The 105,655-nt window shown below is 47.1% G+C and overlaps 3 protein-coding genes across 4 annotated transcripts; 1 reads left to right on the top strand and 2 right to left on the bottom strand.

Moving 5' to 3' along the window:
• Nucleotides 1-3,381: 3,381 nt before the first annotated feature.
• Nucleotides 3,382-23,432, bottom strand: ENO1 (enolase 1). 2 transcript variants are annotated; one of them, XM_030537644.1, is made up of 12 exons: nucleotides 23,325-23,432; nucleotides 17,225-17,318; nucleotides 14,563-14,658; nucleotides 11,582-11,640; nucleotides 10,201-10,270; nucleotides 9,601-9,734; nucleotides 8,720-8,942; nucleotides 6,585-6,782; nucleotides 6,016-6,217; nucleotides 5,569-5,677; nucleotides 4,950-5,008; nucleotides 3,382-3,850 (listed from the first exon to the last, which is right to left on the bottom strand). In XM_030537644.1, exons 2-12 carry the CDS (start codon nucleotides 17,307-17,309, stop codon nucleotides 3,781-3,783), a joined length of 1,305 nt encoding a protein of 434 aa, XP_030393504.1. In that variant the 5' UTR covers nucleotides 17,310-17,318; nucleotides 23,325-23,432; the 3' UTR covers nucleotides 3,382-3,780. The 2 variants fall into 2 exon arrangements, with proteins under 2 accessions (XP_030393504.1, XP_030393502.1); XM_030537642.1 differs by lacking the exon at nucleotides 11,582-11,640 and adding an exon at nucleotides 11,219-11,277.
• A 5,963-nt stretch (nucleotides 23,433-29,395) lies between these two features.
• Nucleotides 29,396-70,078, top strand: CA6 (carbonic anhydrase 6). The gene is made up of 10 exons (XM_030537617.1): nucleotides 29,396-29,751; nucleotides 42,349-42,441; nucleotides 44,499-44,681; nucleotides 52,146-52,294; nucleotides 54,241-54,336; nucleotides 60,402-60,468; nucleotides 62,756-62,913; nucleotides 65,362-65,485; nucleotides 67,134-67,232; nucleotides 69,383-70,078. The coding sequence occupies exons 2-10, from the start codon at nucleotides 42,363-42,365 to the stop codon at nucleotides 69,994-69,996; spliced, it is 1,569 nt and encodes a 522-aa protein (XP_030393477.1). The 5' UTR covers nucleotides 29,396-29,751; nucleotides 42,349-42,362; the 3' UTR covers nucleotides 69,997-70,078.
• A 2,506-nt stretch (nucleotides 70,079-72,584) lies between these two features.
• On the bottom strand, nucleotides 72,585-94,824 carry LOC115637011 (solute carrier family 2, facilitated glucose transporter member 5-like). The gene is made up of 12 exons (XM_030537811.1): nucleotides 94,768-94,824; nucleotides 93,241-93,339; nucleotides 91,117-91,277; nucleotides 90,198-90,322; nucleotides 86,794-86,946; nucleotides 86,577-86,702; nucleotides 85,097-85,284; nucleotides 84,576-84,686; nucleotides 83,003-83,104; nucleotides 82,434-82,509; nucleotides 79,720-79,847; nucleotides 72,585-78,545 (listed from the first exon to the last, which is right to left on the bottom strand). The coding sequence occupies exons 1-12, from the start codon at nucleotides 94,822-94,824 to the stop codon at nucleotides 78,309-78,311; spliced, it is 1,563 nt and encodes a 520-aa protein (XP_030393671.1). The 3' UTR covers nucleotides 72,585-78,308.
• Between the last annotated feature and the right edge of the window lie 10,831 nt (nucleotides 94,825-105,655).

Below are 105,655 nucleotides of genomic sequence, written 5' to 3'. Positions count from 1 at the left end.
CACATTTGAAAACTCAGCTGACTGGGTACAATCCCTTAGGATGTCTGCTTCTAGTTCCCTGCCCTCAATGGCTTGTTACACCGAAGTTGCCAGAAATGTACTTGCTGCCCATGTAAGGGTAAATTCGGGCACTAGGAGCTCTGTGGCCTACCCACACATTATACAAGATCCAGTTTTTCCAAAACTCCGCTGTATGGTTAACGTAAGTGAGAACATTTTATTTAATGAATACCTATAATGAAACAAAAAAGGAACATAAAATTTCCCCTAGAGACTAGATCCCTTCAGATCTGTGTCAGTACTACATAGATCTAACATCTCCCAAAAGCTTACAAGCATCTGTTTGCTTCTGCTCTGTTTAGGACAAAGCTAACTTGGGCTTCCTCTGGTGGACGAACAAGACTTTCTTCTCCCCGTAACAGTCTCGTCCCACTTCTCTCAGCCACTCCACCTCTACTGCAATTTTTCTTTTCCTAAACAATCTCTGCTTTCTCAAGACAACTCCAGCTCCTGCTTCGCTGAGTCTTTTTCACATACTTGCTTTCCTTCCAGACTTAGGGTGACTTAGGTGTGGCAACATGTCTTCCTTGAACGCATGACCCAGGGAGCTCAAAGGAAAAGAACCCTCTTACAAGTGGTTTAACATTAAAAACCACACTTCTGCCACTAAAAACAGAGCAACTGCTCTTGGGGTCTTGCGTGGACAGATCCTTTCATTCCTTCTCTTTGCCCCTGTATGGTCTTACGTCAGGGGCCGAAGCTGCCGCAAAGCAAGGCTCCCGACAACCTACTGCACACATCTGGCCCTGATAGAAGCTGTTAGACTGACTCTGCCACTGGATTGGTTGCAGGAGTCAGCAAGCCGATACTCAACCTCAGGAGCAGTTCAGTAGCCACTTGCTGTATTCCTAGCCTGCAGCTTTGTGCCTGGTCCTGGTCTCTGCCCCCAGCTTCTTGACTGCTGGCTCAGACCCTTAACTCTACCTTCTGCCTGACTCCAGTTAACACTCTGTCTAAGCCCTCGTCCAGACTAACCCGCGGCATCGGCGGGTTAAAATCGATAGCTCGGGGATCGATATATTGCGTCTAGTCTGGACGCGATGTATCGATCCCTGAGCGCGCTTACATCGATTCCGGAACTCCATCAATCCGAACGGAGTTCCGGAATCGACACGGAGAGCCGCGGACATCGATGCCGCGCCGTCCAGACTGGTGAGTGCCTCGATTTTAGAAATTCGACTTCAGCTACGTTATTCCCATAGCTGAAGTTGCGTATCTAAAATCGATTTTAATACCTAGTCTGGACGTGGCCTATGGCTTCTGACACTCCGCTATGACCCTTAGCTTTGCTCCTGAGCCTGAATCATCAGGTTTCAGAGCTAATTGGTAGGCTGAAGTCTTGCTCCAACCACTAGGGAAGGCTTCCCAGGACTCAGTTGCTGACACACTAACACAATTTGAGCTTTCAATACATTGCTTTTGTCAGGAGCCCAGAACCTGCATTTGCTTCCAAGGAAACCATCTCCAAATGGCTCCAGGACTTTTCTGCCTGTGCAGTGGAGTTAATTCAGCCTTCTTTGTGTTTTCTGCTCTGACAGACATTCTGGAACTAGCAATTGTGAGATTGGAAGCCAGCAATGGAGAACTGAACTGAGACACACAGGAGACAAAAAAGTTTATATGAAAAATATTCAGCTAGAGAGTAATGGAGGGTTTTCAGCTATAATGAATCAAGTCTTATCCCATACTTGGGTGAAGATAATTAGAACAGATGGGGAAACTGAGGCATAGAGCATTTAAATAGCTTCAACAGATTCATTGCAGCAGATTAGTGTGGATGACACTAGATGCATGCATGCCTGCAGCCAGGCATATCTGTCACTTACAGCTTATATGGGGTAATGCTAATATTCTGGCTCTTAAAAATACTTGCTTTCATAAGGCTACTGCTGAAACAGACTTTTTCCTACAATGAAGAGATTCTTGAACATCCAACTTTTTAGGTAAGTGTTTATTTTAAAATGAAGCTGCATGTGTTTAAATGGTGTCATTCCTATCATACATGGCTGATTTAAAGATCTTAAACACACCTGCATCTTAAGATGCAGATCAGGTAATTGTTTAAAAACCCATTTGCAGCAGCAATACACCACAATGTTCACAAGGGGGCATTGTCACTCTCTTCAAGGGTAAAGAGATTTCAGTAATAGGTATTTTAATGTGCTGAAATTGGAAGACTAGTAAAACACTCATTAAAGACAATTGGTAAGAAGGAGATTTACCTCCCCCCTGCAAGCCAGCCATTAAGAAAAATAAAAATTGCTCAGGGCAATCCTCCCTCTCCTTCCTGTACCACCTGGTGTGTTTTTGCAGTCTGCTGAGAGGTTGAATATTTGTAAAATCCTGCTCTGAGGCAATGTGCAGAATTCAGCTACAGAGGAATAAAGCATCTAGTTTTCACTTGCTACGCCTGGGAAGAAGAAAACCAAACCCTTTTTTCTTCCAGCAATAAACGTCCTGCCAGGAAGATAAAGCAGACGCACAGTTTGCTAATACTGCCATCATGTCTTCTCAGTATCAAGAAGGCCAAGTCACCCTGTGCAGAAAACTACAGGGGCTTGGGAGTTTAAACAAATATTTCCCAAACACTCTGCCTTGCAAGAGGATGAGAAACTACATGGATTGGTGGGAAGGGAGCCCTCTGAGCTAGAGAAGTAATGCCTTGTATCAGTGCTAGAAGACATTGGAGAAAAGGACAAGCAACTGCTATTACATGGCTAGTCCTTAAAGGTGACCCTTATAGTTTCAAAAATTTATCAAACAAGCTGAAGGAAGGTGGCACACGAAGATGTATGGCCACATTACCAGGGGCCATTCTGGACTACACAAGTTAGATGCACCAGACCAAAGCTGCATCTGTGTTTCTGCTTAAAGCTCACTCTGCTTTCTCCAACCCCCTACATCTAAAGCACCCAAAGGTGAAACAAAATACAGAGGCACTGAAGAGGCTTAGCCATATGAAGCCTTATTGACCTTTGGGTATGTAAGCAGTTTGTACTGAATGCTGAAAGTAAACAAGTGATTGTAGGGATGGGAGAGCAATACATGCACAGTGAAAAAGGAGGTGGCGGAAAGAGTTCAGAGAATACCCCAAAGCTCTCTCACGAGTGAGCTCTATTTTCAAGAGGGGCTAACGTGGCTAAGTGAACTCTCAGCAACAACAGATCTGTGAAGGGCAAAGGCAGCTAAGCTGCAGCTTTCTGTGGGGAGAACACACACCAGGCATGCCACTAGCCAGGACCCACAATAGGAGACTGGGGACAGGGAAGAGTGCATGCCAGTGAGATGTCCCATGGAATAACTCCAGGCAACACTCACTGCTGGATTGTTTGATGCTTTTATTTGCCTCACATAACAACACTACTATTTCTGTTTGCAGGAACCTCGGGCTGCACTGCAAGTTACAGAGCTCCACACACTTAAACGGGGAACGTATGTTCATGCCCACCAGTCAACAAGGTCAAAGTGGGGACTTAAAACATGGTTCCAATTTTTTTTTTTAATACACAAACCCCCCAGAGGGACTGTTCTACAAAAGCAGCAAAGCGCTTAAGAGCAACAGGTAGAGCTGGGGAACACTAGGTGAAATAGTCTAGGGTGAGAGGCCCTGCAAACTGGTCTTGTTCCTTCAGCTGCCCTCCTTTCCAGTACAGGTAAATAATGATCTCATCGGGTGACTAGTGCTTTAAACCAGAACAGGGGCTGTCTGACCCGCAGAGCTTAGTTGATACGGGGGTTCCTGAAGTTCCTGCCAGCAAAGCGGGCCTTGCTTCCGAGCTCCTCCTCAATTCTGTTTGGGAAAGGGGGGGAGGAAAGACACAAAAACAAGAAAGGGGTGTAAGCACAGAACACGGTACATCTATTTGTGTGACTGCTTGACTGGACTAGCAGCAGCAACAACACAGTGATGGAGCAAGACCCACCCAACAGTAGCAATGTAGAGGACAGTGATCTCACCACACGTTTGAAACCCTCCCTGTGACATTTCTGCCATAAAACCCAAGTTCAGCAGCCAACACAAGCCAGCGTGCATTAGACTGTGCCACTGAGCCTATGCTGCTTCCAGATATGCAGCTGAATTTGGGCTTATTATCTTTTGTGGGGCACAAGCACCTTGGCGAGACAGTATTTTCCTTCATGTCATACGTATGGAAGAGTCAAGAGTCTGCTTAGTAGCTGACCACATGCATTGCATGCTGCACCCCACCCAGCCAAGAACAAGGCTTATTCTGCTGACCTTCACATGACCCACTAACATCTACACCTCATGCCAAGCAACTGTCTGGTATTGCAGAATACTCCCTAACTGAAAAACACTATGATCTCCCCATGGTGTAAAGTGAAGTGCTGCCCATACCAAGGGCAGCCAACATAGCAAGCATCAGGTACTGACTAAAGTTGCTGTCAAGGCATAGCATAAACATTGGCTGAGTATTTATGTTTTCTGGGCTAGAAGGTGGTAGCATTTCACAGAACTAGGGTTGCCCCAGATCACGACACAGGGGCTTCTTCATTTGGATAGAGGGACCAAGCTGTGGCTACACCACCTGTGTTTATAAGCCCACAGGGACAACATGGAAAGTTCTACAAGGACCAGCTAGGGACCCCCCAATCTTTGAGCCACTTAGCCCTTGGTATTTGGTCAGTCCAGAATGCATGGCAACACCTACTGGAGTCTCCCTACAGTCAGCTAGGGAGATCTTAGCCAGTGTTAGCATGTGTCCTGGCATGGCAATGGAGACTGCTCTGGTTCCACTGGACTCTTGGAGAGTCAGAACAGCAGAGACCAAGTCATCCGATGGACAATGCGTTACACCCTGTTCTTAGAGCAAGCCTGCAGGCTAGATTTACTCCCCCTCCTCCCCACTCCAATCCAGAGCAATCCTCACCTCAGGAGCTGATTGTACTTAGCTAGACGCTCAGATCTGCAAGGGGCACCAGTCTTGATCTGAAAGAAAGGTCAGGAAGTTAGTTACTTTGGGGTTAAAAAAACAGATCTGCTCTCAAGAGCTGAAACTGTGAAGACAAAGGCCCCTCCTATGATAGGAGGCAAAAACAATCATGTCCTTAATAATAACCCATGGAGTTGAGCATGGTGGAAGGACAGAAGCGAGCAGAAGTCTGATCAGCTAACCTGAACCTGGAAGCAAGCTGGGTGGAACTTGGATTCCAACAGTGAATAGTGCACTCATTCATTTTATTGCTGGAAGTTACAATACCAGGAAATCCTGACACACCCACATGGATTGAGTTAAGAGGTTCCTCCCTTGTTTTATTAAGGACATGACAAGGAAACAGCATCTCCACTTACTGAGGAGAAAGAGCATCAGTATGTTTCACCCTAACTACTAGTACAGACTAGCTGGCCTCCTGTATAGCAATAGAAGGAAATCCTTGTGCCTCAGAGGTCATTAGGATCATCTGTTTCTTGCTACAGAATGGCTTCTGTGCTATGAAAGAAGGAAGCCAGGTGACTAGAGGGGAACCATTCCAGGTACAGATACTGACCTGTCCAGTGCAGAGACCAACCACCAGGTCAGCAATGAAGGTATCTTCAGTCTCTCCAGAACGGTGACTCACCATCACACCCCAGCCATTGGACTGGGCAAGCTTGCAGCTAAAGCAAGAGAAACAGGAGTAAGATTTTGCATCACTTGTACAAAGGATACCAAGTGCCAAGTACGGATAATGACTGCACAATCCAGCTTCAGGTTTATTCAGTTTATGTTGATATTGGTGTTAAGGATGCAATGAGGCATTGCTAAGTGAAACACCATCATCCAGCTCATCACTTCATGGGGACTTGTGGCTGGGAATGTTTTAAGATGTTTCAGGCGCGGCACTGAATACTCTTCCGGCAGGAGCGCGCGAGAGAGCGCGCATGTGTGTGTAAGTACTTAGTCACACAGTGATGTCATGAAGTTGGTCTGGGTCTATAACTGTAAGGTGACTTACGCCTGCAGGGACTCTGTGACAGAGCCAATCTGGTTCACTTTGAGCAACAGGCAGTTGCAGGATTTCTCCTCCACAGCTTTAGCAATACGTTTAGGATTGGTCACGGTCAGGTCATCACCCACCACCTGAACATCCACACTGGCAGTGAACTTCTTCCAAGCTGACCAGTCATCCTGGTCGAAAGGATCTTCAACAGACACCACTGAGAAGATAAGCAGAAGGGGTATTTTAATTAACAGCCTCAGCACCCAGGAAGAGTTCAAGCTAATTACAGCCAGGTGATGTTTACGGTTATGACATCTACTAATGCACCCGACACCTCCCTGCTCAGGACTCTGCATTAGCAGCTCTGAAACTGCATCTACTATGGACCAAATCTAAAGCACAAGGCTTTTTTATTAAGTATTTAATCTCCACCCAACCCCACTCAGTTTCTTTAGTTCTACTCCCCTCTGTCCTCTTGCAGTGCACCAAGAGGTGGTAGTGTTGGGGGGGTGGGAGGAAGGCTTGCCGGGGAGTATACCATCTGTTACTGGCTGCCTGCTAACTGAGCAGCATGCACCACTCACATGGGTAGCTCTTGATAAAGCTCTTGTACAAATCAGCCAGTTGGTCAGGAGTGATATATCTGCTGGGGTCATCAGGAGACTTGAAGTCCAGGTCGTACTTTCCATCGCGATAGAATTCTGAGGCAGCCACATCCATCCCAATGACCACCTTGTCAGTGTAGCCAGCCTTGCTGATCGCAGTCTTCAGCAGCTCCAGAGCTGGAAGGTTAGATAGTGGGTTAGAATGAGTTCCTGGGTAACACTTCACACCACTTTTCTACAAAATGCACGCTGTAGGCTTCAAAATGATCCACATTCGATCACTGACTTGTCTGCAGGGCCTTGGGCAAGTCACTGATGTCTCCCCATCTCTAAAATGAGATTATTCCTTACCAGCCTTTTAGGGGTGTTACAAGGTCTTATTGACCAATGTCTGTACAGCACCTGATACTCCTGGAGAAATTTACCACTTCATTTAGCTTTATGATACCCCATATTAGCCTCACAGAAATACTTAAGAATCTTCACCCACCACTGACATGAAGCCACCTCTGAGGGGGAGCACAGCAGCCCATATCAATATCGGCCAACAATTAAAGGACAGGAAATGAATACCATTTCCAGTTTCAACTGTAGTGGGAATTTAGCTAGGCACAAAGTAATGACTTGGCCTGCCTGGATCCTGCCTAGTTTCAACTCCTGCAGAAGCACAGCCGGAGCTGGTAAGGGGAAAGGCATTAACAATCAAAGTAAATTTAGGCTGATGTTGAGAGGGACAGAGAGGACTGTGTTTCCCCTAGTGACCTGTCAGGGCTCCAGTTACACACATTCCCTGCTTTTCCTTGGAAAAGGGAGGCTATTTCTGACAGGCGGCATGGCTGCTGAATCCTCTAAAACATGATACTACTTGGCTGTCTGAAGAGCAAGCACTGGATGATCATCATGTAACAGAAATATGACCCCTCCCAGATTTACAGCCAAGTAGCAGCTGGACCCGCCAGACTGCGTACAGCATCAACTCTGATCAGTACTTTTAAGAAAAAAAAAGTTGATATTAGAGTAGGCCAAGCTGCAAAAGCAGCAGCCGGTACTAACACAGGTCTGTGGAACTCCCAGACCTCAAAGAGTTCAGTTGATTGTTTGCTATTTATATTTAAACAGCAGCTTCGTATTAAAAATGCCAGTGTATAAAGCCAATAGACTGTCCACTCAGTATCATGAAGAGGAAGAAGCTGCCTGTAGATTCAGAGACTCTAGTGTTTGCTCAAGTATCTCCAGTGCTGCTGAAGGGACTGCTGCGTAGAGGTTGGACAGTTATGTATCATAGTGGTTACAGTGAAAACTGTCAATTACATTCAAAACTGAAACATCTTTCTGCTGACGCAGCTGTGTTCAGTTCCCCTGTGGCTGAGGCTGCTCCCCTGCCACCCACTTGGAAGACACACAGCACTGTAGGCTCCTAGGCGACTGTATTTTCCATGTTGTTGGAAAGCGGGTCCCCTTTCCTGGAGGTTTGTGCTGTCTCAGGGACTGAGGAATTGGAACAGAGGCCACCTTTGTTCCACTTCCCCAGCTGCTTTTATTGCTCACTGACTACTACAGTGCTGGAGCATTAGGAGACAGACCAGCCCCAGTGAAGTCTCTTCACTTATTTACTTTTGAGCAACAGCAACCTGAGGCACAAGAACTAGAGTTTAACCACATCGCTAACTGGCATGGGGATGTCCTCCGCCCAGCGTACACAGCAAATGAAATTTATGGAAAAGTTAAGTCACTTTGTTAATCCACATGAATTCATGGAATGGAGCCACTAGTTCCTACCCGCACATGGCCAAGTTTGTCTGTCTCCCATTGGCAATTTAGCCTTCTGGAGTCGCTGATAAGGAGCATTCAGTACAGAAGGCTTTCCAGTACCAAGCTGCTATGGGACTGGACCAGCCTCTCTGGGGTGAATGGAAGGGGGATGGAGGAGTATTTCAGTGACTATTAATAGTTAATAGAAAGGAAGAGATCCCCCCAGATATCAGCAAAACTGTTAGGCCAGTAGCCTGACGTATTTGGAGTCCATGATGGGCTGAAGCAGCTGAGCCAGTTACACAGCCTTGCACACACCTGGTGGCAACATTCTAGTTTCTCCACCCATCTCTGCTTTGTACCTTCTTTGTTCTCCAAAATATTGGGTGCAAAACCGCCCTCGTCACCCACATTAGTTGCATCCTTTCCATACTTCTCCTTGATGACATTCTTCAAGTTGTGGTAGACCTCAGCACCAATACGCATGGCTTCCTTGAAGCTCTCAGCACCAACCGGGAGGATCATGAACTCCTGCATGGCCAGCTTGTTACCAGCATGGGACCCACCATTGATCACATTGAAAGCCTTGACACAAGAAAGCAGAGGCAGAGTTAGCTGCTCCACTTCCCCCTCAATCTTTAGCCATGATCAATACAGTACAACTGAGCAGTGAAATGAGATATACCCGTTTTCCTTTCCACCAAACAAGCTGTCCAGAACACCCGCTCTTATCCTGGACCTGTGGAAGTCAATGGAAACACACCCACAGGGTCACAGGTGTAGGATCAAACACTTGATTGTTCAGACCCCATGAACTCACCCTGGACATAGAATGCATTCTCATTCTGCATGAAACCTGTGTGTGCTCTCCCTGAATAAGGAGTCAAGGGAGAGTTGCACCTTAATTCTTGTGTCACTTGAGTTTACCATGAAGACCACCATGTATAGGTAGGTCTATTTCATCTGTGCTTTAACCCAAGGGTTACAATCCAGAAGGGTTCCATTAGAAGACCCTCAGATTCCTGAGACCAGGAGATACACAATTTTCCCAAATCAGAGTACTGTGCTAATACTTCTTGCATAGCAATCAGTCTTCCAAGGATAGGGAGTGGGATTTTTCAAGCATACATAAGTTAGAAGCAAGAGGCCCTGTGAAAGTCAATGCAACTTGTGCTCCTAAATCACGTAGGAAAATGCCACCCAAGCAGATAAAGTCTCCAAATGTTCGACTCAGGAAACCTACAGGAACTGGTAGGATGACTTCTGGGTTTCCTGCAAGATCAGCAATGTGACGATACAAGGGGACCCCCTTCTCAGCAGCACCAGCTTTGCACACAGCCAGAGACACACCCAGAATGGCATTAGCCCCGAACTTGGCTGAAACACAAAAGGAAAACATGGTTATATAGACCATGCAAATCCTCCTCAAAAAGCAACACCTCAGAAGTGCTCGTGATACCTGTTCTTAAATTCATGAGCCACAAAGTAAGCTCATTGCAACTCCCCTTTCCTCCACTCCCACTCTGCATGGAGTTCAGAGTAGCTTACAGTAGTTTGGACATGAAATTGTCATGAAAACCTCCATGGGCACATGCACTGCCAGCATACATCCTAGTGGGTACACAGTACCTACAATCACAGCAACAGAAATGATGTGTGAAGTGGGTGCCTCATTTCTTAACAGCTATCCCTTTACTCAATTAGAGATGGCCATCAAACTACTTCAGCACCATGATGGAGTGCACTTCTCTTGGCCCCCTCCCCCAGCCAACTTTAGTTACTTTGGACAACAAACCTGGTGTGAAACGGTACATCTGTGTGTTGTGCAAAAAAAGACACTTACACTTGTTTTCTGATCCATCCATCTCCAGCATCAGTTTGTCAATCTTCTCTTGCTCCACAACATTAATGTTCTGCAAAGGGAAGAAACTCCTAGAGATAAAGCCAGGCTGTACAGTTCAAAGCAGACCCCCTTCTCCCATGCATCACCTACCTGTGGGTTCCCCCCAAATTTCGGCTTCCAAAACTGTCACTATTTGAGATCAGAATATACCTAGTGTGTATGTCTGGCAGACATGAGGGTAACTAAGAAACCGCCGAGCTAAGAGGCTAGACATGCACTGTGATTGTATGTGAATTTCAGTTTCTAGCGAATTATAGTAGGTCTTGAAGTTGAGTGGATACACCAAAGAGAGCCAACAGGAAACTCAAACCCTAGTGAATTCCAACTAACTTACTCCTGAACTCTGAATACGCCTTATTTGAAGGAAGCTGCCCTTGCCCTCATCCTGGCCTGGCCAAGGGGCACTAATAAAGGTTTATGCTCCTCCTCCAGCCTGTACAGAGGGCTCCAGTGATCCTAGCTCAGCAAGACCTCTACACTCAGAGTATGACTTCACAATAGCTTTAATACAGTTGGACTCCTTCAGTCAGACTGAACTGACATATGAAACCAAACCCTGTGCTTTTTAAAAAACAATCTGTAAGAATGAAGGGCCATTACATTTTCACTTTGAATGCTGGACACTAGGAATAAATATGCATTGAGTTCACCATTTAGACTGTTGTATGCAGCAACACATGCAACATTACCCCAGACCAACTCGCAGATGACCAGAACAAGTGATGCTCTTCTGGCTAAGTCAGGGTTACATTTGCACTCATTAAAGGGAGCAGTTACTGCATTCAGAAGAGAGTTACTTTAAGTCAGTTTGTTCTCATGCACTCACACAGGCCAGCTACACATCAGGTGATATTCTCCAGCTCCGTGATTTATTTATTTTTTTTAAACAGACAAAAAAAATAGAGCTAGAAAATGTACTTGCATTAAATGAGGTTAGTTAAATAACCAATGCTCCTACCTTGCTAATCAGTGCAGGTGCAATTGTTTTATTGACGTGCCCAACAGCTTTTGAGACACCTGGAAGGAACAAGCAAATCAATCACTGATCTAATCAAACACAGACTAAGCAGGCATTAGTAGATGATCACTTGAAAAAAAAATCCAACCCCAATCACTTGTCATTCAGCTTCTCCCCCTAACCAAACCTTAGCTTTCACTGCCAAGGCTAAGTTCTTTCAGAAGGTGATCTCAGGTGAGTGGCAAGTTATATCACGGAAATAGCCATCCTCTAGGAATGCCTGCTGAAAGGTTAGTTTGCAAGACCATGCACTGAAGGAGTCTGTCCAAGTGACAGGTTGCAACAAACACACGTGACCATTACCTGAGTACAACACGCTGGAGCCAGGAACTCATTAACATATTTAACAGCTCTGGATACACCTAACAGAAGTGAAATGGACAAGAGAATGAAGGAAGAGATGAAGGCCCACAGAAGAACACAAAAGCAGACTGTGCAAATGAAGGAAGGACGAGGTCACAAGAGTGCAGAGAAAGTGTTGCAGTAGTTTCAAAGATAAGCAAAATGCTGCATATTATGCAACAGGACAGAAGCCAGCGAGTTCACAAGGTAGTGCAAGTTGACACATCTCCAGCCAATCACGGTGGATTATTTTCCCCAGCAGTATCTCAATTCTAGAGTCCAGCCTTGAATTTGCAACCCTTCAGGTTCCTATTGGCTGAACACACCAACTTCTGGATAAGGAGGCCATTAGGACACTTAAGGAAAAAGGCTGCTCCTGTAAGTGCATGTGGGGTGCCAGAGGAGGGGAGGATTCTCTCTTTGAGGGTTTAAATGAACAGATAACTGGACGTTTAATACCTGCAACCCTGTCTTGTTTGACTATTGGAGCATCATCTTAACCCAGGTCTAACTGAGGCAGAACCATTTTGCTTTTACATTAGAGTCCTCAGTTGGAAGAGAGGTTAACATTACACCGAACATCAGAGGTTACGTGCAGATATTAGAGCTTTGTCTTTTGCTGAAGCAGTTGGTGGCTGTACAAAATGCTGCACGTCAGCCAACATTTTCTGGGATTAAAACTAAAAAAAAAAAAAAAAAAAAAAAAAAAAAAAAAGGATGACAGAGAAATGGGGGTTCTGAATACAACGCCACACCAAGTCTGTACATAACGCTGTGCATCCCAGCTGTTCAACCTACAGTCAAACACTCCCTGAGTCTATTGTGCCTGCCAAGTACACAATGACAGAAGACCAATCTACACCCAAATCCAGGTATGTTCTGCTTCTTTCCTCCATCAGCCAAGACCACAGTAGTTAACCAGTCAAGCAACACCAGCCTAATGACACTGATAGCCTCCCCTGTGATGAGTGTTCTCAAAGATGATCTGAGCAGACAAGTGCTTCAAAGATTCCTTTGTTTAGAACACATGGAGCAGGTGAGGTAAAAGGCTGCTACGCCAAGAAAAGCCTGATTAAATCTGCATTATTAAACAGCCTCCGATGATTTACAGAAGGCTTTTCCAAAGCAATCTGTTTGGAAATATTTCTACTCTATTTCCTATATTCCACTCCTCTTTGTTTTTTATTAGTATCTTGGAGAGTCTGTTGGCTCCTGCTGCTTATTTCCTACCTGACACAAATAACGTATTTTTTCAAGCAGAGGGCTAGGACTTCAGATGCAGAATAAGCAGCAGGAGCAGATAAGCCCTTAAAATTCTATTTCAACAAGTATCACAGGGGTAGCCATGTTAGTCTGGATCTGTAAAAAGCAACACAGAGTTCTGTCGCCCCTTATAGACGCACAAGTCTGACGAAGTGGGTACTCACCCACGAAAGCTCATGCTCCAATACATCTGTTAGTCTGTAAGGTGCCACAGGACTCTTTGCTGCTATTTGAACAGAAAAACTCCTAGCCAAACAAAGTGTTTATGGGACCGTTTCCCAACACTATATAGCTGTTCTGTTAAGTTGTAGACAGCGCAAGCTCTTCAGTTCTTCCTAAGAGGCTTTTCTTTACCAGCTTGCCCAGATCAAGCTCTGCTCTGGTAATCTGGGCATATTTGAAGCCCATTTCATCTGAGCGGTGAGATAGTAAAGACAAACAGTTCCATCTCGCCAGACCAGAATCGAAGAAATCTTTACTGCAATGGAATTTATGAAGCACCATAAAGGCTGCCGACCTCTCCATTTAAAAATACCAGCCCTTCAAGAGTCATGGGAATTTGATCACACTCCCATATAAACAATCCATTTCCCTAGTGATTTCCAATGAGAGGAAAAAGGGAGCTAAACCCTAGCCACTCTGATGAACCCTGGAAAGCAACACAGTGAGAAGCAAGATGTTTTAGGATTACAAACATGTGAAATTGCTCAAGAACTGTATTACCTAAATGCATAGGCTTTAATCTACACTATTTGATAGATTCCCTTGGCACATTGGCTTTCACAGTGGGAGTGTATCGATGTACTTTTGCAGACCTTTCCCAACGGTCAGTTTAAAAAGGCAACTATGCTTTCTCTGAGAACTGAGTTTGATCTTCTGCCCCAAACAGGTCACTGCAGCCATGAACAGTTGCATTTAACACTGGACAACCTAATGCTCACATGCAAGCTCTTCTGAGCTCGGCTCAGGACTGCTCTACTAGATGCTCTTAATTTTAGATTCCATGCATCATCCTCATTCTAATACATTTCCTCCTAAGCCTGGCAGTACATTACACCAATTGTTACCAAATAGTTCAGGGGAGAGCATGTTCCAAGCACTCACCCTACAAGCAGTCTTCCATCTCTAGGAAGGATCTTTGTGATTAACTGGCAAATAAGGCTAATGGGCTATTGGGGGTGGGTTATTTAGCTACCCATTAGCCTGAATACATTACTATCTAGCACAGAATGAGGGCCTTGAGGTATGTCAACATGCAGTGGAGCAGCAAAGTGGGGTAATGAAATAGCCTACTGCATATTGTACCAGAATGCCGTGACCAGCTAACAAAAGTGACTGAACTCTATATACTTGGGCAAATACAAGCATCGCTGTCTCTCATTATGGCTAATTTTCTGAGAAAATAGGCATCCACTGCTCTCTTTGTTTTCACATGGAGCTGTGGGGGTATACTACACTTTTGAACAGTACTGGAGCACTTCTGTGCAATGGGTCAACTGACTTGCTGTTAAGGGATTGCAAGTTAGCCCGTAACAATGAAACATGTGGTAAGTGAAGGGGGATGGGATGGAAATATAAAGATGCCAGCAAACTACCTACTACAACAGTACTGGTGAATGAGTGTTTGCAGCAACATCTCCCGCAGAACCTGGACCCTGGAAAGGAAAGTATAGATTTACCTTTTCCCAGGAAGCGAGTCTTGTCATTGTCACGAAGCTCCAGCGCCTCATAGATTCCAGTGGAGGCACCACTAGGTACAGCAGCTCTGAACAGACCTGAGTATAGCAGGAGAGAAGAGAGAACAATCTAAACACGGCAGGATCCAGGGAGGTTCTGCTTGTTCTTCACCCCAACCTGAAACTATTAGTATTGCAAGCATAGGGACTGCTGCTCCCGCCACACGTTGGGGTTTCTCTCCTGGATCAGGGAGAGTTACTCTTCCGAGTCATGCTTGGGCAACGCAATAAGCCAATGCAGACTGCTTAGTGTGCAGATGGGCTGAATATCAAGACTGACAGCTTGCTTCTTTCAGAAGGCATGAGTCAGGAAAAGCCCATCCGTCATCTGACTAAGCCGCCCGTTTCCAGATGAGCTAGGAGCTGGAGGTATCTAGCTTAACAATGGTATTATTTCCTAAGTCCCCCTCTTCAAAAAAGAAACCCAAAACTAAAATAACCCATTAAAAAGCACCATTGCCAGGGCTGGCCCACTAGTTCTATGCAGAGACTAAGTTGGATCACTTGCTCTTGGGCCGGTAAGTGTTTGGAGTGGGGCTGGGGGGGGAAGAGAGCATCAGGAAGATAGTTTGAGGGGAAGACCACTCAGATTGGGCACAAAACCGCAGACATGCCACTCTTCTAGCTGAGGACATTGCCCTGCAGGACAGAACATTGAGAGCACTAGAGCTGATGCAGTCTTTGGTGTGAGGTGCCAGCTTTGATCTCTCTAGCCTTCCTCTCTCAAGCAGAAGACTGGTATGGAATGTCATTAAGAGAAGGAATTATCTTTCCAGGCACAGAGCTAAGCTGTTTGGTTAGTGCATTACAGCTATTGTGACTGCTCATTCCACGCCATGCTCGTATGGGTTTGGACAACTGAAGTGTCTGATCTCATAAGATACAGAGCAATAAATAACAAAGACCCAATGAGTAAGGGTGGAGGGAAAAGGCCTTGCAGCAACCAAAAACAGATGAAGGATGTTAGATATACAACCACAATTACAGCTAAGCAGCTGTCTAGTCATGTCTTTGACCACATTAAACAGCTACACAAAGTTACAGCAAAGGGAAGGGTGCTGGTAGATGTCATTAGGCAGGCAGTGCAACAAGGGACCTAGAGCAGAGCTAACATCAGTGGATGAGAAATAGCCACAACTTCCTGTAATTAAGCAGAGAGCTTCTAGAGGGAAAGCAAGAACATACAGGCATAGAGCTGAGTTTGCCAGAACCCAGTGTGGGAGCTGAGAGCAGAGAGGAGCAAGGGACACTGGTGGTAGTTAAAGTGGGGGAAAATAAGACCCCTGCTTATGCTGGGATTTTGCTCCAGGTACACCATCAGTGAAGCTTATCCTAGTTTCAAGCAGAAAACCCCATTGATACAAACGCTAGATGTTTGAATTACTGAAGTACCAACTGCTGGATTACTGATACATCTTGTCCTGGGGCTCCTACTCATCGGTGGTTGGGAAGCCTTACACATAGAGGGAAGGTCCCAGTTGTTCACAAGACACGACCATGTCTTGTGACATTTGAAAGAAACTCTTCACTGTCCACGCTCAGGTGAATTATGCCACTGAACCCATACAGATAAAATAGTATAAAGATGTTTCCTGTAGCTTCAGCCATCACTACAGCGTAATGTATGCAGTACAGAGTTAGGTGAAGGGAAATACAGAGAATTTCACTCAGTTTGAGTTTGCACTTTCCTATCAGTGCTAGCTTAGGAGACATTCAGATTCTGAGACCCATTCACCTGCCATGTGTTTCTTGGGTTGAAAGGTTACTAGTTATGTTTAAAGTAGAGCTTCTCTCCACCACTGCTCTCTTCCAGCAGCTATACCTCCATGCTGCACTTCACACTACCTCCTATGGCTACAGATACTCACATCAAATACCTGACGACAGGATCATGCAGAAGAGGCTGGGAGAGGGAACCCCTGAAGTGCACACTGAATGCATGAGAAGAAAACAAGTGTAGTGACAGGTCATGTAAGATTTGTATGCTTCTCCCATGCCTCAGTGTGGCTTAAACACAAAAGTTTCTGGCCCTAATCTGGGGGCTAAAGTTCCTCCCTGGAGCTGCACTAGAGATGAATTTATCCCCTGTTATTCATGAAGCCTGACTCAAGCTGACCACTATTGGTAAAGTACTCTGCTGTTTAAATCATGCTGCTGGTGTAGATCAGGTTTCTAACAAAGCCACCAAGACTAATAGCTAAAGATATGAGACTTCCCCTGGCAGAGAAATACTGGACTGAGATGTGTTCCTTTCTATCACAAGATGGCAAGCCTGGAGATTTCAGCTTTTCTCATTTAATTCTCTCACCCATCCTTCGAGACAGAGCAGACTGAAATATATAGGGCGTTAAAGCACCACTTTTCACAGAAGTTTTGGCTGCTATCCGTCTCCTCTAAATATCCTCCCATACAAGTCAGCCTCAGACCCCACAGCAAGCAGAAGCCCCACGAAGAATGAAAGAAAAGTTCACCATAGCATGTGCACAGCACTGAACTGGTTGGCTGGGAGGTTCTGTACCAATTATCTTCCTACTTCAGACCTACGTAGGCAGCCCATACTGATATGTGGGAGGAGTAGAGGGACGTAGGAAGAAACAAGACTCACCTTTGTTGGTAAAGAGGTCTACTTCCACAGTGGGGTTCCCACGTGAATCAAAGATTTCACGAGCACTGATCTTGAGTATGGACATTTTGAATATCTGCCAAGAAAAAGAAAAGATATTTAATATTCTGAAAGACGGAACAGGAACCCTTAGTACCACTAAAGGTCACGTATGCAGTTGCATCAATATTGCGAGTCACTTCTTTTAAGTTCCTGTTGGCACAGGGGAAAGCCACCATCAAATTTCTTCCCTCTGCTAAGTTATCAGTTATGAGTTTCAGGCAGTATAACCTGTTCATTCAGGCTGGGATTTTCCAAGGATCCTAAGGAAGTGAGATGCCTAAGATTAGATGCCTAATTCCTTTAGGCTCAATTCCCTTAGACTCCTTAAAAGATACCAGCCTTAGATAATAATGAAGCAACCTTGACACACAGGGACTAGTTGAAACGACTTTTGTTGAGAGAGACTTCAGTGCAGGAGCTCCCATTTAGCACATGTAAAAGCAGATTCTGGGAGCTGAATGTAACCAAATCCTGAAATGGAAAGAGGCAGCTGTGTGTGTTAATTAGTTATGTCAAGGGCAAGTTACTGTATGGCTAGCTTCCTCTGCATTTGAGAAAGCATGTTAATGTTCTCCTCCATCTGGAGAAAATTTTTGTTTCACCTCTAGTTTTCTGCATACAATTTTTTCCATCCAAAAAAACCCAAAACAAAACCACACACACACACCCAAAACATACCCAGCAGGAAGTGATCCTTCAGTCAAGGACCTATTAAACTCTTACTGAGTGACACTGTGCCTTTACAGTGAATCTTGGAGTAATAGCTCACTACGCCGATCAAGGGTTCAGGATCAGTTTTTATAAATACCACTCTCACTTCAATTACCAGAGCAACCATAATACACACTGAAATCAGTCTCCATTTCAAGCTTTTTTGGTACCCAGCCACTCAGCTAAAGCCAGCAGCACAGATTAACTAGGGCAGACTACAGAGAAAACACCCTTCATATCTACCTCTGCTGCATTCCAAGGTGAACAACCAAGAAGGATATGCTGGCATATCATTTCCTTGCATGTTGCTGCCTAGCTTAGGCCTAAGCTATCTGCTTTGTAACACTAACACTGCTCTAGCTATGATGCTAAATAGCTTGCAAAGGAGATCATTTTTTGGAAAATAAATGCTTTTCCATTTTCGAAGGTTAAAAAACATTTCAAATGTCCATTGTTTATTGTGCTCCCTATTACTCCACTGACTGGAGATACTGTCAAACTGGCTGTGTTCCTATTAGCTACTCCCCCCAGCCCATTTGTTCGAGAACAGGCATTATTTACTGCAGTTATATAAGCTTGGCTAGGTTTTAAAGCAACTCATGCAAGTGTCTGTGTGCCACGATTTAGCAATGAGGTTAGTTTCTTTAAAGGGAGCAGGGCTTAATCTCAAATAAAAAAAGTTGCATTACAGGGAAATAATTGCAAGCTTGTTTCTTTAGCAAATCAGTCATAGGTAGGGACAGGATACAGGAGTGGCCATGATTCTGCCTCTGAGATGACCTAAAAGGCTTATGGTACAGGTGTTAAAATGCTGTGATTACAGGCATGAGATTGATTTTGCCTTCCTCTCTTTCAGGAACTACTCCTCTTCCCAAAATGATGTCCTTAATCTCTCCCTACAACAAGACAAGACAGCAGCTTTGTTTAGTCCCTTAACTTTGAGCCCTCTCTGGTTCATTTGGCAGCGAGGTAGTAGAAAACCTGAAGACTTTAAATCTAATTTTCTGCTTTATTGTAAGAGCCTTAAACCGAGCCATCAATTTTCATAAAGAGGTTTGTATGAAGAGTCCTGGAGTATTAGAACCCTGACCTCTAGCCCACCCTAGCAAGTATCCACATAATTAACATTCCCCCTCTTTTCCTTGCTGTTTTCCAGTGCACAGACCTCCTCGATGTTGTTTAGTGGCTAACATGAAATATTGCCCTTCCTTGATGCAGGAATCCCTCTTTATCCTAGAAAGGCTGCTTCTAATGCAAAGCTGATCAGCCTCTTGCATATGCTGCCTCGTACTTTCATTTTCAAGGTTGCATCTTGATCAGAACGCATCAGATCAGATGCCCCACCCTTGGCAGGATATGCCAGTTTACAGGGAAATCAAGTTGCATAACATATAAACTTCCTTTTTTTAAAAAAAAGGAGACATTACCCCAGGAAATACTCATTATAAGCTTCCAGGGTGCCGGTCTCCCACAGTTGCAATGATAACCAGGCATTAATATTACTCTGTTACTCAAATGTCCTTGAGAAGTGACCTCCCCAGAAGTCCCTCCCCTTCCTTAGCTATGCTCAGTTTACAGCACTGCAGTATTTCAGACCTGCACCAAACCACTTATTTTAACCCTTGATGAGCCTCTTCACTCCTGTCTTCAAAGAGTCATTTTGCCCAGGGATCGTTGGTAGGAAACAGCATCTGTCTACAAGATACAGTCTAACTCATCACCAGTTCAGTGTAAACCATTTGCTTCCATGAACTGTCTGCTTGGACAACTGTGATTCAGTCAACCACAGCTACAGAGGGAAAAAGGAGAACAAGCATGAGCATGTCACAGCTGTGCTTAGGTCTGCTTCTGTTCATTTCATTGGTTACATAAGTGAGGAGACAGGGTTGTAAAAACAGGAAGCCTCCCGAGAGAGCATTCCAGAAAGCAGTAAGCTCACATTTACCATTCCAAGCCTCCAATGCTTCATGACAGAAGTAACCAGAAATGAGTCAGACCTGTGGAGTGGCTGTCTTATAAGTGATTTTCAAGTTACATATATTCCTTCACTTATTTCTGTGATCGACTCAGTCAGTGGTCCCCTTTAAGATGAGGGGACACCTGTACCCCTTTAGAGAAGTGTGGTCTAGCATCTGGAAATTAAGGAGTCCCAAATTTTCATCTCACTGCCATACCAAATCCTTCTATCCCTCATCCCACGCTGTATATAGGGACAACAAACCTACGAGACAGATAAGTATTATATGAATTCCTGGTGTACTTTAACTCTATGATTACACTGATTTAGAGAGATTATTGGGCCAGCTCTTCAAAACTGGTGTTTTTATAGCAAGATGACCATAACTACTCACTGGAGTTCACCATCTTGCTGTAAAAACCTCTTTTTTTGGCAGTGAAAACATAGCCTAAAGGTAACAGACTGCCTTTGCAGATGCACATCAAAAGCTATGGGACAATGAGATAATCCAAATCATGGGGGTAAACCCACTGCAGAACCTCACATGCCTTGCCACTGAAGATGCAACTGTACAGAACAAGAGTTGCAAGCTATTTGCTGCAAGCGCCATTTGGTGCTGAAAAGCACATCTAGGCAACTTCTGCAGACTCGCAAGGCTCCTCCACAACCTTACCTTCCTCTCTGGATAAGACTGTCATCATCACATCCAGTATGCAGAGTTACAGTAAGATTAGGCTCTGACCTATTACTTCCACTCTTTAGCATTCCAGAGAAGAAAGGTATGGGTCACCAAGGAAGATCTCAACAAGCATACAGTCAGATTCCACCCATGTCTCCCTCCATGTATTCCTCATTCATCCCTATGCTCTAACTATCATGCAACTATAAGAATGCTGCTTGGCATCTATCATAGCAGGGAATGCAGGAAGTCAGGAAATAACAGACTACTCAGAATCAATTTTTTAGTAAAACGGAGATCAAGGACTGAATTGCCTCAATTTGTGGCTTTGGAAGTGAAATATCAGTACTTCCCCTACAGCTCAAAACCCATATCCCTGCCCTGTGACTCAGCATGTTAAGCAAGGGAAAGAAATCTCTGAAGTATGGATGACTAAACTTCCCCTGATCATCTGCACAAAGCCCATGAGAGTCAAAAGGAGAGATTTCCCACTACTAGTTTTCACACTCAAATGAAGACTGTGGTAACCCCTGGCAAGTATTAGGCAGCCACCTTTCTTGCAGAACTGTTCCAAAGATAAAAGCAACATTTAATTATTTTCACTATTAAGATTTCATAAAAACATAAGAATGGCCATACTGGGTTAGACCAACGGTCCATCTGGGAACGTATGTTGATCTAGAAATAAATTAAATATTTGAGAAAACAGAGCTGAAGGACAGCTACTGTTATAAAAGAGGGAAAGGTTCAAAGCTGTAACATACTACACACAGTCACTGTTAATAATTAAAGCCTGCTGCAAAATACTCACTAGTTTGTACCCATCATGTTAACAAACGGTTACTGAACTAAGGAACCACTCCTTTGCATTGTGACTCACTTTTTGCAGCAATACTCCTACTAAAAATATTATAAGCATCACAAAAAAAGGGAGTAAAAGGTAAGCACATAGATTAGAATACTCTTGTGAGTCATTGAGAAGCATGTTGAAAAAGACACCATTCCCACAGTGAGACCACATGCCCATTGGCCTGCAAGAATCCTGCAACCATCAGCATGGCCCAGGGGCCTACAAGTCTTGTAAATCAATACACCGTTCTGCAATGTAAACCTGCACTGAAGGGGACTTGGTATTTGAGACACGAAAACTGCTGCTATGCCAGCTGCTTAACCCTAATATTTCAGCAGTACTGACTTTCCCCGGGCTCCACATGGCTTTGAACATTTGTCTGTAGACACTGTCTGTTAATAAAACCCACACAACCAAGTGAAGTTTGGTGGGTTTTTTTTGGGGGGGGGGGGGGGGGGGCGCGGACAAAAGAAAGGTGCAGGAAGGGATGAAAGGTGCAAAGAGGAAGTGGGAAATCTCTTACCTAGGGAATATTAATTTGTAAACAGGTCAGTTTCATTGCCCCCCAGCAAAGAGATCCCTCAGATTTGCCCAGGGCACAAAGTACACACAAACTCTGAATTAACTGAGGATTGAACCAAGTGTCTTGGGGAGGGGAGAAAGTTTAACATGCACAAATGTCTCTTGACCAGACCAAGCAAAGCAATATATTTAAAGTCATTGGGGAAACCAGGGCAGGGCAGTGGCACGTGTGTAGCCTCTGGGGGCCTGTAAAGCATAGCAGCAAAGATCACGTTTGAGAGAGAACGGATCATTTCTGCCCATCCCGCCTCTTACACGAGTCCCTGGGGTCGAGTTATTTTTCCCGATTAGGGTCCCCGCGGGGCTGGCAGCAGACTCAGGAGGGGACCGCAAGGAGGCCTGGTGCCCCAGCAGCAGGGGCAGCTGACAGCAGAGCCGCCCGTCCTTTTGCAGGCGCAGACGGCTCCAGCCCGCAGGCCTGGGCTGCAGGAGGCCGCGAGCAGCGGGGGCAGTCGAGCCGAGGAGCCGGAGGAAGCGGTTGCAGCAGCGCCGCAGCGAGCAAAGCCTCCGCAGTGGGCAGGGAAGCAAACAGGGCACCAACGCGACGCCCAGAGCTGGCCGCATTTAACAGGCGGCGCCGGCGGTGCAGCCCCCGATGCACCCTGGCTGTGCAAGGGCCGGCTCTGCTGCACTTATTTTTGGGGTGTGGGTGTGTGTGTGAGTGTGAAAGGATAAATTTCCTTTCATCCCCCCACTGGGCAACACAGCTTCTGTTGGTGCCACGCACCCCGTCTCCTGGCCAGCGTAGCCTCCTGAGATGGAGGAAGACCAGGGGGCAGCAGCACCCCCCCCGGCCTACGGACATCCGCCCCCACGCACACTGCTCCCTTGCTCGATGAGTCCCCCCCCGGGATGGGAGGATGCAGCCAGGCCGCCCCCCTCGCTCGATGAGCCCCCCCGGGGATGGGGGTGCAGCCAGGCCGCCCCCCCTTGCTCGATGCTCCCCGGCCCGGAGATGGGGGTGCAGCCAGGCCGCCCCCCCTCGCTCGATGCGCCCTGGCCCGGGGATGGGGGTGCAGCCAGGCCGCCCCCCCTCGCTCGATGCGCCCTGGCCCGGGGATGGGGGTGCAGCCAGGCCGCCCCCCCTCGCTCGATGCGCCCCGGCCCGGGGATGGGGGTGCAGCCAGGCCGCCCCCCCTCGCTCGATGCGCCCCCGGCCGGGGATGGGGGTGGGAGGATGCAGCCAGGCCGCCCCCCTCGCTCGATGCGCCCCCGGCCGGGGATGGGGATTGGGGGGGTGCAGCCAGGCCGCCCCGCTTACCCGAGGCGCAGCGGCGCTAGCAGCAGGACACAGGAAACAGAGTCACGCTCAGCTCGCGCTCCAAGGAGACTGGGGAAAAGGCGCCCGGCTCGCGCTGGGCTATAGTCCATCCTATGCAGATTAGGAGCAGCCAGCCCGGCTCCGCATTGGCTGGCCCTGCCCACTGGCCCGTCTCTGATTGGTCGCGCGGGGGCTCGCGCCAGCCCCAGCCCTTAGGCGCGTGCACTACGTGCCGACCTGGCCTTGGCTGGGTTTTTAGTCACGGAAACTCCCATTGCTCCCCGCGTGGTGCAGCCCCTGGGCTCTCCGCAGCAGGGTGAGCAGTTACATAGACCCCCCCAAGCTGCTCGAGGGGCCCCTGCTTTACTGCTCCACCCAAATACCGTTCATCTCATTGAGCTTGGACTTTTGAACAAGGGCATTCGTGTTGGTCCATTTTTTTGGTTTGAGGAAGTAATGCAATTAGTCCTGCATAAAGGGGGGAGCCCTCAAAAGATTCCTGTTTAGGAGTCCGCATGGATGGATGGATGGACTAGCACCGCTTTTGACCAAATACACTAGGCAGCAGCTTGCAGGCACCGTGCAACCGAGTCACAGGCTAAGCACAAGGAATACACAGCTTGGGAGGAGAATAATCAAGGAACATGGAATGAGTAGGCCAGTTTGCACCTCAGTTTTTGTAGCACATTATTATCCACTCAGAAAACTACGGTCTCAGCTTTAGCAAAGCCAAAATAGGTACCAGACAGTGGAAAAGTTGAGCTCAGGAAGGGAACGATTAGGGGCAATTGCAATGACTTGGACAGTACTAGGTTAGATTTTGAAAAATACTATTTTCCATTCATAAAGCTAAAGTCAGCTCTAGCAATATGATTTATCCTGGCTGAACCAAAGGAACAGGACCTGGGGAAGAGCAGCTAAGGGTAAGATAATTTATGGAGTATGCAATATGTATGCCAGTTCCTAGCAAGATTTTTCATTCATCTCCCCACCCCTAACATTTTTATCCATTCCAAGCTCTAGGAAAGGCAGGTGGAAGTATCCATGAAACCAGCAGACACATTGATGGAGAACAGCAAGACAACTGCCAAAAATGTCATGTCTTCCTGTTAGTGCTTGTTCCAGTAGGACTGAGTACTGGAGAAGTATAGCTAGTGGTAATGCTAACCATGGAAAGCAGTCAATTAGGGTAGCAGTTCACAGCAAGGCATTTTGTATTTTACTAACTATTCAGAAACTCAGGTCCTAAAATCTAGGAAGGCCAAAGAATCAGAGATTGGAAAATGTAGCTAAGACATTTCATTTGCCACTTTGCAACAAGATTTCTGTGGCTGGAAAGCAATGGTGATACTGAAAGGGAATGGGGAAAGAGGATTTCCTTGCCTCTCTGGAGGGTTTTACCCCTCATCCCTACCTCTGGATTCAGCTAAACCACCCCTCTGGGGATGACTTGCAGCCCTGTCTCATAAAGAGATTTGAAAAGCAATTTTCCATTTTTACATAGAGAACAAACCAGAACATAGCCCCTCTTGGTGTGGCATCCAGGCTCTATTATAACAAATATTTAAAAAATACAAATAATACAAAGCTACTCTCTGTAGGTAGCACAGAAACTGTCACTCATGCTTTAATTACCCCCCCCCCAAAATCTCTGGAAGAAGATGTCCCTGTACAGTTCTATCCCCTTTCTACAGACGGAACAACATAGGTCCCAATCCTGCAAACACTAATGGGCGTGAGCTCATCAGGACTGCTTGTGTGCATAAGGGTCTGCAGGATCAGAGCCACCGTTGTTAACGACAGGCATTTTGATGTCTAAAGAATGCCGGATCTACATGAAGGGGAGTTTTTCGTTCTGTGGCAAAGCTCAGGACTAGATCCACAAAAGGGACTCAGACTCAGCGTTGCAATGCCTAATGCTGAGGCGCCCTGCTGCCAGGTGGAATCCACAGCCATGAATTAGGTGCCCAGGCTCCCTATACAATGCATGTGGAGAGTTAGGTGCTTTTAAGAATAGGATTCACAAAAGCCAGCATATCAAGGGGCGAGCTGCTTAAGCTGGCCAATAGCAAGTGCTGAGGAGGAGGGGGATGACTTAAGCCCCACCTCTTAAAGGGCTTTATTTCATGATAATGACTGTGCAGCAGTGTAAGTCAAAGGATTTAGGTGCCTACATCTGGGCTGGAGGGAAGCACCTCCCTCCACTTAGAATTCACAATCATGTCCTTGCTCCTGGCGTTTGGTGCCTAAGCCCTTTCTCACAAAAAAATGAGGTGAAGCCCCACCCCTTTAAACTTTCAGCCCCATGGTTAGACCACCCACACTGCATTGTTTTGTGCGGAGTCCAGTCCGGTAGGCAGCTTCAGAGAATGCCTAGAGGATCAGGCCGCACAGGCAAAATAGGTGGGATGATGCCTAGATTGAGGCTTCTGCTGGGGCTTAGGTATGAGTTAGGAACTCAAGCACCTAGACCAGGGATTGGCAACCTTTCAGAAGTGCTCTGCCGAGCCTTCATTCATTCACTCTAATTTAAGGTTTCGCGTGCCAGTCATACATTTTAACGTTTTTAGAAGGTCTTTTTCTATAAGTCTATAATATATAACTAAACTATTGTTGTATGTAAAATAAATAAGGTTTTTAAAATGTTTAAGAAGCTTCATTTAAAATTAAATTAAAATGCAGAACCCCCCAGACTGGTGGCCAGGACCCAGGTAGTGTGAGTGCCACTGAAAATCAACTCGCGTGCTGCCTTCGGCACGCGTGCCATAGGTTGCCTACCCCTGGCCTAGACTGAGGCAGCTGTGCATATGCTCACTGGCAGATTTTTAGGGGGATTTTCTAGTGGAAATTTAGGTGCCTAGGGACTGTAGGCACCTACACAGTTAGGCAGCACCCAAGCAGAGGTTTGAGAATCTACGGTTTGGATTTAGATGCCTAAAGAGGCACTGCTCCAAAGGCCATTGACATCCATGGGACTATTTCCGTTGTTTTTAATTGGCTTTGGATCAGGACCTGAGTGGCTTTATATGTGAGAAAAAGGCCATAGATCTGTCGGTTTCAATATCTATAGATATTGGAGGGATTTAAAATGTTTACTGATGTTAAAATCCAAGCTAGGGTCCTGATCCTGCAGAGGTTTATGCATGTATGTAATTTTACTCAGGTGAGTAATCTCACTGAAATCATGTGACGCCTCACCTGAGTAAACTTACATACATGCATAAGTGTTTGCAAGTTAGGGGCTGGTAGCAATACATAAAATAGGGATCATGGCTACAATGCATACACAAAGGGAAAATACATTAATACAAGTATCAGGGGTAGCCGTGTTAGTCTGTAGCCACAAAAACAACAAGGAGTCCGGTGGCACCTTAAAGACTGACAGATTTATTTGGGCATAAGCTTTCATTGGTAAAAAAATCTCATTTCTTGAGATGCATGGAATGAAAGTTGCAGATGCAGGCATTATATACGTTAATACACACACCTTGGAAAGGCACCAAGAAATTGTATGGGAAACAATTTTAAAGTATTGAAATTGAGATTTGGAAACGGAACAGTTCAGACAATTATATTCATTGCATTTGGTCACATAGTGCCTCTTATGCACAGATCTCTGCAAGCTGTACTGTCATTAAAATGAAATAAAGCACAAGAAGGAGGGTATGTCTACACTCGGGAGCGATGTGGGCATAATTCCATAGTGCAGATACAGCCTATACCAGCAGAAGGGGCTTTTCCATCGGTGTTGGAATATCACCTCCCAAAAAAGCACAGTCGGCAGGGGGTTAGGTCACCATAGCTACATCGATCAGGAGTGTGGATTTTTCAACCCTTGACCGCTGTAACTATGTTGACCTACATTTTAAGTGTAGGCCAGGTCTTAGTTAAGATGCCAGGCCAATACAGACTTTGACTGAAAGTCAGCCAAAGTCAGAAAAACAAATATGAGTGGGAAGATAACTGAACCCATTGGTGAGAGAATGAGTCTGAACTTTATTATTCGAGGTAGGTGAATATTGACAAAAACATACTGTGAAATTTCACTTAGATTTTTAAACAAATCCATTTGAACTGTCCTCACACCCTTTTGTGTTCACCATTCGTGAAAGCCAAGAATCCATTTTCACCGACAAATGTTTGTGGAAGGCAAATTTCGAAGTCATGTGTACACCTATTTGTGGGAAATGTGCACGCAGGTCAGGGCATTCACAAAAATCAAGCAACTTATCTAACCTATCGCAACTAAGCAGCACAGCTAGAATAGCAGGTTTCAAGTAGCAAGTAATAGTTCATTACCAAGCCAAATAGTAAAAAAATGTTTGCCACTTACGTGATGAATACCTTTCAGGAATTGCAATATGTTCACAGATATTCCATGAAGAAACAAATTCATCAGATAAAAGTATTAAATGAGAATTATTTGCTCTGATATATAGTAGTAGCCTAGTCTGTAAATGAACATAATGTTCACAACAAATAGAATATGCAGAACAGAATACCAAGTTTGGAAATTAGTATGTTGCTTCTGGGGAGCCAGTGGTGATCCCTCCTTTGGGTGTTTAATAAGAATGTGATGATTTACACAAGTCATCCCCCACTGAAAGGGCCGTTGAGAGAAGCTGTTCCTCTTTGGATTCACTGAATCATCTTTCACTATCAGCTGTTCTCAGCCTACAGCTGGTGAAGCCCTGCTGGGTCCATTGCTCCTGTCCATCATGCTAAAGGTTTGGCCAAAACCAGTGCGGACTGCTGAAGGAGTGACATCCTCCAATCCATCTGTCCCACAGCCAAAGCTGAGTCTGCAAGAGTATTTCTCCAGGCTTCCTTGTTGGACTTGGTGCTCTGACTGAGTAAGCAGGGTCTGGACATTTGCAGTTAAAATATGTGGGGGGGTCTCTGAGTTTATTAGGGGGAGCAACTATACTCAGCCTCCTCATAGCCCTATGGTATTTTTTCCAGATTTGGGCATTAAATGATGAGAAAACAGTATTTCTGCAGGGATAAAACAAAAGAGGTGGCTAATAGACTGCTGGGATCACAGCAGATGCAGACTGGAGAAGAATTGGCAATCCTTTGTTCTAGCCTACTCTGCCCCATCATCACTATTACCATCATATTACCATACCTGTTGGGATCAGGGCTTTCTATATGGCTATGTGAAAAATGCAGCTCTGCATAGAGACGGATGCTTCCTTTTGCTTTATATCATGCAGGGTACTGGCACGTTAAGTTCGATAAATCCTGACCCATGAGTTCTTCCAGTTCTAGGGGTTTGTTCTGCCCCATTTTTCTCACAGGCCTGTGTGGTGTGTGTCTTGGCTATCTGAGTGAGTGGTGCTCTCTCTCCACATTCTGTGACAAGGATGGTGCAGGAGTTAGAGCCTTAAACTAGGATTTGGGTGGCCTGCATTCAATACCCTGCTCTGCCACAGACTTCCTGTGTGACCTTGGGCAAGTCACTTACCTTCTTAGTGCCTCAAGTCCCCATTTGTAGCATGGGGATAATAGCACGACCCTGCCTCACAAGGGTGCTGTGAGAATAAATACATTAAAGACTGTGAAGTGCTTTTGACATCCACTAATAGACCAACGTTGGAACACATTTGTAACAATACAGGTATGCATTATAGATGTCTCACCACCTAGGAATATAATTCAATTTCCTTATGGTCTAAAATCATTTTCCTTCAATGGGATTTTTATAGACAGCCAGCCTAGTTATTCCCCTTATTGTTATGGACTGTGATAAATTTACAGACGATGTGCATCTAATCATTTATCCTGTGCTCATTACTCTAGTATCTGAGGGGGCAATCCTGCTTCCACTCCTGTTTGAATTTTTCAGCACGAGGGTTAAGAAATGCAACTCTGCCATGAAACGCCTGGCTGAGATTATCTGCTGAGGATTCCAAAGCATGTAAGCACAAGACCACAACCTGCACAGATCAGGACTTGCTAGTCAATTCTTTAATATAGCCAATAGCCTGTTACATAAACACAATGTACATTCCAGGGTGTGGGCTTACAGCACCTTGTATGCACATCCAGAGTGCTGCAGGAGTGGGGAAGTCTACTTAGAACCTCACAACACACCTGAGGAGCGTGAATTTGACCATATTACTGCTTACATATCATCCACATCTACCATATCCAGCAGATCTCTTCATGTTTGCCTGCCAGCTCGCATTTTTTTGATGTGTTCCCACCAAAAGCAGAACTTCCAGCTGAGGATTCCTTTCTGGGACCAAGTATCCTTGAAATCAAGGCTTCCTGATCTTCTGGCCTAACTCATCACTGCATGGCTAGGGTGTTGGTGGTCCAGAGAAATGCTGTAATGGAAGCAGCAGTCAGCACTCTGATGCTCTGATTTCCTCTCTCTATCAACTCTACAGACCGAGCTATTTAAGAAGCAGACTTTAGAAAGGTAATGGTGCACGTTAGACTAATCCTGGTTTGTGGGCGTCTTTTAAAAATCTTAAATCGGATCCCCAACGTGGTGCCTGCAGGCACCATGGCGCCTGCAGGGGCATCTAAGTGCACCTGGGTACTGGTTGGCGGATGAGCAACGTCAATAGGCATCGCCGCCGACAACCTGCGTCATCCAGAGGCATCACCGCTGAAATACCGCTGAAAATCAGCGGCATTTCGCCGTCAACGCCTCTAGAGGACGCTGTTTTTCGGCGGCGATGCCTATTGACGTTGCCACTTGTTGGTGGAATTTCAGCAGATACTCGTCCGCCGCCACAGTCCTCCGTGGCTCGTCTGGCGCCCGCCAGACGAAAAAGGTTTGGGACCACTGCCTTAAATGAATATTTAAATGTTTATTCACAGTTGCCTGCCTGACTCCTGGTGCTGAATCTCAAAGCTTTTCTCTCTGCTGTCATGCTTTTTGCAGCCATTGAGCCACTGATTAGGTTTTAATGCACCGGGATAATGAAATGACTTAGCATGATGGTTATTTTGAAATTATTTTGACCTTTGTTTTCCACTTCTTCCCTAACTCACCCCATCCCTTACACAGATTTCTTAAGGACAGACAAATGGAAGTATTGTGAATGCTTCCAAAAGGCACCTCCGCCTTTCGCCAGCACCTAAATGCCAGATTGAAACTCATTGCCTGGGAGTAATTGCCAACCCATAACACCCCAGTTATCAACCCACCTGTGGCATAATTAGCAGGGTTTGGCTGAAGCTCCTATACAAAGTTTGAGCCTTTTAGATCTAATGCAGGTACTCAGGTGCCAAGATCTTGAGCTGATATCAATACCTAGATAGTGTGTAGGTGTATGTGTCTGCGTACTATTGTCCCATGAGCATAGGCAAGCCAGAATCTGCTCTCAAGAAACCGAGTTACAAATCCTATATGACTGCAACGACCTCAGTCTGCCATCTGATCTGATTGAGATTCATGCATATTGACTTGGGGTCTTAGCCTGACTTCAATGGGCTTTGGATTAGGTGGTTGGTGTGACAGTCACTCTTCAATAGTTCATTATGAAACCAGCTGGGATGCGCCGAGGATCTTATGGATCTTGAGAACCAGGCCAGAGGTTGTGTGGATTAGGTTCCCCCATCTAAGAGGGTCTCAAGGGGTTTATTCAATCAGATACATGGTTTCACGGGTACTTTAAAATGTGATAGGTAAAATGCTGACTTTTAGTGGGTGACAGTGTGGACTTTGGTTTGAGCACGTCCATGCATATGTTATATGCAATGCCTCAGTCTACGTGTCCATATATGTAAATGCACTGTTGTGTACACATGCACCAATGAGAATAATGACAGGTTTCAGAGGAGCAGCTGTGTTAGTCTGTATCTATAAAAAGAACAGGAGTACTTGTGGCACCTTAGAGACTAACAAATTTATTTGAGCATAAATTTTTGTGGGCTTCAGCCCACTTCATCGGATGTATAGAATGGAACATACAGCAAGAAGATATTTATACATACAGAGAACATGATATCCTCACATCTTCTATGGTTCATCTCGATTATCACTTCAAAAGTTGTTTTTCCTCCTGCTGCTGATAGCTCATCTCAGTTGATTGGCCTCTTAGAGTTGGTATGGCTACTTCCACCTTTTCATAGTCTCTGTATGCTTATGCTCAAATAAATTTGTTAGTCTCTAATCAGACTAATGGGAAGGTACCTTATTTAAAATCAGGGCTTTGGAATGGAGCCTGGAGCTGGAGTGCGGAGCAGCTCCAGAGCAGTGGAGCTGCAGGTTTTTGCCTGGAGCTGGAATGGAGCTGGAGTACAGCTCCAAAGCCCTGTTTAAAATATAATGTCAATGCAAGTCAGTCATTAGTCCTTCTATCCTAATGCCTAGAATGAGAAAGGGAGTAATTTTTATATATAAAATGATCACATGTCCATTTTCAAATTTCAGGACAGAGGTATTTATAAATATATCGAAGCCGCAAGGAAGGCTAAAAAAGTTAAAACAAGCTGTCAAGATTCTCTCCCCACTCTGAACTCTGGGGTACAGATGTGGGGACCCGCATGAAAGACCCCCTAAGCTTATTTCTACCAGCTTAGGTTAAAAACTTCCCCAAGGCACAAATCCTTTTCTTGTCCTTGGACGGTATTTCTGCCACCACCAAGTGATTTAGACAAAGATTCACCACTTGGAGTTCCTATTTCCCCAAAATATCCCCCTACGTCCCTTCACCCCCTTTCCTGGGGAGGCTTGAGAATAATATACCAACCAACTACCCTTAATAAAAGGACAGACCAGACCCTTTATTTTTAGGATGCTAAAATCAATCAGGTTCTTAAAAGAAGAACTTTATTATAAAGAAAAAAGTAAAAGCAGCACCTCTGTAAAATCAGGCTGGAAGGTAATTTTATAGAGTGATAAAAAGAAAAACACAGAGGATTCCCCTCTAGGCTCAACTTCAAAGTTACAAAAACAGGAATAAACCTCCCTCTTAGCATAAGGAAAATTCACAAACTAAAACAAAAGATAATCTAACACATTTCCTTGCTTTACTTACAATTTTTGTAATCTTAGATGCTTATTTTAGGTATGTTTTTAGGAGATGTTTTTTCCTGCCCTGGTCTCTCTCTCTCTCCTTCAAAGAGAGAACAAACAAAGAGAGCACAAACAAAACCTCCCTCCCTGCCCCCAACTTGAAAGTATCTTCTTTTCTTATTGGTCCTTTTGGCCAGGTACCAAACAGGTTATTTGAGCTTCTTAACCCCTTACAGGTAAAGGAGGGATTTTATGCTACCCTTAGCTGTATGCTTACGGCACAAGCGAAGAGGGAATTTCAAATGCAGTCATCTGACATTGAAGGTTTGAGGTGAAAACAAAGGCTTTTAATCCAGCCAATCATGAATTGCCAAGAACGGTACAACCTGAAGGATATTGCTGCTAAAGCAAACCAGAGCCGCGGGGGGGGGGGGGGGCGCAGAGGCCGCAAGTGGGACAATTTGCCCCGGGCCCCACTGGGGGCCTCCACAAGAATATAGTATTCTATAGTATTGCAACTTTTTTTTATGGAAGGGGCCCCCGAAATTGCTTTGCCCCAGGCCCCCTCAATCCTCTGGGTGGCCCTTAAGCAAACTATGACAAGAGAAAACGTTTATGAAAAATCATTAAGTAATCACCTGGGTAGATGCTGACGTGCTGAATACTGTACTGCACCTTGCTGTAGATTCTGGGTTCTTTACAGCTCTGATCTTTTCCTAGCATTTGAAGTCTTGTACAGTTATGAACAAGATGTCAAATCCAGGAACTGATTAGTCATTAATTTGACTTGTCCTTATGGAATTATATTTGCAATTTAATTAAAAAAACAACAATGAATATTACAATAAATTTGCAGTAAATTAATAAATAATTCACCTACTTGTTTCGGTGAGTATTTAATGCTTGTGAAAAGCACCAGATTGATAGGACTGGACAGAAACATCCTCTATGCACAGAACAAGTGCAGGATGAGCAGCAGCAATATGAGTTTCCTTTGCATTGCCCCCCCACCAATCTCAACCTTAGCCTGAAAGAATCATGTTTAGCTCCCATACCCTCACACATGCTCTCTGAGCCAACTCAGACTTTGGTCTCTCTGCTTAGACTTCCGGCAAGGGAAACCACTAGTGCCCAGTGTTTTGCTTTGTTGTGAAATACACACCGGCTGACCAGGAACTGGGCCGAAATCACTCGCTCAGAGGCCCTGACCAGGAAATAAGGGAAGTCAGCACTGCTTTCAGGAGGTGTGATTGCAATACCTGTAGACAGCTAGCTAGATCAAAGCTGCTTTGAGTAACAATAGTATTGAAATTGCATCAGCTGCTCAGGTATGTACTGAAGGTCCTGGCCCCTTCAACAGCCTGTGCTGCAGCAGCTTCTCTGCTATTGTTACTGGAGCGAGCTAGATGAAGGCTACCTTTGGTGTGCCGTCTCCACACTACATACCCATTGTAACCGTTTTTTACCACTACCAGCCTAGGCTGGATTCAACTCAGCGAGCTGGGGGTGCATGGGTCTGCCACCCACTTTAACCATCCTTTGTACTATCCAATCCATTCCAGTGTTGTTTTTCTGTCGGTTTCTCTTTTCTGATGTTCTATTTGCAGGGGCTTTCTCAATACAACTGCAGAATGTAGCAAGCACATGCTAATCCATTAATTAAGTTCCCTGAATTCTGATTTGAAGCAAGATAAACAATAGGCATGAATACTGAAGCTGTATACATCTGACCCACAGAATAAATACTGCACCTAAGCCTCTGTTGGAGGCTTTACATCCTCCTTTTCCCCCCTCCATTGCAAAGTGCCTAAAGGCTTTGCTCTTGGTCCCTTCTGGGATGGATCTCTGCTAGCTTCAGCCTTGGACATCCCTACTTTTGGAAAGTGGCCGACTTTCCATTCCCTGATTCACGCTCCTATCACTCTATTTCCCATATATCTGCCTGTCTTGAAAGCCACTGTCTGGTTACACTGTCGCATCTTACTATTAAATACATCAGGAGGCCTCTTTGTCCTGTATCTTTCATTCCACCACCATGCTCTTGAATCCAGCCTCAGTTTGCTCGAACTCTGAACTTGCAGTTTCTCTCACAACTTCCATGGCTGCTAGTTAGTCTCATCTGCACCTTCAGAACATCACTGGGAAAGGCATTTATTTAGACCTGGCTGTTGCTGAACTCCTTATCCTTGAACCAATCACTCCCCATCTCCACTGCTGCAATCTCCTCTTCTATCCACACTTCTCTCTTGACCCAGGGCCTAAGAACACATCCCTTCTATCACTTGCTGCCTCCATCTGAGGTGCTGAATTAGTCTCAGTTGATACCTTTTGCCTTACGGCCTTCCTTTACTCCTTATCTGATAGCAGATCCCGTCTGCAAGGCCACGTCCAGACTAGGTATTAAAATCGATTTTAGATACGCAACTTCAGCTACGGGAATAACGTAGCTGAAGTCGAATTTCTAAAATCGAGGTACTCACCCGTCTGGACGGCGCGGCATCGATGTCCGCGGCTCTCCGTGTCGATTCCGGAACTCCGTTCGGATTGATGGAGTTCCGGAATCAATGTAAGCGCGCTCGGGGATCGATATATCGCGTCCAGACTAGACGCGATATATCGATCCCCGAGCAATCGATTTTAACCCGCCGATGCCGCGGGTTAGTCTGGACGTGCGCTCAGGAGGGAGATGATCCACTGAGCACACCAGACTAGGAGAGAGAAACTCCTGAGTTTGGCTCTGTGGCCTATTCCAGAACTGAATAAGGCAACTACTGCACTTTATCATTAATTATCACCATTACTATTAGTTTAGAGCCTAGAGTGTAATGTTTCCCCATCTCATCTGTACAATTAGGTTGATCACACCCATCTACCCTGCAGGGCTGTGGCAGGGGTTAATTAGTTACTGTTTGTAGAGCGCTTTGAAGCTGAAAAATGCTATGTAAGGGCTATGTTATTGTTTCTATGAATGAAGGACTCAATACAAAACTAAACTGTATTGTATTTGGCCACTGGATGTCACAGCTGCTCAACATACAATACAGTATGGAGAGGGGACGGGGGACAGAAGTGCTTACCCAGTGACAGAGTAACAATGGCATTTCCAGAAATTGTTTTGTTCTGCATGGAGTATGTGTTTGTTAAGGGGTTTGGGAGTTTTTGTTTCTTTTTACATTGTTTTTACTGATTTTCAGAAATACAGAATAGCAGAAGTGCTTTCTCTACATGTTATACAACGGGGAGTCAGGAGCACTAGCTACAAGCGACACACAAATGCAGCTGTGTTGTCCCCCTGCAGCTTAACCATGTTCAGTTAGTTTAGAGAGATTCGTTACAGGAGAAAAGTGAAATCTAATTTCAGGCACGTTTACAAAAATCTGCAGAAAGAAGTGTGCTCTTAAGTCTGGTTAGCTAACCCGTGTTAACTAACCTGGGTTAAAACAGCACTGATGCAGAAACTCAGCTTTAAACTTGGGTTAGCAGCTCAAATTCAGCTCCAGATTTCCCCACTGGCTTTAATTCAAGCTGCTAACCTGAGTTAAAAGCCAAATTGCTGTGTCTTCACTGCTATTTTGACCCAAGCTAGCTAACTGGAGTAAAGAACACACTTAAAAAAAAATGTAGACATACTCATCATCTCCTTTTGCCCTGAGCAGGAAGGAAAAAGAGTGGGATGGTCACCAGCATGACCTACCCCTGGAGATGACAGGACTCAGTGGGTGACAAAGGGAACGTCTACACTGCAGTCAAGGAGTGTGAATGCAGTTTGTGTAGATGTACCCGAGCTGGCTTTAATCTAGCTAGCTCAGGTGCCACCAGCAAAGAAGCCCGGAGCAGCACATGCTTCTGCATGGGCTGCACATGCCCACCAGGGACTCTGGGTAATAACTTGCGCAGCTAGCCCACACTGAAACGCGTGCTGCTGTGGCTTCCCTGCAGTCAGGACGGCTCTATGTATTTTGCTGCCTCAAGCACGGCAATCAGGCAGCTTTTGGCGGCATGCCTGCGGGAGGTCTGCTGGTAACGCAGATTCGGCGGCATGCCTGTGGGAGGTCTGCTGGTAACGCAGATTCGGCGGCATGCCTGTGGGAGGTCCGCCGGTCCCACACCTTCGACGTACCCACCGCCAAATTGCTGCTGAATCCGCAGGACCAGCGGACCTCCCGCAGGCATGCCTCCAAAGGCGGCCTGACTGCCGCCCTCATGGCGACCGGCAGGGTGCCCCCCGCGGCTTGCCACCCCAGGCACGCGCTTGCTGCGCTGGTGCCTGGAGCCACCCCTATCTGCAATAGTACCTGAGCTAGCCAGATGAGATCTTTGAGACTATGGAATAGGCTCCTAAGTGAAGTAGTGCTAGGCCCATCACTCTTTAAATCATACAAAGCAAGACAAATTCTGCTCTCTAACATTGGAGCATCCCTAGACAATCTAATCTTTGGTTTTCTATAGCACCGATCACCACCATATCCAAGAGCTCCAGTAGAATCAATGGGTTCCTCTGAATTTACATCAGTGAGAGCAGAATTTGGCCAAGCACCTGAGAATATAATACAGGCTGAACCAATTCTGCAGTGACCATGTGGGCTGGAGGCTGGGTGGAATGAGTTGCCAGCCCTGAGGGGCTGTATGACCACCAACTTCCATGATTCTTGCAGATTAGTTTAAATACAGGAAAAACTGAAATGTAGGGCCAAATTTCCAAAGAGGCCTCACTGCTCAATATAAATAGGAGACCATGAAGGACCTGATTTGTGTGCAAGAACATGCATGTGGAGAAATGGAGGCCAGGTTGAACCTCTAACATAACAATAGTTTTGTTTCCCCAGAAAATTAAGGTAAAAATAAATCAAATGATTTTTTTTCAGCACAGCAATCTGTCTGGTTGCATGGCAGAGGCCTCTCCATGCCACTGTGTCTGTGGATGTTGTTGATATTTTTGCTGACTGGCCACGTTTTAGTAGAGCTGTTGCTTGCTATGCAGTAGGCAAACCTAAATGTAAACTAGCTGGCATCAGCTAAACTGAGATATAGCCTGGAACAGCTTAATCAGTAATGTCCTCATCTAAGCCACAGTTCCAGACTGCTGACGCATGGGTCGGTCCCAGGAAATATGGCCACGTTCACGGGGAGTCACCTGGCCCACATGAAAAGCGGGAGACTCCTAAATTTAAAACTATTTGTCCTGTTGCACCAGTTCTGATCGTCCGTCCGAGTGTGTAAGTGAAACACAGGCATTTGTATCATGTCCCTGCTTGGAAGCACAGACCTGACCCCATCCTCTTACTTCCCAGACCACCACTACGCAGCGCTCCGCTTGCAGCTGCAGACCCTCCTCATAAGTGGAGTGACCTGCCTCCCTCACACACCCCACCCTTCGCACCCCCTTCATACCTCAGGGATGCTTCCCAAAAGTCCATGCAGCCTTGTGAGGACCCTTCCTCCAAACTCCATTCAGAACAACAGGAATACATATTTCGTGCCCACTGCTTAATCTAGAGCCATGGTTCTCAACCAGGACTTCGTGTACCCCTGGGGGCATGCAGAGGTCTTCCAGGGGGTACAGCAACTCATCTAGGTATTAGCCTAGTTTTACAACAGGCTACATAAAAAGCACCAGCGAAGTCAGTACAAACTACAATTTCACACAGACAATGACTGTTTATACTGCTCTATATACTATACACTGAGATGTAAGGACAATATTTATATTCCAATGGACTTATTTTATAATTACATGGTACAATAAGAAAGTCTGCAATTTTGCACTACTAGTGTGGCTGTAACACTTTTGCACTACTAGTGTGGCTGTAACACTTTTGCACTACTAGTGTGGCTGTAACACTTTTGTACTACTAGTGTGGCTGTAACACTTTTGTATTTTTCTGTCTGATTTTGTATGCAAGTAGTTTGTAAGAGAGGTGAAACTTGGGGGTACGCAAGACAAATCAGACACCTGAAAGGGGTACAGTAGCCTGGAAAGGTTGAGAGCCACTGATGTAGAGGGAGAGCAGGGAAACACCATTCGCTTTCGAGAAAGGTCCACAAAACGCCCTGCCTTCCTCCAGTCTTCCTCATTCAGAACAGCAGTTTCTGGACAGAAGTGTTTCCTACAATGCTAGCCCATGCAGCCTTTGCAGGCATTACTCCAGGGCTGGGATCTATCCAATCTGCAGCTCCCTTGGCTGGCTTTCTGTTTTTCACAAACAGCTGTCAAGAAGTATGAATATTTTACTCAGCCTGGCTCCAGCAGGAAAAACTCTGTTTGAAGAGGCATTAGCCTCTATTAACAAACACTAAACATCCAGGATGAGGGCAATCTGGTTGTCTGGAGTCAAACAACTAGCTCCTGGCCAAATGTTCCTCAGACCTGGGACTGATCCAGCAAACTCCCATTGACTTCAGTGATTGAATATGTGGTGTCCTGGACCAAAGGGGCACTACTGAAGGATATATCTATACTGCACACTAGGCCCAAGTCTGTGGGGCTTGGGGACCCGAGTTTTCCAAGCCTAAAGTTGAGCATGCACACTGCACTATAAACCTCTTGGCCATGCTAACAAGCTCACACTGTATGACGCAGACCTTCTGACTCAGGTCTGTGGCTCCACCTGCATCCACATTACAAAATGACAGGGCTTTGGACTTGAATTTCAGTGGGGTCCTAGAACCCAGGTTCTGAGTGCTTGCTGACATGAGTCAGATTGTATGCATACAGAACGGGGGCTTGGGTTCAAACCTGAGTCAAAGCCTGGGCTTGATGTGCAGTGTAGACATAAATGTAGATGCTGAGTCAGCTGCTCCAGTGCAGGATCAAGGCTGCTGTGTGATTATATACATTCCTGACTGGTAAGAGGGATAGGATAGTTGCATTGTCAAGGATGGGTCTGAAATTGGAACCTGACCTGAGTTCTTGAGCTGCCTGAAATAGAAGCAGCATCCTGGCTGAAGCTAAATTTAATGGATGGTACAGAGTGAACATAGGGAACAGATGGAAATAAGGAAGGACATTGAAGCACGGGTGTCTGGATGCCAGGTCTGTGGGGTGAAAGGCTGATTTCCCTCTCTACTTTGTGGGGCTGGAGTCTGTATAAATGCATCCAGGGGCAAGCAGCCTGCCTATGTACCAAAAACATGCTAAGAACATTTATGCCTGAGCTATCTAGACATAGAATTTGCTGTTGACTAAATTCAAGTGTCGAGATGGGCCCAAAGCACAGTCCTGCCAGCTCCAAACACCCGCAGTCCTTTGATAGATGTTTGAATCGGAATTTTGCTACTGCTTCCTGTTCAGTATTTTTTTTTTAAATAACTGACCAAACTAAACCCCCCAGCTTTGAATACCTCATAACTTTGGCTCCAAGCCATGCAGCAAAGGCCCTCTCTCATCAAATGTATCATCAGTTTAATATCTGTTACCTCCTCTAATGGGGGAACTAAGTCCTCTCCTTGTAGGGGATGGCTCCTAGGAGCTAATCATTCTTCTTCATCTCTAGTTACTCCATTGCTGTAACAAGTCAGACCATTGGTCCATTAAGTCTAACATTCTGCCGGTAGAGACCACTACCTGATGCTCCAGAGACGGGCAGAACCTGCACATAATGGACTTGCCCGTCTGTGCAATGCTTTATATAGGTAGAAGTTCCTTCCCTACCCTTGTGTCAACCAGCTTGTACCTGGAGCTTGCGATCTGAATATGCTTAGCATGTACAATTACAAAGGTTTTGTTTAAGATGCATCTTCAAAGCAAATGTTGCATTGATTGAGCTGTAGGGGGCTAAAGTGATATTTAGGGCAAAATTTCTTTCCACCTATCACTGTCCACCTGTCCTTTAGACACTAGAATTTACACCTGGAATCAGCAAAAACCCAACGCCAACATTTTCAAAAATGGCTACTAATTTTGGTTGCCCAGCCTGAGACCCCAGAATTAAGGTTTGATTTCTGGAGTTGCCAAGCACATGCAGTGCCTGCTGATTTCAGCTAGAGTTTTAGGTGTAAGTGGGCATGGGATGTCTTAGGTTGGGCTCCAAACAATGGAAGTTCCCACAATTAGTGGCCACTCTTGGCGTAAACTGCTTGTTTGTCCTCCCGAAAACTCCAAGTAAATCCTGCAGCTTGGGCACTGAGCAGAATGGCTCCATGTAACATGAATTCACCCCACTTCCAGCAATCCTAGCACCAGCACAAGCTTGCAATTGGCTTCATTTCAAAACTTCTGTGTAACCCCTAGAGAGCTGATCAATAAAGGGTAGGTTAGGGAAACAGATTGTTCCCAAATAACATCCATGTTCAATGCAAGTCCAGCTGGGTGACAGAAGAGAACTAGATAAATTCATGGAAGTTAAGTCCATTAATGGCTATTAGCCAGGATGGGTAAAGAAGGGTGTCCCTAGCCTCTGTTTGTCAGAGGATGGAGATGGATGGCAGGAGAGAGATCACTTGATCATTGCCTGTTAGGTTGACTCCCTCTGGGACACCTGGCATTGGTCACTGTCAGTAGACAGGATACTGGGCTGGATGGACCTTTGGTCTGACCCAGTATGGCCATTCTTATGTTCTTAAGGGATACTTTGGTGCAGAAGTGACCTCTTGGCTAGTTCGTCCTCAGATGTGGTCCTGTGCGGAATTCTGGAGCGTAAACAGGTATAAACCGCTAAAATTTTTCCCTCAGCTAATTCCAAGGACTATTTACCCAACTGGATACACAAGGATTATGAAATGCATTGCAGGACATGTTTGATTAGTTCAGTCCTTACACAGTTCAGTGCAGCTGTCAGTATAAATGACTTCTTGGGGGGACGGGAGAGGGGAAATACACATCTGATTAAATAACTCAATAGTTCAGCAGTTCCCAAACTTTAAACACGTGCTGTGTGGGATAAAGAAGCAGGAAGGCCTTTTAAAATTAACTATTCATGGACACACAATTAGATTAAAAACAAAACAGCATTTCCCATTTTTCAGCTTGATGCAAGCCCCAGAAAGCCAAGTTTAAGTGAAAAATGCAACTCCCGTACCTGTTTTAGCTGTGGCTTTCTTAAGTCATCACTGCTAGGCAGCGCAACATTACTGAAACTGGCAGAGACAGAGAGGGCAGAAGTACTGGAGATTTTATTGACATGATCTATCTAAGCACCTTCAATGTAAAATCCATTGCAATAGCAAAGTCCTTAGTGGATTTCATGGAGTCTCTGGCATTTCTCCCTTTTTGGGAAGAAACACTTCTTGCAGGAGGCTCTGATTTTATTATTCATTTTGGTTTGGGGAGATTATTGGTAGGGGTTTATTAGGCAGGGAGCAGGTGCAGGTTGCCAAGGTTGTTGTTACAACATTAGCATAGTCTAATGAACAGGACTGCAGCATGGCAGACAGGAGACCTGTGGTCTGTTCCCAGGTGTGCCACTGACTTGCTATGTGACCTTGGGCAAATCACTTGGGGCCAGATTTTAAAGGTATTGAGGCACCTAAAGATGCAGCTAGCCACCTTAGTGGGATTTTCAAAAGCTCTTTTGGTACCCACAACCCGTAGATTTTAATGGAGAAAATCTGGCCCCAGTGTTGGGGGCTGAGCACCTGTAGGTCCCATTGATTTCAAATATAGCTGTGGATACTCAGCACCTCTGAAAATTAGTCCCTTAACCTCTTTCTGCCTTAGACTCTGTGCAACGGCTCTACTTTGAGCTCGGAGGCAGAAGAACATTAAGTGTTAATATTTGCAAGGCACTGTTGTGTGGAAGCTCACATCCCTGCTTAGTGGGAACAGACAGACAGGAAAAGTGGACAGAAAAGTATACATCAAGTGCATGTCAGAAGGTTGAGTAACCTTCTGTTTCATTAGAACTACCAGCCTCTGCGAGTAGATCAATAAAATGCTTTAGCATTTGTAGCTGGCAGCTCACGTAAAATATCCTGGTGGGGGGGATTGTTTCAGCAGGAAGGGGAGAAGGATAGGACAGATAGTGGAAGGACTGGAATTTGAGTAAATTGTTATTTACACTTTCTGGGATTGTCAAAGAAATGCATTGCCCAGCTTGGTTCTGATTTCAGACACTGCAAGAGCCATGAGGATTCCAGCCACCTTGCTGCACCTGCTCCTTGTGCATCTCAGCGCCTCTCATACAAAACACTGGACGTACAAAGGTAATGACTACAAGCAAGCAACATCTGCTTTTTAAATGCTGCTGGCTCCACCAGGCTGCTTAAGACAGTCACCTGTGGTTGGAGCTAAAACTTGGCTTTTCAGCTTGTCTATTAAAAACAACATGACAGCTAATTTATTTCACTTCATTGATGATCGTGTATCTTAAACGTGGTTCTTTTCTCTGCCAACCTTCTCGATTCCTTTGTGTGATTGGGACACATGGTCACACAGAACAATAGGTTGCAAACAACGAGAAAAATCTTTACAGGGCTTTAGAATAAAAGCTGACCTTTTGCTGAGCCTAGAAAGAAAAGAAGAGCTTTCCATTTAGATAACTGCTTGCTCACTATTTTACTTTCACAGCCTGCGGAATATGGATACAGAGGCAGCAGGTTGCTTGTCTGCATATTTGCCCTCATGTGAAATTTTGCTTAATTCTTTTCAGAATCTGATTCAGAATCTGTTGTAGTTAGTCAATGGGAGCCTTTCCACAGATTTCAATGGGCTTGGAAGCAGGCTGCCACAGTGGGGGGAACTAAAGTTCTTGATTTAATTTTTTTTTAAATTGCAGTTAGCACACAGGGCTGCTTACAACAATTATCTTCAAAATCTTTTCACCAACATCTCCTGATCATCTGTGCTATTACTTCACTGACGTACGTCTGGGAATTAAGTTACAGTACCTGCAAAAACTGACTTTCCCAAAGTAAAATGAAAGAAAAGATCTCAGATGTTGAAATAGGTTTCTAACGATTCAGTAACAATAAATACATAAAAAAACATTGGGCAGATGCTGAAATATATTTTAATTGTTCAAAGCTATATTTTAAAATGGTTAAAAAGCCAGGCCATCACCCTGTACTGTTGAATTCTCAGTGGGAGATTTCAGCAACAGCTTAAGGCTTTACCTTGGCTGTGGTAGTCTGAAATTCTGACTCTGAAATAGATCAATGTGCTGTAATTAGCAAAGGGAACTGCTGGAAAAGAAAGAATGGATTTCCACATTGATTCTAAGCCAGAGCAATGACAGAGGATGTAAAAGTGCCATAATGTCCTGAATACAACAGTACAATGAGAGCAAAGAGCCTCAAAAGATTAAAGCAGTGCTTAATTATTTGGATGGCACTGGGGTTGGGGAAGGTGTTAAATACTTGGATTGAATTGAAGTGGAAATTTTATTTCTTTCTATATTAACAAAGAAGGAATTTTAGTTAGTGATTTAGAGTAGATGAATGGCATACCAGGGCTCCTGGGTTCTATTTCTACATCTGCAACTGACTCATGAATGTGACAAGTCACAAACTCCCCCCATCTGTTTACCAATGTATAAAAAGGAATTAATATTATTTACCTACCCTAAAGAGGTAGTGTATGGTGTAATCAGTGAGAATAAGTAGGTCTGTGATCCTCAAATGAGAGGTAGGACTGAAAGTGCCAATTCTTATTAGCAAAGCATTGACCAGTTGCTTTCTTAGCAGAGAGCATTAAAGGGACCAAAGAAGCCCTAGACAGCAAGCTAGATGAAAGTTAGGAAAAAAATACGCAAAAGGTTTAATTTATTTTAAACTTGCTCTCCTTTTCCATGCTTTATTTGCTTGATAGTGCCTATATAATTAAAAAAAAATAAGTAGAGAATTTGCTGACAATCCTCTGTGGGCCCCCACCTTGGAGAAACTGATTGGCTTAGCACTATTCAAAGCTTTCATTGTAAAAGAACCCAGACTTCATGCCTCTGGCCCCTGGAATAGATATAACATCACTGTCTGTATAAACACCACTTCTATTTCAATACAGATTCAGCCTCCAGCCATTAGTAGAGATGGGATATTAGGGGGAGGCAGGTTTTCTGGCAGGTGGTGCCGTTGTCATGCAGCCAGAATGATGCATAGTGTCACGCTAGGGAAGGTAGATCAGTCTTTCAGGCATGCAGTTTCTGGCATTATAATAATCAGAGAGGTATGCTCTACAGCCCTGCTGCTGAGCAAGGAATGCCAATGAGCCAGCAGCACTCATGCCACTTTGTAAGAGCCTGCTCTGCTTCTCCTTGGCCTTGCAGCAGGAGAGCTGGATGAAATGCACTGGGGAAAGCACTTTGCAGCCTGCGCTGGCAAGCACCAGTCCCCCATTGACATTCAGAAGAGGAAAGTGAGGTACAACCCGCAGCTGATGCAGCTCGAGCTGAGTGGTTATGATGGACCCTTGCAGGGAAACTTCACCATGACCAACAACGGGCACTCAGGTAAGCAGCAGGGGCTTGTCCAGCTACCTTTCCTGCCCCAGAGAGGAGGGCAACAGGGCTGTGACATCATTGCTAATCTCAGGAGGGTGGCAGGTTACTGCCTCAATACCGCGAACAGGGACTGGAGCATCTCTCCTTCCATAGCTATGGACAATTGACACTACATATAAGCCTAACCGGAGGCTGTAGAATTACCTGGAAACTGAAAACAGGCCTTGGGATTTTCACCTTAACTACCCCATGGAATGACCTAGATAGTGACTATGGCCTAGTCCTGCTCCCCCTGGAGTCAACAGCAGAACTTCAGACCTCTTGGCTTGATCCCAAGAGATGCTGAACCCTACCCCCATGGGACGCAGTGGGAATTGTGAGGGTCTGGCCATTAATTCCCATTAGGTAGGAAACAGTAGGCTCTATGCCAGGTGCCAAGCAGCTGTTGGGTGAAATTCACCCCTTGCTGAGGCTTATCTGTTGTAGGCTTCATGGGGGCTCAACTGGTGCCAAAACCTTGGCCTCCTCCAGTGCAAAGGGGTCAATTTCACCCCCCTGTCTGTTTCAGTGCAAGAAGCGATGCAACAGGCGGGCAGAGCTGTAGGAAATACATCTTCAACAAGCGTGCAGAGAGGCCAGTGTTACCGTAGAGAGGCCTGTGTTTGGCCAGTAGCAGCCTGGCCAGTTGCCTTGCATTCCTGAAGGCCAGATGTCACACCCAGCAAAGTCGCTCCTGAAAACTGACCCTCACTATCATATCCGCAGGACTGGGCCCCAATGTTTGTCATTTGTTCATAGGAAGAGATATTCATTAGCGGGGATCACCCTAATCACACACTGTTTCACCTTTAAATAGGGCCTGGAATACGTGCCCTGACATTTCAAATGGTGCTGAGTAGGATGGATTCATTGTTACAGTATCGTCAGTGTGTCCATCAGACCCCACTCGGACATTGGTAGAACAGAACTTTATCACATATTCCCTGGCATATACATGGGCATCTTGCCATTGCTAGTCATCCTATTATTGGCCCATCACACCCTGCATCACTTTTCTGGTAGGCTAGGTAGCAGGCATGTACCAGGAATTAGCTGATTGGCAGCAGCATGGACTCCCGCCCGTGAGGGGAGAGATTCTCTCTCCTTGCTGAGCAGATACTTTTAGAGAGTTATTCAGGGCACATGTCTGCAGGAAACCAGTTAACATATGGGGAATATTCTTAGCTCGCAGAAATCCTCCTCTCAGACAAGGTTGTTTTTCCAAGCTCTGCTATCCTGAACTTGCTTATTTCAGTTTCCCGCTTTGTCATCTCATTTAATTCTAGTCTCCTAATTTTCCCAAACTGCTGGAAAAGCCGGTCAGCAACACACATACAATCAAGAGAAAGAAGAGTCTATTTGCATTTCTCTATGAGACATTGAGGTGGGAGGGGAGAGAAGGAGAAGAGGGACAGAGGGCAGATTCAGCGTTCTACATTGGCATTTGGTTCCTGTATACAAGTAGTAGGACTACAATACCTTGCATTTTGGGCCTGCTTCTTCCTGACTTTGCAGTCTCATCATTTGCTCCTGTGCCAGGTGAGTGTAAAATAGAATTCTGCACTCACATCCATGGAAGGTTAACTGGGGGATGATTTGTAACCTCTGTGCACACAGACATAAATGACAAGGTACCAGACCACCTGTTTTCAAAACCACTTATAAAAACCCTTAAAGTAATTCACATAACCCCGCTGTGAGGCTGGCAAGTAATATCAGCCTTGCTTTACTGGGTAGAAACAGAAACACTGAGGGGCTTGATGTCAGAGTTAGGTGCAGGCCTGCCTACCTTTGAGGTGTCTGGAGCTAAGTGAGTTGCTTGAGACCCCTTGGCGAGTCAGAACTGGCTTAGAATTTGGGAGTTCCTGGCTCCTAGCCCTCTGCAACATCCTACCTAAATGATGCATCCCTCAGTAAAGAATTTCCTGGCATTGAGGGGTGAGGAGAGATATTTCAGTCTTCCATCAAAGGCGGATGGAAGATAAGAGATTCCCCATCTTCTGTGGAAGATCTTATTCTGAACTGATATTCCTTCACTATCTGCACAGGGAGAAGGAACAGATGCAAGGGAGGGACAGAAGTGGTGAAACATACTGTCTCGTGAGTGAGGCCACTCTAATTGTACCTCTAAGAATCATAATGGTTAAGAATGCCTATTTATCACACTTACACCCAACCGTTCACTTGAGGCTTCTGGTGTCAGTGTTATCTGCTTCACTACCTGCAAATTAATTCTTGCAGCTTTATCATCCAGGCCTCTCACCATGTGTTTGTATTTTCCTACACTCTTGTTAACAAACTACTGACTTACCAGCCAGGACCATTTTAATAAGCAATGTGAGCTAAATCCCGGAGTCCTTATGCACAGCTGTATTGTAGTCAAGCAGAATTTTGCTGCAGACTTCATGGGGAGCAGGAAAAGGCTCATTATCGTGCTCTCAAGCAAGAGCCTCAAGCCAGATCTACAGTCAAAGTAGAATCAACACAGCTATGTCACAAGTGTGAAAAATGCATGCCCCTAAGCAACCTAGTTAACCCAACCTAAACCCACCCCCTCCCTTGCATAGACAGCACTAGGTCAATGAAAGATTCTTCCATCCACCTACCAACTGCCTCCAAGGCCTTGTCTACACGTCAAACACAGCTGCAGCTGTGCTGCTCTAGCATTTCAAGTGTAGACAAGCCCCAAGTGGGCCACAGCAGGAGAGGTTCTTCACATCTTAAGCTGATGGGAGTGACGATGTTTAGCAGGTTCTTTGCAGGTTCTTTGCACTAGAGCAGGGTAAAGTTTGTCAGACAAAGGTGTGGGGTTTATTTTGGAACTTGGGTTGAATTCAGGGACTAGTTTAGAGAAAAAATTAGGAAGAGATGAAATGTTTTGTTTGGATGGGTGACCCCTCAGTAAAGATTGCAGCATTTGGCTCTTCGGTTTTTAAAGGACTGGTTCTTCATGAGGCTGAAAATATGAGTTGAGGGTGCTCAGAACCAGAAAGATTGAAGTTCACATTGGTGAAATTCCAAGCATCTCTCTGGAACTTCCTCTCAGAGCACATGGTACATTTTAGTTGCCACACAATTCCAAGTACAGTACTTTTCTTAAATCCTATTAGCCTATTCCATTGAGGTTTAAAGAGCAATTTATTTAATGTAGGCTAAAAGCCAATCTCCATTCGCTAGTGATAGTAGCAGTGTTAGGGTTTGGCTACACTGGCAGCTGTACAGCACTGGGAGTTAAAGCTGTCTTCGTACAGCTGTGTAGGGGAAGCGCTGCAGTGGCCACATTTGCAGTGGTGTTGGGAGTGGTGCAGCATTATGGGCAGCTATCCCAGCATTCAAGTGGCTGTAACGGGCTTTTCAAAAGAGGTGGGTGGGGTGGAGTGTGACAGGGAGCATGGGGGGGGGATTTTTGGAGCCGACACTGTCAGCTCCCTGCCTTGCAAATTCCCACCACTTCCCCCACCCCTCTCTCATTCACTCTTAAATGCAAATAGCCTTCAGACCAGATAAGCAGCTGCTCCCACGGACTCCCCCCCGCATGCTGTTTCTCTCCTCAAGCAAACACTAGCTGTGGACATTCCCTGCCTGCCTCTGCTCCAGCGAACAGTAGCTGTGTTTGTGTTTTAGATAAGCAGCTCCGGGAGCCCCGAGTTCACAACAAAACAAAGAGAGGCATCATAACAAAAGAAAGAGTTCCTTAGTTAAAAGCATTATGGGAAAATTCCAGAGGTCAGTTACAGCGTAGTAAGATTAATCGCTGTTTACACTGGCACCCCAGCGCTGCAGCACCAGCGCTGTTCTCTTTATTCCTCTCGTCCATGTGGAATACTACCAGCGCTGTAGCCGGGGAGATACAGCGCTGTATGTGCCTTGCCAGTGTGGACGGGGAGTAAGCTGCAGCGCTACAACTCTCTAGTGTAGCCAAAGCCTCAGATGTTTGCCCTTGTTAGACCAGTTCCTAGGGCATAACATTGTCATAATTGCACACTTCTCTGACCTTTCAGCCAGTAGAAGGCTTCGTTAGAAGTTACACAGTGCATACCATCAGCTCTGATCTTACAGTGATAATCAGGCCTTCTGTTTTCATGCTGTCTGTAGTACGTTCTCAGATTACCCTGAACAGGAATGATCCTTGGCATGTGGTTCACAGCCAGTGTTTTGCACAGCATACACACTGCACTGAGCTGCTTGGTAAGGCAAACAATCCTAATTATGAAACAGTCATGTACTTACACAATAAGTAGGGCCCTACCAAATTCACAGTCCATTTTGGTCAATTTCAGTGTAATAGGATTTTAAAAGCACACAAATTATTTCAGCTATTTAAATCTGAAATTTCACAGTGTTGTAATTGTAGGGGTCCTGACCCAAACAAACAGGCATTGGGTGGTAGTGTTACTGTCGGGGAAGTTGTGGTATTGCTACTCTCACTTCTGTGCTGCTGGAGAGTGGTGGCTGCTGGCCAGGAGCCTAGCTCTGAAAGCAGAGCCACTGCCAGCAGCAGCGCAGAAGGAAGTGTAGCAATACCAGACCATGCCATCTTCTGCACTGCCTTCAGGAGGTGGGTGCCGGGCCAACAACTGCTGCTGTCCAGCCGCTCAGGTCTGCAGAAGCGAGGGTGGCAATACTGCAGCCTCCCTAAAATAACCTTGTGATCCCCTGAAACTCCCTTTTGAGTCAGGAGAATTTGAGAAATGCTGGCCTCCCCCGTGAAATCAGTATAGCATAGGGTAAAAAACACACAAGACCAGATTTCATGCGGAGACCAGATTTGGTGGTTGTGATGCATTTTTCATGACTATGAAATTGGTGTGGCCCTTACAATAAGCAATGTAGTGGTTTATGGTACGCTGTAGACTTTTTTGGCCTGTTGAAAAGAAACATGTTTTCAACTTGTCTGCCTGCAAATTGACTCCTACTTCATCGGACGCATGCAGTGGAAAATATAGTAGGACGGTATATACACACAGAACATGAAATCTTCCTGCTGTATTTTCTACTGCATGCATCCGATGAAGTGGGTTTTAGCCCACGAAAGCTTATGTCCAAATAAATTTGTTAGTCTCTAAGGTGCCACAAGTACTCCTCGTTCTTTTTGCTGATACACACTGACACAGCTACCACTCTGAAACCTTCCTCACCTGTGTGATTCAAGCCAGAATAATTACCTCATCCCTGCTAGTCCTGCATGTCCTTATGGGATGATGTCCGCTGAGCCTGGAGATTACTGTAATAGGTTGGACAAGGCCTTTTCTTGTTGCAACATCTTGGGCAAGTCAGTGCATTTCTCCATGCCTCAGTTTCCGCATCTGTAAAATGGAGATAAAGATGTTAATCTGAAGAGCACTGAGAGATGAAAAGCCCTGTGTAAGTGCCAGGTATTAATTTATTATTAGTGCCAGGTGAAGAATCTGCCCAATGGGATTTCTAGATACTGCAGCCCTACCATTGAGAAGTTGGTGGGGCAGAAGGATTTATCATCTAGGGGATACATTTTTTCCAAGCCAAAGAGTTACCCTAATTATCATAAGACCTTTCCGAGAAGCCAAATAGAAACATAAGGCATACTTCAAACAGCCACAGCCCTGCATGGTCTGGCACCAAGCTGCTACGGAGAGCCCCAGGTGTCAGGTAGGTATAGCTTGCTGCTCCATATTCTCGAGTTCCCTCTCAGGTGCTAGTTAGGTCATTTATTTCCAGAAGATCAAGTGCATGCCACTAATTAGGCTTGTCAGCAATGTAGCATAGGGCAGAGTCGTTTCCCTGCGTACCCTGCAGCCGGTCTGCTTTTGAATTGTGCCTAGGGATCAACTGTACATGCTTGTGCTCCACACATTGCATTTCCGCACCCTTGTGTCCAGCCCTGACACCAAATGGCAGGTGTATCTTCCATCTGTAGAGGGTGAGGAGCCCTGGTGGGCCAGCATCTATTCCACTTCGGCCCCATGGCCTGCCGAGACATTGGCTGGAAGCACATTCACAGAGCCGTGAGCACAGGCATGTATCTGGCGCGATTCACCTCCATTCCCAAGGCCTGCCCCTCCTGCGGCTTGAATGCACCATGTTGCAGCCCCTATTCTGGCTCCTCCAGAACCTCCTGCTGAGGTTCTGGGTGTACTTTAACCCCCACACCTGTTCATTTTTTGCACACCCTATCCGTGGCCCCACAAAGTCGCGAGACCTCCTAGTCAACCTCCTCCTGGCCCTGGCCAAGGTTATTATCTACAATACAAGGAGGAGGAGGATGGACGAGGGGTGCTCTGTGACTGTGGGGGGCCTATTTCCCGTCTTCCCTAGTCTCATGCCTCCAGGCAGAGTTCCACAGGGCAGCATCCACTGGCTCCTTAGATGCCTTTGAGGAGCAGTACGTGCTGTCCGGGGTCGTCTGCTCGGTGTCCCCATCTGGATCCCTCATTTTGAACCTCTCACCACCACTCCCGACCCCGTTTTTTTTAGTTGTCCCACTGGGAACCCAGGTCCAGTGGTCCCTCCTGCTAGGCTGCGGGAGGGGCCTTGAGAAGCTGGTGGGTTTGTGCCTGCCCACCTCCCAGGTTTTTCCAATAAGGCCCTGTTTGGGATGGTGTATCACTCCCTTTCCTTACCAGTCATGGATGGAGTCTGTTCACCGCATCATACTATTTCTACTATTAGCCTTTAGAGAGGTTTTAGCCAGCAATAAGCAGTTAGAGCAATCTGTTATAATTCTTTCTGCACTCATTGGATCTAACAGATTAAAGTCAATTGTGATTTTGACCATTACCTGGGTGGAACTGAAGATGCTCATACGATCACCCTTTGAAAATTGCACTTGTGACACATGTACACACTTAATCGACTCTCCTCCCATTCTGGAGCACTGCAGAAAAAGTCAGACACATACAGATTTATGTCAGGTGTGTTCAACTCAGTGTCCAGCTGTAGTCTGCAGGTGCACCAGTGTGTGCAGATCCATCTCTCTCACACTCATTCAGTGTGCAACATTGATTTTAGACAGTTTTGCTTTAGAAAAGAAATTCAGAGTTCAAGCCCCAGCATCCCAGCCACAAGATGGGTTTAACTGATCTAACCCAATCTACAGAGATCATACAAACCAGCATGTCTAAAGTCACGCTTTCTCCTAGTGCTAAGGCTGCTCTGGACATGCCAGCATTCAGTGTGGCTGATCTTGGTAACACCCACTATGGAGCACAGGCCCCAGATCAAGAAATAACTTAAACACCTGCCTAACCCTAACTGACATCACTAGGAGTACTCACATGCGTAAGTGCTTTCCTAAACAGAGGCTAGGGAGTTTACCCCACCAGCAGGAGCAGCCCCACTGAATTAAGTGGAACTGTTCTCCCCACCAACCTGTATGCACCGTATTAAATATTTGCAGCATCAGGACCAGCTGCATCCACTTCTGTTCATTTCATGTCACCTTCTCCTGTCTTGCAGTCCAGATTGATTTGCCACCCACCATGCGCATCACCAAAGGGCTCCCAAGCCTCTTCACCGCTGTCCAGATGCACCTGCACTGGGGCGGGCTGGACCTGGAGACCAGCGGCTCTGAACACACAGTGGATGGAATGAGATACTTTGCGGAGGTACCTGTTTAAGGGGAGACATGCGTCCTCCTCATAAAGGGAGAGGAAAGAAGGCAACCACTCATGAAAAAAATAAAAATAAATAAATGCAGGAAAATCCCATGTTAAAAGAAAACCTCTGTTGGCAAACACAGTTCCCTGTGAATTGCTTTGAGTGTAGAGGGTTACAAGTGTCTGCGTTACATTGCTGTAAATCTGGAGCAACTCCACTGAAGTCCATGGGCCTGATTTGTCACCGCCTTGTGTGGTCATCTCCCCTTGTTAGAGGAGACTGCAAAGTGGATGTAAAATGCTACCACTGATGTGAGCAAGAGGAGGATTCTGATATGGGTGTGTTTTACACCCATCCTGTCCAGATGGCTACAGAGGAAGTAGAAACTTAAGGCACAACAAGCAGCAAAATTTGGGCCATGCCTTATTTCTGGCCAGGTTCCATCCCTGCATGCTATGGGCAATAGAGAGATTGAGGCAGAAGCCCCTATAGTTTGAGCTTCAAATCTGATCAGGCTGTTAGGTTGCAGCCATTGCCAAAGAAACAGACTAATTGACTGAGGTGGGGGTTATTAGAAGAAATACTAACAAGAATGGAGAGAGAGCGAGAAGTGAAAAGCTCTGTTATTCCACTGGTTAAGGCTCTTTCATGTTGTTTAGAAATAAGATGCCAGCCCTTGACTGTCAAAGGCTCCCCAGCTGCTTTACCCATGGTCTTCCACGTGGTTGCTCTTTGCTTACAGTGGCAGGCCAAAGTTCGCCATATGCATTGTGATGTGTGTGTGTGAAAAATACAGAGCTAGTATTAATCTCCATCTTAGCGGTTTGCCCCAGGGCCCATTCTGTTACAGTACAGTTCACAAAAGGGAGCTGCCGAGCCTTGGCAGACAAGATCATGTGCAGCAAAGGGCTGGCCCTCAGAGGGCAACAAGGATGGCAAATGCTTTCCCCCATCCGATGCTTGCAGCTGCAGAGTTAGCAAAGACAGTTTAATAGGCACGCAGGGATATGTTAGTACATTTAAATTTTTTCCTCATATTAGGCCTGCTCCTGAATGCAATTAAGTGAAAAGGAAAAAGCAATGCTCATGGCAGCCAAGAGGGTTTGGATCAGGCCCGTAACATTTGTTTTCTCCAACTGCTCTTTAATTGCAATTGTTGAAAAAAAAAAAAAAAGGGTGGTCAGATGTTTTTCCTTCCTACTTTTAAATACCAGGAGGGAATCCCAATTACTAGTAATATGGAGTTATTGGCTCTTTGGTCAGCCCTCCGGCCAAACCACCTTTGCAAAATGCAAGTTTGCTACTGCACAGGACTCTTTCTTCAGCATTTATTCAAGAGCCTCAGCTCCAGAGGCAGCAAGCAAAGAAAGGTCTTCTTGGGACCCTAGTTGCAGCTAGTAACTTGTAGGAAGAGGAGGAAAGTGGGCATTTCACTAGCACCTAAAGGCCCCAAATGTAAGGAGGGACCTATTGTGCTAGGTGATGTACAAACACAGTAAGAGTCAGTCCCTGCCCTGAAGACTTTGCATTCTAAAGAAAGAGATGAAGTGACTTGGCCATGGTCACATAGCAGGTCGGTGGCAGAGCCAGGATTAGAACCCAACACACTAGCCACTGTGGGCCCTGCTACTGCTCTAGTCGCACCTGCACAATCCCAATCCAACAGGCCCTCAGCAACACAGGTTTGCGATAAACATTTAGGGCCAAATTCTTCCAGCACCATGCACTGAAGTCAGCACAGCTACACAAGTGTCACGGAGGATAGAAATTTGGTCCTAAAATACTTTCCCATACCCATGTTGCTGAAGCCATGGGGGTCTGCATTCCGGTCAGCAGGACCAAGAGAAGGTTGGGCACTGGCCATCCCTTCAGTCTGAGGCTATTCTTTCAAGAGCTGGAGGCAGCAAAACCACCAGTCCCCAGCCTTGGGCTGACCCTGTCTTGTTCCCCACAGCTGCACATTGTCCATTACAACTCCGGCAACTACTCCAGTTTTGAAGAGGCAAAAGACAAGTGGAACGGGCTGGCCGTGCTTGCTTTCCTCTATGTGGTAGGTTGTAACTCTACAGGGAGAGGGAACAGGTTAGTGCGTGGGTATGGGACATCATCATCGTTGGTAGTACTGCAGTAGCATGCAGCTGGCTTAACTGAAGTGTATTGGTTGGAATTGTAGGCGGTCACTTTAAGAACAAGGTTAAGAACTAGCTTGCAGGCTAGGGGGCTCTAAGCTGGTTCTTTCCAGACTGACTCCGATCAAAGCTAGGTGGGGTGAGTTGTGCCCCTCTGCCTTAGGGAGCAAGCCTGTTCTCTCCCCATTTTTGGGTGCCTGTGTTCTTCTGAATGCTAAGAAATAGAGCAGTGTGACACTGCAGCCTTCCAACAGGAGTATTTCTGTTTTTAGGTGATGTCTGCATTCATGCTGTGAACACAACACCACCAACCAGACCCGAGCCCCATCGGGCAAAGCACAGTACAAACACACAGTAAGACAGCCCCTGCTCTTGTAGATTGAGCAGACAAGGGGATACAGGGGCACAAGGAGATGAAAGGACACGCTCAAGGGTACCTAGCAGTTAGAAGACAGAGCTGCGGGAGGAGGAGAAATCCAGATCTCTTGCCCTAGTCCAGTGCACTATTTTCTGGACCACAGTGGTGGTTGAAGGTGCTTGCTATAGACATTCCTTATGCTTGCTGTAGGTTATTGGCTTTTCAAGGGTCACCCACTGCAGAACACTGCTGAGATGAGGCATCACCTCTCAGCTCATGCAGTGGTAGCAGGCCGACAGAGACCACCACCAGAAGCTAAGTTTGGCCAGAAGGGCTTTTGTGAAGGATGGGAATGGACATTAAGAGTTACCTTCCACAGGACACGCCAGGGTTGTTGTTCTGAAATATTTGTGAGCCAGGGTTAGACTGTCACTGAGCACAGGAGTGGGCTAGAGAGAGTCTCCAGAGACAGGGTAAACCCCAACAGGCGCAGAGAAATCCACTCACCCTATTCTCTAGAGCAGCATGAGCTGCACAGTAAAAAGCACATTGGCATATCAGCAGGGGCAGCTCTGCAGCACCCAACGCAAAGGAACACAAATTGGAACGGTCACCACAATGGACTTCACCTGCCTGGCAACAGAAACAACATGATTTGAGTCCTTGCAGAGACCCTGCTTCATGCTTGGAAATATTTCTAGAGTAAGATTTTTGTGGGACTTAAATGCATTTGAAAGGTTTTGGAATGAAATCTATTTAGGCACGGAAGACACATGGCTGGTTCTGCTCCCTCCTCCCCCAAAGTGCCTCTTTCCCCTGCTCTGGGCAGAGCCCTGTTTGGAATGAAGTAAGAATTCACTCCCCATGGCCCATTCAATCACTGGCCTCTCTGCTAACTCTACCTCATGGCAGGGGGTGGCCCTTCAGGCACCCCACCTTCCTTGAAGACCCAGGTGGGAAATGAACTTTCCACAGTCCAGACTACCTAAAGCCAGACTTGCCTTCAGGGTAGGGTTGCCAACACTCTAATCACACTAGCTACGTCCCTTCACCGAGACACTGTCCCGCCTCTTCCCCAAGGCCCCACCCCCCTGCTCATTACCTTTCCCCTCCATCCGTGACTCACTCTCCCCTACCCTCCCTCACTTTCACTGGGCGGGGGGGTTGGGGTGCCAGAGGAGGTGAGGGCTCCCATGGGGATGCAGGCTCTGGAGTAGGGCTGGTGATGAGTTTTTTGGGGTGCAGCAGGGGGCTCCAGGTTGGGGCCAGGAGATTCAGAGTGTGTGGAAGGGGACTGTGGTTGAGATGGGTTGGGGTGCAAGAGGGGGTGAGGGCTCTGGGCTGGGGCCAGGGATGAGGGGGCTCAGGGCTGGGGAGGGGGTGTTGGAGCTCAGGGTTGGGCAAGGGGGGTTACCTCAGGTGGCTTCTGGTCAGCAGCACAGCAGGGTTAAGGCAGGCTCCATGCACGTCCTAGCTCCACACTGCACCCCAAAAGCATCCAGCAGCAGGTCCAGCTCCTATGGGGGGGAGGAGGAAGGCAGAGCAGAAGGCACCACACACTGCTCTCACCTACAAGCATCACCCCCCCACTCCAATTGGCCACAGTTCCCAGCCAATGGGAGTGCAGAACTGGTGCTCAGGGTGGGGGCAGCACACAGAGCCCCATATGCCCCCCCAGCCTACCAAGGGACCTGCTGATGACTTCCAGAACACAGCACAGTGCCAGGACAGGTAGGGACTAGCCTGCCTTAGTCCTGCAGCATCAAAAACCAGACACCTGGCAACCCTACTTCAGGAGTCAAAAGTAGGAAGTCTTTCTACACAATTTCTAGTGATGTTCCGGGCCCAAACTCTTCCTTCTTAGCTAGGAGATTATAAGGAGCCCTCCTTCCCAGGCTCACACAATGCTTCTCCACAGCCCTTTTAAGTTTTCCACCACCAGTTTCACCTAGGTGGTCAATATGGTCTTTCAGAAAAAGACAACTCAAAACAAAGCCTTCCCAACACAAGCCCTCTTTACAAGGCCCCTTGCATGCAGCTTTTTACTCTGCCTTGGAAACCAGCTAACAAGGAGTCTTCTGCTGCTTCAGGTCTTATAACAACTTTCAAACACCTCTAACTCAGCTCTTTGCCTCACCCAAAGTCTCTCTTCCCAGGCTTCTCACTTATCTACCCTCTACCTGATTGGTGGGTCATGTGATCCACCAGTCACATGACTTTCATTTTCCGCCACCTGGGGAGGAGAGCTGGCTGTGTTACAGGTGAGACTGACATCCAGCTCTTCTCTGTGGGCCAGCCAGCCACTGATACTGCCAGGCGAGGTGGCCAGTTATGGGCAGTAGTTTTTGTGATGTAGACACCTGCCCACTGGAACTAGGCAGAGACCCACTAACTTCATGTCACGCAGGCTACCAAAGAACCCCTAAATGGCCACTGTGGATGAATCCGAACCAGCCACATTAAAAGTGAAGTCTTCATAGTCTATCACCAATCTCCGGAGCCATCCAGACCCTTTATTAATTTAAATTTGCTTTTTCTCCCGTTGTAAGAAAAGCTCAGCTCCATTTTTCCCCCATTTTTTGCTCCCAGCTAGAAAGTGACACCTGGACTCTCATGGAATGACAGCCAGTCACTCCCTCCCTGGTCACACCAGCAGTTCTATACAAAAAAAAAGCTTATGCCTCTCTTTCCTTTGTTCAGCGTGTTTACTTTGCATGGGGAAAGCATTAGCGCATCAAACCCCCAATCCTCTCCCTAGCACAGTGCCCGAACAGCCAGGGGCTGATCTTTCCCTGCTCAGAGTGTAGCAACTCCTCCATGGCCCAGGCTTCCAGTCTGAAGTAGCCTATCCCACCTGTCTGGGGCACATGGCTGGTGGATGTGCCTAATGGGGTGCACCAGTAGCCTTTGTATTGCACACAGTGAGCCCCGTGGAATCTGGTTCTGGGGAATGCATAGGATTAGCACTCCCTCTGCCGCCCTCCTGCACTGCCCTCTCCTCATGTCGCAGAACCACACTGGTTCCATTGCAGACAGGGTCAGCTCCTTTGCCTGCACTGGATGATGAGTAAATTTTTCCTCTTATGGCCTCTTCTCTTTGCTGGGGAGGGAGGAGAGAGGTGAAACATGCCTGTGGAAAATGATGTGGCTCAGCCTTTCATGGTCCTTGGAGGGGTCCTGTCCCCATCTGAGATTATTTTGAAGGCCCAGGCTCCTGTGGCCAGCAGCTTCTTTCTGCCATGTGTATGCAGGGGCAGCTCTAGACATTTCGCCACCCCAAGCACGGCGGCATGCCATGGGGGGCGCTCTGCCGGTTGCTCTGCCGGTTGCCGGGAGGGCGGCAGGTGGCTCCGCTGGGTCCCACAGTCCGCGCCTACGGGAGGTCCACTGGAGTCGCAGGACCAGCAGACCCTCTGCAGGCACACCTGTGGGAGGTCCACCGGAGCCGCCTGCCGCCCTCCCGGCAACCGGCAGAGCGCCCCCCGCAGCATACTGCCCCAAGCACGCGCTTGGCATGCTGGGGCCTGGAGCCGCCCCTGTGTGTATGGGCTCCATACCGGCAGCTCCCGCTGGTACAAAGAGCAAGAGTCTTTAGGGGAGGGCGTCCTAGCCCAGGAGCTGGGGGAAGGTGAGCTGATACCTTTACCACTCTACCCACACCCTCGCAGATTAAGCTGGACAACCACGTAGTACGAGCTCTGGGGGAAAGCTGCAAAGTGGCAGATGTTAGTAGGTAAAGCAAGGGCCCTGTAGGCACATGGATGTGAGCGAGGGGAGGAGGAGCAGCATCAAGACAAACATAATAGAAGCAGCAGAGCTGGATGAATGACAGAAAATAAATGTTACTGGTAAATAATAGGGAGGAGGGATGCTCATTTAGAGAATGGGGATGGGATACAAGAGAGTTGGGCTTGACTCCCAGGCCAGCTCTGCCACAAACTCTATGGGTGACCATGGGCAAGTCATTTAGCCTCAGATTCTCAATGGTATTTAGGCTCCTAGCTTCCACTGAAATCAGCTGCCTGGGCCTCAGTCTCCGCATCCTTCAGTTCCTCATCTCTAAGACGGGACCAATAATAACACTCCCTTTCTCCCCCCTGTTGTGTCTCGCAGCTGTTTAGACTACAAATTCTTTGTGGCAAGGAGAGGCTCCTACTAGATGTATATACAGCACCTTGTACGATGGGGCACTGGAACAATTTTTATAGTGAGGGTGTTGAGATCTATTGACCCAAACTAAACCCTGTCTATACTGGAAACCATTTCAAGTCGGGGGTGCTGCAGCACCCCCCACATCCCTAGTTCCAGCACTCATATGGGGCACCCCTCTGATTTGGGGGCTTTAGTGTAATAGGAAGAAATTATAACAGAATATTTGATGTGGTGGCAGGGAAGCCCAAATGAGTGACCGTGGGAGTGCTGTGACTGGCTTTAGGTCATGGAAGTGGCTGAATGTCTGTGTGTTCACCAGTCTTACTAACTGGACTCAGAGATCTGGATCTCTGCCAGGAAAGGGTCACCCCTCCCTCTCTTTTTTTGCTCTGGGAAGCACAACTCAGCTGCCCACTGCCAGCACCAGAGCATTGTTCGTCTCCTCCAGGCTCCAGCCGCTTGAGAGCTTTGTGCTAATTTCAAAGGCCTGAGCACTGCTTTGTGTTGACAAAAGCTGCAGACAGGGGTCTGTGGTCCTAGCGAGAGATGATTTGACATGGCAGTTGAGATCCCATTGTGGTACGATAAAGAGAGGCATAACCTCGCTCCATTCCAGAGCTCCTGCTGACAAGACACTTCCAGGCACTGAAAAAGGGCATCTCCCTCTCTTCCTCACACTTTGCAGTTCATGAGTGGCATTGTTCAGAGGCTGAGGGGATCAAGACTCCTGGATTCTCTTCTCAGCTGTGGGAAGGAAGTGGTGTCTAGTGGTTAGAACAGCAGGGAGTGAGTCTGAATTGCTGGGGTCTGTTTCTAGCACTGGGGGGACAGTGTGGTCTAGTGCTTAGTGCAGGGGGGGCAGGACTCGTGAGTTCTACTCCCAGCTCATGCATTGAGCTTAAGTGACTCATTTAGGGCCAGAAAAGTATAGGATCTTAGGCCCAAATTTTCAAGTTGTGGGTTCTTAACATTGAGCATCTGAGACACTTCCTGAGTCATAACTGGCTTGATTGTCAGAAGTGCTGAGCACTCACACATCTTATGGAAGTCAGTGGGACCTGACAATCAAGCCAGTTGTTTATATGCCTAAATACAGCTTTTGGTGCCTAACTTTACACTCCCAAAGTTTTAAAATGTCAGGCTTAGCAGCTCTGTGCCTCAGTTTCCCCCACCTAACAGACAAGCGAGCACTAGGATGCTTTAGTGTGTAAGCAAGAAGAGGACACGTGGGAGGAGCCCTGCACCCTCTAAGGCCCCAGCACTCTTGTGCAATTCAGTGCAGGCTTCTAGCTTTAGGATCCATAATGACAAGTGTGGTTATTACTCATGAAAATATTCAGTCCCTTAAGAAATCCAACTCCAGCATTTGGCTGTGTGAGCTCCTGCCTCAGTGAATCTCACATGCTGAACTGAGCTTGAGCTGGTGCTGGGTTGACTTTTACACATTTTATTCATCAAGCCCTATTCTCGTTCTAGGATGGGAATTTTGAGAACACCTACTACAGTGAATTCATTTCCAACCTGGCCAAAATCAGGTTTGCTGGTAAGTCCCTGGCACCACTCTCCATTCTTGTTGCCCAAAAAGTCAGTACTTGTAAGTGCTGGGTGCATCTGGGCCTAAAGGAAGACAGCCCCCGGGGAGAGAGGGCAGGGCAGGTAAGCTCACGAGGAAGCTCTGTTTCATTCTCAGGGATAAGGTCAGATTGATCTTGGCCTGGTTGGTGAATGGCGTGGGAGACTGGGATTATTTGCCTGGGTTTAAGGTGTAGTGATCATTGCAAGGTCAGATGTCTCCTGAGTCAAAGGTCACATATCTCTATCAGAACCTAACATGTTCTTCCTCATTGTGCATGACAGGACCCAGGTCTGTGACCCAGCCACAGGGCCCAGGCTAATGGGGACTTTCCCTTTCAGTTGTAATTTACCAGCCCAACAGGTGCCCCATGCATTAGCTCATTGGGTTCCATGTGCTTTGCTGGACGCTGCAGCTGTTACTGGGAGAAGTGGGGAGGCGAGTAGGCAGCTTGCTGCATTTTTTTTTTAAAACAAAATTACTGGAATATATCAAGTTACAGTTAAATAACTAGGTAACTTCAGCCATAGCCCAATGCACGCCTCTGCTGTGTCTCTCCTTCCCCACACATGGAGGAAACAATGGTGCTGATTGCAGAATCATCCTTCCATTCTTAAGCAAGCCGTGACATCCTGTTAAAGGGAGGGACCTCCTCCTGCCTCCACCAGAGCTTGTTCCATCGAAAAAAGTAGTCTGTCTACATCTAAAATTTTGCAGCGCTGGTTGTTACAGCTGTATTAGTACAGCTGTATAGGGCCAGCGCTGCAGAGTGGCCACACTTACAGCAACCAGCGCTGCAAGTGGTGTTAGATGTGGCCACACTGCAGCGCTGTTGGGCGGCTTCAAGGGGGGTTCGGGGAACGCGAGAGCAAACCGGGAAAGGAGACCAGCTTCGCCGTGGTTTGCTCTCGCGTTCCCCGAACCACCCTGCAAACCGCAGGGAAGGAGACCTGCTTGCTCGGGGTTCGGGGAACGAGAGAGCAAGCCGGGGAAGGAGACCAGCTTGATTACCAGAGGCTTCCTCAGGTATGCTGGGATACCTGCTTATTCCACGGAGGTCAAGAAAAGCGCTGGTAAGTGTCTACACTTGATTACCAGCGCTGGATCACCAGCGCTGGATCCTCTACACCCGAGACAAAACGGGAGTACGGCCAGCGCTGCAAACAGGGAGTTGCAGCGCTGGTGGTGCCCTGGAGATGTGTACACCTCCTAAGTTGCAGCGCTGTAACTCCCTCACCAGCGCTGCAACTTTCTGATGTAGACAAGCCCTCACAAAAAAACAAAACCACTACAGCAACCCGCTATTAACACAGTATGCTGGGCTATTGGTTTGGGGCTGCCCTGAGATTTCCTGAGCCGATTCTCATCGACTGGTGAACTCACCTGTGAAATCAGGTCTTTCTAGTGAACACCAGACTCGTTCTCAGTCCACAAAACCCACCACTGCATTATGTATAGGGCAAATTCCATAGGGAACTTGGAATGTCTAGAATCATAAAAAAAATTCTTCTTCTTAATACCTGGCCCTTATATAAAGTAGTTTTTATTTTAAAAGTGCCTGGAGCAGGAAAAGAGCTATTAAATCAGCTTATCCCGTATGATAATTATTTATCTCTATTATAGAGTAGCACATATAGATTCTAGCCCACTATGCTACGTGCTGTACAGACTAGAGTTCATAGAAAATTTTCATCACAAAAGGTTTCCATCATAACATGTCCTTTCAACAAAACTGAAATGGTTAGGTGAAAGTGAATAGCCATTTGGGTGAAATTTCATTCTAAAAAACTGGAGAAAACCTATTTTAAAAACATCAAAATGTCTTTTTTCAATATTTCAGCACTGTTTTGACTACTTTTGTTTTGAAAATTATTTTGTATAAAAATTAGAAAAGGGTGAAAAATCTAAACAAATCATTGTGCATTTTGCATTGAAATAAAATTTCAGGACCTAATCTTATTTTTTTGGAAGGTCATTTCATGAAAAATGTCTAAATTTTCATCTTGATTGGGAATGAAGATTTTTTTTCAAAAAAATCTCAGAATTCTTCTCAGGACAGAAAATGTGGTTGCAGTCAGCTCTAGTACAGACGTAACAAAAAGACAGTCCCTGTCCATCTGCTTTTGCTTGGCTCTGTCACTGGCCTACTTCCCGGTGCATTTTGGAAAGAAATTTGTCCAATGTCTGTCCACAGCAGCCAGGACCTGTGCTTTCCTCTCCTTGGTCATTATGTATCTGTGTTTTGTTGCCTTTTTAGGGCAATCAGCCAAGCTCAGTTCGCTGGATGTCCAAGCCATGCTGCCCGAAAACCTCTCACATTTCTACAGGTATCAGGGTTCACTAACCACACCACCTTGCTTGGAGAACGTGATCTGGACAGTTTTTGATTCTCCCATCATCCTATCACACACGCAGGTAAGGCCCCCTCTGCTGCTTGCCAGATGTGATAGCCTTTCCTCCTTCCAGGCAGCCTCTCTTCAATTTTCTCCACACCTCCACTCTCCCTTGTCTGGTGCTTTCGTTGCAGGGCCGTGTGGAGGTGTGTGCATCTATGTGGCATTTTGTAAAGAAATGAAGTTGCAGAGAAGCACGAAGTTGTAGTGATGTCTTGACATAATAGTGCTCAGTCCTTCTCTAAGGCCTTCCATCCAGGAAAGGCACAGTGCTTTACAGACAAGAATGAATGTAGCTTCCCGTTATGCAAGGCAGGTCAATAACATTATCTCATTTTACAGCTGGGGAAACTGAGGCACAGCGGTTAAGTAACTTGCCCAAGACCACACTGTTAATTTATGGTACAGAACCCATGCCTCCTGATCCCCAGTCCTCTGCTCTTAGCCACTACTTGTAGCTTTTTCCTGATGTAGGGGGATGGTTTTCATCCTTTCCCACTCTCCTGTATTCTTGGGAAGAATAAGGTGTTTACCCCTCTCTGTCCCTTTTCTGGCTGCACAGGAAGCTGGGGCTAGATCCAGGTAATGCTGGGCCACTTGCTTAGCACTGCAGCATAGAGTACACACCTATGACCAATGCTCCAATTGCTTTGCCTGGCACTCACACGTGAGACTCTATGACAGACCGAGGTGGCTGATCACTGGCTTATAGATTTAGGGTTAAGAATGCTCAACCAGTCACACTGCTTGACAGAGGCAGTGTGGTCCAATGGTTTGAGCACATTGCTGGAAGCCAGGAGCTCCCACATTCTAATCCTGGTCCTGACAGTAACAGCATGATAATACTTACTTGCCTCATGGAGTGTAGTGAGAATAATATTTGCCATGCCTTTGCGGGTCCAGTCCCTGCTCTGCCACAGACTCCCTGCATGACCTTCACCATTGTGTGCCTTGGTTTCCTACGCCAGCAGCTCTCAACCTTTCCAGGCTACTGTACCCCTTTCAGGAGTCCGATTTGTCTTGCGTACCCACAAGTTTCACCTCGCTTAAGAACTACTTGCTTACAAAATCAGACATAGAAATTCAAAAGTATCACAGCACACTGTTACTGAAAAAATGCTCACTTTCTCTTTTTTATCATATAATTCTAAAATAAACCAATTGGAATATAAACATTGTACTTACATTTCTGTGTGTAGTATATAGAGCAGTATAAACAAGTCATTGTCTATATGAAATTGTAGTTTGTACTGACTTTGCTAGTGCTTTTTATGTAGCCTCTTGTAAAACTAGGCAAATATCTAGATGAGTTGATGTATCCTCTGGAAGATCTCTGCGTACCCCTGGCTGAGAACCACTGTCGTAGGCCATCCAATGGGTTTAGAAAACACTGACCGTGACTATTTGAGAGAGCCAGGCGTGGCTCTAGGCATTTTGGCGCCCCAAGCACGGCAGGCAGGCTGCCTTCGGCGGCTTGCCTACGGAGGGTCCGCTGGTCCCACAGCTTCGGCGGCGCCTGCAGGAGGTCTGCCAAAGCCGCAGGACCAGCGGACCCTCCGCAGGCATGCCACCAAAAGCAGCCTACCTGCCGCCCTCACGGCGACAGCAGAGCGCCCCCAGTGGCTTGCTGCCCCAAGCACACGCTTGGCATGCTGCTGCCTGGAGCTGCCCCTGGAGAGAGCATCTGTGTGAGGATCCATCTATTTCCAAAGCGCTCCGGGTGACGTGATAAACTTTGGTACACATTATTGGTGTTTGGCTGACCACTCCTAACACTCATTGTAATCAAAGATGGCGGAGAAGCTTCTGTGATTTATTATTTATAAACGGGCATGAAAAGAAACGCAATATACAGGTGTCATTAGTCATACAACTGTGACTATATCTATTGGAATAAGAGGGTGGTGGGAAGGGATAGCTAAGTGGTTTGAGCATTGGCCTGCTAAACCCAAAGTTGTGAGTTCTGTCCTTGAGGCAGCCATTCAGGGATCGGCACAAAAATCTGTCTGGGGATTGGTCCTGCTTTGAGCAGGGGGTTGGACTAGATACCTCCTGAGGTCCCTTCCAACCCTGATAATCTATGATTCTCTTGCCTGCTGCTTAGACATCCCCACTCAGCACAAACCAGACTGCTAATTCAAAGGGTTCATAGTCTGAGGTTATTGAAACTCTAAACTCTCTAGACCAAATTCAGCCTTGGCATAAACAGGTGCATCTCTACCCAGAGCAACTCTCAGCCTTTCCCCCAGCCAAACAAGCGGTGCAAGAGTGGCAGATGCCCTACAGCCACATCTTGCAGCCACAGTGGTTTAAGCAACAGTGTGGACATACCCTACCTGGTTCTGCCACTGCAAGGAGTCATTTGGCACGATCGGCAGCTACCGCCTCGTTGCTCTGGTGAGGGGTGTTTTTTCTTCCAAAGAGCTAGCCACCCATTTCCCCCTCCATAACAAGCCTGTGTTGCTTAAAGATCAAGCTGCTGGAGAACACCTTGCTGGACTGGCAGAATAACACCCTGCGGAATGACTATCGCCACGCTCAGCCGCTCAATGACAGAGTCGTGGAATCATCTTTCAAGGCCAAAGGCACCAAAGGTAAGAGTGGGGCTGGAACCGGGTGCCTGGGGTAGAACACAGCATCAGAGGGGTGGCTCCAGGTGGGACACAGGCCTGCAGGTGAGGAATGAGAAACCATTTGAAGTGAGTTTAATTTGCAATCAGTTAAGCAGGGCAACCCCAGATCTTCACACTCAAGTAGGGGTTAACGGTACCCTCGGACTATGGGTATGGAAAGGTGCAGGGGTGTATTGTGTCCAATTGCCATGACATCTCCAATAACTACTAGCAGAAACAACATGATCTATCTAAGGTACTTATGGCTCTTATTACTGTAGTATCTGAGCGCTTCACAATCTTTAACAGATTTATCCTTACAAGCGCTGTGTGAGCTAAGGAAATATTATCCCCAATTTAGAGACAGGGAGCTGAAGCACACAGACTAAATGACTTGCCCAAGGTCACACAGTCTGTCTGTGGCAGAGCAGGGAATTGAGTCCCAGGCTAGCGTCTTACCTACTAAACCATCCTGCCTCTTCACAGGCAAGGATAAGCATGGCCAGCACAGCATCACTGGCTGAGCACCCACGATCAAGGGATTTTTTTTGAGACAGAGAGAAAATTTTTTGCACATTGAGCCCCGTGCAACAGGAACTGATTGCCAGTCCAACAGTCCAAGTGCCAATGCTATTTTAACAGGAGGTGCCTGGAAATGATACTTGGCACAACCCTGGGTTTGTGAGAATTTGGAGTCTGTATGATGCATCACCACTTGTTGTGCAAGACCCAGTGTATTTGCTGTAGCGTATGTTTGGACCTTTCTCCCAGCACCTTTGGCCCCCAGTGGGAAGAACATTAGCAATAAACTAACGGGGACATAATTTCAGACACAGGCGACTTAACAGCTTAAAAATCTCTCTCCCGGTTCATAGGTCACTAGACAAATTACATTTGCTCAGTGTCTTTCATGCAAACCGTATTGTGGAATGCTTTGTGGAGTATAACAGCAGGAAAGAGAGAGACACACACCCAGGGAGAAATGATCGCAAGCCAAACCCAGGCTAGGTGTAGACAAGAAGGGTCAACCCATGGGCTTAGTCTACACTACAAAGTTTTGCCGACATAGCTATGGTAACTAGGAGGGTGGGGGAAGGAATTGCACCTCCTAGCCAACCCTGCTATGCTGACAAAATCCCCAGTGTAGATGCAATGATGCCAGCAGAGGAATGCGTCTGGCGGCTTAGCTAATGGTTTATCTGTGCTGGTCAAACGCCCTCTTCTATTGGCTTATGTTGCGTCTCAACCAGGGGGCTCGGCCAGCATGGCTGTAGCAGTATAGTTGTACTGTACTGGCAAAGCATCTGTTGTGCAGATAAGCACCTGCTCCCATGGAAGTCTGCAGGAAGATGCTTACTCCTGTCAATGGGAGTAGAACTTGACTGTTGGTTCCCATCAAATGGTGGCAGTTTTGCCACTGTTCTCTTAACAGATGGCAAAGATGAGGCCATGTAGCCAGGAACAACTGCCCACTCAAACAATTCCCCACCGCAAGTGCTGCACAGGGGAAAGAGACCTCTATTTAAAAGGGAGGCTCCCCAAAAGTTCCCCCTGTTTGGAAGCTGGAGAAATATCCCAGCTGACCATGAATTGGTGTGTATCAGTGATTGTTGTTCTCTCACTGATCTAGAACTCTGTCTGCCAGAAGAACTCAGCTCAAAACTGGAGCAAATACAGACTCAGCTCCAGGAGATGAAGAAGCATCTACTGGCTGGAGTGGGCCTGACCGGTAAGAAACTTTCAGCCACTTCTATTTCCATGAGATTCACTTGCACAGGAAGTCACCATCTATATCTTCCCCTAGTGTGGCACCCACAGTGGCTCTGCCCATGGATGCCTCAGCATCAGCGGGTGCCATGTAGACATACAAGTAGAATTTGGTCCTTTATATGCTCCCACTGGAGAGTTTCCATCAGTCATAGCATAACTAAGCTTAACTTGAGGCCGGCTGTTAGACAGCCACTAAAATCCCATTGCCCTACTTTAGTGGCTCCAGAGATCAGCACACGAAAGAATTAAACTCAGAGCATCTCTATGGCAGAATGGAGTATTATTATCCCCATTTTACAGCTAGGGGAACCTGAGGCATTGAGACTTAAGTGACTTGCCCAAAACAAGTCAGTGAGAGCCAAAAAATGAACCCAGCTCTCCTGATCCACCGTCCTGGCTGTGACAACAAGTCCATCTTTCCTCCCAAATCAGATCCAGATTTTGGAGGATATGAATTTAATTTCCAGACTCACTTCCTCATTCCCAGATACGCCCACGTAGAAATCGGCTCCTGTGCATATGTAGGTAGCATCTGCTACATTCATAAAGTCATGGCTTCCAGGAATCATATTCCCTTTAATCCCGGGAGGCTCCTTTGTCAGGCATTTAGAACCAGCAAACTAGTCTCGTATTAACTGGAAATCTATCAAGAAAGATGTGCCATGCCTGGACCTTGTCATCTGGGCTGCAAGCCCCACACAACCCTGAACTTTGGGAGTTCAGATTAATTGGGACCAGGATCCAAACTGCTCCTGGTTTTGATGTACGGAACTATGTATCAACGACATAAAATTGTACCCATCTCTACCTGAAATAGTCATTATAGCCGGGGGAAAAAGGTGCATTGGACCTGAAATACACTTTACACCACCAAATATCTGTCCACACGCACATACGATTTCACCCTCTCCCCCAAACCTCATTTACTGGTACCTTCTGGTGTGCTAGCCTGTTGCAATGAGAACTTATTCCAAGAGAAGCCTCCTGAACCAACATTGGAAGGATAGGCCAATCACAGCAACATCATTTATAGAAAGTAGCACTCTTTTGGGGGGAGGGGGGATCAAGGGGAGGGAAGACGCACAGTTGCAAAGTTCTCTGCCTCAGATGAAGGTCTTTCACACTCTCCTCTCCCCCGTGCTCCTTTACATGATACCATCCAGAATCTACGTTAAATGCCTCTTTTCTTCCTTCTTTCCCAATTTTTTGAGGGATTTTGTTGCCCAGGAAAGTGAGGAACCAATCATGTATCACCTCCTCCTATGCCTGTCCATTCCCAATAGTCCTGTGTTATCCTCTTGGCCACAGTCTCACCTCTCTTCCTCTGCAGCCTCCTCAAATCCAGCCTTAACGCCCACTGCTTTTGTGCTTCTGCAGTTCTTGGACCAATCACAGCTGCTTGCATGTGAATTAGTGTCAGGCCTGATTGTAGTGGGAGGCGGCTGAAATTCTTCAAATACAATTTTTTTTCAACAAAAAACCCACCTTTATTCAAAAATGAAACGTTGTTAAAAACATGGTTTGCTTTTCAAATGTTCTGAAGGGGTTTTTAATGACACGTGAAAATGTGTCTCCTTCCCCTTTCTGCCACTCTTCCTTTTCTACTGGCAAAATGGAATAAAAGGGGGCAATTATAAAAGAGGAAGGTATGAAAGGAGTGGGAGAAATAAAGCCCCGAATTGACTTTTTTTTTTTTTTAAAAACAAACAAAAAAATGTTTTTGCACAAATTTTCAAAAAAATAATGGAATGAAAAACAAAGTGTTCCTTTTCAAAAATCTGTGGAACAAAAATTATTCACATTTTTTCTGGAATTTTTTAAATGAAAGATCTTTACTACTTTTTGCTCAGCTCTGATGGCATCAGTCCACTGTTCTCAGCGCTTCTGGGCTGGGCCTTTGCATGGTAAAGCATTTGGGGTAAAATGCTTCATGGACTTTCAAGGCAGTAAAGATAATATAAGTAGAACTAACTGAAGCCAGCTAAGATGCTGACATAGCTCTGTCAATGCAACTGTGTGCTGCCTCCACACCTGCCTTTGCCCTCTGTAGAGGCAGGCGAGCATGTCTTTAAAGATACATAACGGCTGGTTGATGTTTGGTTATTTCAGGCCTTAAATCTAGTGCTTTCCCAGCTTTCTACTTCCCCGCTGAAAACATTGCGAGCTACGTGGGTGTGCAGCCGCTCCATGACATGAAGCTCCAGGCCTTCACCTTGTGCTTTTGGATCCAAACCCAGAACCGAGGCAGTCAGACCATTCTTGCCTATCGCACCCAGGAAAGAGACAATGAGCTGGTGGTGACTGTGGGCTCGGCCGTGGGGCTGTGGCTAGGGGGCCACTTTGTTGAGTTCCCCCTGCACCACAAGTCTGAGGAGTGGCTCCACTACTGCGTAGCATGGGCTTCCCACTCTGGGGCAGCAAATCTGTGGCTCAACGGAGCAGTGGGGAGAGAGAAGCACCTCCAGAGAGGATACGTGAGCCAGGCCGGAGGGACGCTTGTCCTTGGGAAGGACAGAGATGAGCTCCTGGGGATCTTCTCCAACGGATTCTCCGGGTGGATGAGCCACGTCAGCCTGTGGAGCTGGGTCATCAGCCACGCCGACATCCGAGTGCTAGCCTTGTGCAGGTGCAGTGAGCTGAAGGGGGACGTGATCGCCTGGGGAGAAACCCCCATGAGTCTCTCGGGGGGAGTGGTGCTGGAGTCAGACCCCAGTTGCCAATGACAGCAGGCTGAATTGGTCCCCTCTTTCTGAGCAAATGGGGAAGCACGTTTGTACAGTGTGTGATTTTTCTAAAGCACCTTGAATAACTAATGTTTTGGCGCTTGCAGGAAAGGGCAGTGCAGACTTAAGGCAATGAAGTGGGTTTTCTTTGTAATGCATTTACTGGTCTAGATTTTTTTTTTTACAGTTAATAATTTCACGTTTTAAAGTTGTAAAATAAAATCTAAATCCAGTCTTTGACTTGTAGCTGATCTGTAAGACCCTTATGACATTCGATTTAGACAGCTGTACCCAACTATCTTGTGTGTTGCTGCCCTCTGTTGGACAGAAGCAGAACTGTTCAACAGCATGTTATGGGTTTTATTTGCTGATGGACACTGCTTTAGCTCAAGTACTCCTGTCCTGCCAGAGAAGGAGGATCAGAGTTTTATCCCTGGCCTTGGAAATTCAGAATGCCTATGGCGTAGCTCCAGAATTCTTAGGAGACAAGAGACTTGTTGCAGTAATCCACTGGAGGAGTCAGTCATGCAGATAGCATGTGCAGAAGGTGCCAGGCTGTTTGCATGCTCAGATTTTATTTTTCTGTTATTTCCCTTTAGAGGAAAAAAGAAACTTTTGGCCATGGAAAGAATGGGGGTTTGATGGCAATCAACAGCCACAGGCTTTAGTCTGGCTTGGCCCATAGGTCAACCCAAGTCCAGGAAAGAAGAGCCTGGAATAGGGTGGGGTCTGGGGTGATGACTGCCTCGGGCAGTGTACTGATAATCCCATGCTCAGGGGGATGGAATGATCCCTGGGGTGGTGAAAGAGAACCCATGTAAGGATGGGGCTGTTCCCACATGAGGGGTGAGTGGATGCAATGCCAGCATGAGAAATGGGGAGCCCATGCATAGAGAAGATTGTGATAAGCCCACCACAGAGAAGGGGTGAGGAGGCAAGTAATGGAGGGAGGGACGGTAGCCCAGCCTCTATGAATGAATGGAAGATTATAGGGCCATGCGCGAGGCTGCTGTGTATGGGAGAGATCTGTGCACGTGTTTCCTTTGTCTAAGGGGCAGCGGCTACACCAATCAGGTTAAACTGCTGGCAAATGCTGGAGTCTTATGGTTATGGTGTTCTAGTTTTCCCTTCACCCTCTCACGACTACCCCAATGTGGGGGCTTAACCCCTGTCAGCTCCCTGCAAACAAAGCTATGCTGTGCGGGTGACCTTTTGGGGATCACCCAGAGCGGTAAGAGGTTTTGTCACCCCCTGCCCTGTAACCACAGGGGCCTCTATTCTGGGGCTTTGATTCAAATCTTGGAGCCCAGTAGGCAGCCCACAAGCACAAGGTCTCACCCAGACTCCCCCTAGCCTCGTTACTCCTCAGAGGGTGACGCCAACAGTCTTTCCGGTCCCAAGTCTCCCCAAAAACATCTTCCCAAGTTTGCAATTATCAGATACATGGGCTTTTCCCCCTCTAGTTTGTCACCCCCCAAAGGTGTGAACGCAGCCCCAAAGTGATCAGCTCGCTGTGACACATACACTCCACACAGTGACCTGCTTGGGGGAGGGGGGGGTAAACAGGAGGTTTATTTAATAGAAGAACCATAGATCCAAAGATAAAATAGTAAGAAAAAGCAAACTCATACAAGTCACACAGTAGACCAACATAAAGATGTCGGTGCAGGCGTTGCGTTTCTATATTGGATAAAATCCCTTGTCTAATACAAGTTACCTCTTGCTGGGGACTTGGGACGGTATCCCGGAGTACCACCTCCCTTTAGGGGGCAATCCAGTGTTCACAGACAGGCTCCCAATTCACGTACAGCACGACAATGGCATGGCTGCGCAGCTGTAGCACTTTAGCGAAGATGCTCCTACGCCAATGGGAAAGCTTCTCCCATCGGTATAGTTAATCCGCCTGTCCTGAGAGGCGGTAGCTATGATGATAGAAAAAGCTCTTCTGTCAACAGAGCGCTGTCTACACGGGGGTTAGGTTCGTAGAACTACATCGCTCGAGGGTGTGAAAAATCCACACCTCTGAGCGACGTAGTTATACTGATATAGGTCTGTAGTGGAGACCCAGCCCTGGTTTGTGGATGAAGACCTCCATTTCCAAGCCTCTCTTGTAAAAGTGTTGTCCCCTCATGCTGACTTATGGTTACTCATGTGAAGCAGGAATTCTCACCGGCATAGCTGTGTCTTCCCATTAACTCTAATGGCCCATCACTTGTCTTTCCCTCTGTTGTACAATGCTGGTTGCTTGGGGCTAGTCTGGAGGGGCAGCAGTCCCTCCCGGCCTGCTGCCTGAATGTCAGGAGGAGGTGTAGCTGTACTACAGATTATAAGCACAGTTTTCTATATACATAACCACAGGCTGTAGACATATCGCATAATAATGATCATTGACTTAAGAACATTACAACCATCCAAAAAAGACCTTACTCAATAGACCTTTATAGAGCATAAAATCAGTTGGTTTGACTGCTCTGTTTTGGGGTTTAAACCTTCTATTTTCCCCTCGGGGTGTCTGGGCCCTGCATGTCACACTATGATGCGTGTTTAATGACTCTAAACTTTAAGCAGAAGGAGAAATGGCCAGTTTTCAGAAGGAATAGAACGTTCAGGAGTATAATTAATTAAGAACCAGCTCTGGAAAACTCCTTAAGACTAAACTAGCCTTACAAACAGTAAAGAAGCTGATGCCTAGAGTTTCATCAGTGTCAATAAATCTGGGTGCTCAGCTGGACAACTTGGGCCTGGCTTTGAATGGTGTGGAGCACCCATCAGAGGAGCCCAACTCAAAGATCATGTTCTGCTCTTCTGAAAATCAGGGCCTCAGTGGCCAGCTTTTCAAGTGTGCGCAGCATGTTGGGTGCAGCTGAGCCCTTTGGCAAATATGCCCAGACGTATTATAAATGGCAGCTGCTGGGGACTTTTGAAAATCGGACCCTTATTTAAGGGCCATAACAGGAGAGGAGCTTTTTTGAAAATCTGCTCCCAGTTATCTCAAGTTGGACACCCAAAAATAGCAGTACCAGCATGTAGTGGAGACTTGAAAACATAAGTCTTGTTCAAATGCAGTCATCAGGCAGGCGGTGGCTACCATAAGCCTAGAAGAGTTGGCCAACTCTTCAATGGGCTACAGAAACATAGATGGTCTGAGCCTATTTTCAGCAGAGCCAGTGGTGACTCTAGGATCATTGCCCTATCGAGAAGGAATGGGTGAAGGAGACCATTTGTTCTTTGACAGAATGAGTCTCACTATTAGTTCTTCAGTTGATTTTGCAGTATTCTGTTGTTGATTGTATAACCTCTCTCTGCTGTAAGGTAGCTCACTATGGCAGTAGGTGACTCCTTGCTTCTAACCAACGAGCATTAGGGGCTCGATCTGGCAAGGCATGGAAGATGGCCCCCTCTCAGTTGTTTCAACAGGAGCTGAGGTTGCTGAGCAACTGGCAGGATGGGGCTTTTAGCTGTGGAGCGTAGCTGACTGTGTAGCATGAAGGGGGGACATGTATTCAGAGGTCCGTGTCTAAGCTACCTGGGAACACAAAGCTTTTCTAGATTGTCCCCCTATAGAGGCTCTAAATCATGACATTGATTTTCCTTTGGTAGGCAGCATGTTTGTCTAGAAGAGAGATCACACATTCCACTCAGACTATTGCTGCTCTAGATCCTTTTCTATATCCAGCTTGGCCAATGGATCTTTTCTTCTTGATTTTAAGAGCTAAATTATCCTTGACAGCAGCTGCTTTAAGGCCAAATCCTAGCCCTGCTGCCTTCCCCAGCTTCCTGGCTCCACGAGTACCTCCTGTGGGGGAGAGTTGGCAATTCCCCTGGAATGTGAGTGCACTAAATAAACCCAACCCAGCAATACATCAAATTAAACCATGCCCCTCCCTTTATCACTCACCCAAGCGAACAATGACCCAACAATGGTCTGAGTCTTGACCAGAAGGAGATGCTTTGCACAGTACTCAAATACATGAATTGCATCTCCTTAATGGGATGCAGAGCCTTTCACCTCTGCCTGGACTGGCTCTAATCCAGTGGCCTGTGTCACAGGAGTTTGATTGGTTTTAGTCCAGTTCCTAGGTATGTACATCACATAAACCTCCACCCATAATAAGCTCCCCTTCTTGGCAGACCCAGCAGAGGAGCTGAGGATTGAATAGGCCATGGAGTCTAAACTGTCCTTGTTCCCTACAGAGACCAGAGTTGTGGCACATCAATAGGGCATCATAGTGGGAGAAAGCGAGCAGCATCGTCTTTTCTTTAGAGTTGAAAGCTAGAAGAAAAAATTATGAAGATCTAGTCTGACATCCTGCATAACAAAGGCCAGATAATTGCACCCAGCAATTCCTGAATTAAGCCCCTCCCTGGGCTAGAGACTCTCTAAGAAAAAGATACCCATTCTTGGTTTAACAACTCAAGGCAACTGACAGGTTCAAAGATGCAAACTGACCCCTTTCACCAGCCACAACACATAAAACCGTTCAAGATTAAAGAAAACAAAATTCTATTGTTGCATCCACACCTGTACTCTTTCCTCCACTGTAGAGAGAACAAGTCACACACAAACCCGGTATATTTCAGGGCTTGATTCTCCTCTCACCTTAATGGCCGCAGTGGCTGCACACGCAGTCTGTATTTGTGCGTGTGCAGAATCTGGCCCCACATATCACAAGAACATTTTTCCTCCTCTCTTCCAAGTGGAAGTAGAACATTCTGACAGCAGTAAAAGAACAGAAAACACGTGATGCAATCAACACACACTAAGGGGCCATGTGTTGGACAGGTATGGTCTTTAAGGGTTTGTTTTCATGTCTCAAGAAAATTTACATGCATTTCATATAGTCTTTTGCTGCCACTATGTGCTAAATAAGTGACAGTGAATAATTCTCCTCTGATTCCTTCATAACACCTTAACATTACTAGAGGACCATTTACCACTCATGCAATTACCACTCATGCTTCTGGTATATTTTGTTAGAAACAAAGGTTATTTCTCCCCCTTGTAAAAGTGACAGCACGGTGCCACCAAGAGGGGACCAGATTTCAAACACTTCCGTCTGCAGCTGCGTTTGTACCTCGCCGATTTGGCCCAACGCCAATAGAAACATTAATTCCAGGACCGCTCCAATCTCTGTTGGAAGAATTCCTTACTTCTATAGAACTTCAGGGCTTTAGGGGTTTTCGATCTTAGAAATGCTTTGCAGGAACAGTTGATCCTGGCAGCTTACAGTTTATGAGCCTGATTCTGCTCTCACGACAGCATAAATCAGGCATAACTCCTGTGAAGTCAATCTGTGAAACTGGTGTGCGATCAGAATCGACAGTCAGAGAACCAAAGTCAGACAGTGGCATTTTGTGGCAGGGGGTGGGGTGTGTGAAATCTGTAGTCATTTCTTCCCCTTGCCTAAGAAGAGTTGAGCTGGTTCTGATGTCTACATCACACAGATGGATTCAGATTAAATTTTCACTTAGTCCTTTGGCTGACACTTCAGGACAGGTTTTCAGGCTTCCATTTCTGTGTCAGCAAATTGTGGGTACAAATAAGTTCACCTCGAGGTACTTGACTGCACCTGCAAAGATGGTACTTGGAACTCCAGGCACAATCATTTACTTACATATCCAAATTATTTTAACTGCACCTGGAAATACATGTTGGTGCTAAAAGCCTAAGGCCTAGCTGAAAATCAAGCCTGCTTCCTCTTTGAACATCCAGGCAGCACAGCCCTCTATGTGTTGAAACACCCCTTTGCAACAAACAGACTGGGCCTGCAGACTTCGCCCTGCTCAGTTTCTAATTTGTTTTCTTGTGTTTTCTTATCAGATTTAATACTTATCATTAGGCTCCATGACCAATAGCAGGGTGACCAGCAGACGACACGTCAAGTCTCACTCGCTGGATGTGAGACTCACTCATTAGCACACTCTCACACTTACCTCACTCATTTTGAGTAAATATATAAAGATTTAAAACATTTTTACTCAGGTGCTGCAAGAGACAACAATACAGCCAGGGCCTCTTTGGAGACTGGAAAGCTGGTTTCCAAGCTTGTGTACTGTGTTAACTATGGAGATGACAAGTCCGCGAGAAGAGAGGCGGCTACACAGGGTGTGTGTGTGTGTGTGTGTGTGACACACACTACTTGATGGTCAAAAAAATATGACTTTGCCCCAGAAATGAGCATGACTTGATCAAAGGTTTGCAGGTTTTGCCAAATACAGTCCAAAATTTAAACTCCATTGGACAAATTCATATCCTCAGGGATCTCCAACCATCCAGGTCTTGGTTCCAACTGGCAAATAGTTGTGGTTATTAAAAGCCACTGGTTTGCACTGCATATAGAATTCCCACATGCCCTAGACTTTAGTATGAATTAGGACATCTGAGTATTTCATATGCAATATTAAGCAGTGGACATTTAAAAAACAAACTATTAAGTGCTGGTTGGATTAAAAACCTGGACTATCAGATGTTGCTAAGGGCCAAAGATGAGAGTCCCTGTCTTAAGCAATGACCTACCACACCACCTGGAAAGTGTCACTTTTGGGGATTGTAAAACTCCCTCTTAAGGACACCAACCCTTGGCATTTCTGCTGCAGTCAGAATTTCATTGCACCCTTCATCCCCAGCTGCAGCCCCCAGTGGTGCAATTGGCGCTCAGCACCGCTCCCACAGGCCACCTAGAAGGGTTACACAACAAGAGTGAGCCGGCCATCCTGACAAGGCACTTGTACTGAGAACGTTTGCGATCAGCAACCATTTGCGATGCAGAGACCGCTCACTCTCAGCCTGTGCCATGACAGCCACGGGCAGAAGTTCTCATCCAATCAGATTTATTTACAGCTACAAACCAATCGCTCCAGCACAACTTAGCAAGAGCCTTTTCTGCATTAAGGGCTAATGTTACTGTCTTCCTCGCCAGTTCTTTCCGAGAACCTCCCTGTTTCGCTAGCTATTGCCACATCAAGGATCTTCACACTTCTGCCTGATGGAGCTTTTGCCCACTTGCTCTCAGAGGCACCAGCTTCCTCTGTCTGGTTAGGAGGATTACAGCAGAGGGCCAACCACTCAGTTTTCCTTGGGTGGCTCTTTAAGCAACACTGGCTTGAATGGTGGAGTGGGACAATACTTCCAGTGATGACGAAAGCCAGAGCGCGCTCCCAGGGGCTCACAGCCTGCTTGCTTGGCACTGACCTGGGGAGGGGTCTAGTTAGCTCCAAGTTGGTTTGTCCCAGCCCTGCTATGTGTGATGGAAACTGCATTAGGGAGAGTTAACTGGACAGGCAGCACCAGGGGCAACTTTAATGGGGGTTCATGGATTCAGCGGCACCCACTGAAATCATGAACCCGGGGGTGCAAGAACACCCAGAGCAGCAGTGGGAGGGAGGAGGAAGAGCTGCATTTGCTCCTTTGCTGGGAAGTCACACTTGGCACCATGGCACGGACCCTATATCACAGTGGCGCCGCTCCCAGCCATGTCACTACACAATGTTATGTGATGCTACAGAGGCCCAAAGAGTCAAATTTGCCAGAAGGACCACCAGGGCGATACCCCCATGTGTCCCATGGCAGCAGGGATGCAGGGACAGGGTGTTAGCCTTATGGTAAGGGCTTTCCCCCTTCTGTGCAACCAGGGCTGGATGCCCCACACTGCATCCCAGGTGGGGTCCCTCTTGCTGCTGGATGGGCCCTAAGGCAGCTGCACAAAGCAGGTCCTGAGGATGGGCCACTGCCCCGCACTGATCCACTCCCTACCCAGCCCCAGAGCTTTCATTGTACTATTCTCTTGGTATCTTTTTGTTTTGTTTCGTACCAGAGTTATGCTGCGCCCATTGAATTGGCAGCTTACATCCACCAGGGACAGCACATTCTACTGGCCAGAGCAGGGCTGGAAGGCAGGCGCTTGTGGGATTTAATCCCAGCTCTGCAAATTACTCTTTGTAAATTTCACTGCCTCGGTTACCCTATCTGGAAGGCAGGGACAGTGATACCCACCTCTCCAGAATTTGGACTAGTTTACAGAGCATTTTGGACATGCTGCTTAAGCATTAAGTGACAATGTTTTGCTGCCTGAGAGTTAGGGTCCCCAGTTAGCTCAACCTGTGAATGCAGAGAAAGGAGATAAATTTTCTAAACCCAAACATTGCCATCAACATTCATGCTAGCGCTGGCAGGGAGCAACTAGTGCGACTCTGCTCTCTGGCTTCTTTGGAAGCTCTCTCACTGTGGGAGACATGCAGAAAAAGTTTGAATGAAAAAGCAAAGGTCCAGCCAGGAAGCTGGTCCTCCAGTGAAGAGGAAAGCGTGGACCGGTTCAGAGCCCAGTGATGGAGTATCCTTCTTCGTTCTTCTGCAGTGTCTCGAAGGCGGGCTGGAAATCATTCAGCTTTTCTTTGTCCATCTGGATTTCTACCTTGTTCCTCTTGGCCATGCTCTGATTAATCTCCATGAAGGTTTTGCCCTTGGTTTCGGGGACAATGATGAAGATGTAAATGACAGTGGCCAAGCAGATGGCGCAGAAGACAAGGAAGCAATAGGCTCCAAGCCCTTCCTGGAGGAATAAAAACCAGAGGGGAAGGAGTCAGGGAACATGTAAGGGATGCAAGTTATGATAAGATGGAGGCTCTACAGGGGTGTGCCTGTGTCACATAGTTTGGGAATGCAAAACTCTGCAGCAGCTGTAAAAAAGGCAGCAGCATAGATCCTTATTTAATGTAACAAGGTGAAGATAGCCAAAGTGCTGGGTTCACAGTCCTGGGGACTGAAGGCCTGTGTTTAGCCACAGAACAGGCACAGCCTGGGCTGTGGACCTGATCCTTGTGTCTTGCACCGTGGGTTGATCATTCACACCTGGGAAAGCGAGTGGCAAGCACTCCCAGTTCTAAGGCGGTAGTGGTTTTACACCCACTTTGCACAGGTGTGAAAGATGACACAAGGTAGGGTGGGTCAGGCACCATCGTGGTACAAGCTGCCCACAGAGTCATGCCAATGCACGTCCATGCTGAGTTAGAGGGATCACTTCCCATGGGGAGAAGTTTCATTCTGGGCCCAATCCAATGCCCACTGAAGTCAGGGGGAGTCTTTCTGTTGGATTCAGTAAGCATCAGAACAGGCTGTTAATCCTGTCTAGCTAAGCATTTACATCGTACTCACCGCTTTGGTACCTGAGCACCTTAAAATGCTCCGGAAATCTCTCTCCCATTTCTCCTAAGACTGCCAGCAAGTGGGGGGGAAGGAGCGGGGCTGAGAGTTTATCTATCCACATTTCACACCCATGCAAAGTGAGTGGAAAATACCCCCAGTTCTGAGGTGGTATCAATAGCTTGGACCACTGCTGACCTGGGCTGGAACTGAACCAGTGACCTAAAGGTGAAAGACTATAAATATCTTTAATTCCCCCTGAAACATCTACTCCCCACCACGGAATCCTCTGGATGATTTTTGTAAACTTTCAGCACTAGGCAAGGGCCTGAAAGAGGAACTAAGATATACTGGGGGCCAGATCCTCAGCAGACATTGAAGTCAATAAAGCAATGCTGATTTACACCTGACGAGGTTCTGGCCCTTTATAGTTAATTCTTCACGCATGCATTCTGGGACTAACTGAGGACTATAAAAGGGCTAGTGTTCCCCTTTAAGATTATCCCCCCCATGGAGGGGCGGAAGATGCTTCTAATCTCAGGTGGCAAAACCCCAGGAGACTCTGGAGATGGCTCCGCACTCACCACCATATAAAGGAAGACGAGTCCCACCGTGAAGTTGCAGAGCCAATGCACAGATCCACCCACCATGAAGGCTGCAGGCCGGGACGACTGAAGGAACATTTCAGTGATCATCACAGAGGGGATTGGACCTTAAAGAGAAAGAAGAGTTTGAACGTTTTAACAGGCATTTCCCTCGCCCAAATCCTTAGAAGGCACGACACTGATGTTTTCTCAGACACTCGTGTTTACAAGTACCGGGATAAACTAACTACAGGAAGAGATGGAAAAAGCAGAATGGAATGACTGTAACTAGCCATTGTCGTGGTCCCGAGGGTAGCCTCCCTCGTCTCTGAGCACACCCCTCAGCTGTCAGGCCTCGTGTCTTTGCCTTTCCTAGGGTGGACTTCTGCAGTTCTTCCACTGCTAGACTGGGCCCTGGATTACAGCCCCCTGCCTATCTACGGAGCCTACCCAGCAGGTGTGACAGAGCTCTGGGAGCCTGTGACCCCTGTTATCCAGTGATCAGACAGCCTTCTTAAACCAAACTGTTGTTTGTCCTCACAGTGGGTACAAAGGGGAAGATGAAAAGAATTTTAAAACAAGAAAAAGCCTGCTCTCTTATCTATCTTACCTAAGCCCCCCGCCCCAAAGGCCTGACTTCTTCCAACACCTCACCACCTACCTGTGTCAATCTAGTTTCTCAAACAGCTGTCCAGCAACAACCTGCCTCTCCCTTCAGAAAGTCCCTGTATGCACAGCCGGGCTGCCACATCGACACTGCTGTTTTTAGCAGTGCTCGAGCACGTCAGCACAAGTAGCAATCATGCTCTGGACTGCAGGATGGGCACTCCCTCACACTGGAGATCTCCGATGGGGCAAACTGGCTTCCTTGAGGACAAGCAGCTGCCAGAACAGTTGCTGCTGTCTCTGCCAGGGGCGGCTCCAGGCCCCAGCATGCCAAGCGCATGCTTGGGGTGGCAAGCTGCGGGGGGCGCTCTGCTGGTCACCGCGAGGGCAGCAGACAGGTTGCCTTCGGCGACTTGCCAGCAGAGGGTCCGCTGGTCTCATGGCTTCGGTGGACCTCCCACAGGCACGCCTGCGGAGGGTCCGCTGGTCCCGTGGCTTCGGCATGCCTGCAGGAGGTCCACCGAAGCCGCGGGACCAACGGACCCTCCACAGGCAAGCCGCTGAAGGCAGCCTGCCTGAAGTGCTTGGGGCGGCAAAATCCCTAGAGCCGCCCCTGGTCTCTGCTAAAGAAACTGGCCATTGGGGAAAATTCCTGGTGGGCGCAGGAAGGGCAAAGCTCCCTCAATGATATGATAAGAACCCCACTGCTACCCATAGTTGGCAGAGAGGGGCAAAAGGGGCAGTTTGCCCCAGCCCCATTTGAGAGAGCCCCAAACCTGTGGAATTTGAGTGTCTCTGTGATGTGGCGCATGGGGTGGTCGCTCCATTCAGGTTTGGCCCAGCTGCTGAGGGAGCTTAGTCAGTCCACCGGGTCACAACCCCTGGCCATCTCCCTATCCCGTCAGAGGTGTGGCTGGGCCAAACCGGACCGGCTCTACAACTTTGTGTGCTAGGCCATTGCTATAAGGGGTGAGCCAGGCTCTTTCTCCAACTCCTGACCCACCCACAGTGGGGAGCCGGGCCCAGGAGCCATTGCTATAAGGGGTGAGCCAGGCTCTTTCTCCAACTCCTGACCCACCCACAGTGGGGAGCCGGGCCCAGGAGCCATTGCTATAAGGGGTGAGCCAGGCTCTTTCTCCAACTCCTGACCCACCCACAGTCTAAGTCTCAGGAGGAGTGGGCTCAGTTTCAGATTTTGCCCCCGCCCCGGCCATGCAGCCCTGAATAACCCATTGATTTATCCAATTACATCCGGATCAGAAGAAAATGGGGAAAGGGCTGGGCGGTCATTCCCTGGCTGAGAAGCTAGTAAGTATTTACCACCAAGGCAGAGATAAGTTAGACAGAGGGAAGAAAAGACCTCGCCGCTCACTCACAAACACACCGCTGCGGAAACTCTGTCACTCTGCACTGTCTCCTGCCTGCAGCTGGTATTCCTGAACCAGGCTGACCATGCACATAGAAGAGGAAAGAGTTGGGGGGATTGGCAGTGTCCACAAGCCAGCGAAATCCGTGCAGGAGCTTAGAAGATGGTACAGTGTTGGGAATCGCAGTGCAGTGTTGGGAATAGCTCCGCAAGGCTCCTCCAGCGAGCCAATACAAAGCAGGGCAGGGCAACTGTAAGGAGGTGCAGATCCACGACCAAGCCTCCACAACCATGCACAGGCTGCTCCCACACACTGCTCCCACACGCTGCTCCCAGCGCACCATTTGGCTCTTAGGGGGCAGCTGCCGGTTGCTCCGCATGGAACATATAAATGCAAGAGCAGCCTTCAAATTAAACCGGTGTGACACAGCGTCCAGGGGGGGCACGTCTTGGACACCAGCAAGACTGTGTCTTTAGAGAGCCTCTTGAAAATAGAAGATCACGTCCTTATCTTACCAATACACTCAGACAGCCCCCGGAGATCCTCCTTTAGCTGGCATGAGAAGGGGTCTGCGTGTCTAGAGCAGAAAGCCCTGGTCCCTGGACCATGCACGCAGCCCAGCTGGTAACCATCAGGTCTGTATCATTACTGCTAAGTCACACGGCCAAGCAGAAACACACCAGCTCATCTCTGCATCAGCTCAAGTTTATGTCTTTGTTTTACCGTCCTGTGCACACTTACTAGCTCCGATAGCGTGTCCAATGATATAGACGATGACGCAGGCTATGCTGAGGTACTGCATCCAGGAGACAGTGGCCTGTGGGGAATTCAGTCACTGAATTATAGTCAGTTCTCTTCTAAAGTGGCCAGCAAAGTCCAGGTGCCGTTTGCAAGCAGACTGTGGGAAGCTGTATGCCCCAGGTGCTGCTCCGTGTCTGGCTGAGATCGTGAATGGGATGGGTCAGGCAGCGCCACTAGCTCGGCTGGAACCTCACTTCCCATGAGCCGACCCAAGGGGCACTACCAGAGATGCACACTGTGGACGAGGGTCAGAAGAACTTAGAGGGAAGGAGGAAGAAGCAACCAAATTCAGCTCTGAGCGTGCTCACTGCTAACCCCACCATGTCATTAATGGAAGCCCTGCTTTTTCCCAGCATGGTCGCTGCTTCCCACTGGTGTTTGTGCTGGGTAAATAGGGCAGTGCAGGGAGGCCTTGCATATTCTCCCTGCAGCTCTGGAAATAGTGACCTTGCTCACATCCCCTAGAGGGTCCAGACAGACACTATCACCTAAGCCATCTGGGCATGTACCTGGAGATTGAGGGCCACCGTTAACACAGCAGAGGATACACAGCAGATCCCAAAGCCAGCGAGAAGCAGAAGTCTCCTCCCCAGGGACTCAATGATGAAAACCTGAGGCAAACAGCACAAGAAGGTGAGAAAGTGGGCACCCAGGGAACCCAGCACACCTAGTCCTGAGAGGAGAAATTGCACGGGGGCTGTCAGCTGTTAGGAGTGGGGCGTTCTGAGGAACCTAGCGCTTTGCAATTCTGCATGGAAGAGTCCTCTAGAATTTAAGGGCAAGGAAGCCAACAGGGTTTTATACAAGTGTCCTAGGGTTCTCCAGGAATTACTTTAAAAGCCTCTAGAATTTAATAGAGGACAAGATCCCCTTTCTATAGGGCTTTTTATACAAGCCTGTAGGAAGTCAACAGCAGGGGGATAATTGTCCAGCAAATCCTAGAGGATAGACCTCCCCTCAAAAAAAAAAAAAAACCAACCCAATCCTTAACAATTTATAGAGAAATTTATATTTTGTACATTCCATGGCGCTGTTTCATTAGGGAAATTCCAGTGTTATCAGTAAAGTGTGGCTTGGAAATAAAATAGAAACCATGAAAGCTGGGGAACTCCCCCCACAGCCCACCCTGATGCTTAGCACACTTGTAGGGCAGTCAGCAGTCTCTACCATGACTGCCTAATCCAGGCCAGGATTTAGGGAGATCCTGTGCAGTGACACTGGACAGGCCAAGTTGTGCTAGTCAGTTGGAGGCAGAGAGAACCACAAGATGATTTCCTGAAATCTCTTCCAAGCCTGATATTCTATGATCCTAAGAAGGATTCCAGCCAAGTCCTGTCTCTTCTCTCCCGTGAGCAGCACTGCAGCATTTACCTGTGCTCTTCAGCCATAGATGTCAAAGCACTTCACAAGGGTGGATAAGCATCATTACTAGTGTTTCACAGATAGGGAAACTGAGGCAAAGAACAGTCAAGTGATTCACTCGAAGTCACACAGTGAGCCTCTTGCAGAACTAGGAACAGAACTGGTCCCAGGCCCTCTTCATTGCACCATGTAAAAAAGACACCTTTCTTTTCTCATGGCTGCCTGTGCATTCCCAGGGCCCAAACATCTGTCTCAGTTGAAGACATTTTTCTCAACCCTAGCATCAGGGGTGTCACTAGCAATCAGTGATTCATAGACATATGGGCAGGCCTGTTGCATCCAAGCCCATGGGACCACACCCACAATCTCCCAGTGCAGAGATGCCATCATACCTGTCCGTTACAGTAACACAGTGGTTGCAAGGACAGAGTGCACTAGTGTGAGTGGCAAGAAAAGACCTGGTGAGGAAGCTAAGTAGATCCTGCTATTTCCTCAAAGCAAGTTGTAACTGCATGCATTGGTGTAACCCAGCATACGCCCACTATTACATGGCATGAGTTTAAGGAAACAATTCACCTCTCTTTAGTGTGACTTGAGCACTAGGGGACTTTTCCTCTAAATGTAGAAAGGGGCAGTTGTGGTAATAGTAATGGTACAAATGAGCCCAGAAAGGTGAGCAGTGGGGGGATTAGAACCTGTAGGGCAGTGGGAGAAACTTACCGCTACACAAGTCATGAACACATTGACTGCACCTATCCCCACGGTGACATACTGCACGTTGTTTTCATTCACACCTGCAGACCTGAAGATATCGTTTGCATAGTAGAAGATCTGCAATCAAATCACACCTGCGGTTATACTTGGCCATTCATAGATGGGGGGAAGGGGGGGCTCTGAGTTTGGTTGCTTTTACAGCCTGGGGGTGCCTAACACAAATCCAAGATCTGAACTCTCCCAAACTTTGGCAACAGCCACATCTGGATCCAGCTGTTGGGACTGGTTTCTTTCTCCATAAAACTCCAAATCTGAGACCTCTGGGCAGAACCCTCCTAAACAATCAGATCCTGATTCAAACTTCGTGCCATGGGACTAGTCTCATTTCCCCAGGTCTAGACTGGGTTTTTTTGCCCATCTGGAATGGGTTCTACTGGCTGGGCCAGCACTGCCCTACGACTCTTGCCTAAGAACCCAGGTCCCCTCTTAGTCCACCTGACGATCTTCCTGGGTGTCATCTCACCTACCGCATTAATTCCAGAAAGCTGCTGGCCCATCATCATGACAATGATGGAGATGAGCTGCCACCGCAGGGCCCGGAAGGTGAAGAGGTTGAACACAGACAGACGACCTTCCAACTTTTCTGACTGATCTTCCCGACGCATCTCTTCGATCTCATCATCCACGTCGTCCCAGCCTCTTAGCCTCTTCAGAGCTAGATGGGACAAGGGAAGGGGAAGTTGGGTTTCCAGGTAAACTTGGATTTCCAGGTAAACTCAGCTAGTAGGGGGAGGCTGGAGTTACAGAAACCAGAGGGGGAACTGAGATACCCCAGAAGCAGCAGGGCAGTCTTGGCCACTTCTGCACTGTGGGAAACATAAAGCAACCAGCAACAGTCATAGGACTGGAGGGAGGGCCAGAAGGCCACGGGGTCCTTCGTCCATATGAGCCAACAAAGGAACAATGAGAAGGGGACCAGAGTTCCCCTCGCGAAAAAGTACTTTTATCCTGGGCTTGATTATGAGGCTCAGGTTTCTTAGGAGAGCTTTGAGAGCTCCAACCCATCTTCTTGCAAACAGAGTTAAGTAGTTTGTGTTCTAGTGGTGAGAGCAAGCAACTGGGAGCCAGGACTCCTGACTCTGCCACTGACTATTTTTCTTGCTCTCGGCAAATCAGTTATCCTCTCTCTGTATCCATTTTAGCCCTGTCGTGTAAAACGGAGATTATATGTGCTTGCTGTGCAGGGAAGCATAAATGAACTACTGTTTGCCAAGTGCTTTGAAAGCCTCGAAGGTACTATAAAAGGGTAGCATCGAGGGCTTAATGCACCCTAACCTGACTTTTGGTTCAGGATGCTTCCCCACAGCCATATTCCCATAAATCACAGAAGTGCAGGACTGGAAGGGACCTCAAGAGATCTTCTAATCCAGTCTCCTGCACTCAGGGCAGGACTAAGTATTATCTAGACCATCCCTGACAGGTGTTTGTCTAACCTGCTCTTAAAAATCCCCAATGACGGAGATTTCACAACCTCCCTAGGCAATTTATTCCAGTGCTTAACTACCTTGACAGTTAGGAAATTTTTCCTATTGTCCAACTTAAACCTCCATTGCTGCAATTTAAGTCAATTACTTTTTGTCCTATCCTCAGAGGTTAACAAGAACAATTTTTCTCCCTCCTCCTTGTAACAAACCTTATGTTCTTGTCAACTGTTATCACGTCTCTCCACAGTCTTCTCTTCTCCGTCATTTTCTAAGTCATTGATGACGATATTCAACAGAACCACTAGACCCATTCCTGTGGGACCCCACTCGTTATGCCCTTCCAGTCTGACTGTGAACCACTAAGAACTACTCTCTGGGAATAGTTTTCCAACCAGTTCTGCACACATCTTATAGTAACTCCATTTCCCTAGTTTGTTTATGAATGGAGACCTAGTTTCAAATCAATGACTCTGGCCCTTCTCCTAGTTCTCTTGCTAGCAGTGCTAAGCAGCTCTGGTTGTACCTTGTCTGGCTTGTTCTTCATTGCCCTTCTGTATCAGTAGGTACCTGGGACTCTCAGGAAAGAAGGGCAACAGGAGGAGTTCCACCACTGCAGGGATCCCAGTTAGCCCTAGTAATACCGGCCAGCCTGCAACAGACAAACAGATAACAAGGTGCCCGATGAGAGAGTTCATCCACTGAGGAGCAGCTAGAGACCTCCTCCTCAGACCGGGCTTTACCTTCAACGTTTCCAAGGATGTCAGTAAGACCCAGGATCTGAGCTATAAGGATGCCAATGGTGATGAAGAGCTGGGGCACCACCCCGACCGCACCTCTCAGGTTTTTGGGGGACATCTCTCCAAGGTACATGGGAACGACATTGGAAGACAGGCCTAGGTGAAGAGAGAGAGAAAGAGAGAGAGAGAGAGAGAGAGAGAGAGGTTAGTCCTGCTCTGGGATGTGAGCGCTCGCTGTAACACCCAGACGTTCAGGGACTTGACCAAGGTATATTTCTGGATGACGACAGCTGATCTCCTATAGGTCACAAGGGACTGGACGGCACTGGAGACTGGAGCTGGCTTTCTGCTGCAACATCCCAGGTTCACAGCTAGCCTAGGCTGGCAGTGGTTGAAAGCTTATTGCCATCCGATGGCCACTCTGGCCTGTGTGAAGGGAGCCAATGGCATTTTTCTGCCTCCATTTGAGTTTAGAATGAAAGAGTAGATGGCATCAGCTCCACTCCTAGTCTGAAGGTGTCCATGGTACAAAATCCATCACCTGAGCTGGCATCGTTATTGGTCAACCTCAGGAAAAAGGTCATAGATCGAAAGGGACCATTCCATCAATGAGATCAAATTTCCCTCTTGCCCCTGGCAGCTGGTGTTCCAAGGCAGGGACACTTGCGCTGTTGCTTCCCATACTGTATCCATTCCGTGGATAAACAAGGCTGTCGCTCTCCAGGGCCAACACCTGCCCATGGCACTCAATTCATGGACACAGAAACGAGCCATTTGTCTAAGCCCCGAGGCCCCATCTACACTAGGGCTTGGGCCAAGTCAGGGGACTTGGTTACAGAATGGGTTAGCATCATCGGATTAATCACGTGCCCATAATGAGGTTAGGATTCAAGGTTTCAACCCTATTACAGGGACACAGTTCGGTCTTGTCTCCACCACACCTTTAAACCCTATTGTAACCAGGTCTCTCCTGACAGGGTTATAGGTGCTGGCTAGATGAGATCAGGGGCGGCTCTAGGCATTTTGCCGCCCCAAGCACGGCAGGCAGGCTGCCTTCAGCGGCTTGCCTGCGGGAGGTCCCCGGTCCCGCGAATTCGGCAGCAGCCTGCAGGAGGTCTGCCAAAGCTGCGGGACCAGCGGACCCTCCGCAGGCAAGCCGCCCAAGGCAACCTGCCTGCCCTCGTGGCGACCGGCAGAGCGCCCCCCCATGGCTTGCTGCCCCAAGCACATGCTTGGCGTGCTGGTGCCTGGAGCCGTCCCTGGATGAAATCCAGCTAAAAATGAAGGGTTTAATTAAGCTGAGGAGTTTGCAGCATTTAAAACAAAACGACAGAATGGGCACAAGCTGAAAAACGTGGGTCCCCAGTTTTGGGGTGACAGTTTTGGTTTGAGCCCCATCAGTGACTCAACAGCACAGCACTGCCTAAGCGCTAGAGCTGGGCGGAGCCAGACCAAGTCCCCCAACCACTGCTGACAAAAGGCTCAGGGCTCTAATGAAGCAGGTTTCTCCAAGGCAGCAGTTTTCTCCCAGCAGGGCAAAAACTGCCAGCAGGGGGCAGCCAAGTGATTCTCAACATGACCTGAGCCATTCAGCCTGCTGTCCCCGCTCTGAACAAACTAGGGTGACCAGACAGCAAATGGGGGGGGGGTAATAGAAGCCTATAAAAGAAAAAGACCCAAAAATCAGGACTGTCCCTATAAAATCGGGACATTTGGTCACCCTGGAATAAACCCAGCTTCTGCTTTGAGTTTTCAAAAGAAAGTCGAGTGGAAACAGAGCAGTTTCCTTTTCCACTTCCAGAGGAGCCAGTTGTCACAAGTACTAAGCACCCAAATGAGGCTGTTCATATGGTCTATGAGGGAGAGAGACCCCTTTTCTCCTTTATAACCCCTCTGATCAACTGCACATCCACCAAGGTGATATATGCCATCATGTGCCAGCAATGTCCCTCTGCCATGTACTTTGGCCACACCAAACAGTCTTTAATTAAAGAATAAATGGACACAAATCAGACATCAAGAATTATAACATTCAAAAACCCCTCGGAGAACACTTCAACCTCCCTGGTCACTCGATTACAAATCTAAAAGTCGCAATATTACAACAAAAAGGAACTTGAAAAACAGACTCCAACGAAAGACTGCTGAATTGGAATTAATTTGCAAAATGGACACCATTAAATTAGGCTTGAATAAAGACTGGGAGTGGATGGGTCATTACACAAAGTAAAACTATTTCCCCATGTTTATTCCCCCCTTACCACTGTTCCTCACAACTTCTTGTCAACTGCTTCAAATGGACCATTTTGATTACCACCACAAGAAGTTTCTCTCTCTCCTGCTAGTAATAGCTCACCTTAACGGATCACTCTCGTTAGGGTGTATATGGTAACACCCATTGTTTCATGTTCTCTGTGTGTATATATGTGTATGTATCTTTCTACTGTATTTTCCACTGCATGTATCCCATGAAGTGGGCTATAGCCCATGAAAGCTTATGCTCAAATAAATTTGTTAGTCTCTAAGGTGCCACAAGTACTCCTGTTCTTTTTCCTGATCAACTAATTGCCATGAAAACTTTTGGAGTGAGCCCTCGTGGCTTGGGGTGTATTTTGTCAGAGGCTGACTGGAGCAGATATTGTGACACAGAGCACATGGAGAATGCTGGCAATTACTTGGGAATGTAGTACTGTAAGGCCCATCAGTGTTGCCAATTGTCACCGTTTTATGATGCCTCTTGTGATGAAATCCCCTGCTTCTGGAGTCAGGTAAGTATATGAGATTCAGCTTTCTCCCCTCACGACCTTTGCTTTTTTTTTTTTTAAATTGTACAATAGGTAGACCGGGTCAAACAGAATCCCCCCCACACACACCTGGAACCACTCCGTTCTTCTGTAGTCCATGTAGATATAATAGATTCCAAGGGCCCTGAACCTATCAGACAGCAGTGCCAATTTTCTACCTGTGGTAGATACAGCTAATTCCTGGAATGGATTTATGGATCTGGCCACATCTCTGCTGACTTAACTTGGAAGAGTTCTGCTTGGGGTAATAGTTTCAAGAACCAGGTAATATAAATTTTGCCCAAAATATTTGAGATGTGAATCACCACCAGCAAGGCCATGGCTGTCATGACATATGGAACCACAGTCTACCTTAAACAGGACGCATTTATTAAATAAAACAACTACATTTACATTGAGCTCAAGTTCCAGCCTTGTCTCCTTTGTTTACCAGTAACCACACCCAGTCTGCGCACAGCATTCAGAGTGAGACAGACATGGACACACTGTAGTGGGTACTGTCCCTACAATATACTCGTCGCAAACCAACCCGCTATGACACACTCCACCTGGCCCAGAAAATCCTACCCCTTGTTCTACCCCTGCATACCGTCTTTCACTCACCAGCGCATACTCCCACGATGATTCGCGAGAGGATGATCGCCTCAAAGGTCTTTGCCACCTTGGAGGTTCCCATGAGGATGGCGGGGACAATGGAGAAGATGTTATTTATCAGCAAAGTACCCTTTCTGCGGAGAGATCGGGAGGGTGACAGTTCTAGCTTATCATCATCATCATCATCACCTGTTCTGTGGTATTGCCTAAAGCCCCAACTGAGATGGGGCTTAGCTGCGCTAGGTGCTGTACAAACACAGCCAGACAACTGCAGCCCCAAAGAGTTTAGAATTTAAATAGGCATGACAGACAAAGGAAATATTATCCCACTTCACCAGTAGGGAACTAAGGCACAAAGAGGTTAAGTGTCTTGCCTAAGGTCACTCAGAATACTTATGACAGAACTGGGAACTGAACCCACTCCAGTATGTCAACCACGAGCCTGTTCTCCCTCTCAACTATCCTCGCTCTCCTCTGGAGGATTTTTCCTGCATTTAACACAGGAAAGCAGGTAGCTGAGGAGAGAACAGTGGGGAAGGGATCGCCAGAGACATAAAAAGCTACAGTGGGATTTAACCACAAGTGCCTTGGATAAACTGAGCTGCTTAAAAATGAATAAGGAAGGGGCGAAGAGTGGCCTTGGCATAGCAGGTTGGACCAAGTGGTACATCTGGCTCAGTATCATGCCTGCAGCATGGTCATGTCCAGTCCGTCCACAGTGCAGCCAGTTCAGTTGTTCTGCAGATGGGGGAGGGCGGATTCCTCCCTGATCCAAGTGGCAACCATTGGCCTGGCTGCATAATAGAGAGGATGGCTATGGTAGGACACTGAATCAGATGGACTCGTGAAAAGACCTTTATTCAGACCACAGCAAATGGCTTCTGAATGGACTACAGACCGACCATCTTATGGTGCCTCTGTCACTCACCTGCCACATTTGTTCACCAGAGGGCCGACCATAAGGGACCCAAAGAAACCTCCGAGTGGGTACATAGACACCGTGAGAGACCAGAGCAGTGTTTGGAAGCTGCTCTCCATCGGGATGCCCTTCCTGTCAAGGTAGGTGTGATTGTAAAACTCTTGCATGAACTAGAAAAAGATACAAAAACAGACTTAACTGGCTTGGCGGAGGGGGACAAAAATGACTGAAACACGGTTATTCAGGTTATAAAAGCAGCAGGGGACCAAACAGGGTAAAGCTTCATTGAATAATTTCTTGGTGAAAGAGGAAGATTTGTTTTAAGAAAAATACAACAGAAGGTTAAAGAAACCTACAGTAGAACTCTGGCCTATTGCAAGGTCCTGCTGCGTTAATTACTGGCTTGATTTTCAATGCTCCCTTTGACTTCATTCGCAATCATGGGTGCTCAACTCTCTTGAAAATCAGGCCCTATGGTTTCTGTGCACGAAGCCCAAAACAAGTCCTACCATAATGCCCATGGAAAAGGGTTGTGTTGGACCACACCCTGCTTCCCAACTGTGGTTCCCCTTAACCTCTTCAGCAGAGCTCCAAACCCTTAAGTGATGTCTACTCTTGGAGCTAAGGGGGTGAGTCACTACTTGCGCGGATGTACTTGTGCAAGCTCTCATTGTGCCAGCACCCTAAAAATAGAAGTGTAGCCAGGGTAGCATGGGCAGTGGCAAGCGGCAGCAGAGACAGGCTGTATAAAATACATACCCACGGGGTTCAGGCCAGTTTGTACTCATCACAGCTAGCTTGTACCACTGCTTGCTGTGTCCTGCGCTACTATTTTTAGCATGTTAACTCTCAGAAAGCTAGTGTGAGTGTATCTATTCGAGCCACGTGTCCAGCTCCAAGCACAGAAAACAACAACAGAACTGGAAGAAACAGTGTCTAGTTTGAGTGGATACACCTGCACTAGCTTGGCGTGAGTGGTGGGAGGGGCCACCTGCCCAAGTGTGTACGTAGGGTCTCAGATGGGATTGTCCCTGGGTGGCTAGCCCCTCTCATTGTTTGTGCTGCTGTGGTTACGCAGATGTTTTTATTGCACTACCTCAGTCAGAGCTAGTGTGGATATACCTGCGGGAGCTGGGAATGACACCTCTCAGTTGCAGTGTAGACACACTTATAAAGAGTCAAGGCACAGGGAAATGTAACCCTGGCATCCCATGGTAAGTGCTACCCTGGCAGAATCACAGGGAAGACATGCATACATAGATAGGAGACCAGCAAACGATCTGGGGGAGATAAAGGTCCCATTCCTCAGTGAGGCTGAACTTGGCTTTAGAAAACAGGATTTTAGGAAGATCATAAAAGGAGGAAGTGCAATATTCAAGCCAGGAAGTGGGTATGTTAGCACATAGAGCAGAGGGAGGGTCCGCCTGAAGATCAATTTTGCCAATACACTGGAGGATGGTGACTGGCAGATTTGGAGGAAAGAGGAAGTTGGATGGATCCAAATTTCAGTCCTTGGGAACAAAGTCTACTTGTTCGTGAAGACCAGGATAGCCACAATACAGTGTTATGAGACAACTAGTTTTATAGCAAAATGCCAAAGGATGGATGCCGGAAGCCCAAGATGGGATCTTACCAGTGGTCCAGCACTCTTAGCTTTCCCTGATTAAGGATTTCAGGACTGTGCTTCATTACTTGATCTCCATCACCACAGCTGTCCAGTGTTTGTGAGCAGAGAGAATTCCACACTAGCCAGATGGCTTGTGGGGTTAGAATTCACACAGTGGGTTACGAGGTTCAGAAAGGAAAGCGCATCAAGAGAAATACATTCAGAAAGGAAGAGGGGCAGGAAATCAAGTGTTAGCAAGCTAAGCTTAGGATGGCAAGAACAGAGCCAAGTTCGGTGCTATCCTGAAGTTATATTTCATGCCTACACACCACGATCACTGCATGCTAAGAACACACAAGACAGAGAGAGGAAACAGTTAGGACACTTCTTCTCCCTTTGCACCATGGTAATCCCAAGGCAGACAGAGTTTAGAAAGCCTAGACTGTGCATGTGCACGCACACGCCACTGTTACTCGTCCGCCGCTTGTTTGTGTTTTCCCCCGTTCTAGGCTGTTTCCTGCACCTACCACAGCTGGAGAGTTGATCACGGAGACATTGTAACCATACTGGAAAGACGATCCAAAGGCGGACACCAGCGTTACACCTGCGAGCAGAAGTGTCATTTTCTGCAGGAAAGAAGAGCAGTTACATGGGTGGCAATAACTTAGGGGTGTTTCTCTCGGTGTGCGCGTATATATTTAAAAAACCCAGGGCATTCGTTAAAGTAAAGGACACTCAAAAAAATTGGGCTCCTGCCCTTGTGTTTCTTCTTAGTGTAAAAAGAATGTCCGATAGATTGGTTACACTACACCTCACTTTATTCTGCTTGATTTTTCCCTTATTTGAAACTTCAGTGCAAACACCCTTTTTCTAGAGTATCAGTTGGTCATTGAAGTCAAATAGATGCCAATATCCAAAATAAATACCATTAAATTTTCCAGAATGAATAAAAATCTCTTCCCCTCGCAGTTGCTCTATTTTCTTTCTCCTGGTTGTTCTGCCATCAGCACTTCTAAATCAAGCTGCTTATGGGCCCATTCCAGCTGCTATTGAACTCATTTGGAACTTTTCCATGGATGTCAGATCGTGCCCTATAGGAGCTGTGCTTTGTGGTTGCACAGAGGGGAGAAATAACTGCCTTGTGCAAGCTCTGAACATCAACGTTATTCATGGGCACAGAGTCCTTGGAGTTACCAGTCACTAACAACAGTCTATAGTATCCCTTGTTGCTACTGACTTCTCAAGCTGCAGCCAGCTGTGCAGCAAACAGAGCTGCCTTTTAGAGCTCTCTAATGCACTCTGTTTCCTGTGGGCAATCAAATCATATTTCCATTCAGCCATAGGTTGTTTTCTCCAGCCACCATTAGCCTTAATGGCTCAGAGCCTCATCAGCCCATCTATTCCAGTGCAGAGAACCTGTTCGGTCTCTTTAACAGGAGGATTTCTCCGGAGCAGCCAGTAGTTTCCCCACTGTTCACACTCAGTTTCTTCAGATGTCTCAGCAGCGTGCATGCAAAGCAGAGCCACCGAGAGGTTATGTGACAGCCCCAGGTTGCGCAGTGAGTCAGTTTCAGAGGTGGGATTAGGCGTTCCTGGCTCCTAGTTCCATTCTCAGTCTTCTCTACTATGCTGCAGACGAGCCAGCCCCACCCCACCCCATCTCCAGTATTATAGTAGTGTGTAGAGGCTCCAAGTGAGATCAAGGCTCCACTCTGCTTGGTGCTGTACAAAAGCACAGTTAGAGAGTCCCTGCCTCGCAACTTTACAGTCTAAACAGACAAGACAGACAAAAGGGGAGAGGCAAAGGGAGGCAAAAATGACTTGCCCAAGGCTCATCCAGCAGGTTAGTTGCAGAACATGGAATAGATCCGCGGTCTCCCAACTCCAGTGTCCTTACCTCTAGGCAGCACAGCCTCAGACATAAATAGATCCGTAACCAGAATAGCCCATGAGCATCCGTTTTGGCACTGCTAACCAGTCCCCTCCCCGTTTTCCCCAAGGAAACTTTTCTGCAGCCTTCACCATGTCAGCCAGAAAGAGCCAGGAGAACTCACCCCCTTCCTGCCCCTGCTGGCATCAGTGCTCTCCCGATTCTCCTCTGTCAGCTTCATTTTGGCGTGTGAGGCAAAAATGTTGATTTCAGGCTTTTATAGGCAAAGTGGGGCAGTGGACGCCCCAGGAGGGAAGATAATGCATGCTGGCTGCTCTGTGGGTGTGACAGGGAACACCCACTAATACGCTTTATTGCCCAGTACAATCAGTCTGTCCTCTGGACCTTCCTAGGGGCTGCATGGCTCTTGCATGGTTCCCGTATGGCTCCGCTTTCCCTTCCTCTGTTCAAGGCCCTGTCCTCGCGAGGGTCAGAATCCCTTGTGCCAAACCCGTGTTCAAACTGGATTGCTGCCACACTCTCCCTATGAGTGTTTCAAAAGGCTCCTTGCTGCAATAGCTGTGGTGAAAGCAGCCAGAAACTCCACTGCAACAGGCTGGCTCTGCCACAGGGAGAGCAGGTTCACTTCTGCAGACGTAGCATCAGGATCCAGCACTGCGTGGACAGAGCTACTTTCTCGAGGGCTGTAGGTTGTGCTTTAGGTAGAGGCAGCACGGTCTAGGGGCCTGAGCACAGAACTGGGAACCAGGAACTCCTGGAGTTCGAAGCCTCTGCGGCAACATGGGACACGTTCATTTCACCTCGCTGGGCCCCATTTTCTCCATGTGTAAAATCAAGGTACGATCACACACCCAACAGTCCCTATTGAACCTCTATTATCTGCCAATGATCCAGCCACTGCGTCATGCAACGGTGCTACCACAGTGTCTGGGGACACTGCTGGAGGATGCTGTAGGGCTTGGTGGGGGTGGGGGGGTGGGGGGGTTAGGCATTTGTTGAACTACACTTTTGTAGTATTCAGGAAAACATCACACAGGGACTGTGTTAGCTCCCACTAACAACAATGGATGTTGAAGATGCTCAGAACCTCTGAATTGCAGGTCGTGCACACCCCGAGTCCTGAATGTTGCCAGTTAGTTGCAGTTCCGTCTCACACCCCAGACAAGAGAAAACCCTCGTCCGTGCCACACAGGGAAACGATAATCGACGCCGTTGTGTAATAACGCAGTTGTTGCTGGCAAGGCTCTGAGACTAGCATGAACAGGGGTTACAGAGACTCAGCAGACAAAGATTGGCATAGGGCCTAGAAAGCATTTGTCTGTCCTCATTTAGCCTCTGTCTCGCTCTGGGCCCATTTCAACTACAAAATGTACCCTGTCCGACACTGCGCTTGAAGGATCTGACTCTGTGGCCAGCGGGAGCCTTGCCATTGGCTTCAGTGGGGACAGGAGCAAACTAACTATGTGACAGCAGGGTTTTAGTCCTGCCTGTGGGTACGGGACCACACTGGGTTAGCACCATCTCACGGCAGCAGGTTGCCTTCCTGTTCCTTATACTGGAACGCAGCACACTGAGCAGCATGGAGGAGCCGTTCGCGGCTGGCTGCTGGGGGGGCGGGGGGCATTGCTGCAAGTCACGGCATGTTCAGAGCAGCACATCTTGCATTTTTGCTCAGCTGTTTGATCTGCTGCTTTTGCCCTTAAGCATATTAACCCCTTCAGTCCCCAAGTCTTTTCCCACCAAATGCAAGGTGCATGCGGGGGTGAGGGGAGGGAATGGCTGGCAGAAGGTACAGCTCTCCTCTCCATTCCAACTCTGAGAGCTTATTTTGCACAGAGCCTTGTTATTAGTTAACCAAGGCTGCACGGCCCTGATTAACTAGGAAGCGAAGTTCACAGATAGTCCCAATTGCCAGGCTAGATGAAACAACCAACACTCTCTACTCTTAAAGGCCACACTTGTTTTTATTGCTCAGTAAAATACCATGTCCTCTTGGACCCTCGTGAGTTGCATGTGGGTCCCACATGGGTCCATTGTAGGCCTGTTTTTTCTTCCCTCATTTAAGGGGCTTAACCCAAGACTGGGCACAGAATTTAGACTCAACATTTTCCGCTCTGGTTTACATTTTTGGCATCCGTTGATGGTTCCTCCCCAGCACTGTGCTGCAGGTCATAAAAGGAACAGGTTGGCCATTCAAACCAAAGTAAATTACTGGAGCTGCTGTTGATCCATAATTTTTCTTCTTCCTTAAGATTTCTTTTTTTGTTTATTTTCAACACCCATTAGTTACTGTTTATTCAAAGTCCCTTTCGAGCTAATCCAAATCAGAAACACAAGTCATGCTCACGTGAGAGGTGCTAAAAACGACTGCACTAAAAGTACACAAACAATGCTGTGCAACAAGGTAAAAGACAATACCGGCTTCTGGTTGTAATTGGGGCAAAGCAACCTATGTAGAAACAAGACCGGTGGAGGGATAAGGAGGAAAACGAAAAACCTTAAAGCAAAAATTATTCAGGGCAACAGATAAGTCCAGAAATCTTGGGGAAGGGCATTAGTGATTCATAAATATACTCATTCCTAAACAGCTTCATTCTATGCAAGCTACAACCTACTGAGCACAGCTGGCTTTCCAGGAAGGATTCCTTCCAACAGCAAAAAAGTGATCAGTGCCCAAAATTAAATTGCATATGCAAACACACTGGCAAAGAATATGTAGTGTGCCACTATAGTAGCTGATCCACTGGAGGATAACTGACTACTACTGCTAGCAACTAATAGAATGAAGGAGCTAAATTACTGCTTTAGCATGCATAGTGGAGGACAGTGCTGTGGTGCTGAACAATCCTAGGTTTAAAAATCCTGCTGATGACCCTGTGTGGGAGGGGGTTGATTATGCACAGATCCCCCAAGGTCTAATTTCTCTAATTAAGCTTAACTATGCAGGGACCTATCCCCCAAGAGCCACATCTCTTCTGTATGGGCACAAACACCTTTCCTTTAGAACTTAAAAGTAAGCAAGAATGTATGCAAGGCAGCGTCGCCTCTAGCACTCTGGCATCAAGAAATATTCAGTAAAGAATCGTGCAGTGCTGATATCCGTACACAACACGTGGAAGTGTTGGGAAATGAAAGGACAACACATCGAAGTACACATTGGGCCAAAGATGCAACCAACTAGAGAGAGCAGCTATTTAAGTGGCCAGTTTGCCATTCTTACCAGAAGAAGAGAAATTAATGAGGCCTAACCTCATGCTTTTATTGGCTGAGAAGAATCTCACAGTGAAGGAGAATTAATGTGAGAGCAGAAGTTTGTGAATTGCTGGGGGCCCACAGAGAGCCAGCTGGTCCCACGATCTCATCTCGCCTGTTTCCAGCTTTCCTACTGTCACTTTCCCACGCACTGCTGTAGTTGCCACAGTGATGTTATACATAGAGCCCTGAGTGGATACAAAATGTGTATCCGCATCCGATCCGTGATCCGCAAACATGGTCCGTGGATGTAGCCGATATCCACAGATTCGCTGGGCGCTAGTTGTAGGATTGCCAGGGCAGGGGGAGGGGGTGGAGTCTCCTATGTGATTTGAGGGGGCTGAGAGGCGCTCATGAGATAACTTCTCTGTTAAGATGTGGTCCACTCTGTGAAAAAAGATTGGCAAATCCTACTGTGGAGGAATAATTCAGTAACAGATCCTTGTCTAAGGACAGACAAAGGAACATTACAAGCTCAGATTTTACCTCATTATATCTGTGCAGTTCCATGGATTTAAGTTTAGTAGAATTTTGCTGTTAAAAAAAGCTACGTTGTAACAAATTCATTGCCAAGAAAGCACTTTAGAGGCATCATTTATACTGTGCACTAGGCAGAATTTCACATCAGCAGTTGTGATGGATCTAAGATTCTCCTACTCCAAAAAACATAGGACCATACCATTTGAGCTGAAGGAGAATCTCCTTAGCAGTATAGAGCTTATGGCACACAGTTAAAGCAGAAAGTAATTTCCTTTGGCAAAAGCCAAAAATGTTAACTCATCTCAGAAACATTCTTAGGATTTAAAAATGGAAACAAAAAAAGGTCTCCAGTGCTGGTAAAAACAAATACACACCCCACAACCAACTATCCCCCAATGGCTTAAAATGCTGCTTGTTTCGTAATGAAAAACCGCAACACCAGTTTGAATTTCTTAACAAAATGCTTAGCTCCTTGAAGAAAGAAGCTACCAAACAGCTTAGAGTTTGAACAGCAGCTTCATCTTGCAGTAACTGCATCTGTCTAGGAGTTCCCGACTCTTCTGCATATCTATCACCACCAGCCTTAACTGAACACAGGTGCAAGATAGAACATCAATTCCAACAATAATCTTAACATTTATTGGCTCTTCTAAACCAATCAGAAGACAGCAAGGGCAGTTGGGAGTTCAAGTTAACCCATATGCAACAGAACTTTCAGGTAATTACCTCCTTTGGTTGCTGTATTAAAATGTGCAGAGCACATGAACACTGCCCAAGCCTGAGGTGATATGCACTGGCCTGCCCAGGGATAGTTCTAAATTGGATTCCCAGTCCCATGTGCTCCTAGGCTGAGAGGTGCTGGGAGTGTTGCATCAGCGGCACAATCAGTTCCAGGTTTGGGGGAGATGAGGGGCTGCCTAGCTCCATGCAATAAATAAACTCTCTTCCCATTATGGAGGAGAGCCGAAGCTCTGAAGGGAGCTCTGGCCAAGCAACCACAACCAGACGGTTGATGGGGAACAAGATGAGACAGGGAAGGAAGAGATCTTTCACAACATGAAAGGGCCGTGGAAGTCATCCCTCCCACGTGACGAAAACGCTGCCCTCCCCCGTAAGCAAACCAGACCAAGGTGATCGGGTGCAATAAATGCCCTGTGACGGGGGAGGGCAAAGATCTGCAGCTGGCAGATGACTAGTTCTTTGTAGCTCTGCCTATCTCATCAAGGTCAATTAGCACCACGCAGCTGGCAGTGGGAGAGGAACTGTAAACAGATCGATACGGGGAGGGCTGCTTTACCCTGCAACCCAAACCTGCAGCTGTTGCTTGTCCAGCCAGCCTTCTCATCAGAACCAAGACCAGAGAAGACCACCAGATCACAGGCCACCAGCCAGCACCCAGCCACCTCCACACCAGGCCCAACAACTGGAATTAGATCAAACTATTACCACCTTCAGGAGGCTAAACTATGCGTTCCACAGGCAGGGAACAGGAGGAAGCAAGGTGGACCCATGCCTGAGGCCTTGTCATGCCAGGATACTGATTAAGGGAGATATGCCCAGATGATCCCAGCAAGTAGCCAATGCCCCATGCTGGAGGGGAAAGAGACAAACAAAAAATCCAGAATACATGGGGGGGGGGAAATCCCTTCCTGACCCCTACAGGTGACCATCTGAAGCCCTGAAGCAGGAGATCTCAGGACAATAAGACAGAAGGGATCCTCCAGGGCTACCCAGCATAGTTTCCCACCACCGCAGGCAACCCCAGCATACGAACTCACTCATAAGTTTATCGAGCTCTATCTTAAAGCAAGGGATTAAGTTGTTAGCCCCTATTTTGTTTTGTTTTAGAAGATTCTCATTCTCCCAAGATAAACACACTCAGAAGTTCATAGCGTATTCTGGGACGGCAACAAATATGTGACAACCTAGGACTTCCCAGGAATCAATCTGCCGCCTTCTACGTCATTCAGAACTTCACAGGACAGAAACCTCGGCATCCTGCTTCTAAAGCAGGCCCCTGCCCACTTGGAGAATCTCCTTTAACTCACAGCAGTACAGATTTTATGACACACACTTGAGCGGTGAGTGGGGGCATGTAACAGGCGGGATTGACCCTTTAAGGGCCAGTGGCCTGGGGTCAACCAGCCCTGGTCAATGATCAGACTCAGCAGAAAAGGGAGTAAGTGATTATAACTACCAGCAAGTGACTCAGTTGAGGGTGGACTGCAGGGAGAAGCTGCAGGAAGGCACAGGCTTCTGCAAAAGTCCCCAAGCAAGGTTCGAGGTGGAAAGCCCCGGGAGTCATGACTGGGTAGAAAGCCCCAGCTGGAAGTTTTGTTTTTCTTTTGTGAGCTCGTGGTCATCTGGACAGTAAATGGAGCCCAGAACCAAGGGCTAAAGTCTAATTTGATGTAGCTAATAATTCTCCAGGAAGCCAGTGTGTTACAGGGCACCTACCCAAAACACGTACGCACACGGTCTGCTACAGGACGGGTGCAGACATACAGCATCAGTGGAGAGGACCCAGGGCTGCGACCCAGGACACCCAGATTCTGTTCCTGGCTCAGGCACTGACCTAGGGGTGACGTGGAGCTAGTCATGTCTCTTTCTCGGTGCCGCACCTCGCGGTGACCTCTGGTGGCTGAAAGGTTCCACCAAAATGCAAATAATAAAACAAAACCAACCAACAATGTATTTGTACCTTAAATATTCCCCTGGTGTTTCATTTCCTTTACATGTTGCTTATAGCACCAGCTTGCCAGAAGAGTTGTTATTTCACAGTCGTGGTTTCTTTCAGCCAACACACGTCAAAGAATTTTCCAGTTCACTATGTCTGTGCTTCACCCCTGCTCCCAAATCCAAAGAGGAGAACTTATCTGGAGACACTGGCTACAGTTTGGCTGCCCACAACATTCCTGCACCTGTGAGGGGGAGAAGTTCTTGTGTGTATGTTTGCGAACTATCTGCATTTCATCCTGCTGTCTGGCCTCACAAAACCAGGAGCTGAAGAGAAATCGAATTTCGTGGTGAAAGTGGCAAAATATTTAAAGCTCCCAAGTTTGAAGTTTTCAGCATCAGCAATGGGTTCTAGGACAGGAAGTTTCAGCCCCAACGGACTTGGTTGGAGAAAATCTGTGTGTGAGCAACAGAAAAAGGGGAGGAGAGAGCGGGAGCTAGCACTGAACCATAAATCACTGTTAGTGACTAATGAAGAGATTATTGCTGAGCAAAGGAGACCATACAATGCAGCTGTGCTTGAAAAATGGATTCTGAAACCCAGGGGGTTGGAGTGCTCAGATTACACGATGGAGCGGTTATAAAATCCTGGATTGATCGGTAAAGAACACCACAGACAAAGACACTAAAATTCAGGTGTCTCCCCCTTTTAACAATAAATACTACAGCCTGTTTCCTCTTTCCCACCTGACTAACGGGCCACTTTACCTTGAATGGTCCCTTACAGTATGTGCTAACTCAGGGGTCGGCAACCTTTCAGAAGTGGTGTGCTGAGTCTTCATTTATTCACTCTGATTTAAGGTTTTGCGTGCCAGTAATACATTTTAATGTTTTTAGAAGGTCTCTTTCTAGAAGTCTATAAGTCTCTATAACTAAACTATTGTTGTATGTAAAGTAAATGAGGTTTTTACAATGTTTAAGAAGCTTCATTTAAAATTAAAATGCAGAGCCCCCACACTGGTGGCCAGGACGTGGGCAGTGTGAACGCCTTCGACACGCGTGCCATAGGTTGCCTATCCCTGTGCTAACTACGCATGCTAAACCATCTGTTCCCCTTTGCATTTTGCCGGGAAGCTCGGAGTACCTTTCCCAGCCCCGAAGAAGAGCCCTGTGTGGCTTGAAAGCTTGTCTCTCTCATGGACAGAAGTTGTTCCAACCCACCTTCTCTCTCTAATATCCAGGGCTACAACTACACTGCATATTTAGGGCAGCAGCTGTTTTTTTGTTCTGTGTTTGTGCAGCACCTGGCACAATAGGGTCCTGGCCCATGACTGCAATATTAATAATCCAAGATCTGCCCCCAACCAAAATGTGTACAGATCCTGCCGTATATCAACCTGCTTTGGCTGCAGGTGGGACTTTCCTTCATAACACTCACTCGCCAACAGAAGTGGCATGTTACTGATTGTGAATGGAGTGGATGGGACTATCTGATAAGGCTGCTGTGGGACCGGTGGGTTGAATGTGGAATCGGAGGCAGCCACAAAAGCAGAGCTACTTATTGCTAAGCTGCATTGTAAAGGAGAGCAAAAAAATATACACACGTTTCTCAGTGTATTTCATATGTCTTGTGCCCAGCAGAAACCACAGTGCTGGCTGGTGTCCCACTGCCCACCTCAGAGTAACCCTTCCCTCCTTGACCAAAACTCACTCCCAGACATCATCAGCCTTTGTTACTTGGCAGAAACTCCGGGCTTGCATGAGCCTCTAAATCCCACACAGCAGCTTCTGAACCCAGCTTCTGAGCCCTGCGAACTTACCCTGGGTGTGCAGGTCTGCGAAGGCTCTGGTCCTGTCTCCGCTGGCATGCCTGCTGGAGCCAGCAAAACGAGGATGCTACAAAATGCAAAACAACACAGAAAAGGAATGGAAATTAAAGCTCCTTCTTCCTTTGGTTCTGCACAAGCCCCCTTTTGCCCAAGGTGCGTTTTCTGACCTCTTGGACCCTGGTGGGCGGGTTCATTTTCCTGCTCCTAGAGACAAATGCTGATTTGGCCCAGTCTGGCGTTCCTTTTCCACATCTCAGGTCAGGGCCAGTGCCAGGGTTTTTGCCGCCCTAAGCAGCGGAAAAAAAAAAAAAAGCTGCGATCACGATCGGTGGCAGCTCCAACGTGCCGCTTTCTTCTTTGGTGGCAGGTCCTTCCCTCTGAGGGCCCGAGGGACCCGCCGCCGAATTGCCACCAAAGAGCCTGACGTGCCGCCCCTTCCCCTTGGCCGCCCCAAGCACCTGCTTGCTGAGCTGCTGCCTGGAGCCGGCCCTGTCTCAGGTGCTCAGAAGACAGCGAGGGTTTACGCTGTGGTTATGTAGGAGCAGATGTCACATGGAATTAAATACAGCAGGTTACATGCCAAGTGCTCATGCTCCCGCCAAGAAAGGAAAGCTGTGTATCTCTCAAGAGTGACCTCTACAGGCAATTAAAAATGGCATTGGTTTAGAGATTCTGCCCAGCCAGGTCTCCTTGGCTGGAAGGATGATTTGAGCAAGTGGGGGTGGAATATATCTGAAATCCTATCACTTGTTTCACCAGGAGTTTCCTTGATTCATCCAGCAGTTGTAAGCTCTCTGAGGCAGGACGAGGAGTATATGATACATTTACAGAGCCTTATATAACCTCGCACCCTCCTGACAATTTAAATCTGCCACACCACCATTCTGCCTCTGCATTAAGTGGACGCAGGACTATTTTTTGGAGTTTGGTCCTACAGGCATCTTAAAGGGGCAGAATCATGGACAGTGCTCGCATATTAAGCAGCTATTCGATATTTTGTTTGAGCCTCTTTGTTGTGTGCGTGACTCCAGGCACACGATTCAAACGATTTATCAATTCCCTCAGGGGCCTCTCTATGGTGCTCATTGACATGGTCCCTGAGTGCATTAAAAAACTGAATTACTTCTACAATGCCCCTGTAAGGGGAGGGGTGGTATGATCCCCATTTTACAGATGGGGGCAGGGGTGTAGATTAAGGTGAAAATCATCCACTTGTTTCGGGTGCCCAATTTGTGGCACCAAGGACCTGATTTTTCAGAGTATTTACTGTTATCTGGCCCTTCCTATATTCAAAGCACGGCCCCCATCAACCTCAGTTGCAGCTGGGAGTGCTCAGCCCTGCTGCAAAGGAGAACCCAGGGTCTCCATTCAGGCACCAGAAAATGAACACACCACCAGCGACCACCCCGGAGAAGTTTGGTTTATGCATCTTGCCCAGCATCACATAGAAATTCTGGGGCAGAGACAAAATCCAGCTCTTCAATGCAGTACTGAGCAGCCTTCACCACGAGAGCCTTCTCTCTCTTCCTGCAGTCCTCTGGCCCCAGGCACTGTCCAGCTGCCAAGGCACCACCTGGGCAGCCTGCCGTTTGCGCTCTCCTTCGACTTCTTCCAAGCACAAGCTAATGCTTTGCCCTCTTAGACTTGGCCACTCAAGTAAACGCCCCTACAGCTTTCAATGTCAGCGACAAACGAGGCAGGGTTTTACAGACAACACAGCCTGATTCCTCCCCAGAGCGCTCTCCAGCCTGTGTGCTGAAGGAGGCAGGGGTCCCGTGGAAGAAAAAGTACGTGATTGTGTAATGAACAACTACCAGGAAGCATACACACAAGGGGGCAGAACTAAGGTTGCACAGCCAATCCTACACTCTCCCTCCAAGTCCCATTCTCCCCCTAACTCTTACCAGGCCCAGTCACTGACCGTTTTTCCCAGCTCCTTGCGCAGTCTGTTTCTCACCCCTTCCCCGGCCTCCAATCATCCCTGCCCTGCCCCCATTGCACCTGGCATTCTGTGCTTCTCATCCAATCCCAGTTGGCTCACCTCACCCCCTCCCTGGCTCCGTGTCCAGGTTCCACCACCGCTGCCCCCACCTCCTCGTCAGATCCGTCCCCCACTTCTGGTTCCCAGTCCTGGTCTCCTTGCTCGATCAGTCGTCGGCTCCTTGCACCATCTCATTTCCCTGGTCCCTCGACTCTCACCCTTTCCTGGATGCCAGACCCAGTCTTATTACTCAACAATTCCCAGTCTTCCTCCCTGCCCCGTCCCTGTTTCCATCTTCTCTTTTCTCTCCACAGCTTCCAGTCTAACCTTCCCACCCAGCTCCTTGTCTTCAACTCCTTTCCCTCCTCTCCTCCCCATCCAGCTCTTGTCTCCTCCTGGCTAGGCAGCATGAACAGGGGAAGTTCAGGGTGGCTCCTGTAGGCAGGGCTGGAGCACACCCGGGCTGGTCAACGCAAGAAGCTGTGAGCCTCAGTGAGGGTGAAATCTGCAGCGATTTTGCTGGTTAGTTTGTAAGAAGTCTCCCCATGCGTGAGCTGAGATATTCAAAGGCTCAGAACTTGGCCAAAAAGCAGGTTGCTGGGCCCACGGCCACCCCTTCAATGCATTTCAAATCTCTGTTGCAAAACATGGGGGCACTGGAACATCTCAGGAGAAATGGCACCAGATTTTTTTTTTTTTAAACATGTTGATCAACGTCTTTGTTCCCCAACCTTGTTCTTGGCAATGGCTAAATCCTGTTGACTGAAACTCACAAATCAAACCGAGGGGCATACATGGCATGGAAAATTTCAGCCCCAATGGTTACAGTGTGG

The sequence above is a fragment of the Gopherus evgoodei genome, chromosome 18, assembly GCF_007399415.2.
Source record: "Gopherus evgoodei ecotype Sinaloan lineage chromosome 18, rGopEvg1_v1.p, whole genome shotgun sequence".
NCBI classification, from domain to species: Eukaryota; Metazoa; Chordata; order Testudines; family Testudinidae; genus Gopherus; species Gopherus evgoodei.
Note: the sequence above shows the minus strand (reverse complement) of the source record. Positions and strands in the feature narration are given on the sequence as shown.

Excerpts from the sequence above, each read along its gene's own strand:
- LOC115637011 (XM_030537811.1), bottom strand. The coding sequence starts at position 94,824 with ATGAAGCTGACAGAGGAGAATCGGGAGAGCACTGATGCCAGCAGGGGC. Across the intron at positions 85,285-86,576 it reads TGAAGAACAAGCCAGACAAG|CTCTGAAGAGGCTAAGAGGC; the intron begins GTACAACCAGAG and ends TGTCCCATCTAG. Across the intron at positions 84,687-85,096 it reads AGCTTTCTGGAATTAATGCG|ATCTTCTACTATGCAAACGA; the intron begins GTAGGTGAGATG and ends ATTTGATTGCAG.
- CA6 (XM_030537617.1), top strand. The coding sequence starts at position 42,363 with ATGAGGATTCCAGCCACCTTGCTGCACCTGCTCCTTGTGCATCTCAGC. Across the intron at positions 42,442-44,498 it reads AAAACACTGGACGTACAAAG|CAGGAGAGCTGGATGAAATG; the intron begins GTAATGACTACA and ends TTGGCCTTGCAG. Across the intron at positions 60,469-62,755 it reads GGCCAAAATCAGGTTTGCTG|GGCAATCAGCCAAGCTCAGT; the intron begins GTAAGTCCCTGG and ends TTGCCTTTTTAG.
- ENO1 (XM_030537644.1), bottom strand. The coding sequence starts at position 17,309 with ATGTCCATACTCAAGATCAGTGCTCGTGAAATCTTTGATTCACGTGGG. Across the intron at positions 14,659-17,224 it reads AGACCTCTTTACCAACAAAG|GTCTGTTCAGAGCTGCTGTA; the intron begins GTGAGTCTTGTT and ends TGCTATACTCAG. Across the intron at positions 11,641-14,562 it reads GACTCGCTTCCTGGGAAAAG|GTGTATCCAGAGCTGTTAAA; the intron begins GTAAATCTATAC and ends CACTTCTGTTAG.